The following is a 140410-nucleotide window of genomic DNA, read 5'->3' as shown; positions in this document are numbered from 1 at the left end:
GCTGAATGGCTGGATAATCTTGGCCGGGTCACACACTCTCTCTGAGCCTCAGTTTCCTTATCTATGAAATAGGGATAGCAGCTCTGTGTACAAGGTGGTTGTGAGGAGAAGAAATAGGCCCTGCGTAAACTCTGCAGTGCAGTCCACACAAGAGTTCCTCTCATTGTTGCTATGGGGACGGTGAGCACTTTGGGAAAGCTGCCTAAGTCAGTATAGCAGGCTAAATTGCCATCTCTGGAAACAGATCTGGGTTCGAGTCTCAGATCTGCCTTTTATGTCCTGTCTTACCTTGAACAAGTTACAAAACCCAACTGAGGCCAGGCATGGTGGCTCACGCCTGTAATCTCAGCACTTTGGGAGGCCGAGGCAGGCGGATCACGAGGTCAAGAGATCGAGACCATCCTGGCCAATATGGTGAAACCCCGTCTCTACTAAAAATACAAAAAAATTAGCTGGGTGTTGTGGCGCGTGCCTGTAGTCCCAGCTACTCAGGAGGCTGAGGCAGGAGAATCACTTGAACCCGGGAGGCGGAGGTTGCAGTGAGACAAGATCACGCCACTGCACTCCAGCCTGGGCGACGGAGCGAGACTCCGTCTCAAAAAACATTTTTTAAAAATAAAAATAAAAATACAAAACTAGCCAGGCATGGTGGTGGGTGCCTGTAATCCCAGCTACTCAGGAGGCTGAGGCAAGAGAAATGCTTGAACCCGGGAGGCAGAGGTTGCAGTGAGCCGAGATCGTGCCACTGCACTCCAGCCAAACAGAGTGAAACTCTGTTCCCCACCCTGTCCCCCCAATAAAAACAAAAAAAAACCTAGCTGAGCCCCAGTTTTCTAACCTATAAAATGGAGTGAATAAAACTAGTCTCATGGAGCTGGAGAGAAAATACAAATGCAATGAGAGAATGCATTAAAAAGCTATGAGCCAGCTCTGGGTACAGAACTGACAGAGTGCAGTCAGCTAAGGAATTCCAGGGGGAGCAACAAAGCACAGGGACCAGGAAGAATCACCCCTCCCCTCTCCCTGACCCCCATCTGAGGGGAGAAGGGTGGAGAGCACTGTACTCAGAGCCCAGAATGATCTCCGGGTCACCCCCCTCCCTCTGGCATCCTGAGCTCTTGCTGGGTCCACAGTCTCTCTCTCTCTCTCTCTCTTTCTCTCGTCAAACAAGTTCTTCTCCACTGAGCAATCCCAGGGGGCCACGAACCTCGGTTCCAGCCAAGCTCACAGGCTTTCCCCACCTCCACATCCTTAATCTGCAGCCTTTGCATTTGCCATTCCTTCCACCTGGAATGCTCTCTCCTCCCTGAGTGCCTTTGACGGGGAAGAGGGGGTTGCTGAGGGGAAGGATCTGGAATGATGCTCCCCGACCTCCTCACTCCCCTCCCCTACATCCCCCACGCTGCATGCCTGACCTCCCCACTCCCAGTGTGGGGGGCAGAGGCAGTGCTGGGTGGGGGAAGAAATGGGGTGGGGGCGGGGGTACTCAGGGAAGGGCCCTCTGTGGGGTTTTTCACCTGCTTAGAAGCAGCAGACGGAAATGAAAGCTCTGGAAAAAATGCCTGCTGCTCTGCTTCCGAGGCCCCAGCTCGGTGAAGCCTCCCTGCCTTCCCACTATGCCGTCTCCTCCTCCCCCTCCTCCTCCTCCTCCTCCTCCTCCTCCTCCCCCTCCCCCTCCCCCTCCCCCTCCCCCTCCTCCTCCCCCTCCCCCTCCTCCTCCTCCTCCTCCTCCTCCTCCTCCTCCTCCTCCTCCTCCTCCTCCTCCTCCTCCTCCTCGCAGGTTCCACAGTCAGGGAAATGGGGTGGGTGGGAGGGCCAGAGAGACCTAGGTTCAAATCCCATTCCTGCCACTTACCCAGCAAGTGACCTTAGCAAGCTGCCTGGCCTGTTTATGCCTCATTTCTTTGTAAAAGGGGACAATAATCCCTGTCTCTCAGGCTGCTGTGAGGACCAAGTGAGATGGCAGATAAAACTGCCTGGCAGGACCAAAGTGTTCAGCGATCGAGAGAATAACAGTGATAGGAAATACACAGTGCCCATGTGTACCTGGCATAGCTCTCAGCACCTTGCATGTGTTTACCTATTTAACTCCTGATACAGTAGATGTTATTACTAACCCCAGTTTGCAGATGAGGAAACTGAGGCACAAGGAGATTTCTATAACTTGCACATGCTCACACAGCCAGTAAGGGGTAGAGCTTAATCTGTGCTCTTATTCATCACACTATGGCACATTTAGTGGTAGTTCCCATGATGATCATGCTGCTGCTGATGATTATGATTTTTCTTTCTTTTCTTTTCTTTTTTTTTTTTTTTTTTTTTTATGAGATGGAGTCTCGCTCTGTCACCCAGGCTGGAGTGCAGTGGCATGATCTCAGCTCACTGCAACCTCCGCCTCCTGGGTTTAAGTGATTCTCATGCCTCAGCCTTCTGAGTAGCTAGGATTGCAGACACCCACCACCATGCCCAGCTAATTTTTGTATTTTTTGAAGATGGGGTTTCACCATGTTGGCCAGGCTCGTCTCGAACTCCCGACCTCATGATCTGCCCACCTCGGCCTCCCAAAGTGCTGGGATTACAGGCGTGAGCCACCATCCCCAGCCTGTTTTTATTGGTACTATGCCCTCAGTAAGTACCTGTTATTCTCTTTCCTCCTACCTTCAAAATCCTGCCTGAATTTTTTTTTTTTTTGAGACAGAGTTTCACTCTTGTTGCCCAGGCTGGAGTGCAATGGCGCCATCTTGGCTCACCACAACCTCTGCCTCCAGGGTTCAAGCAATTCTCCTGCCTCAGCCTCCTGAGTAGCTGGGATTACAGGCATGCGCCACCACGCCTGGCTAATTTTATATTTTTAGTAGAGACAGTGTTTCTCCATGTTGGTCAGGCTGGTCTTAAACTCTCGACCTCAGGTGATCCTCCCACCTCAGCCTCCCAAAGTGCTGGGATTACAGGTGTGAGCCACCGCACCCGGCCTGAATTATTTATTTATTTTTATTTTTTATTTTTTTGAGACAAGGTCTCACTCTGTCACCAGACTGGAGTGCAGTGGTGCTATGTCAGCTCACTGCAGCCTCTACCTCCTGGACTCAAGTGATTTTCCCACCTCAGACTCCAAGTAGCTGGGACTACAGGTGCGTGCCACCATGCTCAGCTAATTTTTATTTATTTATTTATTTTTTGTAGAGACGGGGTTTTGCCATGTTGCCCAGGCTGGTCTTCTTCTTCTTCTTCTTTTTTTAAATAGAGATGGGGGTGGGGCTGGGGGTCTTGCTATGTTGGCCAGGTTGGTCTTTAACTCTTGGCCTCAAGCAATCCTCCTGCCTTGGCCTCCCAAAGTGCTAGGATTACAAGTGTGAGCCACCCGGCCCAACCTCCCAGGCTTGTATTGAACTCCTGAGCACAAGCAATCTGCCCATCTTGGCCTCCCAAAGTTCTGGGATTACAGGTATGAGCCATGGCACCCAGCCCAAAATCCTGCCTCAGTTTTACCCCCTTCATGACATCTTCCAGTATATTCATTTAATAAGGATGTATTGCTGCCTGCCCTGGCCAGGCTTGTGCAGGGCACTGGGGACAGAGGGATCAGTCCACTCAGACTCTGCCCTTGAGTGGCTCCCAGTCTGATGAGGGAGAAGATATACATAAAAAATACAATAAAAATGGAAGACACTGATTGCAGTAGGAGCTATGAGCTTATAGAAGTAGAGAACTTAACTGGGAGATTGGGACAGGCTTACAGAGGAAGGGCCATTTGGAAGGGGTTTTGAAGGGTGAGTAGGAGTTCCTCAGGCAGAATTAGGAAGTAGGAACAGAATATGATCTACCCTGCAAAGCGGACTGAATAAAAAAAGCCTGGGGAATAAAAACCCTAGAAGAAAACCTAGGCAACACCATTCAGGACATAGGCATGGACAAAAACACCAAAAGCAATTGCAACAAAAGCCAAAATTGACAAGTGGGATCTAATTAAACTAAAGAGCTTCTGCACAGCAGAAGAAACTATTATCCGCCCGGCGCAGTGGCTCACGCCTGTAATCTCAGCACTTTGGGAGGCTGAGATGGGCAGATCACGAGGTCAGGAGATTGAGACCATCCTGGCTAACACAGTGAAACCCCATCTCTACTAAAAATACAAAAAAATTAACTGGGCGTGGTGGCAGGCGCCTGTAGTCCCAGCTACTCAGGAGGCTGAGGCAGGAGAATGGTGTGAACCTGGGAGGCGGAGCTTGCAGTGAGCCGAGATCACACCACTGCACACCAGCCTGGGAGACAGAGGGAGATTCCGTCTTTAAAAAAAAAAAAAAAAGAGAGGAAAAAAATAAACTATCATCAGAGTGAACAGGCAACCTACAGAATGGGCGAAAATTTTTTCAGTCTACTGATCTGACGAAGGTCTAATATCTGGACTCTACAAGGAACTTAAGCATATTTATAAGAAAAAACCGACCCCAGCAAAAAGTGAGTTAAGGATATGAACACTTCTCAAAAGAAGATATTTACATGGCCAACAAACATATGAAAAAAAGCTCAACATCACTGGCCATCAGAGAAATGCAAATCAAAACCACAATGAGATACCATCTCACGCCAGTCAGAATGGCAGTTATTTTTATTTATTGATTGATTTATTTTTGAGAGGGAGTCTCGCTGTGTCACCAGGCTGGAGTGCAGTCTATCTCTGTCACCAGGCTGGAGTGCAGTGGCGTGATCTCGGCTCACTGCAACCTCCGTTTCCCGGGTTCAAGCGATTCTCCTGCCTCAGGCTCCCCAGTAACTGGGACTACAGGCGCGTGACACCACACCCAGCTAACTTTTTTTTTTTTTTTTTTGACAGAGTCTCGCTCTGTCACCCAGGCTGGAGTGGAGTGGTGCGATCTCGGCTCACTGCAAGCTCCGCCTCCCAGGTTCACGCCATTCTCCTGCCTCAGCCTCCCGAGTAGCTGGGACTACAGGCATCTGCCACCACACCTGGCTAATTTTTTTTTTGTTTGTATTTTTAGTAGAGACTGGGTTTCACTGTGTTAGCCAGGATGGTCTCGATCTCCTGACCTCATGATCCGCCCATCTTGGCCTCCCACAGTGCTGGGATTACAAGCGTGAGCCACTGCACCTGGCCAGAATGGCAGTTATTAAAAAGTCAGGAAACAGTAGATGCTGGTGAGGCTGTGGTGAAATAGGAACACTTTTACACTGTTGGTGAGAATGTTAATTAGTTCAACCATTGTGGAAGATATTGTGGCAATTCCTCAAGGATCTAGAACCAGAAATACCATTTGACCCAGCAATCCCATTACTGGGTATATACCCAAAGGAATATAAATCATTCTACTGGCTGGGCGCGGTGGCTCACGCCTGTAATCCCAGCACTTTGGGAGGCCGAGGTAGGTGGATCACGAGGTCAGGAGATTGAGACCATCCTGGCTAACGCGGTGAAACCCTGTCTCTACTAAAAATACAAAAAATTGGCCGGGCATGGTAGCGGGCGCCTGTGGTCCCAGCTACTCAGGAGTCTGAGGCAGGAGAATGGTGTGAACCCGGGAGGTGGAGCTTGCAGTGAGCCGAGATCCTGCCACTGCACTCCAGCCTGGGCGACAGAGCAAGACTCCGTCTCAAAAAATAAAATAAAATAAAACAAAAAATAAAATAAATCATCCTACTATAAAGACACATGCACACGTATGTTTATTGCAGCACTATTTACAATAGCAAAGACATGGAACCAACCCAAATGCCCATCAATGATAGACTGGATAAAGAAAATGTGGTACATATACACCGTGGAATACTATGCAGCCATAAAAAGGAATGAGATCATGTCCTTTGCAGGGACATGGATGAAGCTGGAAGCCATCATCCTCAGCAAATTAACACAAGAACAGAAAACCAAACACCACATGTTCTCACTCATAAGTGGGAGCTGAACATTGAGAACACATGGACACAGAGAGGGGAACAGCACACACCAGGGCCTGTTTGAGGTTTGGAGGGTGAGGGGAGGGAACTTAGAGGACGGGTCAATAGGTGCGGCAAACCACCGTGGCACACGAACACCTATGTAACAAACCTGCGTGTTCTGCACATGGATCCCATTTTTTCTTAGAAGAAATTAAAAAAAAAAAAAAGACTGGAGAGTAACATGTCTTGGGTCAGTTTTATGTTAGGTTCCATACTAGGCACTGCAGGTATAGAAGTAGAAAAATATGGCTGGACGCGGTGGCCCAAGCCTGTAATCCCAGCACTTTGGGAGGCTGAGGCGGGTGGATCACCTGAGGTCGGGAGTTCAAGACCAGCCTGACAAACATGGAGAAACCCCGTCTCTACTAAAAGTACAAAATTAGCTGGGCATGGTGGCACATGCCTGTAATTCCAGCTAGTCGGGAGGCTGAGGCAGGAGAATTGCTTGAACCCGCGTGGCAGAGGTTGTGGTGAGCCGAGATCACGCCATTGCACTCCACCCTGGGCAACAAGAGCAAACTCCATCTCAAAAAAAAAAAAAAAAAAAAAAAGAAGTAGAAAAATATTGGCTGGGTGCAGTGTTTCACGCCTGTAATCCCAGATCCCAGCACTTTGGGAGGCTAAGGCGGGTGGATCACCTGAGGTCGGGAGTTCGAGACCAGTCTGACCAACATGGAGAAACCCCATCTCTACTAAAAATACAAAATTAGCTGGGCATGGTGGCGCATGCCTATAATCCTAGCTACTCAGGAGGCTGAGGTAGGAGAATCACTTGAACCCGGGAGGCGGAGGTTGGGGTGAGCTGAGATGGCACCACTGCACTCCAGCCTGGGCAACAAGAGCAAAACTCTGTCTCAAAAAAAAAAAGAAAAAAGAAAAATATTAGGCCCTCACGGAGCTTACAGACTTGGGGCAAAGAAATGAAAAGGAATAAGTAAAACAAAAATATGGATATAAAAAATCCATAGGGGGTTAGGTGTGGCAGCTCATGCCTGCAATCCCAGCGCATAGTGAGAATCCCATCTCTGCAAAAAAAAAAAAAAAAAAAAGAAGGGCTTCGGGAGCACCAGGAGAGACCTAAACCGGTCTGGAGGAGTCAGTAGAGGAGTAGTTGACATCTAGGCTGAGACTTAAAGACCAGAGCCAGATCGTGTCACCTAGTGCCATACCAGCCTGGGTATAAATTCAACATAAAAACAAAACTCACAAGAAAATAAGACCAAGAAGCTCCAATAAAGTTCTGAATTTCCCCATGAACACTATTTCAGTGGTTTTTTGTTTGCTTGTTTTATTGAGATGTAGTCTCACTCTGCGGCCCAGGCTGGAGTGAGTGCAGTGGCTGGATCTCGGCTCACTGCAACCCCCACCTCCTGGGTTCAAGCGATTCTCTTGCCTCAGCCGCTGGAGTAGCTGGGATTACAGGCGCCAACGACCATGCCCGGCTAATTTTTGTATTTTTAGTAGAGATGGGGTGTCACCATGTTTGCCAGGCTGGTCTCGAACTCCTAACCTCAGGTGATCCGCCCGCCTCCCAAAGTGCTGTGATTATAGGTGTGAGCCACTGCACCCAGCCTATTTCAGTGATTTAAAAAAATTATCGAATGTCAAACTATTTGAAAAAAAAGTCTTGAGTATCCCTGCTTTGCTGGGCTCTGAACACACGTGTGTTCTGCTCCTTGAATCTGACAAGGGAACAGGTTTGAGACAGCCAGGAGAGGCAGGCAGGTGGTCGGAATTTCATGTGCAAAGGCCCAGAGGCAAGAGAAAAAATGATGGCTCATTGGGGGAAAAGGACATCCTTTGATGAGGGCTGGTGAGTGGGGAGAGGTGGAGATAGAGGATTGGACTGGATTCCGGGGGTGCTGGGGAGAGGCATGGAAGAGTTTTAACAGAGATGTGTCACAATCAAATGTCCCTTTTGCAGGATCACTCTGAATTTTTTTTTTTTTTTTTTTTTTGAGATGGAGTCTGGCTCTGTCACCCAGGCTGGAATGCAGTGGCACGATCTCGGCTCACTGCAATCTCCGCCTCCCGGGTTCAAGCAATTCTCCTGCCTCAGCCTTCCAAGTAGCTGGGACTACAGGTGCGCACCACCATGACTGGCTAATTTTTGTATTTTTAGTAGAGACGGGGTTTCACCATGTTGGCCAGGATGGTCTCGATCTCTTGACCTGGTGATCTGCCTGCCTCGGCCTCCCAAAGTGCTGGGATTACAGGCGTGGGCCACCGCGCCCAGCGCACTCTGAATATTTTGAGCGACCTATTTATGATTTGAATTTATTCATTCGAGAAGCACCCCAACATACCTCCTATATGTCAGGCATGGACCCAGGAACTGTGACTACAACAGATAATTAGGGGTTGGTTCCTCAGACAGGACAAAGGGCAGGACACTGAGTGCCACCTCTACAGAGGGGTCTGACTGGATAAAGACAAAGTGTGAAAGTGTATGACTTTCACAAAACAAGAAAGCCAAGCCTCGTGTGGGGTGACGGGGTGCAGGGATGGGAGACGGCACTCAGGGAGCTAGCACTGGACAGGCCAGTGATTCTGAAGACAGAGGATAAAGGAACGAAAGCAGGAGGAGAGGGAATGAGTTATGGGTGAAATATTCAGATCCTGTAGCCTCCATAGAAGGTGGCCAAGTGGGCAGGAGGCAAAGTCCCAGCCAAGCCCCTCAGCACCCCCATGTGTTCCCAGCCCTGCTGAGCCCTGCAGCTCGTCTCCTCCTGGCTCCAAAAGCCAGACCAAACCCCGGAGAACAGAGGCGGGTGAGGAGGGGGCGGGTGGGGGACAAGCCCAGGCCTCTCACCCCAGCAAAGCCTGCCTTCCCAGTGCCTGGGGCCAACCCAGCTGAGAAGCCAGAGGTTACAGGGAAAGGATTAAGGAGTTGCTTGCTTTTTTACCCAAACTCTGCTGTATTTCTCTGTCTTTCTTCAATCTCTCTCTTTTTTTTTTTTTTTTTTTAAAGAAAAATGTTCCTGTACACGCACCCGGAGGCTTTTGCAGGAGGCGGCTGTTGGAGAACTGGGAAAACAAGCCAAGAAACAAGAGAGAGGAAAAAGACCACGCCTCGCCTGGCAGATTCCTAATGGCCCAGGAGACCTGAGGCTTTACAGTGGGAGGCCGGTGGGGGTTGGCTCGGGTGGGAGGGAAGGGCAGGCCGAAGGACAGCCACTTGCTGGCTGGTGACCTTGGGCGGGATACTGCCTGCTTCCCTCTGGTGAGAATGGGGAGGAGGGAGGCAGGGGCAGGCCTGGCCGGCTGAGGTCACAGGAAGGCCCCTTCCAGCCTGAAACGCGATCTCGGGATGTGGGGCCTGCCAACCTGCAGTGACCCTGGGCCAGCAGAGATGAAAGGCTCCCTGTCCCCAGCTTCCGGACCCCCAAGGCCCCACTGCCTCAAACTTAGAGAGCAGCAGAGCTGTGTTGCCACTGGCTGGAACCAGCTGCTGGGCTCCCCACCCCACCTTATGTCTTCCAACCCTCCCTTCCCTGTTTTGTAGAGGACACTCAGGCCCAGAGAGGGTGGTGACCTGCCTGAGGTCACACAGCAAGTGGGAGGCTGAGCCAAGGCTCACCACAGTCTTTGGACTCCAAGTCCAGGCCTCCTGCCTTTCCCAGAAACTTGGCTGCCTGGGGGCTTACCCTGGGGAGTTGGAAAGAACTAGGGCTTGGGAGGACACTTAGGAGCTGTGTCTGTTTGAAGTCACAACTTAATGTTGACTAAAGTGCTTTTTTTTAAAAGACAAAAAGAAAATTCCCAGCCCCTGCCATAAGCCTGGACTTGCTTGCTGGCAGGGGAAGGAATGCAGCTCTGGCCACCACAGCTGCTGGTGGCCAGCTGCAGCCTCAGCTTCTGCTGCTCCCGCCCCAGCCGGCAAAGGGACAAAGGCCTCTTCTCAGGCCTGTCCTCTCCAGCCCCCTGGATCAGCTGGCAGAACATTGACGGAGCCTCCTCTGTCACAGACCTGCTAAGTCATTGTTCCTCTCTGGGCCTTAGTGCCCTTTCTGTAAAATGGGGGCACAGTATCTGCCTGACCTACTTCTCAGCACTGTTTTGAGGCTCCAAGTAAAGTTCTGGAAATACAAAGCTCTCAGCGCCTCCTTCCACCTGCGGGTCTGCCTTCTCACTGTGCCCTTTGCCTCGAATGCCCCTCCCTCCCTCATGCTTTCCCTGGCCAGCCCCAAGTCACTCAGCTCAGCTCAGTGGGACCATCGCCTGCTCTGAAACCTTCCCTCAACTTCTGAAGGAGGCACCTTCAGAAGAAAAAAGACGGCAGTGCTGTATTTATCGTGGTTGTACAAAATTAAATAATTGGCCAGTGTTGTGCCTCAGGCCTGTAATCCCAACACTTTGGGAGGCTGAGGTGGGAGAATTACTTGAAGCCAGGTGTTTAAGACCAGCCTGGGCAACATGGCAAAACCCTGTCTCTACAAAAAATAAATTAGCTGGGCATGGTGGCATGTGCCTGTAGTCCCTGCTACTCGGGAGGCTGAGGTAGTAGGATGGATTGAGCCTGGGAGGTCGAGGAGGCTGCAGTGAGCTGTAACTGTGCCACTGAACTCCAGCCTGGGTGACAGAGTGAGGCCCTGTCTCAAACATAAAAATAAAAATAAATTAAATAGGCCAGGGGTGGTGGCTCACACCTGTAATCCCAGCACTTTGGGAGGCTGAGGCAGGCAGATCACCTGAGGCCAGGAGTTTGAGACCAGCCTGGCCAAAATGGTGAAACCCCGTCTCTACTAAAAGTACAAAAATTAGCCGGGCATGGTGGCACACGCCTGTAGTCTCAGCTACTCAGGAGGCTGAGGCAGGAGAGTCGCTTGAACCCGGGAGATGGAGGTGGCAGTGAGCCAAGATCACGCCACTGCACTCTAATTTGGGCGACAGAGCAAGACTCCGTCTCAATAATAATAATAATGAATTAAATAATTAATTGTGCAATTGGATCCTCGTTAAAATGTAAACTCTAATAATAGCTAATGTCTAATGCTGACCTGGGGCCCAGGACTTTACATTTAACCCATTTAATCTGCATGGTAGGTACTGTTGGTATCCCCATCTTACAGATGAGGAAACTGAGACAATGAGAGGTTCACTCACTCACCTGAAGTCACAGCAAGTTGGAGGCTGAGCCAGGACTCACCACAAATAAGTTGCAAATCAGGATTCAAATGCAGACCCCTGGTTGTAACCATGACATCACTAATGACACGGGTTTAGTTTGTGCCCTGATGTATCCCTGGTTCCCGGCACAGCATCTGGCATACAGTAGGTGCTCCATATATGTTAAATAAATACATACACAAATAGGTGATGAATATAAATGAGTACTTGGAGAAGAATAAAGCACCTATCAGGAGTGAATTTTGCAGGTGCCACATGTGGGGCTGAGTCATGGTAGGCAGCTAGGGGGTGCCCAGTATGTTGTTAAAAACTAATTACTGGAGCTGGATGCAGTGCCTTATGCCTCTCATCCCAGTACTTTGGGAGGCCAAGGCAGGAGGATTGCTTGAGCCCAGGAGTTTAATACCAGTCTGGGCAACATAGACCCCATCTCTCATGTTGACCAGGCTGGTCTTGAACTCCTAACCTTAAATGATCTGCCCGCCTCGGCCTCTCAAAGTGCTGGGATTACAGGTGTGAGCCACTGCACCCGGCTTTTTTTTTTTTTTTTTTTTTTTGAGACAGGGTCTCACTCTCTTGCACAGGCTAGGGTACAGTGGTACAATCAGGGTTCACTGTAGCCTCAACCTCCCAGGCTCCCACCTCAGTCTCTTGAGTAGCTGGAACTACACGTGTGTGCTACCACGCCTGGCCTGTGAGACCCCATCTCTACAAAAAATTTAAAAAATTGGCCGAACGCAGTGGCTCACGCCTGTAATCCCAGCATTTTGAGAGGCCAAGGCAAGTGGATCATGAGGTCAGGAGTTTGAGACCAGCCTGACCTACATGGTGAAACCCCGTCTCTACTAAAAATACAAAAATTAGCTGGGGATGGTGGCACATGCCTGTAATCCCAGCTACTCAGGTGGCTGAGGCAGGAGAATCGCTTGAACCTGAGAGGCCGAGATCGCGCCATTGCACTCCAGCCTGGGTGACAGAGCGAGACTCTATCTCAAAAAAATAAATAAATAAATAAAAATTAAAAAAATTAGCCAAGGCCGGGCATGGTGGCTTATGCCTGTAATCTGAGCACTTTGGGAGGCCGAGGTGGGCGGATCGCTTGAGCCCAGGAGTTCCAGAACAGCCTGGGCAACATGGCAAGATCCCATCTCTACAAAAAGTTCAAAAAATGAGCGAGCATGGTGGAGTACACCTGTAGTCTCAGCTACTCAGGAGGCTGATGTGGGAGAATCACCTGAACCTGGGGAGAAGTCGAGCCTGCAGTGAGCCCTGATCACACCACTGCACTCCAGCCTGGGAGACAGAGTGAAACCCTATCTCAAAAAACAAAACAAAACAAAACAAAACAAAAAAAGAAATACAAAACCAAATAATTGGGCTTCCTTTTGCAGCACACAGGCAAAAGCCTGGGACATCAGCTTGGACTCCTCCCCCCACTTGTCTACCGGAACCAATCAGTCCCCAGGTTCCGCTCAGTATCTCCCGGATGCATCCCTTCCTCTTCATCCCTCAACCCCCATCTTTCTCTTGGATTTTTGCAGCAACTCCCACACAGGTTTCTCTGCCTCTAATTTCTTCTCTTCAAAGTGGGCCTCTGAAAACAGAAAGCTAATCGTAAGCATCATCTTTCTTTACCCCACATCCCCATTAGTGAACCTCCCATACCGTCCCCCTACTGCCATTGCTCTCTGGATAAAGCCCACACTCCTCAACCAAGGCTCCCCCAAACCAACCCCTGCTACTCAGCCTTCCAGCCTCACCTCATGGCCCTCTGCTCAAGTTGCCACATGTCCTTTGCTCAGGCTACTCTAGGTGGCAGAAGTTCAACTCATGGAAGCAGATAGCACTGAGTTGAAATCCCAGTTTTGCCGCTTACTAGCTGTGTGTCTCAAAGCCTCAGCTGCCACATCTGGAGAATGGCCATAATTATACAATTTCACAAAGTCATCATGACAATTAAATGAATACATAAGGTGCTGAGCAAACTACCTCACACTCCTGGTAGTCACTATAATTCTTATACTTTCCTCTGCCAAAAAGAGCACTTTTTTTTTTTTTTTTAATTTTTGAGACAGTTTTGCTCTGTCACCAGGCTGGAGTGCAGTGGCATGATCTCAGCTCATTGCAACCTCTGCCTCCCAGGTTCAAGTGATTCCCCTGCCTCAGCCTCCCGAGTAGCTGGGACTACAAGGCATGCACCACCATGCCCTGCTAATTTTTTTTTCTTGTATTTTAGTAGAGACGGGGTTTCACCATGTTGGCCAGGATGGTCTCGATCTTCTGACCTTGTGATCCACCCGCCTCGGCCTCCCAAAGTGCTGGGATTACAGGCATGAGCCATCGCGCCTGGCTCCTTTTTGTTTTCTTTAGAGATGGTCTCACTATGTTGGCCAGGTTGCTCTTGAACTCCTGGCCTCAAGCAGTCCTCCCACCTTAGCCTCCCCAAGTGCTAGGGTTAAAGGCATGAGCCACCATGCCTGGCCTCAAAGACCTTTTCTTACTGGCAGTCTTACTGATTTGTTATGGCCCAGCTCAGATGTCACCTCTTAGAGGAAATTTTCCTTGATATCCACTCACCATTCCCCAAGTGAAATCAGTCTCACTTTCTATACTCAATTGCACTTTGCACCACTATAAAGCACGTGTAATACTGTTGGCTGTGTGCACCATCTTTCCCCCACTGCTCCAAGAGTTCCTAGAGAGTAGGAACAACACCCTTCTTAACTCTAGCACAGGGCCTGGCATGCAGCAGGTACTCAATGTTGGTTGAATTGAATGGAGTCACCACCGTCAGTCTTTCCTGAGTGCCTTGCGGGGAAGAGGCCTGAGTGATGAGACAGCTGAACTCTGTGGGTACTTGGTTGCCTGAGGCCCCCGCTTCCAGCTCTGGTTTGGGGTATATTGGGATGTTTGTGGGAGTGCAAGTGGGTGGAGGAAACTCCTGACCTCTGAGCTCTTTCTTTCCTGTGGGACTTGTCAGCCCTCCAAGAGAGGGAGAGAGGGAAGAGGAGATGAGGAGGTCCAGGTGCTGGGCAGGGGTGGGGTGGGGCTATAGCAGGAGCTGAGGCGTGTGTGGGAGCTGGCAAACTCCAGCTCCTCTAAGACCAGGGCTGGGCCTGGCAGGACGGGGCCTAACAGCTCGAGTCCCCACCTGCAATGTCCTACCTCATCCTGGCATCCGGATTAAGTGACTTTTCAAGTTGTAAAAAAACTATATCTTGATTGCAAAGAAGCAGAATCCAAGCCTGGCCTTGCCTTGTTGCTGAGCTGGGAGAAGGGGGCATGTTCCCTTTTATTCTCCTTTTTGTGTAGGCAACACCTTGTAGTCCTGAGCACGTCAAAGAGGGTAATACTAGGTTTTTGCAAACCCTGGTTAAAGTCACATTATCCCTGACCTTCATTTCCAACCTCTTGGCCCTTCTCTCACTTCACTGTCTCCCTGACTTTGCTTCTTCTGGCCTTTCCTCAGCTCTTCCAACACACCTTTCCGCTTCTCCCCTCTGGGCTTTCACATATACTGTTTCCTCTGTCTTGAATGTTTCCCCCACTGCCTGATAACTTTGTTTTATGGTTAGTGCTTTCAATGCCTCAGAAATCTTTGCTTAGGCTGGGAAGAGTGGCTCACACCTGTAGTCACAGCACTTTGGGAGGCCAAGGCAGGAGGATTGCTTAACCCCAGGAGTCTAAGACTGCAGTGAGCCATGATTATGCCACTGCACTCCAGTGTGGGCAACAGAGCAAGACTGTCTCTAAAACACGGCAACAGCAACAACAACAAAATAAATCTTTGCCTATCTCAAGGTCATGAAAATATTCCCATATGTCTTCTTTTTTTTTTGAGACAGATCTTGCTCTGTCGCCCAGGCTGGAGTGCAGTGGTGAGATCTTGGCTCACTGCAACCTCCGCCTCCTGGGTTCAAGCGATTCTCATGCCTTAGCTTCCCAAGCAGCTGAGACTACACACGCCACCATGCCTGGCTAATTTTTGTATTTTTAGTAGAGACAGGCTTTCACCCTATTGGTCAGGCTGGTCTCGAACTTCTGACCTCAGGTGATCCACCCACCTCGGCTTCCCAAAATGCTGGGATTACAGGCATGAGCTACTGTGCCCAGCCCCGTATGTTTTCTTCTAGAAGATTTAAAGTGTTTGTGTTCGCATTTAGGTCCATGATTCATGTTGAATTAATTTTTGTGCAGTGTGAGGTAGGGGTTGAGAATCATTCCCACCCTGTTAACTCTTATTCTTTACGGTTCAGCTGATACCCCACCTCCTTTGAGAAGTCTTCCTTGACTACTCCTAAACTAGATCAGGTCATCCTACTCCATACGTCATAACACCTTCCACTTGATTGTAGAACTTGTCACAACTGTAATTAAACAATTATTTGTGTAATTCCTTGTTTAATGTCTCATCCTCGCTACTATACTACAGCCCTGTGAGCTCAGTGCTTGTGACTGTCTTTTTAAAAAATCCATTTTAGGCTGGAAGCGGTGGCTCACGCCTATAATCCCAGCACTTTGGGAGGCCAAGGTGGGCGGATCACCTGAGATCAGGAGTTCGAGAACAGCCTGACCAACATGGTGAAGCCATGTCTCTACTAAAAATACAAAATTAGGCAGGCGTGGTGGCACGTGTCTGTAATCCCAGCTACTCGGGTGGCTGAGGCAGGAGAATCACTTGAACCCAAGAGGCGGAGGTTGCGGTGAGTGGAGATCATGCCATTGCACTCCAGCCTGGGCAACAAGAGCAAAACTCCGTCTCAAAAAAAAAATCCATTTTAGGCTGGGCGCAGTGGCTCACGCTTGTAATCCCAGCACTTTGGGAGGCCGAGGCAGATGTATCACCTGAGGTCAGGAGTTCAAGACCAGCCGGGTCCACATGGCAAAACTCCATCTCTACTAAAAATACAAAAATCAGCCAGGCGTGGTGGCAACCGCCTGTAGTCCCAGCTAATTGGGAGGCTGAGGCAGGAGAATCACTTGAACCCAGGAGGCAAAGGTTGCAGTGAGCTGAGATCACGCCACTGCACCCTGGCCTGGGCGACAGAGCAAGACTCCGTCTCAAAAAAACAACAAAAAAAGTCAGGCCAGGTGTAGTGGGTCACACCTGTAAATCTAAGCACTTTGGGAGGCCGAGGCGGGCAGATCACTAGGTCAAGAAATCAAGACTATCCTGGCCAACATGGTGAAACCCCGTCTCTACTAAACATACAAAAATTATCTGTGCGTGGTGGCAAGTGCCTGTAGTCCTAGCTACTGGGGAGGCTGAGGCATGAGAATCACTTGAACCCAGGAGGTGGAGGTTGCAGTGAGGCGAGATCGTGCCACTGCACTCCAGCCTGGCGACAGAGCGAGACTCCGTCTCAAAAAAATAAAATAAAATAAAATAAAATAAAAAAATATACATATAACTGAAATGTGCATGCAGAAAAGTACACATATCAAAACATACACTTTGATATGAATTTTCACAAACTGAACACACTCATATAACCAGCCCCCAGATCAAGATGCAGAACATTTCCTGTACCCAGAAGCCTCCTCCTGTTTCTTCCAGCAATGATTCTTTCTTTCTTTCTTTTTTTTTTTTTTTAAACAAGAGTCTTGCTCTGTGGCCCAGGCTGGAGTGCAGTCGCGTGATCTCTGCTCACTGCAATCTCCCCCTCCCGGGTTCAAGTGATTCTCCCTGCCTCAGCTTCCTGAGTAGCTGGGATTACAGGCATGTGCCACCACACCTGGCTAATTTTTATATTTTTAGTGGAGACAGGGTTTTGCCATGTTGGCCAGGTAGGTCTCAAACTCCTGACCTCAGGTGATCCACCCACCTCGGCCCCCCTAAGTGCTGGGATTACAGGCATGAGCCACTGCACCTGGCCTTATGATTGTCTTTCTTACCCTTATATTCTCAGCACTCGGAACAGAGCCTGGAATTAGTAGGTTCTCAAACAAATCGTTGTTGAATGAATGAGTTGGTTGGCGATGCTTAATTCTTCTAAGAACTCAACCTGGAATCCTGTCTGAGCTCTAGCCCCAGCTTTGTGTGACCTTGAGGAGGTCCATTCTGCTTTCTTTCTTTCTTTTTGTTTGAGACGGAGTTTTGCTCTTGTTGCCCAGGCTGTAGTGCAATGGCGTGATATCAGCTCACTGCAACTTCCACCTCCCAGGTTCAAACGATTCTCCTGCCTCAGCCTCCTGAGTAGCTGGCATTACAGGCGCCTGCCACCATGTCCGGCTAATTTTTGTATTTTTAGTAGAGACGGGGTTTCACCATGTTGGCCAGGCTGGTCTCGAACTCCTGATCTCGCGATCCACCAGCCTAGGCCTCCCAAAGTGCTGGGATTACAGGCGTGAGCCACCGCGCTCTGCCCCCTTTTTATTTTCTTTAGAGACAGTCTGCTTTCTAGGTCTTAGTGTGCTTGTCTGTAAGATGGGAGCGGATGGCCGGGCGCGGTGGCTCACGTCTGTAATCCCAAGACTTTGGGAAGCTGAGGCAGGCAGATCACTTGAGGTCAGGAGTTCCAGACCAGCTTGGCCAACATAGTGAACCCTCATCTCTACTAAAAATACAAAAATTAGCCGGGCGTGGTGGCAGATGCCTGTAATCCCAGCTACTCAGGGGTCTGAGGCAGGAGAATCGCTTGAACTTGGGAGGCGGAGGTTGCCGTGAGCTGAGATCTCGCCATTGCACTCCAGCCTGGGCTACAGGTGCGAAACTCCGTCTCAAAAAAAAAAAAAGTTGGGAGTGGATGGCGGGTGATTGGACTAATAATCTCTTTGGGACTTTTCCAGATATGGCCTTTGGGGCAGAATTAACCCCTGAGTTTCTGACAGTACATTCTCAGGTACTATTCTGGTCATCTGTCTGAAAATGAGGAGTACCTGGGAGGGTTGGAAACTTGATCTCACATAGTGTGAGAAGCCTGGGTCTGAGAGTTGGAAGACCTGGATTTGAGTCCTGGCCTGGCCTCTGGGTGACCTTAGGCAAGTCCCTTCCCCTACCTGGGCCTCTTGGGTTTTTTCATTTAGCAAGTGACAGGGAGGTTGACCTCCAAAGCTTGAAGAATAGTCATGCTGACTCCAGGCCTCTGAGTGCTAAGGTTCAGTTCCTGATGCATGGGCAACCCTCTGGCTCTGGACTCCTCCCTGCCAGGCACTGTTGGGGGAGAGGGAAGCACAGGAAGTGATACCGCCCAGGGAAAGGGAACTCATAGTTTGGCCAGGCGGACCCAGTGTTCCGCCAGGAACCAAATGGAAAATGGGCTGATGGTCCAAGTGATTATCTGTGTGTGGGGGTGAAAGGACAGGAGTCTGAGTGTTCCGAGTGGGGGTAGGGGACCTGGGGGTAAGACTGGGGCGAAGACAGAGATGGCTTCCTGGGGGAGAAGCCTTTGGAAATTGGCAGGGTAACCAAGGGGTGCTTCCCAGAGATGGGAGGAGGCAGGAAGAAGAAAATTGGGTCCAGGTGACCACAGAGCAGCAGCAGCTTGGCCGGGGAGTGGGAGAGGCGGGGCTGGTGGGAGCTTGGGCAGGCGCCTCACAGCTGGGCCTTGGAGGGGAAGTGGGGGGGGCAGCCTCTGCCTCGGTCCTGGGAAAGTGCCATCTTCTCAAGCCACAGACTGGGAAGGAGGACATAGCATCAGGCTCAGGCCAGAGGTCCCTCTCTCTGAACGGCCCCCGGGGCCCTGCCCAGCTGTCCTGGCACTGCAGGACAGAGGGTGAGGAGCAGGGTCAAGCCCCAGTCCCTAGCTCCTTCCACATGTTCTGCCCAGGTGCCTTCAGATTGGATTCCATTTCTACCTCTTTCTGGCTTTTCGCCCAGAGCGCACCCAGATCACCTTCACTGTATTCCTGTCCTCAGGCAGATGTTTGAGGCAGGCGGTTGCTAGCCAAGTTAAGGAACTGATATATAACTATGATCATGGTAACAGGCAGCACAGCCCATGGTTAAGAGCTTGACTATCAGGGTTCAACTCCCAGTTCTGCCACTCATGAGCTGTGCAATCGTAGGCAAGTTTCTCAACCTTTCTGTGCCTTAGTCTCATCATCTGAAAAGTGAGATAATAACATTGCTTACGTCATAGGGTCACTGTGAGGATTAAATGAGATAATATATGTAAAACATTTAGATCTAAAGCCTCCTCAAAGGGAGTAAAGTGAATAGGCTTTGGAGTCACTCCTCTAGATGAGCCTTAGTTTCTTTATCTTAAAAATGGGGTGCCAGGGCCAAGCGCAGTGGCTCATGCCTGTAATCCCAGCACTTTGGGAGGCCAAGGCGGGTGGATCACTTGGGGTCAGGAGTTTGAAACCAGCCTGGCCAACATGGTGAAACCCTGTCTCTATTAAAAATATGAAAATTAGCCAGGCGTGGTGGAATGCGCCGATAGTCTCAGCTACTCGGGAGGCTGAAGCAGCAGAATCACTTGAACCTGGGAGGCGGAGGTTGCAGTGAGCCGAGATCATGCCACTGCACTTCAGCCTGGGTAACAGAGAGAGACTTCATCTCAAATAAAATAAAATAAAATAAAATAAAATAGGGCAAGGCAGGGCTCAGTGGCTCATGCCTGTAATTCCAGCACTTTGGGAGGCTAAGGTAGGAGGCTCAGGTAGGAGGATCACTTGAGTGCAGGAGTTTGAGACCATCTTGGTCAAAATAGTGAGACCCCGTCAATATAAACAAACAAACAAACAAAACAAAAAACGCTCTACTCAGGAGGCTGAGGTGGGAGGATTGTTTGAGCCCAGGAATTTGAGACCGCGGTGGGCTATGGTCACACCACTACACTCCAGCCTGTCCAGCCTGGGTGATAGAGCAAGACCCTGTCTCTAAAAAATAATTAAATGGATAGATAGATAGATAGATAGATAGATAGATAGATAGATAGATAGAAGATAATAGATAAAATGGAGCTAATAATTCCTGCCTTTCAGGGCATTTGTGAAGATTAGTGAGGGCAAACTCATCCCTAATAAGAGTATAGCAGCGGGCCAGGCACAGTGGCTCACGCCTGTAATCCCAGCACTTTGGGAGGCTGAGACAGGTGAATCACTTGAGCCCAGGAGTTTGAGACCAGCCTGAGCAACATGGTGAAACCCCGTCTCTACAAAAAATACAAAAATAAGCCAGGCATGTTACTCCAGCCTGGGTGACAGAGCTAGACCTTGTCTCAAAAACAAAAAGAAAAAAAAAAAAAAAAAAGAGTACACCAGAGGCCCTTCTCCTCCCACATTCCCTGCCTGCCCCATTGCCTGCATGTCAAGCCGTATCCACCCACCCCTGCTGCCCTTGGCCACCCCTCAGGCCTAGGAATCTACCCTGGAAGTGTGGTTTGGATGAGGGAAGGGCCCACCCAGGCCCTGGAAACTAGCTCAGCGAAATTTAGGATCCTGGGTACTCAGAGGTGGTCTAGAAAGGGGTAGGGGTGGGCTCTGGGTGGGTATGTCCTCTTGGCCTTTCTGACTCCTCACTCCATGGGGAGGCACCTAGTGGAGGAGGGCTAGGGTGGCCTTCTAAAACACTGGTGCCCCTGTCTCCACGGTTGCCTGGGCCTGAGGTCTGTACTAATTAAGAGTAAATGACAAACCCTGGCACAGCACATAGCTGACACTTGGGAAATAGTAAAAATGGCTGCCATTCATTATCTTCACAACAACCCTGAAAGGCAGGTACTATTGAACTCATTTTGAAGATGAAGAGCTAAGACTCAGAGAGGTGAAGTCATTTGCTATATCTAAGGGGAGAACTGGGACTCAAAGCTGAATCTGTCTGACTCCAACGGGGCTGCTAGCCAAGGGATGGGAATCCCAAAGCCACCAGCAGATCCTTTTTGGGGCTGTGCCAGAGCTAGGTGCTGGAGTGGGTATGGTATCTGTCCCAGGATAATGACCAGACCCACACAGGATACGGAGGCTCAATTTGCCCTGAGTAACCTTTAAGCCCATCTCAACCTCCGGCAGCATTCTAACTAAAGTTATTTCTTCATTCTACACACATTTGCACACTGTGACTTGTGTGTGGAGCCATGTGCTGGGCCCTGGAGACCCTGGATGAGTCAGTCTTGGCCTCTGCCCTCCAAGTGCTGCTAGTCTGGTAGGGGAGGCAAATACATTGCTAGAACACCTTACTGTAGAGCAGTGTGGAATAAGGATTAAGCATATAAATGGTGGCAACAGATTGCCTGGGTTCAAATCCCAGCTCTATCACTGATTATGTTTGTGAAATGAGCTAGTTACTTAACCTTTCTGAGTCTCAGTTTCACATGAGCAAAATGGGAGTGATGACAAGACACTTTCTTATAATATAACCATGAAGGTTAAATATGATCACGAACATGGAATGCTTATGTAAAGCCTAGCACCTAGAAAGAAGCATTCAGTGAGTATTAGCTATCTGGAATTAAATGTAATGGGGCATAGGCTGGGCACAGTTGCTCATGCCTATAATTCCAGCACCTTGGGAGGCCAAGGCGGGCGGATTACCTGAGGTCAGGAGTTCGAGACCAGCCTGGGCAACATGACGAAACCTCGTCTCTACTAAAAATGCAAAAATTAGCCAGGCATGCTGGAGTGCACCTGTAATCCCAGCTACTCAGGAGGCTGAGACAGGAGAATTGCTTGAACCTGGGAGGCAGTGGTTGCAGTGAGCCGAGATCCCACCACTGTACTCCAGCCTGGGCAACAGAGCAAGACTCTGTTTCAAAAAATAAATAAATAAAAATAAATTGTAATGGGGCATAGAAGAGAAATTCATTCTTGTTGGGGAGGTAGGGGTCCAGAGAGGCTTCTTAGAGAAGAGGAACATCTGTGTTGGGCTCTGAAGGATGAAGAGTTCACCTGGAAGAGTGGCAGAGGGCGTTCCAGGAGGAATGTATTTTGTGGACAAAGGCCCAGGGCTATGGAAGGACCTGTTGGGGTGCGGCTGAACACAGAGCTGGCTGACAGGAGTGGTAGGAAATGAGGTTCGAAAGGCAGTTTTGAGGGCCTCCAGTGCCTTGCTATCGAGGGCAGACTTTAAAGGACTGGGGAAACAGAGCAGGATTTTAAGGGCTGGGAAGGGACAGGATTGTACCCATTTTATTTTTATTATTTATTTATTTATTTATTTAGAGATGGAGTCTCGCCCTGTTGCCCAGGCTGGAGTGCAGTGGTGCAATCTGCTCACTGCAACCTCCGCCTCCCAGGTTCAAGCGATTCTCCTGCCTCAGCCTCCCGAGTAGCTGGGATTATAGGTGTGCACCACCACGCCCACCTAATTTTTTTGTATCTTTAGTAGAGACGGGGTTTTGCCATGTGGGGCAGGCTGTGTCTCGATCTCCTGACCTCGTGATCTACCCTCCACGGCCTCTCAAAGTGTTGGGACTACAGGCGTGAGCCACGGTGCCTGGCCTTATTGCACCTATTTTAGAAAGATGATTCTAACCGCAGTGTGGAGCATGAACTGTATGAGGAGAGCCTGGCTGGCGGGGAGCAGATCTGAGCATGCTCCTCACCAGCCCTAGCTCAGGCTCGGACCTCTCTGATTTCCTGCCTTCCCACGTGCTCTTGCCTCTGCTTAGAGTATCTTTCCCTTGACTTTGCCTGGCTAACTCCTTGTCCACCTTCAGGTCTCAGTTTAGCCAGCACTTCAACCTGGAAGCTCTACTAGACACCCCTCCCAGTCCAGATTAGATCCTCCTACTTACTCCTCCTCCGTGCTTGCAGACCTGCCCACCTGCCTGCCTCGCCAACTGGACTCTGGCCGAGGGCAGGGACTGTGCGGCACCGCTCACTGCTGTATCCACAAGGCCCTAAGGCAGAGTGCCTGGAGCCTCAATCCATGATGGGGAGGGAACTAATGAATGGCTAAGCCTGTTGGGGCAGGTGTGATAGTTTGAGTGAAAGTGACAGGGTCTGCGGTGGCAGCGAGGAGAGAAAAGACACGATAGAATTGACGGGACCCAGGAATCATGAGAGGGGAACACGGGGAGAGAAGAAGGAGTTGGTGATGACTCAGAGGTTTTTTTTTTTCACCTGGGTAAGCCCTGTGACTCTAACCAAGATAGGAACCATGGAGGAGGGGGTTGGAGGGAGGGAGAGAGGAGTAGGCCAGGGCAGACAAGCAGGGCGGAGCCTTACCTTGGTAGGAGACTGGGGCCCTGGCCCAGGCCGTTCCTTGGGGTATTCTTCCCTTCTGGGATGCTGTGCACACTGGTGGATCCTCAGCAATGTCTGTGACTGTCCAAATGCTGCCGCCTTGACCACTCTAACTAGGCTGCCTCCCCTAAAATTATTCTCTACCAATGCACTCTCTCCACTTCCTCCCAACTCTCATGATTGTAATCGTGTATCCCTTGACTTGTATTTTATTTTCAGTGTGTCTTCCTCACTGGATTGGAAGTTCCATGAAGGCAGGGATCTCGCTGGTTTTATCGACCATGTATACCTGGCAGGCTCCCTGGCACATAGTAGGTGCTCAAAAAATATTTGTTGAATGAATGAGTGACGAATGAATGAATGAATGAATTCCTTGAATGCCATGATAAGGAATTTGACTCTTAGCCTCCAGGAGACAGGGAGCCATGGAAAGTTCTAAAGGAAGGCAGTGTCAGGATGCAGCTCGTGTTTTAGAAAGCTCACCCTGGCGGCTGTGTGGAAGATGGATTGGGGAGGGAAGGCGGGAGACTAGAGGAGGGGGAATTGAGGAGCCACTGGGGGAGACAAAGACACAGCACTTGGGGCTGGGCCTGGGAGCCCCCCTGCCTGTGAGGGCCCTGAGCCCCCTCCCAGTCCTTCCCCATCCCCCTGCCAGGCCTGTTGTCTCTGAGCCCAGCGGCAGGCGGGCGGTGGGAAGAGCAGGGCTGGCAAAGCTGACACTCACTAATCACGGCCCTCACCCCAGAGCCGCACTAACTGTCTGGTCTCCATGGAGACACAGCAACCTCCGGCCACTTGTTAATGGCAGCTCAACAAGGCTGCGGCAACAGGGACGGGCCTGACCAGCGTGCCCAGCTCCACACTATCTGTCCCAGCCTGGCCCTCTGCAGAAGACTTCAGGGGCACCAGAGCTGGGGGACAGGACCGGAGGTCTGGTGGCTAGAAGTCTCCCCAACCCCTCCGTGGCCCCGCCTCCCCTGGCACTGCCAAGCAGTGAGAGGGCAGAGGCAGCCTCTGCCCAGGCTGACTCCTCTGCAGGGCTGCTGGGAAGCTGAGCTCATGCAGGTCACCCAGGCAAGGCCAAAGGGCTGGAGGGGGGTGGTGAGGAGTGGAGCGGGGATCTGCTCACAGCCCACACACTAGCAGAGTGGAGGAGGGTGTGCTTTGCCTGCCCTGACAACCCTCTGCTCTGCTAGCCTGAGGCAGGGGCCCAGTTGGGAACCATCTGTCCAGAACCTCTTCCCGGTACACTGTCACTACATCTGAAATGCCACCATTAGCAATGCACTCCTTCGGGAGGCAGCGTGGCATAGCACAAAAAACACTGGCTTTGCAGTCAAGCAGTCTTGGGTGCAAGGCCTGACTCTGTTTCTCTACCTCTAAGCATTGATTTCCCCATCTGTAAAATGAGGGTAATCATTGCACATACAGGCTAACTCTTCCTCTTCCTGGAAACCTGAGCTCAATACCTGTGATGCCTCCCCCAGAGTCTTCTTCACCCCCACAAACCAGCGGGGCCTCCTCTACAGTCCCCGGGCTCATCCCACAGCACGCTGCACCCGCCTGTGACTGTCCCACATTTGTCCTTCCCACAGACTGAGCCCTGTGGGGTTGGGCAGAGTGAGCCTCAGGAGAGGGTGGCGAAAGAAACAAAGGAAGGGCGTGGGGGCCTCCCCCGGTCTTCTGCCTTTGCACCCTCCTTCAGTGCAGGTTGAAGACTTTCTTTCCTTCTCTCCTTCAGACCTTTGTTCCTCCATCGGTGTGTCTATCCATCCGGCCTGCAAACTCTCTCCAAGCCCTTCCCTTTTGTGGGGCCTCAGAGAGGACGCAGATCCCACCCCAAACTAAAGGTGAGGCAGGGACCCAATTCCAGGGCTCTGGACACCTGAGGTACACCCGTGGCTGGCCGGACACCTTGGCACAGCTGCCTCCTCCCTCGGTCACTCCTTAGGCAACACTCCAAACTGAAAAGGCCCTTGGAGATCATCTCCTCCGATCCACGACAGCCAGCCAGATGAAGAAACTGAGGCCTGGAGAGCCCAAGATCCCATAGCAGTTCCGTTTTTGAGCTGACAATGTACCAATTATGCGGGCCTGCTGGGGAGGCGGCTTTTGGCTCTCCCAGCCCTGCTGACAGCTGTGTTCCCAGTGGCAGCTGGAATGCTGGTGGGAGGCCTGTCTGGCCTTTGCACCCTGACTCCCCAGGGCAGAGCCAGGTGGCTCTAGTGGGGCCCAGGGCTGGGAGGTGGTGTGGGCAGACAACCCTGAAGGGTGAGTTGGGGCATGGGATGGCTGGAAGAGAAGGGAGGCAGTACTGATTTTGGAGACTAAAGCAGAAGCCCTGAGGTCTTGTTCCAGCTCTGTCACTCTCTTGCTGGGTAACCTCGGGTGGATTGTTTGACCTCTCTGAACCTTAGTTTTCTTATTTATAAAATGGTGCTAATTTTGTAGATTGAAAACCTTTTATCAATAGTGGTAGCCATACAGAGGTGAAGAATTTTTATTGTTGGGCTGAAAGGCTAAGATTCCAGAGGGGAAGGGACTAGCCCGAGGCCACAGAGCACTGAATTGGATGCAAGGATTTGGACCTGAAGGAGTGTCCAGTCCATACTATTCACTAGCTGAAGGGGCAAATAGAGCCAGAGAGGGGGAGCAAGTTCCCCAAGGTCACTCCGTGAGTCTGGGGCCAGTGTGGGCCCAGAGCCAGGCTGTGCACGAGGTCCCCTGCCCAGCTGCCTCGCTTGCTCATCCAGCCCCCTTGGTTTTGTCTCCCCCAGTGAGTGGGCGCAGAACGGGCCCAGCTTCCTTCCTGCCGCCCTGCCTGCCGTCTGCCACGTTGGCATCCACCCTCAGCCTTCTCGCCCCTGCTGCTGCTGCTGCTGATGCGGCATCAGCCGAGACCAACCCATGGAGAGTTTGCCCAGAGCAGTCAGGGCTGCCGGAGCCGGGGCTGGGCTGGCTGGCTGACTCTGCCAGACAGGAGGGAGCGAGCCAGCCGGTGGAGGGAGGGAACAAGGGCTGAGCCAGCCCCCAGCCTTCCCAGCCCTTCCCCACCCTCGCCGGCCAAGGGAAGGAGGCAGGAAGCTGGGGTTGGGGGCCAGGGGACTGCAGTGTCTGAGAGTGAGGTTCCGATAGCTGGGTCTGTCTGTGGGAGCATGCACACATATGTGTGTGCATGGAAGAGCATGTTGGGGTGGTTTGTGAGTCTGTGTTTGCCTCAATGTGCACAGGTCATGATGCTGTGTGTGTGAGTTTGTGCCGACATCGGGGGCCACTGTGTGTTTGTGTAAGCACAAGGGAAAGCTGTGTGCCCTGAGTTTGAACGCAGGCCTGTGTACAGAGACATGTGGGATCTAGCAGTGTGTGCACATGGTAGCGGATGGGCACCATGTCAGTGCCAATAAATCTTTGTATGCACAAAAGAGTCGGTACGTGTGCCTGAGTTTGTGTATGTCACGTCTGGGTGTGTTGGGAGCCCCTGTGATTTTATGGTGTACAAGAGGATAACAGCATAACTGTGGGTTTGAGCTTGTCTGTGTATGTGCAAGGGACAGTGTGTGTGCAGAAGGGAACTCTGCAGGTGGCTGGGATTTTGTGCATGTCTTGTGCCCAGGAAGGCACTGTACTGGTGGTGTGGGCTAGTCCAAATGTCCATAGGGTGGGTATGGGAGCCTCTGTGCCCAACAGACTTTGTCTGTGTGGTTGTTGAGAGTGACTCAGGGGAACACTGTGTGACTGTATATGCTTGGCTGTGTGTACAGGGAACAGGCAGCACAAGCACTGTGTTTCTGTGGTTGCATTTACACAGGGCGGTGGCGGCGGCGGTGGTGGTGATGGTGACGGTGCTGTGCTACAGGTTTGCACTTGTTTCTCTATGTGGCAAGGCCCTGCGTGTGACTGCTTTTGTGCGTGTCTGTGAGCGCGGTGTGCTGGAAACTGCGTGCTTGGGTCTGTGGCAGGCTGAATGGAGGAGGGCGGAGGGAGTCCATGGCTATGTTTGTACTTGTCTGTGAGCCCGGGGTCAGATGCGCTCCATGTGCTACCTCCTGTGTGCACAGGTGGCCGCTGTGTCCAACTGTGTCTTTGTGTGTTTTGGGTCGCCTGAATGTGCACAGGCGGAGGACATGGAGGGGGGGATTTGAGTGCGTGCCTGTGCAGGCCCCTTTAACGTGGCAAGTCTAAGAAATGTCGGCCTTCTTGGCAGCAAATCTGGGCTTGGTTCCACTGGGGGCGTCTGCAGAGAGGGGCTCTTAGAAGGGACGTGCTTGAGCGAGAGAGACAGGAAGGGAAGGGGGGGCCAGCCCCAGCTCGGGGTTTCCAGGAGGGAAAGCCAGACATTGGAACTTGTCAACGCTACCTCCTTCGCTGCCCCCACCTTCCACTGCTGCCTCCCCTCCTGGCGCCTGAAGGCTGCTGGCAGACGGACAGACAGACAGACAGTGCACACATAGACTGGCTTATAGGCACAGAGCCCAAACCTGAGCCCCTAAATGCACAAGTCTGGACACTGAGGTCCAGAGAGGGCAAAGGAAGTAGCTGAGTCTCGGAGGAGCACATGTGTTTATGCATGTTGGGGGCAGGGGGTGCTGTTGGCCTCTGGTGCTTCAACCCAGACTGGAGCCCAGGCCTAGGGCAGGGAAGAGGCTGCGGAGAGCCTCTGGGGAGGGGCTTTTATGGCTCTAACCAGGCCCTCAAGGCCCCCAGCTCCTCTCCCTGTTTATACAACTGCTGCAGTGTCTTTGAGAGTCCTGTTGCCTCAAAAAACACCTACCGCAACTCCCTGTTTGTACGGAGGCACAAAAGACCCAGAGAGGAGCAGCAGCTGATCCAGGGTCACACAGAAGAACCAGGACTGGAATCCGGGGCTCCTTCTCCTAACTGTGCATGTTGGCCCATGGGCCACTTAGTCCTATGTTTCCCTTGGTCCATTTACCTTTTCTTTCTCCCAGGTCTTCGGGATATGACAATTACCTCTTTTTTGTGTTGCTTTTGTTGCCCAAGTGATTTGTCTGTCTGCCTGTTAGTCCGTCTGTTTGTCACAGGGCTTCAATACCCTCTGGCAGAATATGGAAGAGAAGAGGGCTTGGTTTTTGGCCAAGGGCTATTGGAGAGATAGGGGTGGGATGGGGAGACAGAGAAACAGAAGGAAAGGAATTTGAGACGAGAGGAAGGAGGAGAGAAGAGCAAGGGGAGGGCACTGGCAGCAGAGCTGAGAAACCCAGGCTGCCCTTTACCTCCACCTCCAGCCTGGGCACAGGGGCGAGCTCTGAGCTCAGAGACTCTGAGTCCTGCCTCTTGGGGCCTTGGGGAGGGGACCCCAGGGCTCCTGTAGGGTCTGGGCCCAACCCCAAACCCTAGGGGCAGCTGGGTTGGAGTCCTGGGGTCAGTATTCGGGGTGCAGGTGTGGGGTGCAGTGACCGAACTGCCCTCATGGGAAGAGGAGGGAGGGGATTGCGGGTACCTAGGGGGTGTGAACCTGGGCATGCGTTAAGTGTGTGTGGTCTCTTTGCAGCAAGGTTGTTGAGAGTGTGCATGAGGTTGTGAGTATGCTAGGACTCTGTGTGGACACCTATGAACATACATGACCCAGTGGCAGACAAGCTGGGATTTCAGTGGGGAGGGGAAGGACTGCAGGAATGTGTGTCTATGACCGGCAGGGAGTGGTTGTATATGTGTGGAAGGATTTGTGTGAACCTGCCTTACATGTTCTTGGGGAGGCTGTATCCTGTGTATGTAGGCAGGTGAACTGTATAGCTCTGTACAATTGTGTGTGTTGTGTGTGTGTGTGTGTGTGTGTCTGGATGAACGTGTATCATCTGTTTGAATTGCATAAGTATTTACATGTTAAATGTGTAATTGCATATATGTGTATACATGTTTGTAATTGTCTTGACGTATATGTGTGGAGTCACCTGTATGAATCTTGCCTGTAGGCTGTGTGTGCAGTCGTGTGTATTTGTGGAGAAGTGAATATTAGGAAGCTGTTCACATGTGCGGTTGTGTATTTTGGGGGATTAGGTTATATGTGTGGTTCTTTTTGGATGGAGTTTCACTCTTGTCACCCAGGCTGGAGCGCAGTGTCAGGATCCCGGCTCACTGCAACCTCTGCCTCCTGAGTTCAAGCAATTCTCGTGCCTCAGCCTCCCGAGTAGCTGGGATTACAGGTGTGTGCCACCACGCCTGGCTAATTTTTGTATTTTTGGTAGAGACAGGGTTTTGCCATGTTGCCCAGCTGGTCTTGAACTCCTGGCCTCAAGTGATCTGTCCACCTTGATCTCCCAAAGTGCTGCAATTACAGGTGCGAGCCACCGTGCCGGGCCTATATTAGTGGTTCTTAAGGCTATACTTTATTTTTTGTTTATTGTCAAACTTCCCCTGTCAGAATGTAAACTCTATTAGGACTGAAATTTTTATCTATTTTGCTAACTATTTTGCTAATCTATTCCTAGTGTCCAGAATAGGACCCAACACTTAGTAGGCATTATATGCATATTTCTCCAATGAATGATGAATGAGAGTGTGCATGCTTGGCAGGGTGTCGGAAGTGTGTTAGGTGTATGAATTGTGCGTGTGTGTCTGGGTGTGTGAATGGATAAATTTTTTGTGTCTGGGTGTGTGAGATTTCTAGCATAAGTGGCCTATGAACGAAGTACGTGCACAGGTGCATGTATGTCTAGGCGGGTGACTGTGTACCTGAAGCTGGGCCACGTCTGTGAGCATTGCACACAACTGTGTGTGTGCACAGTTGTGTGTGCTTGTACATGGGGGTGGGAAGGCGCTGTCGGCTTCTCCCAGCCTTCAGCACTCACTCAGCTTCACCCCAGGTCGCCTGCTGCGAAATGTCAGTGGCAGAGAAGCTAAAAATATCTGCTCTCCTCCTTCTGCTCACTGCTTGGGCTGATGGGACTGTGGGGCCCCAGCCGGCCCCTTGGGCCCTGGGGGGAGGAGGAACTGCTGGATGAGGAGGCGGGGTACAGGGGAAGGAAGGGAGGCCCTCCTCAGTACACACCCTTCCCCCTTTCCTCTTGGGCTCCAAAGCCAGGCTTCAGGCTCACCTCTTTCAGGAAGCCCTCAAGAACCCCCCAGGAGCTGTGTATGTCTGTGTGTCTGTCTACCTGGCAAGGAGATATGGCCCCCATCAGACTGGAGCTCCACAGAGCAGGTCTGTGCCTCTTCTGCCCATCCAGGGACTCCAGGGGACAGAGCTCTGTCTCCTTCAGACCGGGGGCTCCCAGGGAAAAGGCTGGTGCTGTCTCCTCCCTAAGCCTGAGGGTTACGGTTGCAGCCCAGGCCAGACAGGGCTTCACTGGGCTCTGGTTCTGGGGCCACTAGGGCCCTCTGACCCCAGGGCAGATCTGCTGTGGTGAAGAGCTTGTGGGTAGGGAGGAGTCTCAGCTCTGCCCACACCACACCCTAGGCTGGCACGTGTTTGTGCTATGGGTGCTTGTGTGGGTACAGGTGGGACATGTCAGGGCCCGTGGTCCTCTGGGGACCTGTGCCTCTTCACATGTCGGGCTCCTGCCTGCATCAGTGGTGTCAGCGACTGCCTGCCTTGGGCATTGTGGTCAATCAGTACGAGTTGGGTGTGTTGTGTGTTTTTCTGTGTTCTTTTCTTTTTTTTTTTGGGACGGAATCTCGCTCTGACACCTCCCGAGTAGCTGGGACTACAGGCGTGTGCCACCACACCTGGCTAATTTTTTGTATTTTTAGTAGCGACAGGGTTTCATCATGTTAGCCAGGATGGTCTCGATCTCCTGACCTCAGGTGATCTGATCTGCTCGCCTTGGCCTCCCAAAATGCTGGGATTACAGGCGTGAGCCACCACACCCGACCTTCTCTGTGTTCTTGTGTGGGCACATGGATGACTCTGTATGTGGGTTTCTGCCTTTCATTGTGCAGGCCTGCAGACATTAGCAGGGATGGACTCTGCATTCATGTGGGAGTTGCTGATGTCACCATGGGGGGTTTCTGTTTGTGTGTCAGTGTGCTCAAGTGTGTGTCTGTCAGAAGGTCAGTGCCTGTTTGTTCTGTGTATGGAGGTGTATGTGGGTGCATCTGTGTGTCAGTGTTTCGATTACCATGTTTCTGTGTGTCTGTGTGTCTGTCTTCCTGGTTGTCATTATGTCTGTGGTACCTCCGTGCCTGTGTTTCGTGCCTAGGTCAGTTTGATTTTGCAGGTCTGTAGGGCCACGTGTCCCTCTGTATGTTGGTGTTTTCCATGTGGGTTGGAATCTGCCTCTGCTTTTCCTAGTCTCCCACCATTTCTGTGTGGAAAGCCTCAGGCATTTTGTGTGTGTGTGTGTGTGTGTGTGTGTGTGTGTGTGTGTGTGTGTGTGTTCAGCAACTTTCCCCAGCCCCAAAGCCTGCAACCCTGAGATCTGCTCTCCCACTCTTTCTCCGTTGGACTTCAGGTGGGAGCTGAAGCAAAGAGGGCAGGCAGGCAGGGAGCCCACGACAGCCGGGGGCCGCGGCCAGGCTGCCACGAGGGCCCTACCTCAGCTTTCCTCCAAGCAAGCGCTAAGCCAGAGCCTCGGTTACATGTAAACACCAGCTGTGTCAAGACGGCGCAGCTTCTTCTAGGTCAACAGACAGCTGTGGGGTTGCTAGGCAACCGCCTGGCTCCCCCCTCCATTAGGCCCCCTCCCACTGCCTCTACCTGCAAACCCTCTGCTGGCTCCCCCCACGCCAGGATAGGCCTCACCCCTCCGCGCCAATTAACACAGCGGGACTGAGGGGGTAGGGGGTCAGGGCAGCTCCGGGACTGGAATCAAGGTATGAGGACGTATTAACCCTTCACTTGCCACCACCCCCTCCACCTAGTCCTGGGGCATTTCACACACCCCTAACTTCACCAGTCACTTTAGGGCCTGGAGTGATGAGGAGCAGGTCCTGAGGGATGGGGACCCTCAGAGCAGCCACAACCAGGACTGGAGAGATGCTGGAGGCAGATGGCGCAGGGCTTGGTCAAGGCCTCTCCCCTCCCCAGCCAAGCCTGGGGGAAGGAAGGGTTAAATTCCCCCTTTATTTCCCCTGTCCCGCCCCCTCCCAGGCCAACCACCCCATTTCCAGGGCAGCACCTGCGCTCCCAGCTGCCGTGCCCGCTTGGTGCCTGAGTCCAGGCCAGGCAGCCCCCGCAGCACCCAGGCCCTCGCCTTCGCCCTCGTCGGCCCCAGCGCCGCCCTTTGCCCGGCCTGGGACTTCTCTGCCGGGAAAGGGGAGGCGAGGGCCCCCAGGCCTTAGGCAAGGGGCTCAGGCCCACCGAGTGGGGTGCGTGGGCCAGGGCCGCCAGCCCCGGGGTGACTTGGCTGGAGCCGGAGGAAGGAGTTGGAGGAGGGAGCCCGGCCGGCAGGGGGGCAGCTGTGGGGGCAGCGCCCGTGGCCGCGCCATTAGTATGCGGCCGCGCTCTGCGCTCCATGGCAACAGCTCCCCCCGCGCAGCGCTAGGCGGGCAGCCCCGGGCGCAGCGCGCACCTCTCCTCCCACAGGTGGCGGCGCGCACGGGCACGCACGCACACTCGGCTCGGGCGCCCAGGGGAACGCCGGGGGCGCCAGGTGCGCTGGGGCGTCCTGCCGCCCGTGCAGCCGCCCATGGGCGTGTCCCCAGGTGCTCCAGAGTGAGGGCCGAGGGAGGAGTGTGTCCTTGAGGACGTTCTGCCCGCGCCTGGGTGTGCCCCTCAGTGGGTCCCTTGGCGGGCCTGCTGTGCTTTTATGTCGGTCTCCGATTGTCCTGGAGGGTCTGTGCCTGTCTGTGCTCATCTGCCTCCTTAGCCCCGAGTGCCTGAGTGTGACTGCCAGTTAACCGAGCGTACCTGTGCCTCTGTATCTGTGTCTGTACGCGCCCAAGGGGTGTGTGTGTGTCCGTGTGCGCGTCCATGGCTCTGGGTTTTCCCCAGGAGGAACGCCCTGGGTGTGTCGGCGACTCTGGATGTCCGTGTGTGCCTGAATGAGTACCTGTGTGTGTGCCTTTGTGTCTGTGTGTGGCCCGTAGATATCTGTCTGGCATCCCTGCGTGTTTCGGGTGTGGCTGTGTGTGGACTTTTGTACGTCTATGTCCCTGTAAGTGCCCTCAGGAGCCCCTCTCTCCATGCATATCACTGTGTGTTCCTGTGAGTGCCCCACGTCTCCTGGAGTGTGGCTGTGTGTGTCCAGGGGCTGCTGGCTCTTTGCCCTCCTCGGCTTCACTCCCTGCTGCCTGAGTGAGCCGACACCTGCTCCCTGAGCACTGGGCCCCCCTCCCCCCACCTGGCAAGGACAGGGAAGGACACGGAGGCAGAGGCAGAGGCAGAGACAGAGACATGGAGGGAGACACAGCCAAGTAGGCTGGAGAGGTGGAGATCCAGTCACGTGATCAGTCTCAAAGCCCAAGACGGAAAAGAGAGGCACACAGATGCCAAGATCCGGACATTAGAGAGAGGGAGACTCAGAGGCACACAGAGACCCAGAGCACGGCATCCGGAACTGCAGAAACAGAAGAGATCAAGGATGCGGCTCCTCAGCCTCCCTTCCTCTCTCCCTCCCTCCCACTCTAGAGTTTCCAGCCCCAGCTGTGCCTCCCCCACATACCCAAAGCAGAGTTCTCCTGGCCCTGGGACTGGAAGCCAGCCTCCTCCTCACAGCTGGCTGTGTGTGTGTGGACACGTGTACATGCATGTGCGCATCTGTGTGACGCACTGGGCGAGTGCCTACCTTGTACACAGCCCTCCTCCATTAAAAACCTCCTCTCCCCACCACCACCGTCCACATTTTCACAGGCCCAAATCATGCACACTTTTACACACATGCCACACAGCCAGCCACACTCATTCAAGCCCAGAAACATGCCCTGGGCCTCCCTCTCTCAATCTCATCCACACAGGGCCAGAAGACCCAGCATACACAGCCACACCAGAAAGTCTCTCCCCGTTCTAAGGTCTGAGGGTCAGATGTCCACCCCTCTTTCCCCCCCTCAGCAACCCTCGAGGGGCTCGAACCCCTGCCACTCACAGGGAAAAACACGACTAAATTTGTCAATTCCATCAGATTAGACACTCAAAGGCAGGGCCCCTGACTGTCCTGCTCACTGTTGAGTCCCCAAGTGCCTTCGACGGTGCCTGGAAGGTGCTTAAGAAATGTTTGAATAAATATGTTCATACCAGGTCTCTGGTGTGGGGGAGAACCCATAGTAATTGACAGCCACTCAGAGTGAAAAACACTAATGGATACCACAGTGTACACACACACCTAGGACAGTACACTAAATACAGGTTTGTGTGACACTCAGCTCAACAGCTCAATTAGAGGTTATCCAGTGGGCTGTGCATCGGAACCACCCAAGAAGCTTTCAAAAATCCCCATGCCCAGGCCCCACCCCAGACCCATAAAATCGGAATATTTTGGGGTAGGACTTGGGCATCGGCATTTTGAAGCTCTCCAGGCAATCCCTTTCTAGGATCTAGAATCCCTTATGTACACGAATAGACTAACAAGTGTTGACACAGGGGTTATAGCCAGGGATGGGAGTAGAGAGGATTTTCACTTTTTTTGTTTGTTTGTTTTTTGTTTTTCAGATGGAGTCTGGATCTGTCACGCAGGCTGGAGTGCAGTCACGCGATCTCAGCTCACTGCAACCTGTGCCTCCCAGGTCAAGCGATTCTCCCGCCTCGGCCTCCCAAGGAACTGGAACCACAGGCATGTGCCACTGTGCCCAAGGATTTCCACTTTTAACTGTACAGTGAAGCACAGACTTCTGAGCCAGACTGCTTGGTCTGAACTCTGGTGTCACCACTTAGTAAGTTCTGGTTTGAATGTACTCACTGAGTGGTCTTCATAGATTACCTCTCTGCACTTGAGTCTCCTGTCTGTAAAATGGGGATAATGATCATTACAATGAAGCCTCATAGGATTCTGGTGGAGACCAAATGCATTAATATATATGCAAAGCGTTTGGAACAGCTGGCATATATAAGTGCCATATATCTATTATTAAAAATTTTAAATAATAGAATGGATTAATTTTTGGATTTTATAAGCAGATTCCCCACCCCCCCCTCCCCCCCCGCCTTAAAACTGTTATGAAAAAGCAAGAAAGGCCAGGTGCAGTGGCTCACGCCTATAATCCCAGCACTTTGGGAGGCCAAGGCGGTCAGATCATGAGGTCAGGAGTTCAAGACCAGCCTGGCCAACATGGTGAAACCCTGTCTCTACTAAAAACCCAAAAATTAGCTGGGTGTGCGGACACCTGTAATCCCAGCTACTTGGGAGGCTGAAGCAGGAGAATTGCTTCAATTGTGGAGGTTGCAGTGAGCCGAGATTGTGCCACTGCACTCCAGCCTGGGAGACAGAGCAAGACTCTGTCTCGAGATAAAAAAAAAAAAAAAAAAAAGAAAAAGAAAAAGGGAAATTTTTTTTTTTTAGATGGAGTTTCGTTCTGTTGCCCAGGCTGGAGTGCAGTGGCGTGCTCTTGGCTCACTGCAAGCTCCGCCTCCCAGGTTCACGCCATTCTCCTGCCTCAGCCTCCCGAGTAGCTGGGACTACAGGCGCCCACACCCGGCTAATTTTTTATGTTTTTAGTAGAGACGGGGTTTCACCATGTTAGCCAGGATGGTCTCGATCTCCTGACCTCAGGTGATCTGCCCGCCTCGGCCTCCCACAAGTGCTGGGATTACAGGCGTGAGCCACCGCGCCAGGCAGGAAAAAAATTTAACAAAGAAAAAAAAGGCCGGGCGTGGTGGCTCACACCTGTAATCCCAGCACTTTGGGAGGCCAAGGCTGGAGAATTGCTTGAGGTCAGGGGTTTGAGACCAGCCTGGGGAACACGGCAAGACACCATCTCTAAAAAGCAGAAATAAAAGAAAAATACAAAAAGGGGGAAAAAAATAAAGGAAGGGCCTAAAGCCTAGGCCAACCTACTTCTGCCACTTTCCATGTGAGCTTTGGACCAGTCCCTTACTCTGTGTCTGGGAACCTGTCTTCTCATCTGTAAACCAAGTGAGCATCTTTCTCTACCTCAAAGATTGTTCTGAAGAATAAACACCTCAGGGAAGTGTTTAATAAATGATGGCGAAACCCACGTATCTGAGAGCCACATTGCCTTGATGCATTCTGGGATCAGGTGTGGCACTGGGGTGGTGGTAGGGCCCTGACCTCTGAAAACAGATCAAAACAGGGTGTGCCCCCAACCTGCACCATACACTGTGCAGGGTCTCTGCTGCCCTTACCTAAGGGCACAGAGAACCTTCCATCCCAGAGGCCCTGGTACATCTCCCGAGTCTGGTCCCCAAAATACACCACGGCCTGCCTCACCCCTTACTAAGCAGCAGACCCTAGGCTGAAACCCCTCCCCTCCCTGAGCGTCCATTCCCTTGCTGCCCCTCCCTTCCCATCTCCTAGAGCCTCTGTTCTCACCGAGCCTTCCTCCCATCATTTCCCTCTCCCTATGCCCCTCTCTTCATAGTGAACTCCCATCTTCCCTTCAGTTAAGGGGCCCCTTCACTGTGCCATAATCAACTCATCAAACTCCCATTTCCTTCCTGGGTCTTCTCTCTCTGCCCCAGTTCCAGAGCCCTGGGGCCCACAACCCTTCACTGCCTTTCCTCCCCTTCTCAAGACCTATCTCATGTTGAGCCCCAGTCCCTTCCACTGAGCAATCCACCACCGTCTCCTCCCCTCCCCGAAACCTCCTCTGGGCCGCCACTCCTCTGAGCCCTCAGCCGGACTCACCAGGCCCCACTCTGATTCCCTTGAAGCTAACTGGGCCTGGCCTGCCCCACCTGGATAGCCTCCCCCGAGTCTCTTCTTCCTCAGCAGCCGCTGAACACAGGCATTTTCTCCCTGCAGGTGATTCTTGGGGCTGAACACTGGTTTCTCTGGGGTTCGCCTATCTGAACCTCACCCACTGCTTTCTCTGATGCTGCCCACCCGCTCCAACCAGCCTCCAGCCTACCCAGAGTGACCTTGCCAAAGCCCTCTCCCCTCCCTAAACACAGCGTGTGCCCAACAGAGCTAACTGTGTGCGGCTCCTGCCTCCTGTTACCCTTTCGCATCTCTGGGCCTTTGCACATCCTCTTCCTCCTCCGGGAACTCCCTCACTTTTCTGCCCAGCACCTTAGGCTTGGCTCTGTAGAAGCTTTCTCCTCAGAGAAGCCCTCCTCCCTAACTCTCAGGGGGTCTCACTGCTTCTTGCCCCCACTTCCAGCTCCATACTGCATCGTTAGCTTGAGTGTAGTGTTGTCTTCCCCATCAGCAGTCAGGAAGCGTAGGGTAATGTCTTCATCTCTGAGTCTGGGGGATGCCGGGAGGGGGCTTGGTGGGTGGATGAGCCTTTTGTATCTAGCACAGAAGCTACAGTTTCAGGGGACTGTGACCTGAGTCCTCCTGCCTCTTCCAGACAGGTGTGCCCAGAAGGTGTGTTTCCTCCTCAGACCACGGGCTCCTCTGACTCTCCTGAGGCCAGGGCCTAGCTGGCTGGGTAAGGGAGGGCAGGCCCCGTGGCACTATCCCCTGGCGTCTCCCTGAGCTACACTGAGGAGAGACATGAAGCCACACTCAGCAGAACTTAAACGTAAAATGGGTCTATGGGAAAAACTGTTTCCCAAAGACCAGGAGGCCAAAGTGGGCATCATTTGGGCAAGGGCACCCAAAAGGTCCCCAAAGTCAGGGATCAGGAAACAGCTCAGCTCTTCCAGGCCCACCAGACGCAGGCACAGGGTTAGGAGTTTTCTTTTTCCAAAGTTTACCAAAGCAGGGAGGAAACATTTGGAGTTCAGGGTAGACAGGAAGGGGAGGGCAGAGCAACACTGGGGTGATTGGCCTGGTCATATCCCAGGTTCTGCATAAGCAGATGTGGGTGTGCTGGGGTAAAACGAGGGGCCTGGAAGCAGAGAAGACTGATGACCTGGGGCAAATGGGAGATACACAGACAGGGGGTCTCTCCATTCCTAGTGGGAAAGGGAGGCTCCATGAGGGTTCCTGGACTTAGGACGGAATGAGTATCGCCAAGAGAGATGTCCCTGAACCAGAGTAGAACTGTGAGGCCCAAAGGCCATGAATACACATGACACACAAAGGGACTCGAGGCAGAGACCTGGAACCTTGGATGGAATAAGGGGGTCCAGAAGCAGAAGCCCCATGATGGAGGTTCCTCAGGGAGAGGAAACCCAGCATTTGGGGAGACCTTGGACTTGGGATAGAATATAGGGAGAGTCAGAGGAGACCCAGGACCTAGGACAAAATGGAGGTCCAAGAGGCAGAATCCCTGGACCTGGGACTGAATGCATGATCAAGGGCCAGGATGTCCTCGACAGCAGAGTGGGGAGCTCAGAGGTAGGGGAGACCCAGGGCCTGGAGTGAAATGAGGGGGAACCCAGATGCAAGGGTGACCCAGATCTCAGGCAGAAGGGAGAACTCAGAGGCCAGGAACACATGTAGGTATTTCAACTCCTCTGGAGAACCAGTAGCTGGTGACAAAACCCAGCGGTGTCCCTTCCATTCCCTCCACCCTCACTCCCCCTTTCACAAGACACAAGGTTGGTTTTTTTTTTTTTTTTTTTGCTTTTTTTCATTTCTTTTTAATACAAACTTGGATCTTTGGGTGTGTCCTGCCAACAGAAAACAACAACAACAACAACAGAAGAGAAAACCCAAAAGAGTGAAAAATAAGAAAGAAAAAAAAAGCTCCCGCAAGAGGTTCTTCTCCCTCCCCCCCACCATGCGAATTTGCACACCACGGGACCACAGCAGGTTTACAGAATGCAATATACAATCCACGATTTATAATAAAACAGTATATACAATAAATAGGATATTGTTCATTTTTGTCAAACGACCTGTAGATAAATTTCTCAGTGCATACTTGCAGGGGCTCTGGACACCTCAGGGCCCCGCTCGCAACCTCTTGCACACGCTCGCTCTCTCGCTCTCTTTTTTTTTGTCTTTTTCTAAAACTGTGTTTTGTTTTTAAGTTTTGTACATTTTTAAAAAGTATTTACAATTGCTGGTTTTGTGCAGAAAGGGCTCACCTTCGGCTTCTGCGTGGAGGAGATGGGCAGGAGGGGTGGAGGGAGATGGGTCTGCAGGGGGTGGAGGGAGATGGGCGGGAGGGGGTGGAGGAGATGGGCAGGAGGGGTGGAGGGAGATGGGTCTGCAGGGGGTGTAGGGGGCAGAGTGGGAGGCAGAGGGGCAGGCGCTCCTGCCAGAGGACGATGTGGACGCTGGGAGGGATCTTGGCGTTGGTTTTCTGAAAGCTGCAAAGAAACACAAGAGAAGAGGCAGGAGTGAGCAGCAGGCATTGACTGTGCTCTGAGATCAGGGAAGTGAAGATGGAGACCTCCACCCAGCTCCTCCCAGGATTTGGCGGGGTGCGGGGGAAAGCTAACCATTGTTCTTTCTTACAAAAACTCAGACCTGCCTTCTCTGAGCCCAGTTTCCCCGTCTGTAAAATATGCGTGTCCAAGCCCCAAACCACGGGGTGAAGCAGGTGCTGGGTGAGGAGTTGGGGTTCCAGGCAGTGGAATTTGTTAAGAGCTTGGGCTCTGGAATCAGACACAGCTGAGTTCAAATACCAGTGCCACACTTTAATAGCGCTACGACCTTGGGCATGTTGTTGAACTTCTGTGAGCCTCCGTTTGCTCATCTGTGAAAAGAAGATAACTGAACTACCCCATTGGTTTGTTGGGAGGATTCAGCGGTATAGGACAGATGAAGCCTGGTCCTTAAGTGCGTAATAAATTATACTGATTATTATTCATTATTATTTTTCTGGGGCAGTTGGGCTCTCCAAACGTGCCTCCTCGTGTCATGATGAGTTTAGTAATTCCTCCATCTTAGGCTGTTCTGAGGAATGACATCATGGGGAGGGCAGGGCCTCAGCACACAGCACAGGTGTGAACAACTGCTTTTATTTCTTCTAAATCCAATCCTCTTTTTACCAATGCCATTCTGTTCCTTAGAGAGGTGAGGTGAGGAGGAAGTCTTTCTCAGTGAAAGAACAGAGAAACTGCCCAACACAATGCCATCTGTGTTTGGCTTAACCCTGCCTTCCTGAAGCTCAGACACTCCCAAGTTCCCAGTTCCTCCCATCGCCAGACACTCGAGATTGGAAGTACCCCTTTTTCCCAGACAGTTCTCATTATGCTTGCAGGGCCCTGGGGATCTGACTTCCCTACCCAGACCCCCAGCTTGGCTAGACCCCCTGGATTCACAGCTCTGCTAGGGTGAGTGAGAAGGTCCCCTGAAGGACAGGGCCGGGCTCAGGACTTCCTAAGAGCTCCAGTCATTAGCCTCGTCCTTTCAGACTTCTGTCCTCCTCTCAGAGCCCCGAGACACACATCTCCCACCCTCAGTGTGCGACCATCTCCATCTGAATTAAGGGGCGAGGTGAGGATGCTGAAACGGCCTCCTCAGGTTCCTTAGGAGCCCATCCGTCCTCCCCCACACCAGCAGGAATCAGGCGGCGGCAGAAAGCCTCTCCTCCCTTGTACTTTCTTGGCTTCCCTTTCTACCAGAGCCACATTTAAATTCTGCTCAGCCTCGGCTGCTGTCTGCTGGGCAGTCAGCCCCGGGGACGACTTTTGTCCTGAGGCTGGACTTGCCAGGACTCCCCCCAAGGTCCAGGGGAACCAGGTGGGCTCCTGCAGAGGCAGGGCAGCACCTCATCCTGGTGGATCAGACCAGGTGGCAGGCAGAGGCATAGGAGAGAAGAGCTGCATCTTTGTTAAGCTGTCAGGTCGCCTGCAGTTGCAGGAGGATGGAATACTAGCCGTAGGGGCGAGCGGTGTGCCTGGGAGGGTGACAGCTGTGCTGCAATGGGGTGATAGGTAGAAAAGCAGCTCTTGGGGCAGGGGCTGCTGCTGGGATGAATGCAAGCTCTCCACAGTCAGGCGGTAAACAGGCTGCAGAGACAAGAGGGGTGTCTATTAGGGAGCAGAACGATTTTATCTGGGGTAACTGCTTAAGCCAGAGGGCTGGGAGCATCTATCCAGAGGACTGCTCTATTGCAGTTGAAGAACAGTTGCCAAGCTAAAGAACCTCTGTTGGGGTGTTGGGGGTGACAAGGGAAGGGGACTTTAGGATGGGCTGCTCCAAACCACTGGCAAACTGATATTGTCCAACACCAGCCTCCCCTGCTCCCTCCAAGGGCCCCGGGGCAGGCTGGGAGCCTCTGCACAAATCCCTGCACCCCCACCCCCACCCCCGGCCCTTAGCCACTGCCAGTGACCCTCTCTAAGCCAGGTCTCCATGGTGATCTCAGCCCAGCAGGCAGCTCCTGCCAGAACCATTCCCGCGGTGCCTGCGGCCAGGCAGCAGGAGGCTTTCTCACCCTCTGCTAAGCCGCCCATCGCGTCTCACCTTCCTCCTCCCACTACCTCCCCAGCTTTCAGGACTTGGCCAGCCAGAGACTTTGGCAGAATCTTCGGGATGGGAGGGAGCGGGGGAGGGGGGAAATCAAAGCCCAAAAGCCCCAGGGTTCTCATGGAGGTTGGGGAGAATGCTGTGGCTGTGTGGAACCCTGATCTCACCAGGTTCAGCTCTCCACAAAGCAGGACCAGACACTAATGTGCCAGGCAGCCCAGTGCTAGGCACTGGGGACAAAGCAGAGACCAAGACCGATCTGCTTCCTGTCCTTGAGAGGCTCACAGATAGAGGGGAAAGCAAAGCAGACCCTAAACCAGGTAATTACCATGCAGGGAGACGGGGGCTGTGCCACAGAAGGTCCTGGGGAGGCAGCTAACCTGGTCGTGGCAGGAGAGACTGTGGCTCTTCAACCACTGCTGAACACTGCCCAGTACATGCTGGGGCCGAGATGTACGCTGACTGAATGACAGAGCAGGGACTGACCTGAGTCTGGTCAGCATGTCAAGGTCCAGCTCCGGCCTTGCACACCTTCAGAACACCTCCTTAGACCACCCTGTTACCATAGCTACGATACCCTTGTCATCCCAACCTGGCTCCTCCAGGGCAGGAACCTATATGTGGTACTGCTGCACACCCAGCGCTAGCACGCACCGGCCCCCAGCACACCAACCACTGTTCTGCAGACTTCACCTTTTAGTGCCTCCGTGACACACAACTGCAGAGCCACATTCCTCTGAGTCCTCATGCTCTGCTGGTTTCACCATCTGAGGTGCCAGGGCATTAAGTGGTCTTTGCCTGTCAGAGAGGAACTGGCTCTGGCAGCGGTGAGGGACAGCTGAGCAGAGATTCAAAGTGCTGCAGAGCACATATAAATCAGGTTGTCCAGAGAGGGCTGCTCTCCTCCAAAAAGGAATATATATTTGTGCTTTCATTTAAGTGAACAGCAAACATGTATTCATGCCCACTGGCTGCCAGGGCATGAGTTAAGGTCTAACCTCTACTCTCTAGTCTCTACTCTCTTGAAAGGGTCCAATGTCAAACAAGGCAGTAGAGCAGAGCAGAAGGCAAAAAGAGTGCATGAGTCTCTTATACCTGTAATCCCAGCACTTTGGGAGGCCGAGGTGAGCAGATCTCTTGAGGTCAGGAGTTCAAGACCAGTCTGGCCAACATGGTGAAACCCCATCTCTACAAAAAGTACAAAAACTAGCCAAGTGTGGTAGCACACACCCTGTAATCCCAGCTACTCGGGAGGCCGAGGCATGAGAATTGCTTGAACCCAGGAAGCAGAGGTTGCAGTGAGCTGAGATCGTGCCACTCCACTCCAGCCTGGGTGACAGCGCAAGACTGTCTCAAAAAAAAAAAACAACAGAAAAGAAAAAGTGCATTAGAATTTGAGAGACTGATTTCCTGTGTGACCAGAGTAAGTCCCTTCCCTCTCTGGGCTTCAGTTTTTGTTTTTGTTTTTGTTTTTTTTGAGACAGGTTCTCACTCTATCACCCAGGCTAGAGTGCAGTGGCACAATCACGGCTCACTGCAACCTCCACCTTCCAGGCCCATGAGATCCTCCCATCTCAGCCCCTTGAGTAGCTGGTACTACAGGCGCACATCACCACACCTGGCTAATTATTTTATTTTTTGTAGAGACAAGGTTTCATCATGTTGCCCAGGCTAGACTCGACCTCCTGAACTCAAGCAAACCACCTGCCTTGGCCTCCCAAAGTGCTGGGATTACAGGTGTGAGCCACCGTGGCGGCCTGAGTTTCTATTCTATAAAATAAGGGAGTTGAACAGGTGATGGGAGAGATCTTCTGGCACTGGGATGGTGCCCCAAAGACAAAGGGGGTCACAGGCAAACCACAGAGGCCCAAAGCCTGATCCATCCCTGTAACATTTTTAGGCAGCCAGGCCTGTGAGTCACCTCCATGTGGAGAGGACACTGCTTCCTGGGGGCTCAGCCCACAACTGGTATGCAGAAGTACCGCTGGACCTGGAATTCACTGAATTATCGATGAGGTTCCCAATCAGGGATGAGGAGGCTGTGTGTTTGTGTCTCCCTCTACTCCAGAGCAGCTTTTTTTTTTTTTTTTTTTTTGGAGACAGGTTCTCACTCTGTCACCCAGGCTGCAGTGCAGTGTCATGATCGTTGGTCACCGCAGCCTCAAACTCCTGGGCTCAAGCGATCCTCCCACCTCAGCCTCCTGAGTAGCTGGGACTACATGTGCATGCTACCACATCTGTCTAGTTTGTATTTTTGTAGAGATGGGGTCTTACTATGTTGCCCAGGCTGGTCTCAAACTCCTGGGCTCAAGCGATCTTCCCACCTCGGCACCCCAAAGTGCTGGATTGCAGGCGTGGTGAGCCACCATGCTAGGCCTGGAGAATTTTTTTTTTCTTTTTCTTTTTTTTTTTTTTTTTGAGATGGAGTCTTGCTCTGTTGCCCAGGCTGGAGTACAGTGGTGCGATCTTGGCTTACTGCAACCTCTGCCTACTGGGTTCAAGCAATTTTCCTGCCTCAGCCTCCCGAGTAGCTGGGATTACAGGTACGCACCACCATGCCCGGCTAATTTTTGTATTTTTAGTAGAGACAGGGTTTCACCATGTTGGTCAGGCTGGTCTCGAACTCCTGACCTCGTGATCCACCCACCTCGGCCTCCCAAAGTGCTGGGATTACAGGTGTGAGCCACCGCACCCGGCCTGAGAATTTTTTCAAATGTGAGTCCACTGCTGACCAGAGGTGCTCCTTAAACTCTAGCTCTGCCAGCCATTCCCTCCTTAAGGTTCTTCCCGTCTCCCCCGCTGTGGGGCAGTAGGACCAAATGGGGTTCCCCAGCCTTGTGTGACCCTGTGTCTCTACCACCTCTCAGAGCCTCACATTCCTTACCTGTCCTGGGAGGAGGCTAGCCTCACCTCCTCCATCTCTCTCTCTCTCTCTCTCCCCTCCCACCACCCTCCGGCTGGAGATGCCATATGTAAAGACAGGCGTTCCTGATGGGTTTGTGTCAGACACGCAACTGAAGGGGAGGCTGAGGAAAGATCAAGAACCATGGAACCAGGTGATCCCCAAGGGCCCTTCCTGGCTCTACCTTCTGTGCTTCAATGACCAGGTGGCTCTGAGTCCTCAGGCGAGGACCTTTCCCTCTTTGTAAACTGGACGGATTGTGCTTGGAGAGGTCCACAGGCCCGGTGAGCTCTGAGAATTTGAACTGGTTTATTTACACACCCTGTCCCTGCCCTTCTATTAGGAGCACTTCCTGATGACAGGGTGAAATTGTCCCATCCCGTTCCCCAGGGCTTAACCTTTCCTCTTAGAATTCTCCCTATTCTACATGCTTTTCTTCAACTCAAGTTTAAAAAAAAAAAAAACAAAAAAAAACCTGAAATGTCCCAGGCATGATGAGACACTTGGTGGGGGAGGGGAGGACGGTGCCCAGAGATGAGTAATTGCCCTAAAGGAGTTGATGTCGTGGCAAGGAGGGCATTCCCAGGAAGGGCTGTCACGGATGCAGAAAGGGTGAGAGATTAATTGGGCCTGAGAAGGACCCTGGAATGCTTCTTGGAGGAAGTGATGTCTAAGTGAAAGATAGGAACTGACAGGTGGGAGATGGGGTAGGAAAGTGCCACCCAGGCCAGGAACAGCAAAAGCACGGGGCACCTTTGGGAGCCAGCCCTCCCAGAGCTCCCTCCTGTTTCCACACATGCTCCTGGCTGTTAAGGGAGGGTGTGTGTGAGGAAGATTGGGGCTGAAAAAAAGGTTGGGTGCCAGGACGGAAGCCTGGAATACCTTGAATACCATGCTGGGAAGCTGGGCCTTGATTTTATAGGCAAGGAAGGAGGCTGGAGAGGGAAGGAAGCAATCAGAAGGTGTAGAGCAATGGAGTCACAGGAGCAGATGTGTTTTAATCAATTCATCCAATAAATATTTTAGGGACTCCAGACACTGTGTATCTAAAAATGCTAAAAAAAAAAAACAAAAACAAAAACAAAAAACCCAAGCACTTTGGTGGTCATAATGGGGAGAATGAACTGGGGGGCTGGGGGTGGGGTGCGTGCCTGGAGCAGGGAGGGAGTTGGGCCAGAAACCTAGGTGGCTGAGCTAGAGCTAAAGCCTCTGAAGTCTCAAATTTGTCAAGACCCATTTCCTGCCTCCAGAAATCTCCTGCTGTCTGCCCTGCTCACAACGGTTTTAGAGAGTGGTCCCTGATCCTTCTCATGGGAGTGTCCCAGGCTCTGTTCTAGAGAGTGATGCTCATGTGGAGGATTTTTTTTTAAAATTTTTTATTTTTTTTGAGATGGAGTCTTGCTCTGTCACCCAGGCTGGAGTGCAGTGGTGCGATCATAGTTCACTGCAACCTCCGGCTCCCGGGTTCAAGCAATTCTCCTGCCTCAGCCTCCCATGTAGCTGGGACTACAGGCACACACCACCACAACTGGCTAACTTTTGTGTTTTTAGTAGAGACGGGGTTTCACCATGTTGGCCAGGCTGGTCTCAAACTCCTGGCCTCAAGTGATCTGCCCACCTCGGCCTCCGAAAGTGCTGGAATTACAGGCATCAGCCACTGTGCCCGGCCCATGTGGAGGTTTTTTTTTTTTTTTTGTTTGTTTGTTTTTTTTTTTAGACAGAGTTTTTGCTCATCACCCAGGCTGGAGTGCAGTGGTGTGATACTGGCTCACTGCAACCTCCGCCTCCTGGGATCAAGCAGCTCTCCTGCCTCAGCTTCCCGAGTAGCTGGCACTATAGGCACCTGCCATCATGCCCGGCTAATTTTCGTATTTTTAGTAGAGACGGGGTTTTGCCACGTTAGCCAGGCTGGTCTCGAACTCCCGACCTCAGGTGATCCTCCTCCCTCGGCCTCCCAAAGTGCTGGGATTACAGGCGTGAGCCACCGCGCCTGGCAAGGAGGTTTTAAACAAACACCTGTAAAAGGCTGCAAGCCCTGTGGGGGCAGGGCACTGTGTGTCTTGCTCAGTGATACCCGCAGCACTGGATACAATGCCTGGCCCCAAGCAGGTCACTAGCTCATGTGTGTGAACACAGAATTCATCTACTTCCCCCAGCCTTCCAGCACAAACGCAGTGCACTATGGCAGCAAAAGTTATGCTGACAAAGACGGCACAACTGCCAGGGGAAAAATCATGACATATTACAGTCACAAGAAAATATTTTTCATATTTGCAGTGGGGGAAAGGATTGGTGTGCATAACTGTGATGACAGCGTTTCTAGCTGAGCCGGGTCATTTTGTCCTTCGGTCCTCCAGGGAGGACTCGGCCCAATTGCTAAAGCAAAGAACTAGGTGCTATCACAAAGCTTCCCCCAAGGCCCCAAATCCACACTAGAATACAAGCTCCTTCCTAGGAGGGGCACAGGCGAGGGAGGGCCGGCTCTGTGGTCCTGCGTGAAGGTACAAGAGGCGAGGGTTGGAGGGGTGTGACTCACACAGGCTGGCCAGAGGCCCCGGAGTTCAGCCTCTGCGGGGTATTTACCTACCCATCACCAGCCACTGACTACGTGCTCACTGTGTACCAGGGACCTGGCCAAGGGCTTCACGTGTAATCTCATTTAATTCTCACAAGAGACACAGAGAGGTGACGTGACTCATCAGGTGACATGACTCACCAGGTCACCTAGCTGGTAAGGGATGGAACTGGGTTGTGCATAGAGGCCTATCTGTGTCCACAGGCAGGCTCCCAGCCACCACCCTCCAGTTCCGTGGCCCTGCTCTGGGACGTGGGAAGATAAGAAAGAAGGAGGGTGAGTCGGTATGATCATGGAGAGGTTACATTTTCAGGAAATGAGGGCTCGGAACAAGGCCTGGCCTAAACATGGCTGCAGGAGTGGCAAGAGATAGGATCAGAGGGAGGATGGCCTCAGAGAGTGTGGGGAAGAACTTGTGCCAGAAGAGTCAGGGCAGGACTGGCTGGGCCCTGACGTAAGGCCTCTTGCTCAGAGTCACAGGCAAGATCAAGTGACCTCTCGAGGTTTCAAGACACGAAGAGACAAAGCCCAGAGCAGCTGCGGCCTGGCCCAGGCCCGGGCATGCCTGCTGACCCCAGCTGGATGGTGGCCTTGGAAACTGCTTCCTGCTTCGGTCAGGCCCCAGCCGGTGTTAACCTTGGAGGACCTGTGACATTTCTCTTGGCCTCAGGTCAGGCCTGAGAGAGAGCAGGGAGGGGAGAGTGACTCAAGATTCCTGAACACCTTGGAGGGCCCTTCGTACCCTCCCACCCCTGTCCCCAGGGTCTGATAGGGTCGATCTTTAGCCCACCGGGCCCAACGTGGAGCCAGTCTGTCTGGCTGTACTTTCCATCTAGAGGCCCAGAGAAGATGTCTGCACAGGGCCAAGGCCCCCTCCTTGCTTGACCCGTTCTGTTCCCTGTCCCATCAGGCACAGCTCTGAGATCAGTCGGGCCCCACATTCCCCATTCTGTCTCCTCTGAGTTTTTATCTTCTAATCCACATTGGGATGTGACCTGCCTTTGCCCACAGCTCCCTCTGCCCAGAATGCCCTTCCCCCGGTCTCCATGTGTCCAAACCTTGCCTATTCTTGAAGGTTGAGCTCCAGTGCAGCTTCTTCCACAGAACCTCAAAATCCATTTAAGATGTCAGACCCAGCAAGAGTTGTGGGGATTGGGCTGGGCGCGGTGGCTCACACCTGTAATCCCAGCACTTTGGGAGGCCGAGGCAGGTGGATCACAAGGTCAGGAGTTCGAGAACAGCCTGACCAATGTGGTGAAACCCCGTCTCTACTAAAAATACAAAAAAATTAGCTGGGCACGGTGGTGCGCCCCTGTAATCCCAGCTACAGGAGGCTGAGGCAGGAGAATCGCCTGAACCCAGGAGGCAGAGGCTGCAGTGAGCCGAGATCGTGCCACTGCATTCCAGCCTGGGCGACACAGTGAGACTCCATCTCAAAAAAAACAAACAAACAAAAAAAAAGTGTAGGGATTGTCCAATCCAACCTATCCTTTTGCAGATGGGGAATCAGGCATGGGGAGACGAGAGGCAGCCATATGGCAGAGCACCCAGGCTCAGGAGGGACAGTACTGGGTTCTAATCCTGGCTCCACTATTTGCTAATGGATCCCCTGGGCAAGGTTCGGAGCTGCACCCATTTCCTCAACTCTAATGTGGGATAGGGCGGGAGGCAGGGGGTTGTGGTGGGGAGACACATCCCACCTCATAGTCTGCTGTGAAGGGTCAGTGAGGCAGCGTTACATAAAGGTCCCAGCACAAATGTCCCTTTTTTCATCAAGGGGGCAGAGGGCTGACTTCTGACCACAACACCCAGCTGTCCAGCAAATCTTTGTTTCTCACTGCCTCTGGGCACCTGCCACTCTCTACCAGCTGTTTTCAGGTTCTTTGTGTATTTGTTTTAGTTTCCTGGGGTGGAGGCTGAACTGGAGGACAGGGGTCATGTCTGCTTTGTCTCCCCAGTACCCAGCACTGGATGGACACACAGGGGCTCAAGTTGGGAAACTAAGCTCAACTGCTGCTTCTCCAGTGCCTGGCGTCAAAACTGCTCACTGCTATTGGTGAATGAGCGTGTCCTTGTCCTCTCTGCTTAAGCCCTCTGTTGAGAGTGGCAACTCCCTCTATGAACTCTTTTTCCTTGCCACTCTCCTCTGTATCTCCAACTCTTTCTCATTCCCGTGGTGATTTTGATCATCCCCTGGCACTGGGGGGTTGCCCTAGAGCCTATGGGTCATCTTAGATAGCGAGAGGGGGCAGCCCTCCCACCACCTGGCCTGGGCCATCATCGCTGCGTGTGTGGACTACTGCAGCTGGTCTCCCTGCTTCAACACTAGCCCTGCTCCACGGTGGCCTGGGGAATTCCGGCAGGGAACTCTTCAGTGGATCCCCATGTGTCTGGGAATGAAATTCAGACTCCTTCTAATGCCCCGTGTGATCTGGCCTCGCCTGCCTCATCCCCTCACTTAGCTTTACTGCCTTCCCATAGGCAGTTTCTCAAAGCTGAGCCCCTTCCGGCCTCTAGGCTTTCCACACTGCTGTTCCCTCTGCCCAGAATGTTCTTCCCCCTCCCTGCCAGCTGTCCAGCCCCATCATTCCTCAGGCCTCAGCTTCAAGGTCCGGTCAGCACGCTGTGTGCGCTCACAAGCTTCTAGCTTTTTTCTTTTGTACGGTGCTTCCTATAGCTGGAATCATCACATGCTTAATGCCACTGTTTGCTGTCTTTCCCTCTAAATGGGAAGCCCCCTGAAGACCAGTACCTCATTTGTGGTGTTCACTGTGGTGCCCCCAATGCCTGGCTTCTAGTGGGTGCTGGACAGATGTCTCTAGAACAATGGAATGCATTGGTTTGAGGACAGCACAGTTAACTCCCAGCCCTGAGTGGGGAGCAGGGCCAGAATGTGGGGTTGGATGGCATCCCAGTTCCTCCTGCGTTCAGGCCTCACTGGGTGGTTCCATTATGTATTTCACTGAGCTGTGACCTGCCCAAACACCCAGCCCCCACACCCGTCCATTTTCCCATCCAGAGCCTGGGAGGAACGGTTTTTGGATTATTTCACATTTCTGGATTATCCATGAGACATCTCCCCGCCAGTGAGAAGGATCAAGAGTTTGACATTTTAAACCCTAAGCAGCTTCTCCCTGGCCTGCTTCAGATCTGAGGCTCTGCTGCTTGCATGGGGAATGGAAGGCCATTTTAATCTTGGCCTGGCTTCATTAGGAAGGAAAAGATGCTGCCAAAAAAAAAAAAAAAAAGTTTGCTTCATTGTCTCTGCCATGCAGAGCTGCGAGAGCCTAAGGGATTATCAAAGTAAATTTCCTGGAAAAGATGGGGAAACTGAGGCCCAGAGAGGGGCAAAAGCATTATCAAAGTAAATTTCCTTGAAAAGATGGGGAAACTGAGGCCCAGAGAGGGGTAAAAGCTTGGTCGAGGGCATGTGGCAAGTTGGTGGCCAATCTGGGAATGGTCCTCCCGGAGGCCTCCTGACTCCTGCATGCTGCCGTTTGTCACCTTCAGGCACCAGGGGAGCTGGGGGCTGGCAGAGAGGGGGCAACAAGTTTCCACTGACATGACTTCAGGACCCTGAGTCACTCTGGCCTTGAATGGCCTCCCAGAGCACGGATGGGACTTTCCAGGAGCCCAGCTACTCCTCCAGGAAGAGAAACTCCCAGGAAGCTTCAGTGGCAGCAGAGGTGAAGGGTGAGGGACGCAGGCATGCCCCCAGCCTGCCCCACCACCAACCACCACATCTGGGCCAATTTTGTGACAGATCTGTTGTCCAAAAGTGGGGCCAGTGGCGGCTGTATTTCTGGAGCAGGCTGTTCTTCAAGAAGATGGCTCCTTCAACTTTGTTCCCTTTGATCATTTTGGGGGCATTTTCTGTCTTTTATTTTCCCTTTTTAAAACACCAAATCTTGAGAATACTAAAACTGACTCCAACTAATGAGATCACAGTACCTGATAAAAACAGTGTCAAAACATTTAACACTCTTTAACTGAACTCTCAGAAAAGCCTTTGGCTTCAGGAAAGGGACTGGCTTTTCTAGGGTCAAAATACCTTTGCCTGAAGATAGCCTCACTGTTGCAGGGACAGTGGGACCCCAGCACCCCTTCTCCACTTCTGGGTCCCTACCCCACATGCTCCTGGCCACACCTAGCCTATCTCAGACCAAAGATGTTGGAAAATAGCCTTTGGGGGTACCTTGGGAGGCCAAGAGAGGACATTTTGGGCCATTCTGTGAAGCCCTTGCAGAGTGTGTGACCACGCCATACTGGCCACTCTTGGCCTGGCCCTCACCAGGCTGCCTCTTAGAATCAGTGAAGCTCCCAGGGAAATGGGGGTGCCGGCAGGGCTGGTCCTCTGGATAGGCCCTGGGTAGACGACCGTCCAACCTGCTTCTCCCTTCACCTGTCTCACACAGGGCGATACAAATGCCCACCCTTATCAGCGTATTTCCTGGGAAAGACTCACTTCCTGCCCAAGACATAGCATGAACAAAGAATTGAAAGCTTAATGAACCAAACTACAGGGCCCCATCCAGTGTATAGTCCTCTGGCCATTTCAATTCACAAGACCCCCTGAACGTTCAAGCCCCCTGCTGAGTTCCCAGCCCAAGCACCCCATCTCCTCCTGAGACTGTCCGCAACAGCGAATCCTGAATCCCTACACCCTGCTCTCAGTCCCCAGCCTTGCCCTTAAATCCTGCATTTGCTTCCTGCACTCCATACCTCTGTCCTCGCCTAAGCTCTGATGTCCTCTTCCCACCCCCAGGCCTCTGCCCACCGCGCCCACATCCCCAGACTCACCCAGGAACAAAACCTCGCGGTCCAGTCGGCACTTCAGTTGGCACTACAGGGACGTGACGGTGAATGTGTCCTCGGGGTGAGGTTCCGCCATGGGCCCCAGGAAGCCGCTCTTGGGGCCCCCACCCAGGCCAGGATGCGCCTGGGGCATAAAGCCTGGGTACCTGTAGGCGGTGTCCTGCAGGGGCAGCAGCGAGTCCCTCGGCACAGGGGACAGGGTCAAGTCACTAAGGAGTGGGCAGCCATAGCCAGCAGCGGCTGCAGCAGGGCCCCGGGGTGGGCCAGGGGGCCGGGCCATTTCCAGTGGCTCCTTGTCGGCCTTGGGCGTGGCTGGTGGGCTAGCCAGGTGAGGGGCACTGAGGCACGCGGCCTCCGTCCTGCCCAGGAAGTCAGCCAGCAGCCCTGTACCCACCTTGCCTTCATAGGGCGGGCTGCGGGCAGCTGAGCCTGGAGGGTACCAATATGCTGTGCCCTTGCAGCTGGGGGAATCATAGTGGGGCTGGCCCAGCGGCAGGTCCCGGCAGCTCAGGTGGGCCTGGGCTGCAGCTGCGTGGCCCAGGCTGGCCCCCTGGAGCCCATGCTTGAGGGGCTCGCAGGCAGCCAGCTTTGTGGGCGGTGGCCGCAGCTCTTCCTTGAAGCCCAGTGTAGGTGAGCAGGTGGGCGAGTATGCCTTCTGCAGGCCAGCGTCAAACACCGTGGGCGGGTGGGCCAGCGGTGGGAAATGCTTGCCATCAAGCTCGGGAGCACCCAGGCTGGGCGAGTCGCAGTGGAAGCCTTGGCCAAAGGTGCCGTCGGAAGGCGTGGACGGGTTCATGGAGTAGGGTCCTATGAAGTCACAGGGGTCTCGCTCTCCCACGCCGAAGGCCCTCGACTGTGAGGGCAGTGGTGACATGCTGCTGTCCCCGCTATAGTAGTCCAGGCCGAGGTCAGGACTGTCCTGGAACAGTGGGTTGACCGGCTGTGGCTTGGGGATGAACTTGGCTTTGGCCGCTGCGCCACCCCGCTCCTTCTTGGCTGAGCAGGCCCCACCGCCCCGTCCACCTCGCGGCTGCCGGGGCCCGGTGCTCCGTTTGGATGGGTAGCCTGAGGCAGCGGCAGAGGCGGATGTCGGGAAGCCCAGATGTGAGGCCTCGAACAGGTCCACCTTCTTCCGCCGTCCACGGCCCGGCTTGGAGCTACTCTGAAAGAGGACACTCTGGTTCCAGTTGTAGCCGGGGGCAGATGATGCCTCGTTCCAGTCCATCATCAGTTTCTCCAGGCTGGACAGGCTCGACTGGCCCTCACTACTTGAGGCCTCGCTGTTGGCACGCCGAAACCCCCCGCCACCGACCGGCTGATTGAACTGGGTGCTGTCGGAGGATGACTCGGAGAACGTCTCCGACACAGCCGTCTGCTGCTTCACCTTCTGCGGTGTGTAGTTGGAGATGTCCAGGATCACGTTGGGCTCGCTGACGTGGCAGTCAAAACTGGGATTGTAGAGCTGACTAAAGGCCTCTGAGGCCCAGTCCAGGCCTCCATAGCCCTGCCGGAAAGGCCACTGAGAAGCCCCCGCAAACTGCCGACAGTTCTCGGGCGAGGGCTGGAAGGAGGAGGAGGAGGAGGAGGCGGCAGAGGCTGCAGAGGTGGCAGAGGCTGTGGTGCCCTTGGGCACCATGTAGCCACCGGGGGAGACTGTGCTGGCCCGGCTGTCACAGCGCAGGGGCGTGGGGGCTGAACCAGAGAAGGGGGCCCCCTCAGAGCTGTTGAAGAAGGAGGCCTTGCTTGGTGGCAGGCAGGGGCCCCCGGTAGGCGGTGGGGCATAGCCGGCGCTGTGGGCGCTGCTGGGTGAGGCAGGGAGGCTGTTGCCGCTGCCATAGGCGAAGCTGCAGTCCTTGCTGTTAGCGCAGTCCTGGCCTGTAAAGGGCTTAGTTGGGGCAAATACGCTTTGTCCAGCCCCATAGCCGCCATACTGGGGCAGGTAGGTGTTGGCAGGCGGGTGGGTGGTAGGTGAGCGGGCCACGGCTGAGGGTGGGGGAGCCAGCTTGGGGAAGGTCTCGGCTGCCCGGCAGTCTGAAGTGGCTGGAGTTAGCCCATAGCTTGCTGCCCGTCCTGGTGGGAAGGTCTGGCGCGCAGACAGGACAGGCTGGAAGGAGGGGTCCGCCCCAGCCCCGCCGCTACCCACTGCCACGGGGCTGGCCTTGGCTCCCCGGCTAGGGAAGGTGGCCAGGCCCCGCTGGGCAGGCAGGGCGCTGGTGGGTGGCCCTGCATAGGTGCCCGATGCCTTCCGGGACTCTGGGCGAGAGGCTGAGAGGGCAAAGTCCAAGAGATCGGAGGAGTCATCCGAATCGAGCAGCGAGCGAAAGTAGCCGGTGAAGAGGTTTTGGCGCTCCTGGCTGAGCTCGGTCTGGCCTGAGGGTGCGCCCGTGCTGTAGTAGCTGCCACGGCCTGAGGCTCCACTCTCCAGCCCAGTGGAGGCAAAGGCCCGGGCCTCGGTCCCCTGAAACCCACAGTTTCGGCCAGCTTGCCCACCTGGGTGCCCATGGTGAGGGGCCCAGACACCACCCTTATCCCCGGCCCACTCAGCGCCTGCCTCCCCAAAGCCTGGGCCACTGGGCACCTGCTCTGGGAACAGAGTCCCATTCTTCCGGGACCGTCTCTTGCGCTTTGGCTTCCCAGTCACAGCGTCTACCTCCCCCCGGCCCCGTTTGCGTGGGTGCCCCAACTCGGTAAGGCCAGGGCCCCCGACCCCAGCGGCTGCCACAGCCACCACCTTCTTTTTCTTGCCAATGCCCTCAAAGAAGTCACTGAAGGAGCATCGGGCTGACTTGGCCGCATGGCCCCCACCCCGGCCACCAAAACCGCCTGCTTTGCCCCCACGCCGCCGGAAGCCCTGCACACGATGCAGGAAGTGGGAGATGCTCTGGGTGTCGGGGGCCTGGTGCACCGACTCTGGCTCACTGGGTGTCCAGCAGCGGGGCGGTGAGCACCGTCCAGCGCACTGGCTCTGGCGGTTCAGGAAGGCCAGCTTGGCCAGGACGTCTGAGTACTCGGCCTTGCTGTCGTTGGCGTCTGCTGCATAGGATGGCTGGGGAGATGCCAGCTTCTGCTTCCGCCGCCGTCGTTTCTTCACCTCTGGCATGGCCATGGTGGCCGCTGCCACAGTGGCTGCCTCGGCCGCCACCACAGCTGGCTCCTTGGGCTTGCCGGGACCCAGCAGCAGGTTCTTAGGAGGGCGGCCGCGCTTACGCTTGAGAATAATGGGCATCTCACCGGGTGGGAAGACCACTACCACGTTCCGCCCGTTGTTCTTCATCTTCAGCAGCGGGGTGGGCTCAGCCGACACGCGCAGGCCCAGCTCCTTGCCCTCCACGCTCAGGCTGCTGCTCAAGGAAGACACTTTGTATGTGGTCTTGTTCCGCCGCCCCAGCGATACGGGGATCTTGGCCATCTTCACCACCATGCGCCGCACGCCCCGGCACTTGCCTTTGCGGGTAGAGACCACTGGGGTCTGGGAAGATTCCGGCTTCAACTCTGGGACTGAGACCGGGCCTGGGCCTGGCAGGGCAGGGGGTGGAGGAGGCGGTGGGGGTTCGGCCAGGGCGGCCACCAGCCCCGTGGGCATAGGCAGGGGTAGTAGGCGGCCCTCGGGTCCGGCGTCTGCCTTGCGCCCCCGTCCGGCTTTCCGCCGGCGACACAGGATCTTTGGCCTATCAGTGCGCCGCAAGGCGTACTTGGGGTGACCCTCAGGCCCGGGGGGGCCGTGCGGTGAGCACAAGTCCAGGCGCAAGGGCTCGGCCAGTGGGCAGTGCCCCAGGGGCTGCTGGGGCTCCAGACGGCGACCTGGGACGTCAAGCAGCTTGGGCAGGGGGTCGAGTGCCTGGGGGTCAAGCAGCTGCGACTCCAAGGAGTCAGGCAGGGTGTCCAGGGCCTGGAGAGCCAGGCCCGGCAGCCCCAGAGGATCAGCAAGAGGTTGCAGGGGTGGCAGCTCCAGAGCTTCCCCGAGCGGCTCTAGTGCCTGCGGGTCCAGGAAGCGGGGCTGGGGGTCCAGGAGCTGAGGCTCCGGCTCGGGCGATGGTGGCTCGAGGGCCTGGGCCTCTAGCAGCTGGGCCTCTGGGCAAGTGAGGGAGGCCAGCTCACTAAGGATGTCAGCGTCAGCAAGTTCTGAGTAATCAGTGCTGTCTGGCTCAGGCTCTGGGGGCAGACCCGTGGCCGCAGCCGTGGCTCCAGGACTATGGCCTTGGCCAGGCTGGGGACTGTCCCTAGGCTCAGGCTCAGGCTCGTAGAGGGGGTGGCTGGGCCGCTCCGACTTGGCGTGTGGGGTGGCCCGCTCCTCAGGGCTACGGATGCTGTTGGCCAAACTGGGTGAGGAGAAGAAGCTGTATTGTAGGTCGCCGGGTGGCGGTGCAGGCGGGCGGCTCAGTCGGAGCCCGCCACAGTCCAGGTGTACACCACTGTGCTGCAGGTCCTGGGAGAGGCGTGTCAGGTCCTTCATGATGTCAATCAGCTGCACCACTGGTCGCAGGTTCACCCGCCCGTTGTCCCAGCAGCGTCGGGAGCTGCTGCTGTCTCCGGCCGGTGTGGGGCAGCGGGCCTGTGAGACAGGACGGGCTGCCCGTGGGGGCAGCGGGTCGTCCCCCTTGGCAAGCACTGGTGGGCGCCGGGTGCTGGGGTCCCGGCGTGGGGGTGGGCGTGGGTTCTCGGAGAAGGCGTGGGTGGAGAAGGCCTTGTCGGGTGGGCTGGCAGGGGGCCGGGTGGGAAGCAGGGGCCGGGGGGTGGGGGGGCCGCCGGGGTAGTACTTGGGTTCCCGGAGGTAGTCAGGAGAGCTGCACACGGCACTGGAAGTCACCACCAGGCCCTGGGGCTTCACACGCATCCTGACCTTGTCCTCCGCAGGCCGCCGGGCGGGGCCGGGGCTGACATGAGGGTGCGAGAAGCCGGGACCAGGACCTGCCAGGCAGGAAGAGCAGGAGGGCCCTTATTGAACACCTACATCCTCATCAGCTTCCCATATCCTCGATGAGCTCTTGGACCCCTCCCTCCTGAGGTCTCATCTCCTTACCAAGCTCCCCTCCCCACCCCAAGCCCAATCCCCTTGCTGACTCCCAGCTTTTCTCAAACCACCATGTCTATAGTGAGCCCCTCATGGGCCTAGTTTCACTTTTTTTTTTTTTTTTTTTGAAAGAGAGTCTCACTCTGTCGCCCAGGCTAGAGTGAAGCAGCGTGATCTCAGCTCACTGCAACCTCCGCCTCCTAGTGCAAGCGATTCTCAGGTGTCAGCCTCCCAAGTACCTGGGATTACAGGCATGCGCCACCATGCCTGGCTCATTTTTGTATTTTAGTAGAGACGGGGTTTCACCAAGTTGGCCAGGCTGGTCTCGAGCTCCTGACCTCAGATGATCCACCTGCCTCGGCCTCCCAAAGTACTGGGATTACAGGCGTGAGCCACCACGCCCGGCCCAGTTTCACTTATTGACAGCTCATCCCCTTTGGGAATCTGGCTATGCACTCAGGAAGAACAGGACCCCTGCCTTTGAGAGGGAAGCACATCAGCAGGGTGATCAAACTTAAGGAGAAGACCAGGAAGTTCTAACAAGGGCACGGCCTCCCTCCTTCTTACCCCCAAAGGGCTCCAGAAGAACCCCCACCACTCACCCTCGGCTCTGCCGCCTGGGCTGTCACACTGGAGATCTCTGTGGGCAACAAGACGGGCAATAGATCTGAATTCCCCAAATGGTCTGGTGGCCACAGCTCAACCCCTGCCCAACGGCCTGGCCTCCTCCAGGTACCACCCCCGGCTCCCTCAGCGCTCTGTCCAGCGCAGACACCCGGCTGACCTGGAAGAGAGAGGGCCCCCGTGCCTGGGGGCTCTGCCAGTCGCTGGCTGTCAGCTGGGGGTGCTGTGGAGCAACTTCGGCCTGAGCCCAGGCCTCGGGGCGTGGACAGCGCCTGGAAAGGACCATCGCAGCTCAGGTTTAGTGAGCACCTACTGCGCGCCAGGTACTGGGCTGGAAGCTGTCCAGGCATCGTTTCATTTAATTCTTCATACCAATCCTGTGAGGTAGGGGCTATTAATAACCCCATTTTGCAGATGAAGAAATGGAGGCTCAGAGATAAAAGTAACATCATTCATTCATACACTCATTAGTTATAAACTACCTACTTTGGACAAGGACTGGACAGACAGACACTGATCAGATCATTATAAATGACTTAATTACTAGTGGGATAAGAGCTGCAAAGAAAAAGTAAAGATGCCTGAGGTCAGAGCAATCACACCGGGAGTCAACAATAAAAGCCCATAGTCTGGGGACATTTTCTGTTGCCAAACACTGGGCCAAGCACTTTATATAGATTATCTCATCAAATTCCCCAGACAAACATGAGATCAATAGGATTATCCTCCCCAGTCTTACAGAAACTATCCCCTGGAAGATGGTAAACACCATAAAAGCAAGGATATCTGTCCTATTCACCACTATATGTATTTCCCAACACTCAGAACAGCACATGGCCTACAGCAGCGTTTAAAAAAAACAGCTGTTTGGCCAGGCGCAGGGGCTCACACCTGTAATCCCAGCACTTTGGGAGGCTGAGGCAGGAGGATCGCTTGAGTCCAGGAGTTCGAGACCAGCTTGTGTAACATAGCGTGACCCCGTCCCTACAAACATTTAAAAATTAGCTGGGCATGGTGGTGCACACCTGTAGTCCCAGCTACTCAAGAGGCTGAGGTGGGAGGATCACTTGAGCCCAGGAGGTTGAGGCTGGCTGCTCTGAGCTATGATTGTGCCATTGTTCTCCAGCCTGGGCAGCAGAGTGAGATCCTTTCTCCAAAACATTAAATTAAAAAAGTTTGTTGAATGAATGAAAACACACAAATGAGGTACGCAGAGCAATCAACTCTGCCTTTTCCCTTGAGGCTCTTTCTTCTTCTCCAGACCCAAGAAGGATGCTGAGGGAGGGACCTAAGAATGTGAAAAGGGACATTCTCTGGTCCTTCTTCCACCTTCATCAGAAAAACTGCTGCTCCATCCTACCTCTGGCCTTGTCCTGGTCCCTGCTACATCCTCTCAGAGCCCTATGTATTTCACCTTCATAGTATTTATCGCAACTATAATCAATTACTTGTGTGACTGGCTGTTTAGTGTGTCCCCCACAAGAGTGTGGGCTCCTCAGGAGCAGGGATCACGTCTGTCTTGTTTATCGCTGTATTGCCTGACCCTAGGGCCTGGGCTATGAATGCTACATAAATATTTACCGACTGACTCCCTGAGCTGGTCAGGGCAGAGCTGGGATTTAGATCCAGGCATGTCTGACTCCCAAAGAAGCCTGAGGACTCAGGGCCATGGCTGATCCCAGGAGCCAGGATCTCAGGGAGCAGGGAGCTGAATGGACCCCAACACTGTGAGGGTCTTAAAGACTGACCTTGGCCACTGCCTAATGTTTGGCTCTGATCTAGTACTGGATCCCTGGGACCTGTGTGCCACAGACCCATGTAGATTCTCCCCACCTACCAGCGCTGTCACCCCACAGGAAGACTGCAGAGCTGACTTGGGGACAGGATAAAGTAGAAAGAGACACTTCTCTGCTCCCCTTTGGGGGATGGCGATTTGCAATCTACAAAGCACCTACACATCTATGACCCACTGAATTCTCACAGCAGCCTGGGAGGCATGATTTATTATCCCCATGTTACAGGGGAAACTGGCTCAAGAGTGGATGTGTAACTTGCCTGAAGTCACATAGCTGCTAAGTGGCAGGATTTCTAATTCTGCCTTAAGTCCAAAGCCTCCTTCCACTCCCAGCTCCTGTAACAATCCTTCAGCCACTTCTGAAAATGCTCCTTCTAGCGCCGTGGTCTAATTTAAGGCTGGGAGGAACCTTAAAATTATCTAACCCATTGGCTTCCAAAGCCTGGGCCTGGGGGAGCTGTGTAACATTCCAGATACCCAGGCCCTAGTCCAGGGGAATGTGACTCATAGATGTGAAGGGACATCTGGGAATCTGTATTTTTAACCAGCTACCCCAGTGGGGACACTTTCTAGCCATCTCATGTCCCTCCCATTTTACAGATGAGGAAACTGAGACCTGAAGAGGGAAAGAGACTTTGTCCGAGGACACAAAATGGCACAGGAAGGGGCCCTTTGGTTGCCCACCCAGGTGGAACATCCCTGTATCCACTGTTCCTTCTCTCTCCGCAGGTTCCAGGACTCAGCTGCTCCTCGTTGTCCCACCTACTGGTCCCACCTACTTTGCTCTCTCCCAGGCCCGGCTGTGGACCTGGCCCCTCCCAGGTCAGGATCTCTCTAGTCCAAGAACTTGGAGCACTGTTGCCCTCACAGGGAGGACAGTGGGTGACACCCTCACAAACGAGAAAAGGGTATCAGACTCTGGAACCTCCAAGTCCAATTTCCAACAGTGTGGTTGTGCCGTGGCTCCTGGCACCCACTTGGAGATGCCCACCAGAAGCCCCCTCCTTTCCTCCCTTACTGAGGGTCAAGCTAGCCGAGCCTTCCCCGCTCTGGAGACCTCCCAGCTGGGGCCTGAGGGTGTGATCTTGGCAGAAGAGAAAAACCTCCTCTCCGGTGGTGGCTTCTGTTCAACCCACCCGTGAAGACCTCTGGGCACGTCCTCCTGCCAGGCCTCCTGAGGCTGGCCACTGCTGTCTTTTGCAGCCTCCAGGATCTGAGGGAAGCAGCTGGCTCCCCTCCTCACCACACCCCGGCGGCCATTCTCTTGGACCCCTCCCAAGGGTACCACCTAGCCCTGGTCTGTGGACAAAGTCAAAGGGGTACTTCTGTCTGCCTGTCTGCTGTTGGGTCAGTGTGTCTGAGCTTGCCCATAGGGACACCAGCCGGTTGGGAGGGGGCTGGGGGCCCCAACCTGCTGTGCACAGTGCCGGGAAGCGCCAGCCCACATCCTTGAGTCCCCAGCCCCACCCTCCTCAGCTGTGGCTGTGACCACCCCACCCCTTCCCCAGCCCTCCTTCCCCTCCCCCACCCACTGCCTCCCCAGGGGAGCCAGGCTGCCAGCCCCAGCTCTCACTTCCGGCCTCATGACCCTCTCTCCAGCTTGCACACTCCTCCTCCCCCACCATTTCCCTCCCAGCCTGGTTTGAAGGCCCTGGGATGTCCTCAAATGGAAAACACTGCATCAAAGGGGCCATTACTGCTGCTCTGAGACCTTCCCATCACCTCCCTTTTCCTCCAGGGGCCTTATCTCTCAGGATCTGCCCCTCGGGGACTAGTCATCACCTCTCTCCACCTCCTTCCCTTCAGCCACCTACCTGCCCACACAGTAACACCTGAAGATCTTTCAACCTGATCCCAGGCACAATATCATAATACAAATAACAATGATGGCAATAATAATGGCAGCTGTCACTCATTTGGCATCATTTAAATAGAGGCACAGAGAGGTTAAGTTATGCCCTTAAGGACAAACAGCCATCTCATTCAATTAAGCTGGTGTCTGAATTTAGGTTGGGCTTCTGCAAATCAAACTTCTTTGGTGTCCAGAGATTCAGCCCCCTCCCTTGCAGCCTCCTACAACGGTCCTAGTCCCAACCATCAGTTCTAATTTTTGACTTCTAATCTATCCTCCTCTCAGCTTCTAGTCACCACCTCCCACCAACAGCCATCCAACTAGATGCACTACTCTCCCTCGCCACTAGGTGTCCCCTTGGAGCCACTGATGCCCCCAAGGGGAGCTGGCCCTGCCCCGCCCCCTGGGGCCATCAGGGCCCCCCCACAGCACAGCACAGCACAGCACTGCACACCCCACCCCACCCTACCCTCAGCCACACAGAGCTCCTTTGTGCAACCCTCGCCCACCCTCTTCCTCCCTGGAGCGGGGCACCTGGCAAGCAGGTCTGCCCCAGAACCGCCCCCTGCCAGCCCCCTGCCCTGGGTGCCAGGTGTGCGGGCGCCACCGCCAGCTCTGGCTGGACCCGAGGGTCACCCTGCCGGCGGCCCTCCCTTCCTCCCTCCGAGGTCACCCAGGGACTAAGCTTCCCGCCCTGCTCCGCCCCCCTCCCCTCCTGCCCTTGGCCCTTCCAGACTCCCGTCCTTGTCTTTCCTTCTGTCTCCCGGAGGACTCCCCTCCTCCAGCCCCACTAGGCCCTCCCTGCAGCCTCTCACCCCCGCCCACCTCCTTCCCCAGAGAGCTCCTTGTTCCACGCCCCCCCCTCCCCGCCCAGGTCTGAAGAACTCCTCCTCCTGGAAAGTTGCTGCTGGAAAGGAAGTGACTTCAGCGATTTGGCCACAAGGCTGGGCACTGCTTAGCCCAGCTCAGCTCAAGGCTTGCCCAACCCACCTCCAAAGCACAAATGGAGCCACATGTGCACATCACTCCCACTGTGCACCCAGAACCCTGAGCACACACTTAGCCAGTGTACACACAGATCCCCGTGTGCACACACCATACCATCGCAGCGTATTCAGATCTTGTCTATACACACATCTCTCCAGTGTACACTAGCACCCTTGCACACACGCCATCCAGTGTGGCACACACAGTATCCCCACACCTGCCCAGTACACACCCAGAATCCTGCATATTCATACTTCCGTGTACCACATACACAGCCCTTGAACACTCCCCAGCCCAGTCCACTTACAGAACTCTTGTATATTACCCCATGTGCATGGAAGGACAGAGCCCTCCACACACACCTACTTGCACACAAGCTTGAGTGCCCTGTACATTTATATTCGGATATACACAGCCTCGCATCCTCCCACAGCTGTACCTCCCCACCCTTACAATCCCAGGAGACTCCACCCCCAGACCTCAGGCCCCAGGAATGCTCCTTTGGAAGTTGGGTGGGGTCCCCAGGCAGGCTCAGCTCTAGGGAGCTTCCTGGAGCCGCAGGCTTCATGTGTCAGTTCAGGGAGTTGCCTCTGCAAGGCAGGGCAGCTTCACCTGGCTCTGCAGCTCCTGAGCCTGGGTGGGCTAACCTGGGCCAGGAGTAGGGAGGTGGGTCCTGCCACTGCCCCCGCCCCCTCCCTGTCCTGCAAGGGCACCTTAGCATACCTGGGCTACCCAGGCCCTCCCAGCACCTCACCTTGGCCTCCCAGTTCTCTGCTTCCACAGACTCCGGTAGAGAGGTGTCCTGGGGGGTCAGCAGCTGCACACATCAGGCACTCTGGTTTCCACCTCTGCCCTGAGTCCTGGTCATTGTCACAACCCCTTTCTCCTCCCAGTTCTCTCAGGTCATCAAGGCGCAGGGAAGAGTCCTCAGGCTAGGAGGTAGGACTCACTGTATATCCATGAGCCTCAGTTCCCCTTTCTGGATAATGGGGAGTTTGAGTAAATGTTGGGTTAATATGTTTTGATTCTGTAAAGAAGCTCTTTTTGACCTAAGCTGGGAGGGGATCCCTGTTGGGACTGGGAGGCAAGTTCCCCTGATCCCCACTTCCTGGGGGTGGCCCAGGCCCAAGCCTGACTTCCCTGCACACTGTTACCTGAGCAGGCTGCGCAGATAGGCCGGGCTCAGCACGAAAGGCCTGTCTTCATCAGCATCTCCAGGGTGGTCTCTGCAACAGCCTGAGCGTCGCCCCGCACTTGGGGCCCTCTGCACACGCTCAGCTGGGTGGGCTCTGGGGTCCAGGCCGATGGGTTGACAATCAGGCAAGCTCCCATCTGTGGAAGCAAACATAGCACCACAGAGATGAGCATGGACACAGGGTAAGCCAGCCAGACAGCAGGGTGCAGAGGGACACTGAGCCAGGAAGCTCTCCTACATGGAGTCCCATCCACCTCCAACCTCATCCCATTATCCCACCAGGGAACTGTGAGACTCTTCTCTTTTTTTGAAAAAAAAAAAAAAAAAAAAAAAAAAAAAGAGAGAGAGAGAGAGAGAGAGACAGGGAGAGAGAGAGAGAGAGAGAGACAGGGCCTCATCTTGTTTTGTGGCCCAGGTTGGAGTGCAGTGACATGATCATAGCTCACCGCCACCTTGAATTTCTGGGCTCAAGTGATCCTCCCACCTCAGCCTCCCGAGTAGCTGGGGCTACAGGTGTACACCACCATGCCTGGCTTTTTTTTTTTTTTTTAATTTTTTGTAGGGACAGGGTCTCACCATCTTGCCCAGGCTGGTCTCGAACTCCTGGGCTCAAGCAATCCTCCAGCCTCAGCCTCCCAAAGTGCTGGGATTGCAGGTGTGAGCCACTGCGCCAGCCAAACCCGTTTCTTGAAACCCCAGGCTCCTACTGAGAAGCAATGTTTTTGCACATCTATGGACACACATGCATATACATGCACATATACTATAGTGGAAGGAACCTGACCTTTGGGAGTCAGACAGTCCTTGGCTCAACCTTCATAACTGTGTGACTCTGGGCAAGTCAGTTAACTTTTCTGGCTCTCAGTTTTCTCATCTATAAAATGGGATAAGTGAGATCTTATGAATGGGGAGGAACATCTGGGGAAACTATAATGCAAAGAAGTTATTGACAATGCAGGTGTGAGAGGTGCTGTTCAGAGTGATGGTGGATGCGAATTTCCACAAGGGTGTATATGCAGCTGGCGTTTACTTATCTCCATCAGTAACTAGTTATGTCTCTTGTTTTCTTTAATAACCATGGCCCTCCTCACCACCCCCCTGCTTCCTGCCCATTTGTCTGCCTCCTCGAGGTCTGTACTGGAGCCCAGAGGGGGTCTGGGAACCAGGCCTCACGGACTGCTTACAGGTTCTGGTTGCCTGGGAATTTGTATGTGTGTGATCGAGATTCTGCCTGTGCAAATGCATATCTGTCAAGGCTCAGCTGTCTGGGTAAATATACCTGTATGTGGGTTCCTGGGTCTATTTAGCCTGTTCGTGTGCTTCTCTGTATTTCTGTATGTCCGTGTGGGTACATGTGGGCTTAAGCGTGTCCATGTGTGGGATCACGCGTTTGCTCAGTTGTGGCTGCTGTGGTCAGCTGTGTGTGTGTATGTGTGAGGCCAGCTCAAGTGTGTGCCTGGATTTGGTGTCTTCAGTCATACATATGGGTATGTGCACTTTTCACGTTTCTTTCTATTCGTTTGTGTGTGTGTGTGTGTGTGTGTGTGTGTCTAGCTAAGCCTGTTTGTGTGTGAGGACACAGGGGCGCATGTGTGCCTGTGTGTAGCCAGGTGAGCCCAGCTGTGGCTGGGTGTGAGCATGCCTGGGTGTGCACACACTCTGCCTGGCTCTCTGCATCTCGCTGTGTCAGGAGCCAAACCGGCTCCTGCCTGTCTCAGAGCTCTCTGGATGTGTGTTTGGCGGGGGGTGGGGGCGTGTGGCTGATCCTCTGCTGTCCCTGCAGGTTTCCAGTCTCGAGGCCTGTGACTGCAGGCACTGGTGTCACCATGGATCAGTGTTGCCTCCCTCCCACCTCTGCCTTTCTCTGGGTTTTCAGGGTCATGGTGCGGCAGTGTGACTGGCCACAGTGTCCCTGTGGGTCTTTTTCACCATGGGTCAGTATGTGTGTGTCCATGCATGTGTGGATTTGTGTGACCTTATTGTGTGTCTGTGTACCATGGCGTGTCTCTGTGTATGTCAGTGGGTCCTTGTGCTATGTCATTGTATGTTTGTGCCAGTATGGCCGTGTGTCAGCGTCAACATGTGTGAGCAGGTCTGTGTGCCATAGTGTCTCAGCACAACGGTGCCCCAGTGTTTGTGTAGTACCTTTGTGAAGGGCTCAGTGTGTGAGTGCGTGTGCGCATGCATGTGAGACACCCTTTGTGAGACGGTGTGTGTATGTCTGTGTCACTGTGTTTGTGTGTGCCTGCTTCTCTTTTCCCTCCCTCTCCCTCCCTTCCTCTCTCTCTCTCTCTCTCTCTCTCTGTAGGAGCCAGACAACTCCCCAAGCCTGGATTAGGGACAATTTATCCACAGGCAGAGAAGGAGAATTCCAACCTGCCAGAGCCTCCCTCCTCTGATCTGTCCCCCCTTTCCCTGTGGTTGGGTGGGCACAGAAACACAGCCCGGCAGCTCCCAAGCCCTTGAGGAGCCCCCACCTTTGCAGCTCCCCAGAGGCCTAGGAGGAAGGAAAAGATGGAAATCTGGGTGGCCCTAGAGCCCTCCAGTGGGGGTAGATTGGCTGCCCCCCATTCAGGCCCCCACAGCTCGGCTCATCTTGGCCCTGTTTTCCTACATATGGTGGTGGTGGGTGGGGGGAGTCTGCATGGGGTCTGCCTGGCCCTGAGGGTTGGGGGGACTTCAGGAGCAAAGCTGCCCTCAGCCCCTCCACAACCTGATACTCCCCAGCAGATAAAAGTCAGGCCCCCACCCAGTGTAAATGAACTTCCAACAGTGCCCACACAGGCTGGGGGAGCCGCTGGGAGGCAGAGGACAGTGTGGTGGGGGGAATGCTGCATGGAGGGGTGCAGGGACTGGGCTGGGACTAAGGCTCCCTTCACGGTGCTCCAGGCGCAAGGCAGAATCACATGTTTCCCATTAGCTGCTCTGGCCTCCTTGTTCAGGGGGTGTTGGCTGGGGGAGATTTGTTCTGGTTGCAGACACCAGCCGAGACCACACAAGAGAGAGAGAGGAAAAGACAGAGAGAGAGAGCGTGCCAGAGGGAGAGAGGAAAAGACAGAGAGGAAGAGGGAGAAACATACACAGGGAGACACAGAGACATGGGGAGAGAAACAGAGACAGAGAGACAGAGAAAGACAGAAACTGGGAGATGGGCACGCAAAACACAAAAGCAGAGACGGACTGGTGATGAGGGGCTCATGGAAGAAGGGAGATGGAGAGGAAGGTAGAGAGAGGCGGGTGAGACCTTGTCAGAGGCTAAGGGGAGGGGGTAGCTCAGGCCCAGAGTGAGTCTGAGGCCAGTAAGGACCAAGGAAGAGCCCCAGAAGGGAGAGGGGCACGGGGGAAGCGAGCCAGGCAGAGATGGGAAAGGCAGGAGACAGCAGGGACCAGGGATTTCTGCAGGAGCCTGAGAAAGAGGCAGTGAGGCAGAGGCAGGGTGGGCCGGGGAGAAGGGCCGAGGCGAGGCCTGTGTGGGCAGTAGACAGGCCAGAGCTGGGATGTGTGGGCAGGGGGAGTGGACGCGCCCGAGCTGGCGGGGCGGGGGCGGCCAGCGCGCTGAGGCTCTCGCCTCCTGACCCCCGAGCCTGGGAGAGATAACAGGCCCGAATAGTGCTGACTTGCGGTTCAGAAATCCAATATCCTCCCCGGTGCACTGATCGACTGACTACCTGAGCTCCCGGCCCGCGCAGAGCTGCCCCGATTAATCCTGCGGCTCCACAGCCTTAATTAGTTTAACAGTTTCAGGGGCAGGAGAGACAGGAAATAGGGTCCCCAGGCCCTCAGGGACACAGCCCCCTGCCCCCCATGCAAACCCTGCCTTGGTGCCCCACCTCACAGACACACACCTGTCCTGGCCCTAAAGGCCCTTCTCCACATCATCTGAAGAATGCTGGGTCCCTCCCCCTGGGGAACAGTCCCACGGACTGACATATGGGTGAGGGTAGATCACGCGGGACTGAGCACCTCCCAGTCTCCACTTGTCCCTCTGCTCAGGGCCCCAAGCATTTCCTCTGGCCAGCCCTTTGGGGCTCTGTGGTCTGCATGGGAAGGCCCCGCCAGCTGCCAGCCCCATATCACCAGGCAACATGTCGTCTCTTTAGAGTGAGACACGAGCTCCCAAGTTACTGACAACTTCCCAACAGCATGAGAGAATCACACATGCCACTCCCCACAACAGCCTGCGATGGGCACATGGTGACATCTCACACACACAACAGCCAGAGACAGGCGCACAAGTTGGTGACAATCCTCCTAACGGGATGAACTAAGCACATAACCTGTCGCTTCCTCCAAAGCATGAGATGGGCACACCTGACACACCCTCGACAGCATGGGGCAGGCGTCTGTCACCCCTCACAATGGCATAACTGACACGCAACCAGGCACCCCCACACCTACTAATAGGATGTGAATGCAGAGAACCTGTTACACAGCTGACCAAGACACACACGCACGCACGCACGCACGCACACACCCATGCAAAGAACCTGTCACACAGCTGACCAAGACACACACACACACACACACACACACGTGGGACAAGTCCTATCTTCCAGGTGTGAGGAAGGCATGGACCCCTCCACCCACCACATAGCATGAGGCAGGGACACAACCTCGCCCCTGCCTGGGAATCCTCCCAGCAGACTGTGGGATGGGTACACAACATGTCACCTCCCTGGCTGCCTTGGACAGGTGACAGCCCACCTCACCCCTCCCCCATCACTGTCACCAGCCTGGGTGGTGCTGTCCCTCTGCCTGCAGAGGCGTCACAGCTCACAGGGCATGAATGTCACCCCAGCACTGCCAGAGCCGGGCACAGCCACACATTGCCCCAGTGACAAACACCACTGGCCCCATAGGAGGTGAAGGCACACAGGGCTCTGGTGTGACCTTGGTCTCTGGACACCAGGAGGGGAGGTGCTGTGGCTTCCCGCCCAGTGGCGGGTGCTGGGGGAGAGGAGTGCCGGGGAGGAAGCTGCCTGGACACACTGACTACCTGGAAATGCCACCTCCCCCAGCCCCCACTCCACTCCATTTCTTATTCACTGTAGTTGTGTATCTAGGGAGGGGGCTGAATGAGTGCTGGAGGGAGGGCTGTCCTGAGGCGCTGTTACTATGAGACTGCTTAGAGATCAGTGGGGAGTAGGGCGGTTAGGGGTTGCTATCACCATGTGCTCAGTGGGGAGGGTATGGGATAATGGCTTGAGACCCCCACAGCTTCCAGGGGAGCCCTTCTTCCTTACAAAAGCCCCCTCTCCAAACTTCAGGCCACAGAGCTGGGGACAAGGAGGCCAAAGTCCAGGGACATGACTCACCCAGGGAACAGGCCCAGCCTGCTGGCCACAGTGGTGAGGGAGGCCAAGAGCCAAGAGGCCCGGGTTCCAGTCTGAGCTCCTCCAGGGCCAAGCTGGGTGACCTTGGAGCAGCAGCTCAGCCTCTTCGGCTTTGGGGAGGCGGGGAAGGGGCCGCAGTGAGAGAAGTGCCAGGGTAAGAAGAAGCTGAAGCTGGAGACCAGCAGGCAGCGAACTTCAGGCCACAGAGGGCTCCAGCCCCGCTCCCCTGCTCCCCTGCTTCCTCACAAGGAACCTCATCTTCCTCATCTGTGAAATAGAGACAAGAGTGCCAGCCTCACGAGACAAGGTAGCATAAAGTGGGCCGCTCCTCAAGACATGGGAAGCTTCTGATTGAAGAGAGGGAGAAATAGACTAAGAGACTTGCCCAAGCCACAGAGCAAATTAGGATCAGCTGAGCTCAGCCTCCATCTCCTGGCTCCCCACCTGGAGCTGTTTCTTTAAGACTGCTTGGAGGTCAAGTTTGGAGGGGGACAGGGGAGATGTTGGGGTGTTGTTGGATGCAGTGCCTCCCTGCCGCCCAATGAAGACCAATGAATCTGACAGGACTCCACCATACCCTACCTTTACCCTAAACCCCACTTGGCCCAAAGCCTGGACAAGAAGAGTGGCTCTCAGGGGAGGGAGGCACCCAACCTCCCACCCCATCATGGCCAGCAGCAGCACCTGGTGCTCGGAAGGACTACAGGATCTGAGATGTCAGTGTCTAGGGCCCCTCGTTTTACAGGAGCCCAGAGAGGGAAAGGCCTAGCCTGAGGTCACACAGCATGACAGCAGAAGAGCCTAGAGTCCTGGCCAGGGACAGCCTCAGAGCAGAGTCCCTCTAGCCCCTGGGGGTGGCTGGAGCTGGGGGGCCCTGGGGGACTGAGTAAAGCGTGGCGACAGATGGCCTGCCGAGGCAGCGGCGATCTGGGCGGCTGGCAGGCATGCTCGCTCCCGCGCAGGGAAGCGGCTAATTTTAGCTGAGGCCTCGATGCCAGCTTTGTTCCCCCCACCCACCCGCCGAGGGGGCCCAGCATGCCTTGCGTGCAACCTGCCTCCCCCAGGCACCCCTACTCCCCCGCCTGGCCCCTTGGTGAGTAGTGCCCAGACCCCAGGATCCTAGAACGGTCTGCCTGACCAGGCCTCACCACACCCAGAGGTGAGGCCTGACTCCCCTACCCCAGGGCCTGTTTGCCCACGACTCCAAGCTCATTCCATGAAGAGGGGCGAGAGAGGAAGGACAGAGGCCACTGCCCAGACTGGGAGGGCGGGCCAGACAGCAGGGGCTGCCAGTCTTGAGGGGAGGCGAGGCACTGTCCTCCACCCAACCCTTAAGGAGACAGGACCCTGATTCCACCCATGCCCTGGACAAACATTCTGTCTGGTGTCCCCCGGCGCTGGTGAGCAAGGGGCGGGAGTCACTCTAGTCTTTCCTTGTTCCTCATAACTTTGAGTTTGTTCCAGGAACTCAAAGCACTTTAAAGAAGTCAGACATGAAGCAAGGATAGTATCCCTATACCATCTGGGGAAACTGAGGCATAGTCTGAAATTGCCATCATTTTAGCAAGGGAAGGGACAAATCCCAAGAATCAGTGAGGCCTGTTCTCTAGAGAGCTTCTTGGGCCAGTTTAGCTCCTGGAACTATCTTCTGTTCCTACCCTGGGCTAGTGGAAGGTAGACTAGATGGATGGAGCCCATCCCCTAAAACCCTGGAAAGGCAGACTCACACTCTTGTTTCCTGGTGCCACACTCTCTGCAGGCTCTTCAACCTTGCACCCTCCATTTCAGGTTCAACCATATAAGCCCAGTGGGGCTTCCAGGACATCTGGCCCCTACTAAAAAGAGGGATCCTTTGGGGTGACTCTGGAGCCCCGCCCCCTGCACCAGCTCCCCAACCTTCACAGGCCTGGGAAGGAAACAACCTGGTAGGAAATAGAGTAAGGAGACCTGAAAGGCCCAGCTCTGAAAGAAAGATATGTATTTAGAAGGAGAAAGTCAGAAGAAAAGACAGGGGGCGGGAGAAATCAAGGCAGAGATTCAGATCCAAGAAGAGAGACAGAAAGACGAAGGACACTGAGGCAAGAGAAACAGGGCAGAAAGAGGCGGAAGGAGAAAAAGATCTGGAGGGAGGGGGCGAGAGCCAGAGACGGAGAGAGAGGGCGACCATGCCAGAGGAAGGAAAACAGCAAAGCAGAGACTCAGGAAGAGAGAGAGATGAGGAAGAAAAAGACAAAAGAGAGAGACAGGCAGGATGATGCAGAGACAAAGACACACGCACAGGGGGGAAGAGATGGAGACGGAACCTGAGGAGTCTGTACAGACAGGCGGAGGCACAGAGCACCAGTGACCCGGGAGCCGGAGACAGATAGAGGGACTGACACACCCAGAGCCCCACAGCGACAGTCGGAGGGTGAGACACACTCAGATGGGGTGGGAAGAGGGGGTGACACTAAGTGTTAGAGTGTGGGGGGAACAGCAGGAGGAGGCAGAGGTGAGGAGGGAGGGGGGAGGGGGAGGAGGAGGAGGAGGAGGAGGAGGAGGGATGTCATTGCCAGAACTGGGGGGGGACAGAGGACAGAAATGGAATGTGGGTCTGGGCATGAGGCTCACAGATGCATCGGCTCTGGTTTCAGCTGGGGCAGTTGGCTGCTAGGGTGGGGAGAAGAAGGAGCAGAGCTGTCGAGGGAGGGGGGCCTGTTGCCATGGAGGCGGGCACGGCAGGGGCACAGTCTGCTGGCACTTGGAGCTCTGGGCATGGTAGGGGGCTGACTGAGGGGGAAAGGCAGGGTAAGGAAGAAGCCTCGCCCCTGCCCTCGGGGCTCTACCAGGAAGAAAGTTTCCAGAGAGCCACAGAGATGCTGGGAGTGGAGCACGGCTCTGGGCCCTGCCCAATCCTAGGGAGGCTGTGGAGGGTGCACTGCTCTCCAGGCCATCTGTGGGCATCCCAGCTTCCTGCGTGCGCCTCAGGCTGGCCCTGGGGACCCTCCTCCTCTCTGTCCCCTCCAGTCTAGCTGAAGATCCTGCATGCTGCTGCTTGCTGCCACTGCTGCTTGCAGGGAAGCAGCAAGATTGTGAATTCAGGATCTGTAATCCTAACGCAGAGCCCAGGCCTACCGGGCTCCAGTTGCCAAGGCGACGGCGGGTCAGAGGGCAGCGCGGGGCGCCCGCTCCTCCAAGTCAGAATCCCAATTGTTAAAGCCCAAGAATAAACAGCTGAAGCGGCCGTCGGGGGGCCGGGAGGGGGGCTGAGGTCTGCATCGGCTCAGTGTGGTGTTGTCAAGCGAGATGTCACTAATTGTCTGAAGGAACAGGCTGAGGCAGCTCTTAACTGCTTCCGTGCCACCGGAGACACCTTGGCTGCCTGGCCCCATCCCTGGGGCCTCCCAGCATTCCACCAGGCCAGGCTGTTGGTGGGGGCAGTGCTGGCCCAGCATAATCCCGGCCTCCCTCGCACTGCACTGAACCCCACATACTTGTGGCTCCTAACCCTCCTCTTTGCTCAACTTGGAACCTCCCACCTGCAAGCTAAATCATTATGTCCCCAACACAAGCACCCTGAAATCACTGGGCCCACAATACTCCTTGTAGCCCAGAACTGCCCCTTTGGCTTGCAAAAGCCCTCCCAGCTCCCCCAACATCTCTCCCTCTTCCCAGAAGTTGGGGTTCTCATCCAGATTTGTGGATTGCAGAGGAAGGTAGGCCTAGGGCTCTTCCAATCTGTGGGGAGGGACAGGGAAGGGCAGAGGCCTCCTATGGGGAAAGGTGAGGCCTAAAGCAAGTCTCTGTGCAACTCCCTGCTCTTAGTCACACACCTGAACCAAAGGCCTGAAGAAAGCTGGGAAACCTGGTTTCCAGCTTTGATGCTCCTATCTCCTTGCTCTGTGTGACTCTGGATGCAGTGGTGGCTATTCTGAGGCGGGCCCGTGTCTGTAACGCCTGACCAGAGGCACACCCAACCCTGTGGGTGAGAAGGGCCCGATAGTACAAGGTGGACAGCCCGCAGAAATGCAGCCGGTAAGCCGTTCCATGGAGCAGTGTGGGGTACACTGAGCAAACTGCTCAGTGGATGGCAGCCAGCGCTGGCAGTAGTGCTGGTACTGCCCTTAACTACAGAGGGCCCTAGAGGGTGCAGGTAATCAGAAAAGATCGGAGGGTAGGTTCTGGGAAGGCTTCCTGCAGAAAGTGGTACTTGGCAAGATCTTGGGGCAGGTGGGCAGGAAGGTGGAGCACTCCAGGAGAGAGGTCTTGTGAGGAGCTTCACGGGAGCAAAGCAGCTCGGTCTCAGGTCGCTCGCGTGTTCAGCCTCTCCCAGACTTGGAAGGGCGAGGCCTTCAACGGTCTCCCCGCCCCTTAGGCCGGCCCTGCCTTTTCCTCCACCTCCCGCCGACTCCACCCACTGCGCGTCCCGAACACCAGGAGCGGTGCCGGCGAGGGGGCGGGCCGCGCGGGCCGGGCTCCCGGAGATTGGTAGCACCTGGAGTGATGTCGATAGGGGCGGGGTCGGGGCTTCGGACACGCCCTCTTCCCCGGGCCCTCTTCCCCGGACCCTTTCCCCCGGCCACGGCGCGGGTCCCCGGGAGGGGGCGCTCCGTTCGCTGCGCCCCTCAGGTGGGGGCTTGCGGCGGGGCGGGCCGGGCGGGGGCGCTCTCCGTGGGCGGGGAGCTGGGCGCGGAAACAGGGGATCCCCCAGAGAGCGCCCAGCCCAGCCTGGGGCTGGACGCGTACAAAAGGCGACTTGTTCTTTCTCGGGATGCCTGCGCCTTCTCAAACATACCTACAGCCGCACTCCAGGGACAGCTACACCCACATAGCCGCACAAAGCCTGCCAGGGTGGGGCGCGGGGGGCTGGCGAAAGCCCCAGAAGTCGGCCATAAGAAGAGCCCTGCCCCGAACCCCCCCCCACTTGCCACATACTCAAAGCCCCCTCACCCCATCCCACCCCAAATCATCTGGATACTACCCCCCCCATCACCCAGTGCGCAGCCCTGGGGACACTGACGCAGTCACATTCTGGAAACTGCCTTCTCCCTCATATGGTCTATAGCTCACCAACCCCTGCTCTGGAGTCAGACTGCCAGCTGCAATCCTGGCTCCACACTGTGTGTGACCTTGGCATCCAATAAGGCTTGTTAAGGTTACTTTTTACTGAGCACTTACTCTCTGCCAATCCTCATCATCACCCTACGTGGTGAGTACTATTAGTCTTATTTTGTAGACGGGGGAACTGAGGCTCGGGTAAAATAGCCTGCCTAAGACGGGCAAGGATTTGAACCCCATGTTCTTCCATGTCGCATCATCTCAGCCTTCCATCACACCACCTTACACCCTAGCACCCCACCACACACACAACCGCAGACAGCAAAGCCATCTATCTCAGAGTTGAGGTGTAATTCTCCACCCCAAACATATCTCGCTGTCACAGTCTAGTACCAGGCGGGTTCTCTCACTACTCAGTGTGTTTGGGGAAGGGAGGAGCGTCTCCTACCTCTAAGCTTCCCCAGCCCTGATGCTGGCCGTCAGGAGTCAAAAATGGGGCAGCGTGACAGCAGGGCCAGAACAGGCTACCTCTAACCTTTCCAGCAGGCTCACCTCCACCTCCCCTGACCCCCGGATGACAAAGCACTGCCATCTTGGTTGGGGCACCTGGCCTGTAGCTCTCTCTCTGACCCCACAGGCCTGGACCCTCCCCTAGCCCCCAACCCCTGCTGAGAACAAGTAGAAACAAACTCCTTCCTGGGGATGTCAAAGCACCTTTCCTGGGGGAGGCGGCACTGTGATGCCCTGAGTCTGGCTAGGGAGAAGGATCGGGTTACTCTTTCCCCAGCTGTGCCTAGACTCCCTGGAGCTGACCTTTCACCTCAGTCAGGCCAGGACCCAAAGGGGGCTGGAGTCCAGCCTTCACCTCCTGTTAACCCTCTGCATTCCTCATCTTTCCATTCCTGGGCCCCCAGCGGGTCTCAGGAAGCCCAGCCGGGCATGCCAACCTTTCCCTACCCTCCCATCCTAGGGTCTGGTTTCTCAGAGAGCTTTACAGAATGCTCCTCCCTGCCCCCTGCCCAAGCTGCCCTGCCGGGATCAGATACCTCCGCCCAAGCAGCTGAAAATGACCTGGGCTATTTTCGCTCTGGGATCACGTTGCAAACTCCCCCTTGAGCTGGCAGCTTCCCACACCCCTCCAGACCATCGCCCCCCACCCCTCATCCCTCACCCAGGGCTACTGACTAACAGGACAGGAGGGCTTTTAGAGACCACTGGCCTAAACCCTTCAAATGGGGATACTGAGGCCATGAGGAGTCAGGCACAGGGCTGGGCAAAGAACCAAGTTTCCTGGGTCCCCGCCCAGGTCTCTTTCTACTGTCTAGCACAGCCTGATCCATACCCTAGATCTCAAATCCTCTGACCCAGCCAAAAACCTAGCCAACCTCCCCTAAGCACCAGAAAGTCACACTGCAGGCTACCAACAAGTCCCTGAGCTGCCCTGCATGTCAGAAACTGCCTTGGCCACACTCTTCTCTTTGTTTAGAACTGGGACCAGGTCTGTACCTGTGTCACAGGCATGTGCACCACTGGAAGGTTTTAGGGGGTGCAAACTGGGAGGAAAGATAGGGAGATTGAAGCCTAGAGGAATGAGGAGATGGACTCAAGCTTCATGTATCTTAATACTTCCCAGCAGCCCCTTGCCCCAGCTTCTTGGCCCCCCCTTTCCATTCCTGCAAACCCAGCCCCCTCCAGGCCCCTGCCCCTGCCCCTCTGCCTCAAGCCTTAGCCCTCCTGGGCAGGAATGTGACTGGTCAGGTCTGAGCTGACCACATGAGTGGCTATAAGGTGACAGACCCCCCCCTACTCTCCCATCCCCCCAGCCTGGGGGAGCTCACATACCAAGGCAAGGGGTGGGAGAGCTCCTTTAACCCTTTGCAGCCTGACTTTCAGGAAGAAAAGGCAGGGTACTCTACTTCCTGTGGCCAGACCCAGTGTGGGCTGCCAGGTGGAGGGAGTGTAGGAAGAATCTCCTTTAGCGAGCGGGGGTGGAATGAGGGTATCCAGAGAGTCCCCACTAGTATTCTCTGCCACCCCAAATGTCCCATCTCATCTCCCATGCCATTTGGAAAAATAGTCATGAGCTGGTGCTGAGGGTGGAGAAGGAACCCCAACCTCAGGAACCCCTAGTCCAATGGGAGAAATACAACCCTGCCCTGGGGAGTCTGATGGCGGAGACCAGGCACAGAGGCAGGTTGGGACAAAGAGCCTGGAGCAGAGCACAACCCTGAGCTGCAGCAGGAGGAGGAAGAAGCCAGGGCAGGAGCAGAACAAGTCAGGTGGGGTCAGACCGGACAGGCTTCCCGGAGGCCCCCTCGGCTCACAGCCCTCCCCCCAGGCTCTGGAATCTCGGGGGTCAGGGCTGAGGGACAGCCCCACCCCCTGCTCCCCTCAGGCTCAGGAATTCCACCAGCCAAGGAGAGGGGGGTGGCTGCTTCGGCCTCAGTCCAAGTTGGCTCCCACTGGACCGGGAACAGCAGCTCCTCCTCGGCCCCCTACTTCACCCAAGCCCTGGGGCTGGCCCCCAGCCCCCTCCCCTCCCCCTCCCAGGCTGGCATGGTGTGTGCCAGGCGCTGGCAGAAAACAAACCCGCCGGGGTGGGTTTGCAGGGAGCGGGGTAACCTTGACACAGTTGCGGCAGTCGCTAATGGCAGACACACACTCCGCCTGTTCTGGGGGGACTGTTGCCGTTGCTAGGAAACCAGCAGCCGCGTGAATGGAAATGGGTCAGTAAACCTGGGGAGAGATAGTGTGACACTCGAACCACTGCAGCTGCTCCAGCCCACACCGAAATCCCTCCTCTTCAATATTTATCACTCCCGCCTGGGCCCTCAGCTCCTGCCAGACCCTGCACCAGCCTGGCCTTCAGCCCCCCAACTCAAGGCCCGACAGGGGTGGGGGAGAAAAGAAATGGAGGGGGTTGCTTATCCATTTTGGGGGGTGGTCCAGACGGGGTGGAATTGGTTCTGGAGGAGATTGAACAGGAAACAGAGTCTAATCCCGTGGTGGGGAAGGGGTTAAAAGGTCAATTCACGCCTGTTCCTGACTTAGGCACCGTGGTAAAATTACCGAGTGAGGGGGCTTGAGGCTGCCTGCCTGCTTACCTGTGGAGGGACTGATTAAGACAGGAGACCTCCCTCCAGGTGTCCTGGGGCCCCCCCTCTGTACAAAGATAGAGGGGAAGAGGTACCCAAAACATGGCCAGGATTCACTCACAGCCTGAAAACACCACCGGATGGTCCCAGTACAACCTGACATCTGATAGCAGCCCAAATGGCCAGGAGCTGCCTACTGCCTTACAACACTGTTCTGGACAGCTACGCATCGTACCCCAGCCAGCCACACATGCACTGTTCAGAGGCCCTGACAACACCCCTACAGATACCCCCACAACAGTACATGACAACTCCAATTCCGAACAGTGCCACTCAGCTCAACATCCATAAACAACTGACAAACCCAGGCGCAGGCGAAACCACGCAGTGTGGGACTGTGCTGACTCCAGCCGCTTCCCCAGGAGGCTGGAGCCTCCCTGAGGAGCCTCTCCTGACCCAAAGCCCGGCTCTCTGCTTCATGGATGTTTCTTCCTCCCTCCCACTGCCAGCCTCCTTGTCCTGCACACACCTCAACACACTGCCCCTGCGATCACTCTTCTGGAGACACCATCCCACAGCTAGCTGCCTTGTGTGCCGCACCCCCATTCCCTGGAGGCTGACTGGTCACTGACACACACATTCCCTTCCCCTAGAAGCACACTGTCTCATAGCCCCGCCTGACACAAGCTCTTGTTCCTATTCACAGGCCTCTCCACAGACAACAGAGACCAAGGGAAGCAGCGGTGCCACTGGCTTGGGTGATATGCCCCCTCCATCCACCACAACCTCCACCAGTATCCCTGAAGGGTGTGTCTCAGGAAGGGAGGCATTCCAGCCTTCTGGGGGTGGGGTGGGGATACCTTGACAGGAATCTCCGAGCTGACTTGGTTCTCTGTGTGCACCTATCTCCTAGGATACATCAGTCAACACAGGCTTGGAGCCTGTCAGAGCTAGAAGGTGCCTTAGGGAGCCACTAATCCAACCTCCTTCGCTATGCAGGAGGAAGGAAACCAAGGCCCAGAGAGGGGAAGCAGCCTGCCTAACATCACACAGCCCAACTGCTGGTTGCCAGCCCCTTTTTCTTTCATAGTTCCCCAATGGGAGCCCTCTATGGGTGGGAGAGACACTGGGGAGTAGGGTACAGTTAGCCCAGGAAGGCTTTTCTGAGGCAGAGGGAGGTGGGACTGGACTAGTTGGGAGGGGAATCTGTAGTCCTAGAGAGGAGTTTATGAGAACTGCCCAGCAGTGCATCCAAAGCCGTGAGCACCTCACAGCCCTGGAATCTGGGCCACATAAATTTGGTGGGATCCAGGCTTTGCCAAAAAGAGCTGGTGGATGCTCATTCCTGCTCCACTTCCTATCCCAGGGCCCCAGAGAGCTGTCTCCCCAAACCAAAGGCAAGGGAAGGTTACACAGTTCCCCATACCTGGCCTTGAATGCAAGTTCCCTCTGTGGTCCAGGGCATCCCTGCCTTTTATTATTTACATAGATCTCTGCCAGGAAGCCTCTGCGATGCATGAGTAAAGAGGTGTTCTGCCAGGTAGTTTTTATTTCAACTCCATTTTGCAGAAAAGCAAACTGAGGCTCACAAGAGGTAGGGTAATTTGCTCAAGTTCACACAGACAACAAATGGGGCCTTGAGCTCCTTCCAGTACACCAGGGTCTTTCCCAGTGGACATGGAAGGCCAATCAAACAGGAAACAGGGAGAACTGGGGATAGGAGAGGTTGGGAGTTGACACAGGCCCAGGCCCAGCATCCTGGGCTAAGGAGGAGCCCCCAGGCATCTGAATTTGAATCTGGGTATCTGGCAGTGATAGAGTGAAAGGTCAGCAAGGAGATGAGAGGAAGAGGAAAGCAGAATTCCACCAGCCTCACAGCCTGCCTGGACCATCCCCTGGGGAGCCAGCCTGGAGCTCTCTGCCAGCCCCCACCCCACCCCCAGTGGAAGGCAAAAGGAGTACTGTGAGGAGACTACTGTGACAGAGACCTTAGGAAGTGAAATCTCACAGGCTTGGTGCAGGCGAAGGGAATTCAAATGTTTTGGGGGCTACCTCTATTCCTCAGGATGGGGCTGGATGTCACACAGGTGCCCTTCATTTCCCACCCTTACTATGTGCAGATGCTATGCTAATTGATTGAAATGTTGTGCAACTTTAAGCCCCACCACAAGGCCATGGCCTATCTAGTGTTATCTAGTTTTTCATGTGAGGAAAGGGAAACTCAGGAGTAAAAGGACTTGTTCAAGGTCACACAGCCAGCGAGTGGCAACCGTGGCACAGGTGAAGGGCGCCTATCCCGACTGCTTTTGTTTACCACGGTGAGAGTATGCTAGGTGGGGGCAGGAAACAGAACTGAACAGGGGCCACTGGCAGGGGGAGAAGGGTCCACCATCAGATGGGGAAGATGCCTGCTGAGTTGCCAAAAGGTTCATCAGTTTGCAGAGCACCAAATGGTGCTGGAAGGGAACAAAGTTGTGGGAAAGCGCCCCTTCCCCTCCCCAACAAAGGGCAGGGTAGACCTCTTTCCTTCCCCAACCCATAGTGCCAAGAGTGAGCCCTGAGAGGTCACATACCTACTCCTGGATTCTCAGGGCTCTTGTAAAAGAACGCCCCTCTCACCCCGGGGCTCTTCTCTGGACTCTGGGGCCTGCAAGGTGCAGAAATGCCCTCAAAGAAAGCTACTGTCGCCGTCGGGAAAATTATCCAGGATTTTCCCAGCACGTCTGCCCCCACGTCGGCTCCGCAGTTGGGAGGCGGGGCGGGGGTGCTGCATGCTGGGAGAAGACTGCCTTGCCTCCCTCCTAGCAGCCCTCAGATTCCTCTGGCTCGAGCAAGAAGCTCCAGTCCGCAGGCCCAGCACTTCTCAGGGCCCGAACAGCCCGCCTCCGAGTTTTCCCGCCGCCGCCGCCTCTGGGGCTACCTGGCAGGCTAAGCTGCCCACTGATCCCTGCCACCTCCGCCCCCCTCCCAGATGAGGCCGCAGAGTTTCTGGCTCCTGGAGGAGGTGACGGGCCGAGAGGGAAACCAGGCGGCTGGGGGAGGGGCGTTGCCTGCACCTGGCCCTTCTCCGCCGCGCAGGCCGGGAGGGGCGGGACTGGACCCCCGCCAGACCCGAAAAGAGAGGCCGAGGAGGCGAGGGGTGCTGTCTCCATCCCGCAGTCTGGGGCCGGGCGGCGAGGTCTGCCCCCACCACCCTCGCCGCGGAGGCGCCCCCTAGGGTCGGGCGCCAGGCGCCCCTGTCCGAGCTGCGCGCTTAGCTCGCTCCCCCGGCCGGCCGCGCTCTCCAGCTGCAGGAAATTCCAGAAGCTCTCCATCATCCCCGCGCAGCGCGCAGTCCGGGCTGCCAAGGCTCCCCGAAGGAGAGCCACATGCCGGCCGGCCGCGCGGCCCGCCCTCGGCCCCCACCCGGTCCAACCCGGCCGGGTAGCCACGTCTGGCCGGGCGGGGGCCAAGCCGGCCGCCCCTTCCCGCGCCCCGCGGAATGCGTGGCAGCCCAGACCGGGGGCTATTTTGAGCGGGAGAGGAGCGGCCGGGCCTCGGTGTTTTCGGCTTTTTCCTGGCCCCCGGCCCGCCAGGCCGGGCCCTCGGCTGCCCGCTGAATGGGGGCGGGGGGGGGGTCACGTGGCGGGGGGAAGGGAGGGCCGTCGCGATCCGGGTCGGGCTCGGGCTCTGCCCCGGCCCAGGGACTGGAGACGCCCGGCAGCGGTCCGGACCTGCGCTCTCGGACGGGGCTGAGTAGCGGGGTTATTAATAGCGCGCCTGGCTCGGGCAGTGGCTCCAGGGCGCCCGCTACCTGCACGCCCCTCCTCCAGAGAGCACTGGCGGCCCGGCGCTCCCTCCGCAGCGGCGGACTGAGGCCTAACTGGATAGCGCCACCGTGAACCGGCGGCCAATCACAGGCCTCGATTTCCTTACCTGTAAACTGGGGATGAGCTACCCGGCTTTATAGGGTAGGTGCCATATAAAGGTTTTGTTTGCTGTGTGCCTCTCCTTGGGCAAAACGCTGTCACAATTGGGGGCCTCCGTTTTCCTTATTAAAATGAAGGGGTCTGAAAAGGCCCTCTGGAGGGAAAGCGTCCGGACATCTGAACAATGCGTTTTCACTGACCACCTATTTGTGCCTAACGACTACCCAATGGTCACTGCCAACATAGGGCACCTGCCCTGCATTATTAGCACGCGTTAACTCAATTATAAGGCCTCCATAAAGTAGGTAATATTATCCCCTTTTTGTTAATGAGAAAGCTGAAGTTCACGAAGGTTAAGTGACCCACCAAAGGTCACACAATGTCAGAGCCTAAAGTCAGAAAAACTCTGGTTCCAGAACCCGTTAACCACTGAACACAGTGTTCACCCTGACACAGGACAAGCATTGCTGCTTCCCTCCTCCCTTCCAGGCAGTCCCTGGGGACCCCTTCTGCTCTGGTCCCAGTTCCAGGCATGAGGGGCTGTTCTCAACAGCTCCACTGGGGCCATTCCCACCTCCATCTACCCATAGGGACGTGGGGGGATCACACCAGTGTCACCCTTACAACAGTGGAGGCTGCTTTTGGGCATGTGGTGACCCGTGACCCTGGCCCTGTCTAGGCACTGGCCATCCTAAGTCTAGCACCTCACACACACACATATATACAGTGCATCCCAGTGCTCACCGCCTGCCCACGCCCCCCAACGCCAGCACCCACAGTCATGACATGAACACAGAGACCAGTACCCTACCTTGCACTGGTGACAGCGCCCCTGTCACAAAGCCAGCAGCTTCAGACAGCATCCCTCAGCATTCTTCCTGGCTACTCTGTCCCTGTCCCTCACTCCCTCTCCAGTAGCTCGCAGTCCAAATCCCACAATGGATGGGGAAACTTAGGCCCAAGAGGAAGGGATGGGAGGACACAGTCATCCCTCCTGAGACCCGGGGATAGGATCATAAATGAGGAAAGAAAATTGCCTTTGGCTAGTTAATGACAGATGTGGGCATCCAATACAAACCATTCAGCTCCTGGTCGGTTGCCCTACTGCAGCCCTCTGAAATCTGTTCAGCTCCTGCCGTGCAGCAGCTAGAGGGGCCCCCAGGACAGGATTCTAGAAATGGGCACCAAGCTGGGACCAGAGTCCTAAGGACCACTCTCTGTTCCCAAGTGTCAGTCCCAGACTACTGGGCCCCTAGGTTTCACTAATCCATCGAATTCTAGACTCAGCCTAGCCTCAGAGCCATGGGGGCAGGGGCATCTGGGGGTGAGGGGAGATGGCATACAGGGGGAACAGCCTAGGACAGGGCTTGGAGCTGCTTCCTGCTCCCCCCACTCCCAAGCAAGGAAGCACAAAGGCTGGCAGGCCCCCCACTCCGCCCCGGAAACCTGGCAGTTTATTTCTGTCTCTGGGCCCCCTGTTTCCACAGAGTCAGTCCAGGAAGGCTGGCAGCAGCTGGCTTGGAGGGGTGGAGCTCCTGCTCTCTCAAGGGTCCAGCTGCCACCCTGCTCCCCTCCCCCTGACCTGCCAGGCCAGACAAGACCGAGGTGACACTGGGATAAGGGACAAGAACTGCAGGCCAGTGCTCAGAGGTGATACTGAATACCCTGAGAGGCCAGAGCCCCAACAGAGGTTCCACCTGAGGCCAGGAAGTCAAGACTCCAGGGGAGGGAACCCCTGACTCCCCAGCCCACAGCCCAGATGTTCTCCCAGGCAGTCAGACTACACCCAGTTCAAGTCTGCTAAGGGTGTAACCTCTGGCGAGTACAACCCTACTTGTTCCAGATTATTCTGGCTCATAACTCCTCTGGACCCTGGTCCCAAAGAAAAGCCTGTTTCTAAACCTGTGCTGTCCAACATGGTAGCCACTAGCCACATGTGACTGTGGCTAGTCAGAACTGGAATGCGCTGTAAGTACAAAATATACACCAGATTCTGAAGTCTTCATGTATTTTTTAAATGTAAAATACCTCATTAATAATTTTTATAATGCTTATACATTGAAATGATAGTACTTTGGATATATTGGGTTATATAAGATAAATTGTTGGTCCAGGCACAGTGGCTCATGCCTGTAATCCCACACTTTGGGAGGCCGAGGTGGGTGGATCACCTGAGGTCAGGAGTTCGAGACCAGCCTGGCCAACACGGTGAAACCCCGTCTCTACAAAAAATACAAAAAATTAGCTGGGCGTGGTGGCGGGCACCTGTAATCCCAGCTACTTGGGAGGCTGAGGCAGGAGAATCATTTCAACTCGGGAGGTGGAGGTTGCAGTGAGCTGAGATTGTGCCACTGCACTCCAGCGAGGGCAACAGAGCAAGACTCCCTCTCAAAAAAAAAAAAAAAAAAAGAAAGATAAATTGTTAAAATTAATTCCACTTACTTCCTTTTATGTCTTTTTACTTTGTTTAACGTGGCTACTTGAAAATTTTAAATTACATATGTGGCTTCTCTTTTTTTTTTTTTGACATGGAGTCTTACACTGTCGCCCAGGCTGGAGTGAAATGGCACGATCTCAGCTCACTGCAACCTCCACCTCCCAGGTTCAAGCGATTCTCCTGCCTCAGACTCCTGAGTAGCTGGCATTATAGGTGCCCGCCACCATGCCCAGCTAATTTTTTGTATTTTTAGTAGAGACGGGGTTTTACTATGTTGGCCAGGCTGGTCTTGAACTCCTGACGTTGTGATCCACCTGCCTCAGCCTCCCAAAGTGCTGGGATTACAGGCGTGAGTCACCACACCTGGACACATATATGGCTTCTATTACGTGTCTACTGGATAGTCCTGTTCTAAAGCTTTTTTTTTTTTTTTTTTTTTTTTTTAGACAGTGTCTGGCTTTGTCACTCAGGCTAGAGTGCAGTGGTATAATCACAGCTCACTGCAGCCTCAATCTTCTGGGCTCAAGCAATCCTCCCACCTCAGCCTCTTGCATAGCTGGGACTACATGCTACCATGCCCAACTAACTTTTTAACGTTTTTGTAGAGACAGGGCCTCACTACGTCGCCCAGGCTGGTGTTCTAGGTCTTGTGGGTTCTGGCTTTGGACTAAAGCTTTGCCTTCTCTGGATCAATATCTGTGTGACTTTAGCCCACTCACTTTCTCATATCTAGACCACAGCCTTATGTGTTAGTCTAAATCTCACCACCCCACACCACCCCACCCCAGTTTTCCGTGAATCTAGGTTCAGCCAGAGATGATGGCTTAGTCTGCTTTATACACACTATTTAGTGCATTTCTTGTTCATCAATCCCCAATATCTAGATCCCAGCAAGAGTGTGACTATAGATCACCTTTCATGTTAACTTGCCATGGATCTAGGTTCCAGCCTGACATGCCAACATTGTTTGCTTAGATCACTGTCTAATTAGTTTTAAAATCTACACACCCCTCAGGAGGAATAAGGTTCTAGATCAGAGGTTGGCAAACTATGGTCCATGGGCCAAATGTGGCCTGTTGTCTGTTTTTATAATTCAAGTTTGGAACACAGCCATGCTCATTCGCTTATGCACTGTCTATGACTGCTTTTAAGGTGCAATGGCAGAGGTAAGTACTACTCATGACAGAGACTGAATGCTTACAAAGTCTAAAATTTTTACTTTCCAGAATGGCCATTTTAGATGAGCAACAAATCCAACCCACTATAAATTTAGATTCCAGCCCAAGACCATGGCCTAGTCTAGTCTAGATCACCTCCTGCTGTGGTTCTAGACAGTGCTGCCCGCTAGGATCTAAAACCAGAGCCTAACATTGGTTCCTTGGTGCTTGGGTTCCAAATCCTACTCTGATCTCAGCAGATGGGCCCCAGGACTCCTCTCTGGGATGGAAAGGGTGTCTCTACTTCTTAACTCCCCTAGAAAGATCAAGGCCCATGGGCCCTTCTTGATGGCCTTGGGATGTGGGAAGGAGGGTAGATTCCAGAGACAGCACTGGAGGCTGAGTCAAAGAGTTAGGGGTAAGCCCTTCCAGAACAAGGGGGCAAAATATAATGAGGCCAAGAGATAGAGTAGCCCCACCTCCACCCCTTCCCAGCAGGCTCCAGAGCAGGTCACTTAGCTGGGGGTTATGTGGGACAGATACTAAGCCCTCTGGAAGCCAGGCCAGGGAGCTCTAAATGAAATCCGCATCTCCAGCCCCTTACCTCCAACTACCTGATGCGTCTCCCCTCAGAGCTGAGCTGGCACCACTACCCCTCTTCCCTTTTCTCCTGCTCTGCTATCTCCACAGCTTTCTTTGAAAACCCTCCCATACCTGTCCCCTTCCCTGCCATTTCTTCTTCCTGAATCCTAGAATCCTTGGCTAACCTTTGTGGTTAAGATCTCAGGGTCTGGATCTGACAAGTCCAGGCTTAACTTCCAACCCTGACTCTGGGCAAGCCACTTCATCTCTCTAGGCCTCCTCAGTTTTCTCATCTGTAAAATGGCAAATAACAATGGTAACTATTTCACAGGTTGTTGTATAGCCTTAACAAGATCATGAGGTATATGGCTCTGCCCAGTGCCTGGCACATAATAAGCATTTAATGCTAGCTGCTATTTTTATTACTATTGATCATCTAGCTTAGTTCCGTAGATGGACTTATAAACCTCACAAAATTTTAACCAACCAAAAACTTGGGTTTTTTTTTTTTTTTGAGATGGAGTCTTGCTCTGTCGCCAGGCTGGAGTGCAGCGGTGCGATCTCAGCTCATTGTAACCTCCGCCTCCCGGGTTCAAGCGATTCTCCTGCCTCAGACTCCCAAGTAGCTAGGATTACAGGTGCATGCCACCATGCCCAGCTAATTTTTGTATTTTTAGTAGAGACGAGGTTTCACCATGTTAGCCAGGCTGATCTTGAGCTTCTGACCTCAGATGATCTGTCCACCTCGGCCTCCCAAAATGCTGGGATTACAGGTGTAAGCCACCACGTCCGGCCTGTTTTTGTTTTTGAGACAGGGTCTCGCTCTGTATCCCAGGGTGGAGTGTAGTGGCGTGATCATAGCTCACTGTAGCTTCAACCTCCTGGGCCCAAGCAATCCTCCCACCTCAGCCTCCCAAGTAGCTGGGACCACAGGCATGTGCCATCACACCTGGCTACTTAATTTTTTATGTTGCCCAGGCTCAAAACTTTAAAAAAAATTTTTTTTTTAAATTTTTCTGGAGAGAAAGCCCCTAGGTCTCATCATCTTCTCAAAATGGGTCCTTAGCCAAAATGGTAACCAAGAAAAAAAAAAAAAAAAAAAAAAGGCAGGCATGCCTTTAGTTCAATCCAAATGGGAAAACAGAGGTGTGTAATAAAGAAGGGACCCTCAGAAAATCTGGGCAGATCCAAGGCCAGAACCCAGGGGTATCCTCTCCCAGGCCCTACTCCTTCCACCAGTCCAAGTGGTCTCTCTGATCTGACCTCATCATGTCTCACCTACTTGGCCGTGACAGCTTCCCAGTGGGCTCCCCATCTCCAGTTGCCTCCACTGAATCTCCTCCACCTCGAGCTGGCTACATCTTCCTCAAATCCCATTCTCACGACACTGTGTCACTGCCCTGAAACCTTTAACAGCTCCCTACTGCTGATGACAACATCAAGGCTGAGGTCTTTAGCCTGACATTCAAGGGCCTTCAGAGCCAGCTTCGGCCCCACCAACCTCCTGGCTGTTCTCTCTCATCTGGTCAGCGGGGCTGACTTCTTCCTCTTCTCTCTTCCCCTCCCCTGAGTCTTAACACCACTCACACACTCAATCCGTTCTGGACAGATTCTGCCCCTTTGCTCAATCACACAGTGTCTCAGGCCTCCCCTGCTATACCCTTGGGATTGCCTCTGGGTCCAGCCAACCTCTGAACTCACCCTGATTCCACCAGACCAGCAGAAGCTGGCCAGGCTTGGCTCCAGGAAACAGGCCTCTGCCCCTGCTCTCTTCAGCGCAGCTCCATCCCTGGACATTGACCCACCTTGGCACTGCCCACACCCCTCCAATTCCCATCTCTTTTCATCTATCCTCTAGACTTTCAGGAACAGAACAGCGAATCCCATAGGGAGTTAGCAGGTATAGCACTGTCCTCAAAGTCATGACTCTTGACTCAGTCAGATTGTTGTCTTCAAGCCACAGTGTCCTTATCTATAAAATGGGGATGGCAATACCTGTATCTCACTTGATTCTCATGAGGAATAACTGCCTTGTAAACTGGAAGGTGCTTTTTCTACTAAAACCTGCTATACAAATAAGAGTAACAACAGCCTCCATCTGTACATTGATTTAAAACTGCAGTAACTCTGTAACGTGGGCATGCCCCTTCTCTGATTCATTCTCCTCCTTGGTACATATCACCATCTAACGACCATTTATTCCACTTGTTTTTACATTAACTGTCTGTTTTACCCTCTAAATGTAAGCTCCTTGAGGGCAGGGATTTGTGTCTGTTTTGTTCACTGCTGTGTGTCCTAGAAAAGTGCCTGACATCAAGTGTGCACTTGATGGTTAAGGAATGAATGCATGAGTCAAGTGCTTACTGCGTGCCAGGCACTGTGCTAAGCACTCCTCACAGAGCATCTCATCGGAGGGGTCAGGTACTTTGATGACCCCGCGTTTTGGAGATGCGATGTTCAGTTGCCTTGCCCTGGTCACGTGGTGGGACACAACTTCGCTGGGATTGGACTGCAGAGCCTGTCTTCTTGATCACTATACTGTAGTTTCTGTCCAGATGGGGGTTTATTTCTATTTCTCTTTTTTTTGAGACGGAGTCTTCTTCTGTCGCCCAGGCTGCAGTGCAGTAGCGCACTCTCGGCTCACTGCAACCTCTGCCTCCCGGGTTCAAGTGACTCCCGAGTAGCTGGGATTACAGGTGCCTGCCACCACGTGGGGTTTCACCACGTTGGCCAGGCTGGTTTCGAACTTCTGACCTCAGGTAATCCGCCCACCTGGACCTCCCAAAGTGCTGGGATTACAGGCATGAGCCACCATGCTTGGCCGTTTATTTCTATTTCTACATTAGCTAAGCCTCTCGAATCTGTCACCCTCCCTATGTCCTTGAGGCCACCAGCCCTCCCAATCCTCATCCTGATCTCACTCAGCAATTTCCTCCCACTTCTGAGCCTAAGCCGCTGTTCATTCTCACCTCAGGGCCTTTGCTGGTGCCCTGCACCCTTCCTGGAATGCTCTGGCTCCCCCATCTCTTTCAACTACCCATTTCTCAAGATTCACCTCTTCTGGGAAGCCCTCCCTCCAGACTTCACTTGTTCCCTTCCCTGAGCTCATGTCTTGTTGTTTATTGCTGAGAAAACCCACTTGGGGAGCGTATGTTGATTTGGTTCATTCTCTAATTGTTTCCTGAAGTTGAAGGCCTTGCCCACCTCTGTCCTTCCTTTCTATTCCCCCTGTCCCTCTCCTGGCCAGGTCTCTCCCTCCTTCCTCTGCTGGATCAATGCCCTCACCCCTAACCCATCTCTTAATCAGGTTTAAAGCTTTGTGACTAATAGTATGGCTTTTGAGTCTCTCACACTGCAGCTCCACCCTCTCCCTATTAGCTGTGTTTCCTTGAGCATGTTACTGTACCTCTCTGAGCCCGATTCCTATCTGTGAAATAAGGATAATACGAGCCCCTGCTTCATGAGCAAATGTGCCTGGCACATAGTAAGCACTAAGTATCAGCCCTTTATTATTTCTATAGCATCTTATCATGTCACTTATCTCCATTCTAAAGGCTTCAGCCTCCTCTCTGCCTCCTTCCCAAGCAGTTGTCCCCTCTTTCCAGATTATGGTGATAATAATAAGATTGCCAACATGACCCCTTATGATCTGCAGTGACTGGAAACATGTCTGGCACCCAGCAGGTGCTTCATATTAGTTGTTGAATAAATTAATTAGCTAATTTAATCCTCACAACACCCTATGGAGGAGAGGAGAACCAGTATTATACTCATTTTACAGACAAGGAAATCAAGGCCCAGAGAGGGAAAGCAGCTCCCAGGGGGCTGGGATTTAAACCCAAGCAGTCTCACTCCAAAGCTGGGACGCTCACTGCCCATTCCATCCTCATCATTCCCATCTTTATCTGCTCTGATGCCAACCCTAGGGAGGGACCCTTTCTTTCTCCAGGTATTGGATCTTAGCATCTAGATGGATGCTCACTGAGCCCCTGCTCCAAAGCTAAACTTTCATGTTTTATCTCATTTGAGCCTCACAAAACCCTATAGCATCAATGCCATTATTATTTCCCCTCCACAGGTGAGGAAACTGAGGCTCAGAGAGAAGTCAAGTAACTAAGGACACACAGGATTCAAAGCCCAAATTCTTTAAATGACATGATGTTTTTTGCAATGTTTTTCTCTTATTGTTTTATCCCACTGTTGAGAACTGACCACACATATCAGCCTTGTTTTTCCAGTTAGTTGGGCAGCAAGCTCTCTGAGGCCAACCCTTCCACCTCTCCCATTGGTGGCCAGCGCTGTAGCGGGGTGAGCTGTGTTCTATAGAGGCTTCTGAACCACTGATCTGCACACTCCTAGCGAGGCACAGCCTGACACTCTGCCTGTTTCCCCCATAGCACTCTGCCTTATCACCCCATCAAACTTAGTGTTGGGAAGGGCAGGGCTAGGTCTCCCCTTCGGCCTAGACTAGACGCTCCCCAGAGATGCCTTATCTCCCAGGAATTCAGGGCTCCCATCTCCTACTTAGGGCATCAAGGGGGCAGGCCAGGCCAGGCGTGGTGGCTCACGCCTGTAATCCCAGCACTTTGGGATGCTGAGGTGGGTGGATCACCTGAGGTCAGGAGTTCGAGACCAGCCTAGCCAACATGGTGAAACCCTGTCTCTACTAAAAATACAGAAATTAGCCGGGTGTGGTGGCAGGCACCTGTAATCCCAGCTACTCAGTCTGGGCAACATGGCAAAACCTCGTCTCTACTAAAAACACAAAAAATCAGGCAGGTGTGGTGGCACACACCTGTAGTCCCAGCTACTTGAGAAGAGAATCACCTGACCCTGGGAAGTCGAGGCTGCAGTGAGCCGTGACTGCTCCACTGCACTCCAACCCGGGCAATAGGAGTAAGACCCTGTCTCAAAAAAAAGAAGGAACAAATGAACAAACAAGGACTCTGGATCCTAGCCTTCCAAGTTCAAAGGGCGGCTCCACCACATACTGACTGTGTGACCCTGGGCAAGTCACTTTACCTTTTTATGCCTCAGTTTTCTGATATATGAAACAAAGACACCAATAAAAGGGCTGCAATAATAATTAAGTGAAGATCTATTTATAAAGTTGGAATGGTATCTGGGACATGGTAAACACTATATACGTGTTTGTTAAATATATAAAAGTTGAGCTCCACCTAGCTCTGGAAAGGTCCCTGTGGTAGGGTACAGAGCTAGTGACAAAGCCCCTGTTCCAAACAGATAACTGAAGACACACAAGGAAACGGGAAGAGGTAGTAGAGACCGCACACCTTCGAGAAGCCCCTTGTGGGAGGGACCCCCTCCTCCTCCCCATATCCTCCAGAGGCAGAGGACCCCATTTCCTGGCCTAATCAGTCTTCCGACCTAATCCCCCCACCCTAGTCCTCAAGCCACTTCCCCTCCCCTCCCTCCAACTGTTAACTCTTTCCATGCAATCAGACTGTGGCCAGAATTCAGGCCCTGCTGCTTAGTTGCTGTGTGACCCTGGGCAAGTTACTTAGCCTCTCTGAGCCTCAGCGAGCTCCTCTATACAAGGGGTTAATCCCCCTGGAGGTCTGTCCTAGGGATTAATGAATAACTGAAATCATACCCCCGAATACGTCCATAGATACTAAGACATGCTGGTGTCCCACAGGCCTGACAATGTGGATGGGCATGCTGTTTGGGCACTGGGGTGGGGGAGAGGGGAAAGGGGCTGCCGTTAAAAACTGACCCCCAACTTCAAAAGTTTCCCCAAGGGTGCCTAAGCACCATCCAAGGCAAGTTCCCCATCCTTCCAACCACCATCCTATGCATCAAAATACTGTTTCTTGAGAGACAGGCAGGGGCCTCAGGTCAGGCCCCTCATTGCCACAGTCACTACTTCCAAGGCCCTGAAGCAGACCTGGGCGGAAAGAGGGAGGGAAAGGAGGAGCCACAGGTGAGACGGGAGGAGAGGACCCCTGGTGGGGAGGACCCCTGGGATGAGAGGGGCAGAAGGGGAGAGGGACAGGCCTCCAAGGACCTCCCTCTCCCCCACAGCTAACCCGGCAATCACCTGGCCCAGCCTTCCACCCATTTGAAAAGGAAGAGCCAGCGGCAGTAGGTTATGATAGGCGATTACCCGTCATTAATTAATTAAAATAAACAGCAGATTAAATACAGCAAAATTAAAATAGCACAGGAAATTAATTCTCTCCTAGCCCCACCTCACAGGTGAGATGCTTAAAGGGGCCCTTGAAGCCAGGATCCAGGGCAGCTTGGGCTGGGGGCGTGTGTCGCCAAAACCCGCCTTACACCACAACTCCCGGCAACCCCAAATATCAACGGCAGAGCCCAGCTACCCATAGGCATCCACCTGGCTCTGCCACCCCAAGACTGGCCTCCTGGTTCCTTATCCCCAGGACACTCCAAGCCCTGCTCCCCAGTCAGTGGGCAGGAAGGGTCCTGACACCCTCTAGGTCGGGGGGTTGGACACTGGGCCACATCTACCACCACACGGGTCAGGGCAGAAGAAAAGAGGCACCCTGGCCCTGTCTTCTGGGTCCCTTCTGGGGCTTGGAGTCAGGTCTCAGCAACACCCCCCTCTTCTGTGCTGAGTCCCTGGCCCCTCATTTGGAGTGCCCTAAAATCCATCTCTGAGGACCCCTCACTTTCCTCCACTTTTGGCTTAGGATGCTCTGGAAGAAAGCACTGCTGAGGCCCAGAATCCCAAGCCAGAAAAATGCCCGACCCAGTTGGCTAGACCAACCAACCCCTAGGACGTGATGCCAGAATTCCCTCCTACACAAGACTAATCGGCTCATTGCACAGATGGGGAAACTGAGGCTGGGGAGGACAAGGCATTTTGTTTGTGGTCACCCAGTGACCTAGTAGGAGAGCCTGAAGCTGACTCTCTAAGGGGTACATTCCACGTCACGCTACAACATTGGATTTTCAGAGGGCAGCTCAGTTCCACGCTGCCCCCTCCCAGCCTAGCCACTGAGGCCTTGCCTCCGTAGGCCCATTCCACAACTTTTCCTTCTGTCCTACGCAGCAACTGGTTAGACCTCAACCAACCTCAGTTCCTGCCCTTGGGCTTGCTGTTCACATAGCTCGCTTGGAAGCTCCTTCCCCAACTTCTCCCTGCCCAAATCCTACCAGCCAGCTCAATACCAGTTCCTCCGTGAGCCACCCAGAACCCTGACAACTTCCTTTAAGCTTCTGGGATGGAGGTGAAGGTGAAGACTCCCTCTCTGCTGTCTGTGTGATAATGGTTATCAGGTGAGCTTTCTGTAGACTAAGAAAAGAGTCTGGGCCCCAGCAGCTGGCACAGTACCCAGCCCTCAGAAGATGCTCAGTAAATCTCTTCATCTGATGTTCCCCCATGTCCAAGTGATAACTGACAATAATGGCTATTATTTATTGAGCAGCTACTACAAGCCCAACACCTGTACTGCCCCATCCTTGCACGATGAACCTTGCTCATAGAGGTTGTATGACTTGCCTAAGGTCACTCAGCTCAGGAACTGGAACCCCACTGATCCTTAACCCTAATTGAATCTCCTCTCCATCCTACTCACCACTTCTAGGTTAGACCATCATCTCCCACCTGCACTTCCAAAGCCCCTCAGCTAGCCTTCCTGCCTCCAGTCTCTCCCTCCCCTGGTCCTGCCAGCAAAGATTTCCCATAACCCCTTGTAGCCCACTGGATAAAACTGAAGCCCCAGAGAATGGCATCTACACGCTGTGACATCTGCCTTCGGGCCTCTTTGCAGTGTCTCCTCTGGTCTGTGAACGTCCCTCCGTTTTCTCAGCATAACACACTTGATTCACTTCCAGGCTTTGCATATGCTATTCCCACTGCCTGGAACACCCTTCCACGCTTCCTCTTATGAATTCCTACACATCTCTCAACATCCAAGATCAAAGGTTACTTTACAATGGAGTTGGAAGAGACAGGCAACAAATAGGCTGGTCACAAAACTGAGAGCCCTGTGAGGGAAGGGCTCATGTCCATCTTCGTCACCACAGTATCCCCAGGGCTTAACCCATCATCAATGCTCAATCAATATTTGTTGAATGAATCAGTGAATGCTCTGTATAGACCTGCTGACTAAACAGAGAAATGACAAAAGAATACAAGGCCACAGTAGGCAGGGCCGGAGGTAGACGGGGAGAGACTGAGGCCAGGAAGGGCAAGGACATGGTGAAGAGCAGTAACAAACACCGTCAGGGCTAATCTGCAGCGGGCCACACTCTTGGCAGAGAGAGTGTTTATGAGAGACAGAGGAAGGAAAATGATGGTGTGAGGGAGGCTCTCAGTGTGTGTGTGTGCACATGGGCAAGAGGAGGTGAGGACGCATGTGTGTGCTGCATTTGTGAACTGGCCTGTGTGAGAAGGCAGGGAAGTATGCAAACATGTACGTGTGTGTTTGTAGGGGGGCTGTGTACGCATGCATGGCTTGGGTATGTATGAGTGTGTGTGTGAGGAAGGCTGTGTGTGTGCACAGGATGCCATGTGTGTACATGATGGAGGTTGTGCACTTCTGCTAGGAGGGAGTGATTGAGAAAGACAAGAGGGGACACACGAAGGAAGGGCGAGTGAGTGAGAAACTATGTATGGGGGGGCTGTTGTGAACATGTGCATGAGGAGATGGTGTCCCTGTGAGTGTGACCGGTGGGGAACGTAGGTAAGAGGTTTCAGGGCTCTGCTGAGGGTGCGGCTGCCATGGCCTCGACCACAGGCCTGGTGCCAGAGGTAGGGGATGGCCCTGGGCCCAGGGTGGGGGGTTCTGACAGAGCAGAAGATTCCTCAGAGTCCTCCCTGGAGCCACAGGCGCCAGATTACCATGTCCCTAGGCAGGGAGGTCGAGGAGGAGGCCCAGATGTGCGTGTGCCTCTACATCTGTCCACAGTAAAACCTCTGGGCATTTCTTTGTCTTTGTCTGTGTCCAGGTGTGCACGCCTGTGCTCGTGTACCACCGGCTGTGTGTCTGTGCCTGTCTTTGTCTCTATATGTTTCTGGGCCTTTGTCTCAGTGTGTGTGGCTGGTGATCTATGCCTGTCTGCATGGCAGTGTCTGGTTTTGTGGGTGTCTATGTGTGTCCTAGACTCCATGCATGTCTAAGTAGAGGGTGCCAGCATCCTGCTGGACTACTGTTTGCATTTGTGGGTCCATGCGGCCTCGGTGTGAGTGAGGGCACATTGTGCTTTTGAGACTGTGGGTCTAGGCCTCGGTGTATCTAAGTGTGTGCTTGTGCTTCTGTATGGGAGACTATGCCACGTGTTGTAGTATGAAGATGCTTATCTATGTCTGTGTGATGTTTGTGAGACCACGGATATGTGTATGTGTCTGTGTGTTGGGTGTGAGGGGTTTGTCACAGACTGGTGAGCAAGTTAATCTCAGACTCCGTGACACGTGGAATAAAATCACGCTCCCATAATGGGATCATTCGTCTTCCTGTCCAAGGAGAGAACCAACTCTTCACCCTCCGCCCTGGGGGAGCCAGTGGGGCCAGGGCCAGGCACCGGCCCCCACCCAGGCCGCCTTCTGGCCTCAGCACCCCCACCCCCTCCTCTGTTGCACCAGGCTCATTCTGCCTCCAGAGTGCCCTAGTGCCCACTGTGGGCTGGGCAGGGCTCCAGGACATGTGACTGGGCCTTAGAGGCCTGTCCTGGGCCCCCTGCCCCACCCACTGCTGAGGAGGGCCCTGCCCTGAGATGAGAGCTGGGGGTACAGGAAGGACTCTTCGGGCCCCTCCTTCTCCTGGAGGGGAGGGATGAGCTGCAGGCCGGGCCGGGATTTTCCATCTCTCAGCAACAAGATTCCTGGTGAGCAGGCTGCGGGGTTTGGCAGGGCGCCTGCCGGAGACCCGCCCTCACCCGCCAGGATGCCTGGGTCCCTGGGGCCAGGCAGCAGCGGGTTCCCTGGGGAGCTGGGGGGGGGGCCCACAACTCCAACCTACTGTTTGCCTGGGCCTGTGGGAAAGCCAGACCCTTCCAGGCCCACACCTCCCAACCAAAGATGGCTCCCCAGCACCCCCAGGCAAACTACTACCCTTCCTCCGGCCTCCCCTAAGCCGCAGCCTTAGCTTAAGAAAGTGTTCCCAGGCCAGCCACCCAGCACCGCCCGCCCCCACCAACCCTCAGCACACACCCAGCCTGGGTTCTGCACCTCACCTCCAAGTCCGAGGGCTCTCAGGGTGAGGGTTTTGCTTCTCTCAGACTTGGGGGGTCTGAGGACAAGGCTGTGTGTCCTGCATCTGTTAAATCCCTCTTGGTCTTAGCTCTCCTTCCTGGCTGGGCTGAGAGGCACCAGGAGAGGATTTACGGTCCAAAGCTGGGGAAACTGAGGCAGTGAAGCCCTCCGCCCTACTCAACACAATGAGTCAGAGGCAAAATCCAGTCATCTGGACTTGTCTTAATGCTGCCTAGCAATAGTGGCTGCAGCTCTTTCTTTCCCGTGGGAGGGTGCAATTTCCGGAGGGGATGAGCATCAGCTGGAGGGAGTGGGGAATAGGCAGGTGGGCTCCCTCAACCCCCAGCACCTTGGATGAGCAGTTGGAGAGCAGGTTTGCTAGGAGATTAAGGTTGAGGAGGAGAAACGAGATGCTCCATGATTTATGGGCCTAATTCTTCTCCCTTAAATTCCCCTCCAACCCCCACCCCCCAGCCCCAGCCTGGTCCCTCCAGGGCCATGCTGTGGCCCCAGGCCAATGTCAAAGCCCTAACCCATCCATCAGCTGTTGCCAGGGAGTTTCCACCCCAATGTGTTCCAAAGGGAGGGGCACAACTGACACTAGGGGCTCAGATTGATGGGGACAGGGCATGACCCTAAGGAGTCTGCCAACAGACCCCTGCACCCTCCTAGAAGCTGGGTGCTCACAACATCCAGGGAGGAAACTAGGCTGGTAGGTGGGGCCCAGGAGGAGGTAGCCTCCCCGCTCTGGCACCACACCCAGCCCTGCCCTTTCAGGAGGCCAGGAGACCTGGGATCCCACGGGGCCCTACAGCTCACAGGGTGTGTGACCTTGGGTGGTGACTGCTCCTCTCTGGGCTTCAGCCTTCCCACTGCACAATGCAGAAAGTGGCTCAGATATCCCAGGTGACCCCCTTTCAGCTCACCCCCCTTAGCATTAAGCCCTGCCCTCTGTCCAGAATCTGGCCCAGATGGGGTAAGGTCACAGCAGCTACCTGGAGGAGTCCTCACAGCCACCCAAGTCAGAGCTGAAGAGTTTATGGTGATCACTCCTCCACCACATGCCCATTTTCCAGTCCCTGAGAGAGGATCTGGAGTCTGCACCAAGACCTGAGTTTTACTGGTGGGGTGGTTAAGAGCACACGTTCTAGGGACATACAGACCCGGATTAATGTTCTAGCTGCACCAGTAACTTGTTATATGAAGTCCTGTGCCTTTTCTCAGCCTCAGATTCCCCATCTGTAAAATGGGGTAATAGTGCCTCCCTCCTAGGACTGTTGAGTTGAAATGAGAAAATGCATGCAAAGGCTTTGGCACAGTGCCTGACACATAATAAGTGCTTGAACAATGGTAGCGATCATAATTGTGGTTAGCATTAACATAAATCCAGTGGCCAGGGAGAAGGGGGAAGAGGGATCCCCAACCTGGCTGGAGGCGATCCAGCTTCATCCTTGAGCCAGGTCAGGACCCCCAGGGTCTCAGCCCAGAAGGGCCAGCCGAATTCCTCGAAGCCCCCCAGCTGTCTCCCCTATTTGTTACAAGGCCTCTCATTAGTGAGCCTGGGCACCTGCCCCTCCACGAGTAATAAGCCTCATTAGTATCTTAGCCCCAAGCTCTGAGCCCAGAGTCTATGTGTGTGCACACGCATGAGGGTAGGGGGCTGCAACAGGCCACCAGCCAGGAGACAGCATCCTCGCCAACCACACCCCCTGCCTGTCATCCGTAGAGCCCGTCACCACCCAGCTTGTCACCTGCCTGCCTCGCACCCGCACCACCTGTCACCCACCCAGCTCGTCACCCACCCAGCCCATCACCTGCACCACCTGTCACCCACCCAGCCTGTCACCAGAGCCGCCTGACAGACATCTGGGTGGGGGACAGGAGATGGGGAGGAGAAGACCACAGGGGTGCGGAGCTGGGGGCCCCAGAGACCCTGTGGGACCCCCACTTCAGCTCGGCATCCTGCAGCATCGCCATGGCAACCTCTCAGCCGCAACCACTTTTCCAAACATCCCCCGCCCTCCCCCCCCCAGGCCCTGCTCTTAGCTGAGCTGAGGCTGAGAAGAGCCTGAGTGACAGCAGAATGGGGCAGGAAGGAGGGGGCTCCCCAGCTGGCTGGACTTGACCACCCTTGCGCCCCTCTGGACTCGGTTACTCCATCTGCAAAATGGAGGGGCCGGAACGCAGGAGGCCCCGTAGACAGGCCATCCCTCTCCAGCCTGGATTGGCTGAGCCGGCTGCCGGTTAACCTGTGAGGGCTGGGGGTGGGACAAAAGGACCAGGGTTTCTGGGTTCTTCCACACTTCTCTACCTCGGGCCCAGCTCAGAGAGGCTGGGCCCCTGGCCCAAGCTCACACAGCAGACGAGGAGGCGCAGGCTGGACAGGAGAGGGGCTCTGCCAAAGGACTGCCAGCTGGAGGTGCCATACTGGGTGACCCAAGGTGACCAGGGGCAGAGCTGGCCCCACCTCCGAGCTGCATTATTTATAAAACCCAGAGCAAGGAGCTGAGCAACAGCTGCGGTGCTGCCCCTCCAGGGGGCACAGGCCTCGGTGGAACGGAGAAGATACGGTGCCTCCTCAGGGAAGGCCCCTAGGGTCCCGGGCTCCCTCCAGGGCTGACTGGGGCAGGGGCTGAGGTGGGGAAGGGGGAGCAGCTCCGTCCCTCCCCTCCCCCTCCACTCCTCCAGGCAGGCAGCGATAGGATTACTTCTGCATGACTGCCCGCTCCACAGGGTTCCAGAGACCCTCCTGCCTGCAGCAATCTTTAAAATTCCTCCAGCCCAACCTCTCTCCCTCTCTCCCTGCAGTGAATGCTCCAGAGTCTACCGCAGTGTGCCCACTGCTGCCACCACCGCCGCCACCACTACCCCCAGGCAGGCTGGGACCCAGGTCCCTGGTGTCCATGGGCAAAGATGGACCCATTCTCAGGGTGTAGCCCTGTGTCCCTCAGAACCCTCTAAGACCCAGGCCCTGGCCCATTCCCTCTGGCCCTTGGTGCTGCCCCAGTCCCACAGCCATGGCTCCAGCTGGGGTCAGGCATGCCAGCTGTGCCAGGGCGGATGGGCACATATGTGCAAACACCCCCGGTGGGTCTTGGCATGCCTGCCCATGGGCTTTGCTGCCAGAACCTGGCTACCCCACCTCTGCTCTGAACCCCTCCCTATCTCACCAATCCCTGCTATCCCCCCAGGGTGGGCAGACAGCTGGGCTAAGCCAGTGCCTGTGGCTCCCTAGGGCACAAGAGGCAGGCAGGAGATCGATTCACTGAATTTTTTAAGGCCCTAATGGAGCCTGCATCCCAGGACTTGCTGGACTGGGACACAGGCGATGTCTTGGGGACCCTTCCCACAGCACTGCAGTTGCTTCCTCTTTCGGGTCTTGGGGATCAGTGGAGCCCTTCTGTGAGCCTTCCCTCAGCAAGAGAGGAGGCACGAGGGACTCCTAGGAAAGAGAAGGGATTTGGGGGCTGTGAGCAGTACCCAGAGCCCCCCTATCTCCCCAGTCCTAATGCAGGCAGAAGCAGCTCAGCCTCTAAATCACTCCCCTCATGCTGCCCTCTGAGGCGGATTCTGTGCATCTGTAATTAGGGGGTGGAACAGATGGTGGAGATTCCGTTTAAAATCATGCATCTAGTAAAGTAACCTTCACTGTCGGAACTGACTCCCAGGGAGACCAAGCCCCGCAGCACGGATTTGGGGGTGGGGGGGAGTATGTCAATCCAGCACCTTCCCCATCCCTCTCCCTGAAGCCCCAGGCCCCATGTCCCTCTCAGGTGAGCCAAGGGGTTGGGGGAGAGGGGCAGTGATTTGGCAAGCACTTGAAAAAGTGTAGGCTGGGGGCAACTCCCCCTGTCCCTCTCTCCCACATACATGCCAGAGCCAGGGCAGGGCTGGGTACTGAGAGTTCCTGGCTGAAAGACCAGGGTGACCAGGTGCCAAGGGGCTCTGCCCCCACCCCAAAGGGGCCCCAAACCTTTAAGCCCAGGCCAGGGCGCCCAGAGCACAGGGTCTTGGGTGGGGCAGCTTTGAACCAGATGTCCAGCCTCACTGTCCAGGAATGAAAGGCCTGGGGTGGTGAAGGGGTGGAGATGCCTCCCCAGGCAGAGGAGGCTCTGGGAAGAGGGGGAGGCCTGGGCAGCAGAGAGAAAGAGAGAGAGAGCGAGAGCACACAAGAGTGAGCAATGTGTGTGACAGGCTGAGGCTGTCTAGGGGAACAAGGTGGGGGAGAGGGTGTGCTGGAATGTGCCAACGGTGGGAGTGAGGGCTGCAGAAGAATTAGGCGGGGTATGTGACAGGGTGCCATGGGGTGCAGGCGGAGCACAGAATGGGTGCAGGGTTGTGACTAGCTGAGGCTGTATGTCTTTGTGTACAGGTGTGGTATTGGGGTGTTTGGAGAGGTGTAGGGGTGTCCTTGGGCCCTTAGGTGGCTGAGGAAAAGTACCGGAGCTGAGACTGTCTGGGAAGCGGTGGGGCCGGGCCATTAGGACTGCCTGTTGAGGAGGTGCCAGGATCCAGGAGGCAGTGTGCATATGTGCACGTGCAAGCTTCGGGAGGTATTAGAAGCTTCGGGGCCTGATCTGTTAGAGATATACTAGAACCGAAGCCATGTCTGTGTGTTTGAGGCAAATGTTGTGGCTACAGAGGGTGTTCTTGTTTGAGTGGGTGTTTGAAGCAGTGAGTGTATGTGTGTTGTAGGGGGAGGTTGTATGTTTGGAAAGGTATAGGGGACGATACCTTTGTTTGGGGAAGCGCTGAGCTATAGCTGGGAGAAACGCTGGGGGCTGTGGGCAGAGTATGTGTGTCTGGGGAGGTGTCAGGGCTTTGAGGGTATGAGTCAGTGGGAAGGTAGCAGGGCTGTAGCTGGGTCCTGGGTGTATCTGGCAAAGTGTTGGGGTTGGATAGGGGGTTGATATGCTGAGGGTGCGATAGCTCTGTGTGTGTATGTGTGTGTGTGTGTGTGTGTGTTGGGGTGTTTAGGGATGTATTGGGGGGTCATAAAAATGTGGGTTTTGGTTAAGTACTAGGGCTGTGAACATGTGCCTGGAAAGGTGTTGTGGTTGGTGGAGGATGCACTGTGGTTTTGGGGAGGAGCTGGGGAGTGTCTCTGGAAAGGTTATTGGGATTTTAACTGGATACCTGCAAGGGTCTGGGGAGGCGTTAGAGACCTGAGGTCCCTCCATAAGTGGGAAGGGAAGAATGGGTCTCTGATATCAGAGATGTGCCACAGGCTATCGTCCATGCATGCACAGGTATGAGGGCTGTAACCAGGTTCCTGGTGTCAGGGAGGTGTTGCAGGTGTGTGGGTAAGCATGTGGTGGTTGTGTGTTTGGGGGTATGTGCATGTGAGGTAGCTGGATGTCGGGGGATATCTGTATGTAGAGTGTGTGTGTTTGTGGAAGTGTGTGGGCTGGGTGTTGTAGGTGGAGCAGTTGTGTTTTAGAGGTGTTAGAGCTGTGAGTGTGTATGTGGGGCAGTTGTCTATTTAGAAGGTGTTGGGAGCTGTAATTGAGTCCCTGTGCCCCAGAGAGGTGATGGGGCTGCAGGGTGTATGTGTGTTAGGGGGGATGCCCCTCTGGGAGAATGAAGGGCAGCATCCTGGCCTTTGCTCTGGGGCCTAACTGGGGGCTACCCGCTAGAACCCCTATGGTATGGGGTGCCTGTGCGGGGGTGTTGAGGCAGTCCATCTGTCTCAGCCTGTGCCCAGGCCCAAGGAGCAGAGCTGCCTCCTCGCTCCCTGGGGGGCAGTAGCAGATCCAAGCCCACCCATCTGCCTTCAGATGGTCGAGGCAGGAGCCTCCACAAAGCTGCCTGGAGGGCAGCACTGTGTTTGAAGAGACACAGGCTGGGGGTGGGGGAACTGCACAGCAAACAGTCCTTACGGAGGCTCCTTTAAAAACCACTGACGCCAGAAGAGAGGAAGAGGGAGGACAGGGGCGGGTACGTCTGTCCTTGTGCATCTGTGTGGGTCAGTGCCCAACTTCCAGGCCGGGGGCCCCTTCCCACATGCTTGTGCTGGATGTTCCTGTTCAGGTAGCACTCAGGCCTTGGAAAACACTGCTCCAATCCAGGCAACAGGCTCCCAGCCTCACACCTGAACTACACCCTCATATCTGCATAGTCCCTACACTCACACGCACTCATACACCTTCCCACATGCATGCCTGCCACTGCACGCTCACACATGCAGTTCGCCCCATGCCCTTAAACCTTCGTATATGTACCCCCATCACACATACCCCACCCTGCAAAACCCACAGTTACACACACCCATCTTACACACACACCTATCACATAAACGTGCATCCACACATACATACCTGACAAGTCACTCTCACACATACACCCACACACTCCACACACCTTGGAGCTCCCTGTCACACCCGTATCCTATCTCACATACACACAGTCTCTCTCACACTCCATGATGACACTCGCCATCCCTTCTACCTGCACATGCAAGCACATGTTTATACACACATGCCTCACCACCTTTGAGACAGCTCCCCACTACCCAACCCACTGGGCATTTCTCTGTGTCCAGGCCAGGCCCTGAAGCTTCCCAGAAGGGCTCTCACCAACTGAGAGGACCTTCTGCCTCCCCACCTTGCCAGCTGGGTTAGAGTATGGGGGTGGGGGGCAGGTGGCAGGGGGAGGTTCTCTGTGCTCTGGTGTGACTGCCACTGTATGTGGGAGGGTGTGATAACATGTCCTGAGACCCATGACAGGGCCTGTGAGTCAACACCTGTACAGGGAAGGAAGCACAGGTGCGTGTTCACCAGTTATGTTTATGAGATGCAGAATGAGTGTGAGGGTGGAGATTTACATGTCACAAATTGTGTGTGTGTGTGTGTGACAGTGTGAGAGTGTGTGTGTGTGAGAGACAGAGAGAGAGACGCAGGGCCTGTGTAGACAGGTGTGACCATGGGGGCTGCGTTTATACGAGGGACATCCCCCGGGTGAGTGTGAGGGGGTGTTTCCCAAGACAGGAGAGGTGCGCATCTGCATCTGGTGCAGGGGTCAGGGCTGCAGGCCTCTCAGCAACCCCCTCCCCCTACGAAAAGAGGAGCAGGGAGCAAGGGGCTCTGGGCGGCTTCTCTCTCTTGCTCTTTCTCCCTGACCTCTTTAGCAGCTGGAAACTGAGCCGGGGGTGGAAGGAATGGAGACTTGGCTGGCCTGGGGGTTTGGGGAGGGAAGAGGGAGAAAACACCTTCCAGATTCTCATCAAATCCCTGTTTGTGGTTTGTAGCCTGCAGTCTCTCCTCCCTCCCTCTCCCTCCCTCTCTCTCTCTGTCTGTCTGGGTTTCCCCCTTTCTTTATCTCTTCCTGTCTCTCAGCCTCCCCATCTCTCTCCTTCTCCATCTCAGTCACCCTGTCTCCTTTCTTTTCTCTAAGTCTCTGTCTTCCATTTTTCTGCCTCCTCCTCTCTCTGCCAGCACCTCTGTCTGTCCGTCTCTCCCTGTCCCAGTCCATCTGTCCGTCTCTCTCCGTCTGTCTGTGTGTGGGTGTCTCTGTCCATCTGTTCCACCACCCATCTGTCTGGCTGTCTGTGTTAGTCCTTCCAAGGGTGCCCACTCGCTCCCCAAGGCACCCTCCCCCAGGTCAGCAAGGCCTCTCCTGGCTCAGGGGGTGGGGAGGGGGTGCAGAGCTGCAGCTTCTGGAAGCTTCAGTAGCAGCTGGGCTGAATTCAGAGTTCGGGGCCAGCCAGCTGCAGAAGCAGCCCCTCCCCTGGGCTCCCAGGCCAAGGACCCCAGAGCAGAAGAGGAGAGAAAACAGGGCCTCATTGCAGTTGGGTTTGTGTGTGTGGTGGAGGGGGCTGGAAGGGGGCTGGAGGGAGGCAGGGCCTCACTTTACTCTCACTTCACCATTGCCCCCGAAGCCAGGCCCTGCAGGAGAGGGATCCTTGATACCCACCTTCCTCATCCCCTGGCCAATGGAAGAGATGCTGGGATCCAGGAGGGAGGGCCCAAGAGAGGCCAGGCCCTGGGGGAAGGAGGGGCTGGGAGCCAGGGCTTCCTGTCAGCTGGGCTGGAGGGGGGCTCCTTCCCTCCTCCTTTCCAGGCAGTCCCTGGGGAACCCTCCTGCTCTGGTCCTAGTTCCAGGCATGAGGGGTTGTTCTTGCCAACTGCACTGGGGCCATTCCCACCTCCATTTACCCATAGGGACATGGGGGGATCACACCAGTGTCACCCCCACAACAGTGGAGGCTGCTTTTGGCCATGTAGTGACCCTGGCCCTGTCTAGGCACTGGCCATCCTGAGTCTAGCACCTCACACACACATATATACAGTGCATCCCAGTGCTTACCGCCTGCCCACGCCCCCCAACAGCAGCATCCACTGTCATGACATGAACGCAGAGACCAGCACCCTACCTTGCACTGGTGACAGCGCCCCCGTCACAAAGCCAGCAGCTTCAGACAGCATCCCTTAACATTCTTCCTGGCTACTCTGTCCCTGTCCCCCACTCCCTCTCCAATAGCTCACAGTCCAAATCCCACAATGGATGGGGAAACTGAGGCCCAAGAGGAAGGGATGGGAAGACAGAGTCATCCCTCCTGAGACCCTGGGGTAGGATCATAAATGAGGAAAGAAGAAAGAGATGCTGCAGGGACAGAATCAGGCTCCTTCCTGACCTACCACGGGCAGAGTCCATATTGGCTACACCCTCCACACAGCCTTACCACAGGGCCAGGGCCAGGGCCAGGGGCTGGCTCCCTCCCTCTCGAGCTCTCCTTGCCCCTGGTTGGGCCCCCTCCCTCTCCTCCCTTCTGAGCAGCCCTCCCTGCCCTCTCCCTCCCAGCTCTGGCTCTCTCATCCTCAGCTCTTGGAAGCCTGACTCACTGTTTCCCCTCCTCTCTCTTCTCCCTCCCTCTCTCTCCCGGCAGCAGCGGCGCCTCCCCCTCCCCTGGGGGGGCTCTGGCCACAAGGGTGCCCGCCTGCTTCTCTCCCCAGGCTCCAGCCCCCTCCACTCCCAGGAGGCCCCCTGCAGCTGTTCCAATTCTCTAACTACAGTGAGGTGGAGTGCAAACAGCCCAGGTCCCAGCCTGGCCTTGCCAAAGGTATCTGTGACCCTGAGCAAGTGGCTCCTCTCCCTAGACTTGGCTTTCTCTTGTCAAACAAGTGGGGGGCGTCCAACTGGATGACGCTCCTGGCATCTCTGGGACCCTAATGTTTCCCGCTTTTATAACCTGGGTGTCTTTTGGCACAGAGAACCTGACAACCTGTAGGGTGCAGTACCTGCCGCAGGCCACGCCCCCCGGTCCCAAGAAAAGCTCAGCTCTGTTCCAGGCGTTTGGGGAGGGCAGAAGGGAGATGCTACCCTGGGACCAGAAACATTTGTCGAAAACCCTGGAATCCCTCTGTCTCCCCATTCTCCCTCCTCCTGTGAGAGTCTCTCTCTCTCTCTCTCTCTCTCCCACCTGTCCTCCTCCCTTTTCCCAAACATCTGCTTGTCTCTCCTCCAAAAACAACCCCAGAATCTGATCTTGGGTGAGAGGCCCTCAGTGCTGCCTCCTCTCTGGCTCCAGGGAGGGGAGTGGTATATTCCTAGGCCTTCTTGGTCCCTGGCCCCCACCTCCAGGGGCTGTAATCCCAGCTCTTGTTGCCTGTTTTCTCTTTCACTCTCATCACTGGCTTTGGTCTCCATCTTTCTCTCTCTTCACCATGCATGTGGCTGTGGGTCTCTCTCCTACCCACGCCCCCGCCCCCCTCCCTGGGGGGCCTATCTGCAGGCATTAGCAACAGTGTTACCCTTGCTTCCTTCCATAGTCCCCAGCTCCACTCCATCCTGGCTTCTGTCTCCCCACTCTGTCCCAAGAGACCCAGGGGACCCAGAGACAGAGCTGGGCTCCATCCCATAATAGTGAGTCTGCTTGACCTCACCAAGCCAGACCAGAAGGGCCTGGGCATCTGGTACACAGGCATGGCACCCCCTGGTCTTGGGTGGCTGGCATGAGACACAGAGCTCTGTGTTCTACAAACCAAAAAAAAAAAAAAAAAATTGAAGTTGACCTGGGGGTGGGACAGAAGAGGGGAAGGGGGAAATGAGGGAGATCAGGTTTGCCTGGAGGAAGCCCCTGTCCAATGGGGAACAGAAGCATAGAGGTGGGAGTGGTTCAAAGTCAGTGCTCCAGGCTGATTGGAGAACAACAATGTCCCTCTGGGGCTCTGCCAGTCCAGAACAGCTCCCTCTACCCAAATGTCTTCTGCCAGGGGCAGTCTGCCCCTCAAGCCTCCAGCACAACCACAGCAATCAGGTGGAGACCCCATCTTTTAATCTTCTTTTGAATCCAAGTCCAACTTCCCTACTGTACACCTCCACTTAGCTCAGCAGGGGGTTCCAGAAGCCTCCCAGCCCAGATCTAAGCCCATGCAGTGGGGGTAACAAAGTCCCCTAGCTCCCAAACCCCTTCCCCAAAGGCCCCATCAAGGGCTGGGGAGCAATGCAAAATAACCCCAGAACCCTCACGCATTGAAACTGAGAAGCTATGCTGTCCATTCACAGCGCCTGAGGGTGGTAGGGGCTCCCTGCCCCCACGACCCTGTTCCAGACCCCCCAGCCCAGCAACAATAATAAACAGCAAGCTCTTTTCCTTTATGACACCAAATTTCTCCAAGCCCAACAGCTCCTTCCATCACTACCTCAGCCATAGATCACATTAAAAACTCACAGAGGGCAACTTAAACACATCACATTTGTTTCTCTCTATATTATTTCAAAAGTAACGGCATTAAAAATGGATTTTACTACAGAAAATAAATATCGGCACGTGGGCTGGGAGCCCAGGCGGAGGAGAGCGCCCACCAGGGGAACGTCCCTGAGGGCTTGGGCACAGTTAGGTACTGACCAGACTGGAAAGGCCAGACTACACCTTCGGCTGTGGGGGATTCCTGAGGAGGGGGCAATGCCCGCCCACCTGGGCATCTGCCCCAAAGCCGGATGAAGAAGGACAAGTCACTGGTTTGGGCTGGTGGCCACTGGTCCCCCAAAGCTTATGCCCTCACTGGTCTTTGCAACCCCTGAAGAGTGGGAGCTCTGGGGCCAGAAGTTCACCAGTCTCTGGGGATTACTCCAACTATTGACACAGCAGGAGAAAAAAATGAATTCAACTTACTATCCAGTTTGATTTTCCATTACTATAAAAATAAATATACATCTGCTCAAAGGAAGGAGATGGCAAGCAGCATGCACATGCCACCTGGGGGGTCCCCCCACAACCCAGCCTGTCTGCCCCCCCCACCCCAGGTTGGGGGACAGACTGGTAATCTTTCACTTACAGCCCCAGCTCACACAGCCACACACACCGGGCCACACGGAACAGGAACAAGCCAACAATAGAAACACTCCAAATGCCCCTGGCAGGACTCTGCCCAGGCCCGGGCACATGCCCCTGCCCAGCCGGCGGCGACAGCAGCAGCGGACAAAATGTGGCCACCCTGACCCGGAGGCAAAGCTTGTCCTCACACCCTGAGCTCTGCCCAGGGAGCTGGGGCCAAGTCCCGCCTGACACCAACTGGTCCGGCGGGAAACGCCTGCCCAGCCAGACAGGCACAGGCCCCCCAAGGGTCCCTCCTTGTGCTCAGGGACCAGGCTGGTGCAGTCCGGCCCTGCCTCCCAGGGTGACGCCTGGGCCCAAATTCAGCTGGCCCTGCCAGTCAGGCACTGGTGCAGAACTGAGGGCACCAGGCTCAGCCCCTCCCAGCCCAGCCCCAGGGCCCCCAAGCTGGGAGGGAGGGGAGACTCCCCACCCCTCCACATCTGGCCCTGGCCCCCAGGGTCTGCGGTAGAGAATTCCCGCCCCCGCTTCTCTCTCTCTCCCTCCTCCCGCTCTGTGCCCGCTGCCCGCCTCAGGGACAGCCCCAGCTCCCGCCTCCGGCCAGCAAGGCCCACATCCTTCCTCCCTCAGCTGGCCCCTTCGCCTGGCAGGAGGCTGGGGGGTCAGGCTGCTGGGGAACCCCCCCAAGCTCCCATCAGTCCTCATCCCCAGCCCCCAAACTCTGGGTTGCTGTCCCTTTTCCTGTAGAACAGGAAACAAGGTTATTTCCTAGACTCAGAGCCAGCCCCCTGCCCCTCTGGCTCTGCCCGGGGACCCAGACCCAGCAGGGGAAGGCGCCCTCAACCAGCGAGCAGAGATTCAGCAATTCACCCCAGCTCCCTGCCTAGGGGGCTGACAGCTGTCACTCAGCACCCCACCCCCTGGGGAAGAGGGGGCCGATTCAATCAGAGCCCCAGAGGAAACGCATTGATAGGCGATTATTTATTTATTTATGCAAAAGTGAGCCGACTTTGTTCGCCAGGTAACCGGGCACGCGGCCCAACCCCTCCAGCCCTAGCCGCCCCCAAATCCCTCCTCCGCCCCACACCCCCTCCGGGTCATTAGGTCCCCGCCCCTCAACTCCCCGAGAGCCAGTGGATCCTAGAGATTTGGGGGTTGGAGGGGAGGGGCTCCTCCCTCCGCAGTCTCCCCTTTTCCCAGCGCCGATCCTAAAATCCAGCCTTGTTCTCCGCTCCCACGGTCCCCCCTTCATTTCCCTCCCCCCCCCACATTCTCAGCAAGCTGGAGAGCAAATTGCAGTTTTAAATCCAAAGGCGGAGGGAGGGGGAAGGAGGAGGGGGCGCGCGGCAGCGCTGGGCGCGCACCTCGCCCCCGAGCCGGGGGAGCCGCGGGGCGGCCAGGAAACCCGAGAACCCCCCCTCCCCGCCCCCCCTCCCCGTCCACCTCCCCCTCCCCCTTCCCGGCGCTGCCTGCCAGGCTTCGAGCCGAGCCCAGCCGAGCCGCGGGCCCCGGTGGAAACAAAGACCGATCGCACCGCGGGCACCGCAGCCACCGGGTCCAGCGGACCGGACCGGGGGACGCGGGCCCCCCCCGTGCGCTGCACAAAAGAGCCCGGCCGGCCGGTCCCCAGCGGGGGTCTGGGGCTGGGGAGAAGGCGCCACTCACCGGAGTGCTGGGCTGCCGGCTCCGTGGGTCCGAGCCAGGCGAGGGGTTTTGGGGGACGTCTGTCTTCCGGCGGTGGCAGCGACGCGGGCGCCCGGCTGCTGAGAAGAGGAGTCGTGGAGGAGCCCTGAGCCGCCCGCCGTCGCTGACAGCATGGCTCGCGCCTCGGCTCACATTCTCCGCCGCTAACTCCGCTGGACACGGCCCCCGGCTCCCGCGGCGCCCCCCCACCTCGATCACTCCTTCGCTCTCTCTGCGCCCCCCTCGCCCTCCCGCCGCGCACACACTCTCCCAGCCCTGGACACCCCCGCCCCCACCCCCCCAATTGCAAACCTGGGAGGGAACGCGCCCCGCGTAGTCCTCCTGCTCCTCCTCCTCCGCCCTCCTCCCTCCCGCTCTCTCTGGCTGTCTGTCTGTCTCTCAGACTGTCTCTATTTCTCGCTCTCTCTGCCTTTCTCTGCTCTCCAAGCTGGGTGGGAAAAGGAAATGAGGACAGAAAGCAGACGCTGGCTTTGGGTGGTGGTAGCTGGATTCCCTCTCTCCCTCCCTCCCCCTCCTCCCCTCCCTCCTCCTGCCTTCTGCTCTCTCCGCTGCGAGCGGGGCTGAGCGCAGCCTGGCGGGTGGCTCGCTCTGCCCGCCCGCCCGCCTGTCTGTCTGTCTGGTCCGCCTCGCTCGCTCCCTCCCTCCGTCTCTCGCCCTCGCCCTGCCTGCCTGCCTCTCTCCGTCTCCGCCGCCGCCGCCGCTGCCTCTGCGAGCTCGCCTTACCTTCGCCGCTCACCATCCGGAACCCCAGGGGGGAGCGCGCGCGCGGCACGCCGGGACTTGTAGTCCCCGCCCTGGCCGCTCCGCGCGCGGGGAGGGCGGGGCCGCGCCGGCTGCTCCGACGGCGCGGCCAGGAGCCCCGCGGACTCCGCGCCTGGGGCACTTCTGGCTGGAGCGCGTCCTCGTTTACCAACGGGCGAAGATCCTCCCCAAGGGTTAAGAATGGTCCCCGTGTTCCTTGTCTCCACCGGGGGGCTCTGGATCCGGCGGAGGTTGCTGGTGGGAGTGAAGGGGCGGGGTCTGAGAGTGGAATGGGAGTGGAATAGGGAACCAGGGGATTAGCCAAAAGGGCTGCGACTTTCTGGGGCGTCCCAATTAAATGGGAGGCGGAGAGGACAGAAGAGAGGACCGGCTCTCTCAATCTGGGGACGTTATCCTTTTCTGAAAAGGTTTCTTATTGAGTAAAGCGCAAGTATTTATGGCGGGAGGGCTGCTGGGGCGGGGGAGCGGGGGAGACCCAGCCAGCGCTGCCTCCTCACTCAGTGACCCCTCCTCTCAAACTCCGAGCTCTGGGTTTCGCCCTTGCAACTGCCAGCTTTCCTATATGTCCAAGGGCGGCGAGGGCCCAAAAGTCCTGGATAATCCACAGATAGAACACACACACCCTTTTCCGAATTCTGCTGAGCATTTGCGTTGTGTCAGGAAGCAGGATTCAGATTGAACGGTGCTGACCTCCTGCCGCGGCCGGGGGCTGGGCTCAGCACTTTCACCTACCTCCTCTTCAGGTCACATCTGTTCTCCAGCCCCTGGCTCCTGGGCCCCCTGCCTAGCCTATCCCACAGATGGGAATGTGCGCTGCTTGAGGGCCTTGTTACCGCCACCGGAGATGGCTGAACTGCTGCGGTAAAATAGTGCTGTTATTTCCATTTTAGAGATGAGGGCACTGAGGTCCAGGTTCTCCAGTTAGCAAGTGGCTGAGCCCAGCTGGGTTTGAAGCAGGGTCTGACTAACTCCAAACCCCACAAGCTTAACCCCTAGGCTATGACAAGGAGTTGTGACTCCCTCCATTTCTGTAACTGACCTTCTCTCCCTGTGTCTGTGTGTCCTTTCTTGGCACTTCAACAAATGTTAACTGAAGTATGCAGGGCTTGCAGGGGACACGGAGATGAATAATGCATAGTGGCTGTCGTGTCCTGTGTCCTAGGTGTCTACCAACGCCGGCCCTGACTGGCCCTGCAGCGGTCCCATCTCATTGGACCACCTCATCTGTGTGTCTGACATTCCACACCCTGTGTCTGCTGGCCTTGTCTATCTTGCTCCAGGTCTGAAGTTCCTAGAGCAGTGCCTTTGTCTCTGGCCTACCTGTTTCTGACTCTTCCTTTGGCCTTGCAGGGTGATGGCCAGTGTGTGACAAAGGCAGCTGGTGACATTTTGCCAACTGCAACTGCCTGGTCACTATCTTCCCCACACCTTCACTCCTTCCAAGCTCCTTCTCTATGGCAGTCCAGTACCCCCAGAGGACAAAAGAGGGGATCTGGGGAGCACTCTCTATTGGCCCTTGGCAGAGGGTGTGTGCAGCAGTAATAGGAGAGGTCTAGGGCTCTAAACGGGACACTATTGATTTGGCATCATGGGTCTGCCATGACTGGCTGGAGAGGCCCTCATCTTGGAGCAGCTTCTCCTTGCAGACAAGTTAGGACTTGGGTTCAAAGATTTATTCATTGAATGGGAAATATAAGGTCAGATGCTCATAAAAGTAGTGGCTAAAGTCATTAGAGATTCTGCAGCTCCAAAGCCTGGGCCTGAAGTGATCGCAAATAGATGAGGCTTTGGCATCTTGCCCTAGCTGGCCCCCATAGGACAGACAGACTTTGGCGTTGGGGAGGGTGAAAGAGACCCAGGTTCCTCCTCCTTTCTCTCCCTTCCCGCATTACCCATTAGATTCTGCCTGTAGTCATGAAGACTCTACTCAGTTTGAATCAAGTTTTAGGAGGGAGTTGGGTGGGATAATATAGGATGGTTTCTGGGGTGTGGAGAGCCCCAGTAGGTTGAGATGAAGGGGAGTTTGGGAAAAGCATGGGAGGGGGAGGTTAAGTAATGAGATGCAGAGGGCAAGATTAGTAGGGCCCATGGCTCTATAAGTTAGAGGGTAATAGAAGTTAGGTAGGGTTTCCCGAGCATGCGCCTCCCACCCCAGGCTCCTTCAGCGGCCCCTTTCCCCTGTGAGGGTGAATTCCATTGGCCCTTAAAGTGTTGATGATCACTGGAAACCAAGCATTGCAGGTTTCCCTGTTATTTTGTGGCTGGTCTTTTTCGTGGAGCCTCTCCAAATTGTGTTGAGTTGTGGCGGGGGGGGGTCTCCCCAAACTCAAGCTGTCTTCCCGTGGGCTGCTGCTGCCACCTAGTGTCTAATCTTCATTTCTGTTTCAGCAGTTGTCAGCGAGCAGGAGGGAAAGGAGGCTTGAGGCAGAGGACACAGGTTCTGGAAGAGCCTGCATCATCCCTCTCTGGGCTCATCTCCCTCCAGCTGCTTTTGTTTCAGTGTAAGCAGAAGGTGGTGTAGCTAGACCCTGGAAAATAAAGATGAGAGTCTGGAATGGGGCCTTGGGTTTGAGAAGCCATGTGGAGTAGGAGCCAGACAGGCCTGGTCCTGATCTTGATTTTACTTGTGTGTCCTCAGTCTGTGTGAGTCTCAGTTTTCCCATGTGTAAAATAGAAGCAGAGCTGTTGAGAAGATTAACTGAGCACATAGATGTAAAAGCACTGTGAAAACTGGCAAGGGCATGGTGAGAGAGGTGATGAGTCACACTAATAATGACAATAACTGACAGGTCCCAGCAGCCTGGAGCCAGGCCCCTGGACCTCATGGAAAGGGCAGGATGAAGCGAGTCTTGGGTAGGGACTAGCGCGGCCCTCCCTGAATATGGAAGTTCTGGGGCTGGCCCTACTCCTGGGGTTGCTTCAGGAGAGGTGTGGACTGCTAGAGGGTGGTTCCGCCCAGTATGCAGAAGGGGAGACTGAGGCTTAGAGAGGTTGTGGGCCTATCCTAAGCTATTGAGCTGCAGATCCAGGAACAAGAGGCCCATTGGACTCGAGCCATTATGGCCCTGGTTTTCCCCTTCTTTAGATGGGAACAGCTCAAAGCTGGAGCCCAAGAGACCATGCAAGCAGGAAGCCTCCCTCATTGTGGTACAGTGGGGACTAAGGCCCCCAGGCTCTGTTAGCCCTCCTCCTGGGCCAGCCCCTTTCCCCTCCCCCGTGCAAGTCCTCCCACATTCCTCTAGGCCGCAGGAAACCCCAGCTGCAGCCCAGACTTCAAACAGCTCCTCCCTCTGGGGCAGGGGGTGTGGGAGGAGAGGCCAGAGGCCAGAGGGCAAAGGTCAGCTTTGTTCCTGCCGGAGGTGGTGAGGGACCTGGGGGAGACAGAGGGGGAGCCGGGTCGGGCCCTTGACAGCCACACTGAGTGTGTGTGAATTCCTGTGGCCATCAGCGTTGTGTGGTTCCCGCTGTGTGCCTGTGTCTGGGGGGTAACTGTGTGTCCTCGGTTTGCTTTCGCTTGCAGGCCTGACTTCTGTGTCTGAGTGTGAAACAGTACATGTTTGTCTGTGGGTGCTCAGCCTGGGATCCCACTGACATGTCTGTAGGTGCCATTACTTGTATCACTGTCTGGTTCATAGGCGCGGTCAAAGCTATGTGTCCTTCTATGAGTGCGACCTGGTATGGTTCTTTGTATTCAAGAGGGGTGTCCCTCTCCTTCCTCTTCCCCTCGCATCTTTCCTCTCCATTGTCACCAAAGGGTTCCTTCTGAAAAGTGAATCTGGCTGAGGGCAGTGGCTCGTGCCTGTAATCCCAGCAGTTTGGGAGGCTGAGGCGGGCGGATCACTTGAGGTCAGGAGTTCGAGACAACCCTGGCCAACATGGCAAAACCCCGTGTCTACTAAAAATACAAAAATAGGCTGGGCATGGTGGCTCCTGCCTGTAGTCCCAGCTACTTGGGAGGCTGAGGCAGGAGAATCACTTGAACCCAGGAGGCGGAGGTTGCAGTGAGCTGAGATGGCACCACTGTGCTCCAGCTTGGGCAACAGTGAGACTCCGTCTAAAAAAAAAAAAAAAAAAAAAAAAGTGAATCTGACCGACTCAAAACCCTTCAGTGGCTCCCCATTGTCCAAGGCTTAGAATCCCAGCTTGAGTGCATGGCAGACAAGACCCATGCCTGCCTTTGCCATCTTCATCTTTAGCCACTAACCCCTCTGAAATTTCACACTCCTAGCACACCTAATTGTAACTCCCTGAGCAGTCTCATTTCTTGCCTTTGAGCTCACTTAATTCTGTCCAGTCTGGAATGTCCTTCTGTTGCTTCTTTCTTTACCTAGCAAACTCTTACTCTGGTTTCTGATGAATCAACACCTCTGAGAAGCCCCCCAGACTTCCCCCTGCCCAGGTGAGTTAGGACTCTCCCCTATTCTCCCACATAGCTTTATTGTCATTTTCTGCCCGCATCTGTCCCGTTAGCACCCATCACCATTAAACTGTGACCTCTTTGAGAGCGGGAACTGTGCCGTATCTCCTGTCCTGTGGAGGGAATTTTCTGAAGAGACCTGGTTCTCCCATCCCCAGGGGAAAGTTTCTTGTAGTTTTCGATGTAGTACTCAGAATCACCACTAGAGAGAGTGTGAACATCACTGCAGGACCATCCAGGCTGTGTGTGTGTGTGTGTGTGTGTGTGTGTGTGTGTGTGTGTGTGTGTGTGTGTGTGTGTGTGTGTGTGTGTGTGTGTGTGTGTGTGTGTGTGTGTGTGTGTGTGTGTGTGTGTGTACATCACTGCAGGACCATCCAGGCTGTGTGTGTGTGTGTGTGTGTGCGTGTGTGTGTGTGTGTGTGTGTGTGTACATCACTGCAGGACCATCCAGGCTGTGTGTGTGTGTGTGTGTGTGTGTGTGTGTGTGTGTGTGTGTGTACATCACTGCAGGACCATCCAGGCTGTGTGTGTGTGTGTGTGTGTGTGTGTGTGTGTGTGTGTGTCTTCGATACTGTACCTGGTGGAGTGGAGAGAGGATCCACTCAGCTGAGTCCCGGAGTGGAGAGAGGATCAGCTCAGTCCCGGAGCAGTGGGATCCAGACTAGACTCCATTCCCCACAATGAGTCCTGGGTCCCCCAGATTTCTTCTTTCTTTTCCCCACAACTCAGAGCCCATACCCCTTGCTTTTCCCCCTCCTACTTCTTGCCTCTGACTCTCCATCCCTCGTCTTCCATGCCTCATCTGCACCCTCAGCCCTCCCATGCCTAATTATTGGCACTTGCCTGGCCTGAATGGGCCTTACTCTACCATACCTCAGGGCCTTTGCACATGCTGTTCCCTCTGCTGGAGATGACCTCACCCTCTGGCTGCTTCATCAGGCAGACTTTTATTTCACAGACTCCAAGAAATCACCCAGACTTGGCTCCCAGACTGACCTTGCCCCTAAGTGTTGTCATTGTTTACTGTTCTGCCTCCTAGACAGGACCAGCCTACAGGAGACATAAGTAGATGTGTGTGAAATTAATAAATGACTTAGTTCTTTTACGAGTACAATCTTCAGCATGTAGGGAGCTACCCCTGAGCCCTGTGTGCACCAGGCCCTTCCTGGACCTGACCCTGGGTCAATATGACACTTTCCCATGCTGCTCCTTCAAATAAAGAAATGTGACCCGGGGAACACATGAGACTTTGAGTTCAAATCCTGGCTCTACCATCCACCTGTATGACCTTGAGCCAGTGTTGTAGCCTCTCAGAGTCTTGTTTCCTCTTTTGTAAAATGGGGATAATCACACATCTGCGCTGCCTTGTGGTGAAGATCAAATTAGACCATGCATGTGAAATACCCAGCATTAGTCAATTAGGTGTCCTCCTCCCCCACCATGAACTTGGAAATAAAATTGCCCTCTGAGTCTTAAACCAGTAAAATCCACGCATCACGGAGGAGAAGAGCCAGGTGGGGGAGTGAATGAGGCGAGAGATGGTTTTGTAAACGACTGAAGAGTTTTGTGAATGGTGCAAACCGCAATCAAGGTGACCTGCCTGTAATCTCAGGGAGGCAGGGTGAGGATGTGATTGAAATTGAGAAAGCAGAAGCCTAATCAATTGCATTGTGCTCTATCTGAAGGGAACAGAAGGCTGCACAGAAAACGGGGTGCAAGGGAGAATTCATCTAGCTGTTTCAGAGGGAGAGACAAGGAAGGCACCAGTAGACACAGGGATTCCAGGCTCAGGAGGCTCTGGTCTCTCCTGAGGAGCAGCGAGGGGCCTGGTGAACTCCAGGTGGTTCACTGCCCTGCTGGGCTTTCGTTGAAACCAAATGGGCATCCTGGTACCAGACAGAGCCCTGTAGGGCAGACAAGAATATTCTGGTCCAATAAAAGGCTATGGAGACTGAGAGCACTGATTTTGGAGTCAGAAGACTTGGTGTAAGCCCCTGCTCTGCCCCTTCTGTCCTGCTGATTCACTTCACTGTGCCTCAGTTTCCTCATTAGCAACATGAAGATACAACAAACTCCTCCTCATAGGGATCTGCGAGGATAAAATCGCAGCATGCATGCACTTAGCAGGATGCCTGGCACACAGTCAACAATTCGCAAATGGTAGTGACAAAGAGAGCTAACATGAATTGATCATTTGATTACTATTTCACAGATGAGGAAATTGAGGCTTGGAGAGGTGAAAAACTTGCACTAAACCACACAGCCAGTGAGTGGTGGAGGCAGGATTCACACCAGGCACTACAGCTCCAGAACCGTGCTCTTCTCTGCTTATTTCGTGGCAGGTAGAATCACTGGCCTCTGGCTTATACATCAGGCTCTTGTGAGTTTGGTCAGCCACAAACTGTGGCCCTTGGGAAGCCTTGGCCCCTGAGACTTTTTCTGTGGAGCTAAGGCTCCCACCCCTATGACAACCCCTCTGAGCAGCCATTTGGCTTCTCTCCGTCTTATTGCTCTCATTCAGCAACCCCCAGCACAGGGCAGGACACAGGGAATTCTCAATCTGCATTGATTGCCTTATCTTTCTTTCCTTTAGGTCACCAAGCATAGGAGGATTTCCAGGGAATCTTTCTACCAATAACTAGAGGAGGAAGGATCACACACACACACACACACACACACACACACACACACTCCACAGAGGCTCTCTTCCCAAAGCCTAGAGGCAATGAAGTCTAGTGAAAAGACCATGAGCTTTGGTGTAAGATCTAGGTTCAAATCCTAGCTCTGTCACATACACTGCCTGCCCTTGGTACATCATGTAACCCCTGAGCCTCAGTTTTCTCACCTACAAATGGGGCTAATCACAGAACCAGGCTCAGGACTGGATTAAATTGAAAAGATGGCTGTAAATACATCTGACATTCAGAAGACACTTAATAAGTGAGTTATTATTATTACAGTTTTCCTCCTCTGCTTGACTATGAACTCCTCCTCCAGGGCAGGGACAGGTCTTATTCATGTTTGTGTTCCCAGGGTCCTCCTTAGCAAAGAGTCAATGCTTTGCAGAGTCAACGCTCGGTAATGATTTGCCAGTTGCTGCAGTGATTCCCAGCTCCCAGATTCCTTCTCTGTCCATTCCCTTAGTAAGTCAGATGGTCAACAAACATTTTCTGATGGGAGAGGAAGGAATCTTTATTCCCTGCTCCCCTTGTTTCCACACGGAGGCATGTCAGCTTCCAGAGTTTCTCTAAGGGGAATGAGGGAGTGGGAAGATTCATCATCACTCAGGTGCACTGCAGGTTGTTCAGCATCCCTGATCCCTACCTGTAGGATCCAAACAAACCAAACTGCCTCCAAACCTCTCCAAAATCTCCCCTGGGGGCAAAACTCCCCTAATGAGATCCAGTGAGTTAGACTAACCCTCAGGACTCTTCTGTCTCCTCCCCTCTCTTCTGTCCTCTTTTGGAGAGTCTGACAGCTCCAGAGGGTCCACTGTGTTCTTCCTCCCTGCACTGGCAAAGGAGGCCTAAGGTTGTCCCATTGCACCTGTGATGAATGGCAAATCCGATGAACTCAGATAAAGAATTAGCAAACCTATTATACACAGATTGAAGGCCATATCAGCAACGAAGAGGACATTTTAATGTATCTTCAGTTGCTTGTCTTCTAAACTCACGTGTAGATGAGCAGTGGGACTCTGGGTGTTCTAAAATTCCACACCTTGGATGCCCCATGCTTGGTAGGCATTAGGGCCCTCTCCAGCTTCCCCTGCTGCTGCCTGTAGCCAAATCTGTCTGTTCATCCCCCATTGACCACCCTCCCTCCCAAAGGAAGGTTCAAGGGTATTTCATGGTTTGAGGATTCATATTGTCATTTTACTTATTTACAGAATCAATAAACCAACACTTACACACTATTCAGAGAGGTGGGAAGTGCTCTGCAACCTTCTCCCTCAAACCTGGGCCCAGACCCCAGTCCTGGACCACTGCATCCACCCAACAGGAAAGGGGTCCAGCCAAGACTTTTCCTGACTTTGTAACTTACAGACCCAAGAGAATAGAGGGTAGAAGGGAAATTCTTGGCACCTGGACTGGAGTGAAATAAAAGGAGAGTAGGAAAGCAGTGATAGGAGAGAAGTAAGGGAGGTACATACAGTTTTATAAATAACTAGACAAGGTCTGAGCACTTTGGGTGGGGGTGGAGTGAGAAAGGCTAGAGGCATGTAGGGGCCTAAGTGGAAAAGGAAGAAATAGTGCTTGGGGCCAGAGCGGATGAGAGATCAGCTCTGGGCCTCCTTTTGCCCCATCTGTAAAACAAGTAGGTTGCCCTAAGTGGTGTCAGAGCAGCCACCTCCTTGGAGATGCTAGGACTCTATGGGGTTCTAAGCCAGCCTGGGGGTTTTGGAAGAACAGCTCTGGGGATTGGCAAGGACTGGTGGCCACCGCCAGAGAGGTGGTTGATGCCCGGACAGGCTATGTCTGATCCCCGGGCTGGTACTGTGGTTCAGCAGAGGTGAAGTAGTCCTCCAGGAAGGACTGCAGGTACTCGAAGGTAGGCCTCTCCTCCGGGTCCAGACGCCAGGTCTGTTCCATGGCTTCGTACAGGGATGCTGGGCAGCCTGGAGGGCACGGCATGTGGTAGCCCTGCTCCACCTGTTCCAACACTTCCCGTTTATTCATGCCTGAAGGATGGGGCTCTGTCAGTCAAAGGGACAGCCAGGAGGAAGCCCTTCCCCATAACCATCCCCCACCCCAACTCTACCCTTGGCGAGGCAAACCTGGGTAGGGGATTCGGCCCTTGGTGATGAGTTCAGTGAGCAGGATCCCAAAGGACCACACATCTGACTTGACGGTGAATCTGCCAAAGAGAGCAGCTTCTGGGGCTGTCCACTTGATGGGGAACTTGGACCCTGGAGAGGATGGGGGAGCAGGGAAAGTTAGTGAGGGGGTCCCTGGAAACAGCTGGATTAAGAGAATGGGGTCTGGGCGCAGTGGCTCACGTCTGTAATCCCAGCACTTTGGGAGGCCAAGACAGTCGGATCAGTTGAGGTCAGGAGTTTGAGACCAGCCTGGCCAACATGGCGAAACCCCATCTCCACTAAAAATACAAAAATTAGCCGGGCATGGTGGCGGGTGCCTGTAATCCCAGCTACTAGGGAGGTTGCGGCAGGAGAATTGCTTGAACCTGGGAGGCTTCAATAACCTGAGATCGCACCACTGCACTTCAGCCTGGATGACAGTGAGACTCCATCTCAAAAAAAAAAAAAAAAAAAAAGAGAGAGAGAGAGAGAATGGGGACTCTAGGGATGAGGATTTTGGGGATCCTGAGCACAAGGGTCTCTGGGCATAGTAGAAAGGACATGGTATCTAGTCAACACCTACTATGTGTCTAGTATAGTGATGGGCACTTTCCAAAAATTGCAATGATTCTCATCCTAATAACAGCCAATACTTGGCTAGCCTTTCCTGTGTGCCAGACACTGTTTTAAGTGATATGCATGCATTAACTCATTTAACCCTCACAAAACCCCCATGAGATAGAGACTCATTCTAAAGATGAGGAAAAGGAGGCACTGAGTAGTTAGGTAACTTGCCCACATCACAGAGTTAATACCTGGCTGGGATTCATACTCAGGCATTCTGGCTACAGAATTCCCACTGTTACACACCATTGTCTTTCATTTAAGAATTATAGCTGTGCCTGTCACGTAGCAGATGCCTGGTAAACATCTGCTGATTTGCTGTTATCTGAATATTTTCACTTTACATAAGAGAAACGGCAGCTCCCAGAGGTTAGGTGACTTGCCCAAGGCCACATGGCTGGTAAGTGGCCGACGTGGGATTTGAGCCCAGAATTGCCTCTCATACTACATCAGGATGGGGTGACTCGGGCGACCTGGGGTGAAGAAGGGTTCCTGGGTGCGTGGGGCCCCATGGAAGTCCCTTGTTGCATAGGGAGCTCTTGGAAGGTGGGGTGAAGCAGGGCACCTTGGCAGGGGTTGTACTCATCGTCCTTGATGAGACGCGCCAAGCCAAAGTCTGCGATCTTGCACGCCAGCCGCTCCCCAACCAGGATGTTGGCTGCCCTCAGGTCGCGGTGAATGTAGTTCATGCGTTCCATGTAGGCCATGCCCTCAGCTACCTGGGGGACCAAGGTGTGGAGAGATGGGAGCTCATGTGGACTCACAACACCGTGGCCTGTGTGAGGGGTGAGGGACCATTTGAAAAACCCACTTTCCAGAGGGGGAGACTGAGGCCCAGAAAGACAGGCAGTACCTCTCAGGCACAGCTGGAGGCACAGCTGATGCAGGGGGCGGGGCCGCCCTCCCAGGCGTTTGAAGGGACAGAGAATTTGTGAACAGTTAATAGGTGGGAGGTCCGGGAGGTAAAGGCTGCTGGCCCAGTTACCTGGGCTGCCATGTCCACCAATTGGGGCAGCCTCAAATCCTGGCCCTCCGGGTTCTTGAGAAAATCCAGCAAGCTGCCTGGGAAGAAGAAGCCAGAACGTCAGCGCCAAGGCCCTACCCCGGGCCCCAGCCCCTCCTCCTCTCGCTTGGCCCCGCCCCTCAGCCCCTCCCACCTGGACCCGCCCCGACTTAGGACCCCGCGGGTGCCTCAACCCCTCACTTGTCTCGCCCTGGCCCAGCTGCCAGACACGGACTCTGCCCACATCTCGTTTCTTCTGTTCCTTGGTGTCCCGGACAAGACCCACCCAGACTCCGCCCCAGACCTTCCCTCACTCCCGATTCTGCCTTCCTTAGCCCAAGCCCTACCAGCCTAACACCTGAGGCACCGCCCCCCGCCCCAGCTCCCTAGTGGTCTCACTCGGCCCGGCTCCCACCCTAGCCCTCCAGTCGTTTTACACACCTGGTCCCTTAGTGGGACTCTGCCCATTGTCCCTCGTCCCTCACAGATCGCGTCCCAGGTCCCACGCCTGAAAACTCCCTTCTTAACTTCACCCCGAATCCCGCCCGACCAGGCTCCGCCTCCTGACCGTGACACATGAACTCGGTCACGATGTAGATGGGCTCCTCCGACACCACGGCGTACAGCTGCACCAGCTTGTCGTGCCGCAGCAGCTTCATGACCTGCGCCTCCTCCAGGAAGGCCTTCGGGGACATGGTGCCCGGCTTCAGCGTCTTCACCGCCACCTTAGTGCTGCCGTTCCACGTGCCTGCTCGGAGGCTGTCTTTGTCAGGACCCTCTCCCCCGAGCCCAGGCCCTCGCCCCGGCCCCCGGGAGCTCCGTACCCAGCCACACATCCCCGAAGCAGCCGGTGCCCAGCCGGCGCTCCAGCGTGATGGAGCTGCGGCTGATCTCCCAGGCGTCCTTGGCCAGGCCCAGCGTCTGCGGCTTCATGATGGTGCAGGGCGCGATGAGCAGGTTGCACAGCCCGTCATTCACCTCTGGGGGGGGTCATGAAGTAGAGTCACAGGTGGGCCAGGACACCCTCCTCCACTCCTTATCCTATCCCAGCCTGGTGCCAGACCCTAAGATCAGTTATAAGGAACTAGGCCCCAAGTGAGGTCCCAGGCCAGGAAGAAAGGCAACCCTACCCACTAAATAGGGGAGCATGTTGGTGTCCAAGGAAGGGGGTGGCACCCAGAGGGAGAGATGATACCTGTAAGCCTTCTGTAAGGACTGGGGGCCTTCCCATAGGAGGTAGCCTCCAGCTGGGCCTTGAAGGATAAGGTGGGATTCTCACAGGTGGAAATGGGGTTGGGGATTCCAGGCAAAGGTGTGGACATGAGGCCCATGGTCTTCCGTGGACCTCATCCTTGGCATAACCAATCAAGGCAGAAACATGGGCATTGAATCCTGCCTTCTCTTCACCCCCACAGCCAATTCTCCACCAAGTCAGGCCCATTCTGCCTCCTACCCAGCTTCAGAATCGTCTGCTTCATCTTTACTCCGCTGCCACCGATTTAGTCTAGCTTCCACCACCTCTCACCTGGACAACGACCACTGCCTTCTAATGGACCCCTCACTCTGCCTTGTCCCCTGGCATCCAAGCTCCACCAGCAGCCAGAGTTTCTCACAAAAGTGAGACCAGCCTCTGTCACCCCTTGCTCAGGGCCCTGTGATGATGGCTCCCTGTCTGCCCACGGGGCAGTCCTGGTGCCTTGGTGGGGCATTCAGGCGGCACAAACACTCCATCAAGTTTCCACAAATTGAGGCCTTGAGGCAAGAAACTGGCCAATGCCTTGCTCAGTCATTAGGGGGTGCTGCTTTGTGATGGACTGCTTTCCTCCGGAAGCTCATAGAGCTGGATCCTGGGCTGGGAGACCCCATCCTTGGGTTCTGGTTTCCGTCTGGCCAATACTGCTTGGTAGACCCTTCCCTCAGGCCCTCTGGGCCTCAGTCTCCCCATCTGGACAATGCTTCAGTGGGTTGGTTCAGGGATCTGAGGCCCCTGCCCTCACCCATGTAGTGCTGCACCAGCTCCTGCACCGAGCTGAACTGAACCCGTGTGGTGATATAGTAGCCGCCCATGTCCAGTTTGCGGATCTTGTAATGCTTCACATGATTGCCTCTGGTCTGATCCCAGTCCCGGATGGACAGGGAGTAGGCACCTGTGGAGAAGGATCACTTTTGATCTGCTGTTCTTCTCTCCTCTAGTCTGGGAGCTGGGAGAGGCCAGACAGCAGCATCCCTAGGACCTGGTCCCGGTCTTGGCCTTGACCCAAGCAGCCTACAGCTCCTAGCCCTACCCCAATGGCTGGGCCTCCCAGTCGCCTTGGCGCGTGGCACCATCCCTACCTTTGGTGGTCTCGCTTTCCCGAATGAGAAAGGCCCCCTGGGGGTTGCCTGGTGAGAGCAGCTGCCTCTCTGCATCCTTTCTCCCAATCTTTCCAAAGTACCACCTGTTGGGAAAGGCAGGCAAGAGTCAGGGACGCTTTGCTCAAACCTCACCTCAGCCTCCTGCGCAGTCACCTCACAAGTCAAGACTCCATTTTCCCCATGTGTACAATGGGGCTGGTACACCTGCTTCACATCCTGGCTGGGAGGATCACAGAGAAGGGGAGTGTAAAATGCCTGGCCCACAGTAGGTGCCCAGCAAAGGTTAGCATCTCTTCTCGTTAGGTTTCTCTTGAATTAAAATTGCTACAGTCCCAGTCATCAGGGTGCCATGGACCCTCAGTTCATCTCACTATAGCCCCTCTGTGCACTCATTTTACAGATGAGCAAGTTGAGGCTCAGAGAGGGAAAGTGACCTGTCCACAGGCTGGCTAATGAGCTCTACCTAAAATCCTCTGCCGCTCACCCTAGTTCTTTTTTCACCACTGCAGTAATCAGATCACTCAGATCCTTCTCCCACCTCCACCTCCAAACCCTTTCCTCCTTTGGCCTCCAGAGCAGCACAGTCTGCTGCTTCTCTTCTCTCTGGCTGCTCCCGCCCCAGCTACTGCTCTTCCTGCACTCTCTTAGACTTGGATGTTGTCCTAAGTCTAAACTTCAACCTCAGGCCTCAATTACTCCTCTCCCTTGGGGATTCTTTCTGGGATTGAACCGTAGCCCTAAACCAACTGTACAGGTACAATGGGGGAGCTGAAGTGACCACAGGTGCCATAGGAGATTCAGATGATCATGAAACTGGCCTGTGGCCATCTTGGGTTGAATTAAAGGAGCCTCGTGTTTTCAAACCAAGGGTGGTGGAAGTCTCAGTGGACCCTGGGAAGGTCAGTCCGCCCCTGGGTACTAGGCACAGTTCAGGAAACAGGGGAAGGCATTGGCAAGTGATGTGTCCAGGAGGGCAGGCAGGAGGGGGACGGAGGAAGTGTTGAAGGACTGTATAGACAGGACACATTGTCAAGTTTTTTTCAAAGCCCTCCCCCCTCCCACACGCATGACATTAGCTACTTCCTTAATAATCACTATAATAATAACACATATATTTCGTGTTAGGGTCTGCCTTAATACATGTATGTATTCACTTAATTCTCCTAACAATGTTGTGAGATAGCTACTATTGTTAACCCCCATTAGACAGTCAGGGCTGCAGCTGCTAGAACAGGAACCCAGGCTGTCTGCTTTAGGGCCTGTGCTCCTAACCACACTACCCGTAACCACAACACTGCACTGAGCACCTCTCAGTGCTTGGTGACACTGGCTCCAAGATGTGGACACAAGCATGAAGCTCCCCACAAACCTCCTGTCCTCTGCATCATTGTTCCTCCTCTCCTTCATGCCTCCTACCACCTCCCCAGACTTGGGCCTCACCGCGCCTGACCTCTGAACCTCGCCTACCCGCTCCTGCTCAGTGATACCCACTTCCTGCCAGCAGCCTCCACCTGCATGCAGCCTCTCTATTCCAACAACCTCCAGACATGCCCACATTTCTCCCTTCCCCAAAGGAAACTATTCTAAGTTCTATCTCGCCATCAACATTCTGCTGTATCTTCTCACCTTCCCTTCACTTGAAAAAGTGCTTCACACTCGGGTCTCCACTTCCTCACCTCCCACTCCCTCCCAGGCTCTGCTGTCTGGCCTCTGCCTCCCACCCTCGCACAGAGAAATCTCTCACCAAGGTCACCCCCACTGCCAAATCCAGTGGTAGCCTCTGACATGCCCTCTCTTGTTTCCTGAAGCTTCTCTGCTCTCTCGGTTGTTCTGACTTGGCCTGGTCTGGATTTCCTCACTTCTCCAATGGCTCCTTCTCCTTCGAGGGCAGCTTTCCCCAAAGTGGGGTCCTAGGGCCAAACTTTTGCACTCTCCACTCTCTTCCTTAACTGTCTATATAGCTTTTCCAGAAATTTTTAATTAATTAATTTTTTTGAGACGGAGTCTCGCTCTGTCACCCACGCTGGAGTGCGGTGGCTCGATCTCGGCTCACTGCAACCTCCACTTCCCAGGTTCAAGTGATTCTCTTGCCTCAGCCTTCTGAGTAGCTGGGACTACAGATGCCTGCCACTACACCCGGCTAATTTTTTTATTTTTAGTAGAGATAATGTTTCACCACGTTGGCCAGGCTGGTCTTGAACTCCTGACCTCATGTGATCCGCCCGCTTCAGCCTCCCAAAGTGCTGGGATTACATGCATGTGTCACCGCCCCCGGCCCCCTCCTGTATAGCCTTAATGATCATCTTTACTCTCATGAGTCCCAAATTTCTGCCCTAGCCCATTGTGCCCTCTGCAAGGGCCACAGCAAACAAACTGAGGAGTTTTAGTGGCAATTAAGAAAAGTTGTCCCTTCCTCTGGACTGATTCAGGGGCATGGATTAGCATGGGCTGGTTGCCTGCCATACAAAGCACAACCTAATTGAATTGCTGGCAGCCTCATCCACCTGGATGTTCCTCTCCACAAACCACAATCCAACAAGCACCCCCTAGAACTCATGAACCTATACCTGCTCCTGTGTTCCCCGCCTTAGCAAATGGTGCCGTCATCCACCCAGCTCCTTAAGGAGACTTTGAGTCACCCTTGATTCCTCCCACTCCCCATAACCCAAATCAGTCACGGAGTCCTGGATTCTCACTCTGCAAAGTCTCTTCAATCCCTTCTTTTCTCATATATGTATGACATTTGTGAGAATAGATTTTTAAAAGCTTTTTGAGCCTCAGTTTCCTCATCTGTAAAATGGGAACAATAATAATATCAAGGGGCCGGACACGGTGGCTCATGCCTGTAATTTCAGCAATTCGGGAGTCTGAGGCAGGAAGATCACTTGAGGTCAGGAGTTTGAGACCAGCCTGGCCAACATGGTGAAACCCCGTCTCTACTAAAATTATAAAAATTAGCCAGGTGTGGTGGCATGCACCTGTAGTCCCAGGTACTTGGAAGGCTGAGGCAGGAGAATTGCTTGAACTCAGGAGGTGGAGGTTGCAGTGAGCCAAGATTACGCCACTGCCCTCCAGCCTGGGCAACAGAGCAAGACTCTGTCTAAAATAATAATATCAGGGCCAGGCATGGTGACTCATGCCTGAAATCCCAGCCCTTTGGGAGGCCAAGGTGAGAGGATTGCTTGAGCTCAGAAGTTTGAGACCAGCCTGAGCAGCATAGCAAGATTCTGCTTCTATAAAAAAATATATAAAAATTAGCCAGGCATGGTGGCACACACCAGTAGTATCAGCTACTCAGGAGGCTGAGGTGGGTGGATCACTTGAGCTCATGAGTTTGAGGCTGTAGTGAGCTAAAATCATGTCACTGTACCCCAGCCTGGGCATCAGAGCATGCCCCTGTCTCTTAAAAAACTAATAATATTAACAGTGTTATTGTGAGCATTAAGTGAACCAAGGCGGTAAATACTTGCTGTAGTATACTTGCTCAAGTATATAAAGGTATTCAATGAATGATAAATTCCTGCCTCTTGGGCCAGGCCTTGGTGGCTCATGCCTGTAATCCCTGAACTTTGGGAGGCCAAGATGGGCAGATGGCTTGAGCTCAGGAGTTCAAGACCAGCCTGGGCAATATGGCGAAACACCATCTCTACTACAAAAAAAAAAAATATTAGCCAGGCATGGTGAAAGAATCATCTGAGCCAGGGAGGTCAAAGCTGCAGTGAGCTGAGATTGTGCTACTACACTACACTCTAGCCTAGGCAACAGAGTAGGACCCTGTCTCAAAAAAAAAAAAAAAAAAAAAAAAGAAAAAAGAAAAAGTAAAAGGAAAGAAAAGAAAAAGAAAAAGAAAAATTCTTGTCTCCTTAATAGAATTAATTCTTAGTAATGCTCCTTTGCACCTTTTCAGCACTTTACAATTTTTTAAAGCTCATACACTGTTGCTTTACGGGGAGGCAATATGTGTAATGCTTAGCAAATGCAGCCCAAATATCTGGGTTCATACATCAGCTCCACCACTCACTAGCCATGTGAACTTGCCCAGGATATTTACTTTCTCTGTGTCTCAACTTCCTCATTTGTAAAATAGGATAGTAGTAGTTTCTAACCCCATTAATACACAGACAGTACTTTGAATAGTGGCCAGAACATAATACATGCTCTATAAGTATTATCTACTATTATTATTATCAGTACAATCTTCTTTTGTTCTCACAATGACCTTACAAAATTATTAGATAAGGAGACAGTCTCAGACTGGAGTAATGACTTGTCCCAGAGGTGGCCGTGGAGTCTGGACTCCAGGGTCCTGTCCATAGGGCTGGTCTTGCCCCAATCCCCACTTACTCTTCAGCCTGGATGGAGTCAACAGGGGCCACATAGTTGCTCGGAATGTAGCCAGTTTGTCCGGAGCTGAGAGACCGAGCCTCCCACCAGTCACCTTCACTGCAGGCACAGAACAGGGCATGGTCAGCAGCACCCCTAGCCCCCAAGGCACCCTGGGGCCAGGTGGAGCCACACAGGTCTGCAGAGATGAATCCTGCCACAGCCTCATCTTGGACACCCCCCACCACTGGGGCTTTTGTCTGCTCTGCCCCAGCCACTGCAGCTTCCCTGGGAGGGCTTGTCCCTGCAGAAGGAATAAGCTCGGGGGCACTTGGGGCTCTTAGCTTCTTCCTCGGGCTCCCCAGCTGGGCTGGGGATTGGGAATACAGTGGACAGCTGACTAGGTCACTTCCCCACAGAAAATGGCTACAGATTTCCTTCTGGATAAAATCTAGACTTCTCAATGTGGCTTAAAAAGCCTGACAGAGGCCAGGTGTGGTGGCTCATGCCTGTAATTCCAGCACTTTGGGAGGCCGAGGCAAGCAGATCTCCTGAGGTCAGGAGTTCGAGACCAGCCTGGCCAACATGGTGAAACCCCATCTTTACTAAAAATACAAAAAATTAGCCAGGTGTGGTGGCTCTTGCCTGTAGTCCCAGGATCACTTGAACCCAGGAGGTGGGGGTGACAGTGAGCCAAGACTGCACCACTGCACTCCAGCCTGGGAGACAGAGCGAGACTCCAACTCAAAAAAAAAAAAAAAAAAAAAAAAAGCCTGGCAGAATCTGCCTCTGCCTACCTCTCTAGCCTCTGTTCTCTCCCATTCTGCATCCCATATTTTATGAACCACCTAAGGTGAACCACTTTGTGGTTTTCAGAAGTCATCATTTATTCTCATTCTCTCTCACTCTCTTCCTCTTTTCTTACCTCTTCCTTCACTGTCTATTCATTTTTATTTTTCATTTTTTAATTACTTATTTATTTTGTTGAGATGGAGTCTTGCTCTGTTGCCTAGGCTGGAGTGCAGTGGCGCAATCTCAGCTCACTGCAACCTCCGCCTCCCAGGTTCAAGTGATTCTCCTGCTTCAGCCTCTCAGGTAGCTGGGATTACAGACATGCGCCACCACGCCTGGCTAATTTTTGTATTTTTAGTACAGACAGGGTTTCACCATGTTGGCCAGGCTGGTCTCAAACTCCTGACCTCAGGTGGTCCACCCGCCTTGGCCTCCCAAAGTGCTGGGATTACAGGCATGAGCCACTGGACCCAGCCGTCTATTTCATTTTTATAGCCTCAGCTTAAAAATCACCTCCTCCAGGCCGGTGCAGTGGCCCAACACCAACGCCCCCAACCAGCACACAGTTGCAATCACCCAGGGTTTTTATTGTTATGTATATGTGTTCCCAACTAGGCTGGAGCATTCTGAGGCTAGGGACCAGGTGCGATTCCTGTCTGTGTCCTGCTCCCAGCCCAGGCAATGTTCTGACTAGGTGGCCTGGTCACTTACGTGTTGTTCAGGATGTGGAACTTCTCGCCCTTGGTGAAGGTGAGGTCATCCTCAGTTCGAGCCTCATAGTCATACAGGGCAATGAACAGGGTCACCCCAATCCCTGCAGAGTCAGGGCTACTCAGCAGGGTAGGGCATGGGGCAGAAGCACCAAGGGGGCTGCACCCCAAATTCCTGTTCCCCAGCCAGGTGCTGCACCTCCCCACTCCTTTAGTGCTCCGGTTCCCAAAGGCCTTTGGAGTCCAAAGAATTTGTGATTTGGTCTGCACAGCTTAGGACACACAACTTCAAGCCCATTCCTCCCACCATGGAGGATCCCCTTGTTGCCCACTCCTCCTCTTCCCCACCAAGAAGACTTCCCATCTGGGAAGTGGCACCTAAAAGGGCAAGAAGTTTCTCTTTGTCACTTGCATCTGTCACAGCATCCTGCCCCTCTCAGACTGGGAGTAGAGCTTCTTGACCCTGTCCTGCAGACTGTGGTTTCTGATGGTAGGACTGTACAGACTCCCTCAGCCCATGTGATCTTGAAAGCGGGGTTGTATCTGCCACATCCTACTGGAGGCTCCTAAGGGCAAGTCCGCAGCTCCTCTTCTTCCCTCACTTTCTCCCAGGATCCAGGCAGCACCTGCCTCCGGCCCCTTGGACTCACCTGACACACCCCTGATGGTGCCACTATCAAGGAACCCAGGGTTGATGGCCTGAGAGGAGAAGTTGCTGTAGTTGGGGATGTGGGCAAATGAGGATGCAGGCTGGGCCTTAGTGGGGTCAGGCCCATAGTGGTCTGCTGCCCCGTAGCTTCTGAAGTCCCCTTCCAGGCCAGCATCCTCCTTGGCCGTGGCCACGGGCTCCAATTTCTTGCAGAACACACAGCCCATTCCAGGTTCCCTGCTACAGAATGGGGCATGCCTCACTCAAGGGCCCCTGCCAGGTGCACCACCCTGTGCACACACACACGTGCACATGCTCATACACTCATACAGGCACGTGGCTTTCCCTCTTGGGCCTAGATTGGGGTCCTCCCTGTAAGGGATAAAGGCGGAACCGGGCCACCTACTGTACCGTTCAGTCTGCCTCACAGTATGTCCCCCCTCAGTGCTTCTCTTCCCATTGGATCATGTCTATATCTCTGGGGCTGGCTTTCTACATTGGGATATTGCTGTGCTTATTTGCATATTTTTGCCTCCTATTGCTTTGCTTTTTTTGTTTTGAGACAAGATCTCACTCTATTGCCCAGGCTGGAGTGCAGTGGCACAATCATAGCTTGCTGCAGCCTTGATCTCCTGGGCTCAAGTGACTCTCTGGTCTCAGCCTCCAAAGAACTGGGACTACAGGTGCGTGCCACCACCCCTGGCTAATTTGTTTGACTTTTAGTAGAGACAAGGTCTTGCTATATTGCTCAGGTTGGATCCTATTGCTTTGATATATTGTGTTTCTGTGACTCTTTCAGTGTGCTTGTACATGTGCATCCGTGTGTCTCTAAGTATGGGTGAGTTTGCCTGTGTGGGTATGCGTGTGTATGCAGCTCTTTGTGGATGTCTGTGTGTCTGTGTGTGCAGGTTTGTGTGTATATGAGAGTGTATAAAAGTCTCTGTGTATGTGTTTGGCTGCATGTGTATGTGTCTGTAAGACCGTGTTTGTGTGCATGTGTTTCTGTGTGAGTATGTGTGTGCCTGTCTGTGTGAGTGGGTGTCTGTGTGTCTGTGTGTCTATGAATGTGCACCTATCTGTGTGTGGGAGCAGTGTGCTGTCTCTGGATGTGTGTCTGTCTGCATGTGTGTCTGTATATCTGTGCATGTGTGTGTGTGTGTGTGTGTGAGGCTGTGTGTCTGCACCTGGAGAGTCACTGCAGAGAGGGATCAAGGCCATTTCCTGTCATGGGTCCAGCCTCCAGCCTCTCAAGCTGCCTCATTCTGGCTCCCCCATCTGTTACCTAGCAACAGGGTCCTTGTAGGAGAAGGGGGCTGTAAGGAGTTGTGGGGTTCAGGAAGGCCACCCCCACCCTGTTTCCTGACCCTGAAAGCCCTCAGTCTAGCCCACTCACCCCTTAGGCCCCTACTCCTGGGTCAGTGGGGCTGCGGCATGATCCTTGGGAGGGGTCAGAGACCTGAGGGTGAGACAGAAGGACGAGGAAGATGAAGTCTCTGCCAATGTTTCTGTCAGCAGCTGCCCAGCTCCTGCCCTCTTCAGGAAGCCAGAAGGCCTGGGCTCTGCCCCAGCATGACTTCTGCCTTCACTTCCCTTCCTATCACCCCTGGCACACTTACACAACCCCCGTCACATAGGGCAAACCACCCACACCAGCTCTCTTTCACACTCATACTCACCTGACCCACCAGCACAGTCACACAACAACACTCACAGCATATATTTGCATGAGTGTGCGTGCCAACCCCATCACATGCCAATACAGGCTCTAACAAGCCCAAGCTCACAATAGCACACACACATACACATGCACATATACATGTGGTGCCTGCCAGGTTAACAGACGAACACACTCGGACACGCATGATTTTGTACATTATAATCATCTCTCTAACAGGATTTCTATCAAGCCATGCTCAGCTCCCTCACAGTCCCCAGTCACCATCTCCTAAAAACCAGTTCTTCCGGCCGGGCGCGGTGGCTCACGCCTGTAATCCTGGCACTTTGGGAGACCGAGGTGGGTGGATCACAAGGTCAGAAGTTCCAGACCAGCCTGGTCAATATGGTGAAACCCCGTCTCTACTAAAAATACAAAAATTAGCCAGATGTGGCGGTGGGCGCCTGTAGTCCCAGCTACACGGGAGGCTGAGGCAGCAGAATCACTTGAATCTGGGAGGTGGAGCTTGCAGTGAGCCGAGATCGCACCACTGTACTCCAGCCTGGGTGACAGAGCGAGACTCCATCTCAAAAAACAAACAAACAAACAAACAAATAAACAAAAAAACAGTCCTTCCTTTGAACCCTGCTGTGTTCCCAGCCACCCTAGGGTTCCATGTGGTGGCTGAGTGATAGTAGATACCTGCCTCTGGAGCTCTCCACCTATCCCCATACTAGAGAAAGGACCAGGTCAGAAGCTGGGGCCACCAGAGTACCTTGGGAAGCCCCACAATGAGCCAACCCTTTTCTGGCAGCAGTATCCTCTGAGCAACAGGGCAGGTCATTGAGTAAGGGTCCCCCACACCCTGCCAGAAACTCTGCCATTGCAACACTCAGAGAGGAACTGACTGGTGAGAGGGCTTGGTTTCCTAAGATGTGAGAAGACTGGAGAGTTTAGGGTGGGGCCAACCTTGTGAATCCTGATTTGCCCCAGAGGAGCCCCAAGGTCCTAGAAGCAAGGGCCCCCAGCTTCTCTCTCTCAATCCCCACTCCAGTCACCCTTACAGATATTCTCTTCCTCTTCTCTCTGGGTCCTATCCTTCCTACCTAGCACCACTCACCTCTTCCAGGAAGTCTTCCTGGATCCACCAGGTCCAGTTGCCTGGCCGATGTTTCCGTCACATCAGTGCTTTGGTCTCCACCCTAGCCCCACCTGCCCCTCTCACCCTTTGCTGTAAGTGATCTCTCATGTGTGTGTTGGGTGGGGGTGGGGGCATCACACCCATGTGGTGAACTGTGGGGCGGGCTGTGGTGAGAAGCCTGCCCTAAAATAGCCCCTGTTCACTGGGCCCTGCCTGAGACCTTTGCCCCGGGACCCCTCCCTGGGATGAAACCACTGTGTCTAAAAGGCCCCAGGATGCTACAGGGCTAGTTAGAGCCAGGGCAGAAAACAGAGGTGGAGGACTGGAAGCCATCCAGGGCCCAGTGGGAGGGATTTCAGGGACTGGTGAAAAGAGAGATGGGGCTGATACAAAAACAAGGGTGAGGCCGGGCACAGTGGCTCACACCTGCTGTCCCAGGACCTTGGTAGGCCGAGGCAGGATGATTGCTTGAGCCCAGGAGCTTGAGATCAGCCTGAGCAACATAGGGACACCCTGTCTCTACAAAAAAAAAAAAATTTAAATTAGCCAGTCCTGATGGCACCCTCATTACACAGTCATACACCAAACACCTGCACATCCCCAAACCATGTCCACACACCTACACCCTCATCCTTCCCACAGTCCCCCTGTGCACTCCCTGTGCAGTCCCAGCTACTCGGGAGGCTGAGGTGGGAGGATTGCTTAAGCCTAGGAGTTTGAGGCTGCAGGAGCTGTGATTGCACCGCTGCACTCCAGCCTGGGAGACAGAGTAAGACCCTGTCTCTATTTTAAAAAGAAAACAGAAAAACCAAGGGTGAGAATAAAGCCTTCTCACAGGAAGACACACATACGCACCTCAAATGGTGCACCGTGCTGATACCCAGATCCATACAGCCCTTCAGACCTCTTCTCAGATGGCACATTACCTCAGCTGCCTCATGCACAGGCTCCAGGCTCCTCTGCACAGATTCTCAGCACAAACATCTTCTAGTGTACACACACCCCATATACACACACCTCCAGCCCTCATCCGTCTGCACATAGATGCGCATGCACACACACACACACACACACATCCTCTATACATGAATAGCAAATACAAAATTTATAGCACTTACTATGTGCTGGCCACTGCATTAAGCACTTTATCTATATTATCTCATTTTATCCACACAATCCTATGATTTAAGTATTATTATTCTTATTATTAATTTATTTATTTTGAGAGGGAATTTCACTTTTGTCACCCAGGCTGGAGTGCAATGGCATGATCTTGGCTCATTGCAACCTCCGCCTCCTGGGTTCAAGCCATTCTCCTGCCTCAGCCTCCTGAGTAGTTGGGATTACAGGCGCCCACCACCATGCCGGGCTAATTTCTGTATTTTTAGTAGAGATGGCTTTTCACCATGTTGGCCAGGCTGGTCTTGAACTCCTGACCTCAAGTGATCCACCTGCCTTGGCCTCCCAAAGTGTTGGGATTACAGGCATTAGCCACTGTACCCGGCCTAAGTATTATTATTATTGATGAGGCAACTGAGGCACAGAGAGGTTTGGAAACCTGCCCAGGGTTGGCCAGTCACAGTGGCTCATATCTGTAATCCCAGAACTTTGGGAGGCCAAGGCAAGAGGATTGCTTGGGCCCAGGAATTCGAGATCAGCCTGGGCAATATGGCAAATCCCATCTCTACAAAAAATACAAAAATTGGCCAGGCACGGTGGCTTATGCCTGTCACTGCACTCCAGCCTGAGTGACAGTGAAGCTCTGTCTCAAAAAAAAAACCACAAAAAAACCAACCAAAAAAACTCCGAAAATCAGCTTGGCATGGTGGCACGTGCCTCGAGAGGCTGAGGCAGGAGGACCACTTAAGACCAGGAGATAGAGGCTGCAGTGAGCTATGATCATGCCACTGTACTCCAGCCTGGGCAACATAGTGAAACTCTGTCTCAAAAAAGAAGGCCACAGACATGATGTATCCTGGTGTTTGGCTCCAGAATCTGAGCTTTCAAGCACTTCTCTCCATTGCCTACCACTGATACAGACAGATGCAGCCATTCCTGCTAGCATGCACAAATGCAGATGCCCCCGCACTGTCCCCCCGCCTCCCATGTAAGGACACACACACTCACACAGATATACACAGCCCTCTCCGGTGACACAGACCCACATAGGGCTCTCCTCTATAGGAGAACATAGACTTTTACAATCTCTCACGTTCATACACAGATACAATGTTGCCACTTCCAATAATACCCACGTATATATTGCCACAACATATCTATATCAGACAGAGGGGATCCCTGAATTCTACATGCCCAGTATGGCTGGAAGGGAGAGACTATCAGCATCTGAGAAGGAAGCTCTGTGGGCTCAGGAACAGCCCTGGCAGGGCTGACAGTGTCGTCAGCAGGCAGAGGTAGGCAGCTCTTGGGTCTTATCACTTCCAAACTTGATGCAGACCAAAGCCCTGGCCAGGCCTGGCTCTCTGGGGACCAGTATGCTGAGGGGTCAGGGGATGTAGGCACAGGGTATGGCATCTGCATGGCCCAAGGCAGGGAGGGGCCGCACTGCATGTAGCCATGTTCATGCTGTTTTGTCAGAGGAAAGAAAGAGATGGGGAAAGAAAAAGAAGAGGTAGAAAGAGAGAGAGAGAGGCAGAGTTTGAGAGATACAGGGAGATAAAGAGAAAGAGCCAAAGACAGCTAGAGAGACACAAAGACAGAGAGGTAGAAGGAAGAGACAGAGACAGAGAAACACAGCATGGTATGCTGATAAACTGACTCTCAAAAAAAAAAAAAGAAAGAAAAAGCCCGATTTGTCACATTTTCTGATTTCCATGGTGTAAATATTCCCACAATGGCTGATTTAAAGCTACCAAAGTGACTTCCGGAAAGCTGAGGTGGAAGAGACACACAGAATGAACTCCCCTGAGCCAGTAACTAGCTGGCTCCAGCACACACTGCCAGAAAGAAACAGAGACAAAGAGACAGAGGCAGAAATGAGACTTAAGGAGAAAGAGTAACCGAGAGACAGAAAGAGATAGAAACAGAGAGAGGCAGAGATAAAGAGAGAGAGAGAGAGCTAAAGAGACAAGGAGGGAAAAAGACAGAAGGAGAGCAGATTGGGTTCACTCTGCTCAGGTATCTGCATGAAAATAGCCCTAGGACTCTTCATCCTCCTCTTGCTCTGATCTCTATGTGCCACCAATTCTTTGGAGAGTAATTTGACTTCCTAGAAATCCGGGTGGCAGTAAAAATGAGCTGATTTATAAACAGTTACACAGTGACTAGCATCTTGCCAAGTAATTCCCGGTCATGGTCTTATTTGTTGAACCTATGAGGTGGGTTTATGAGTACCCTTATTTTACAGATGAAGAAACTGAGGCACAGAGATGTTAAGTAACTTGCCCAAGATTACATTGTGAGTAAAGGATGCTAAAATGCAATGCTGATCAACTTGTTGCCAAAAACCACTGTAACCACTAGTCCATTCTGTAATCCTAGTAGAAGCAATAATGCAAGCTTATCCAACCATGGCCCATGGGCCATATGCAGCCCAGGACAGCTTTGAATGTGGCCCAACACATATTAGTAAACTTTCTGAAAACATTATGAGATTTTTTTTGTCATTTTTTTTGAGACGGGGTCTCACTCTGTTGCCCAGGCTGGAGTGCAGTGGCACAATCTTGGCTCACTGCAACCTCTGCCTCCTGGGTTCAAGTGATTCTTCTGCCTCAGCCTCCTGAGTAGCTGGGACTACAGGCGTGCTGCCAAAACGCCTGGCTAATTTTTTGTATTTTGACTAGAAACGGGGTTTCACCATGTTAGCCCAGATGGTCTCAATCTCCTGACCTCGTGATCTGCCCGCCTCGGCCTCCCAAAGTGCTGGGATTACAGGCATGAGCCACCGCACCCGGCCTTTTTTGCAATTTTTTAAAGCTCATCAGCTATCATTAGTGTTAGTGTATTTTATGTGTGGCTCAAGACAATTTTTCTTCTTCCAATGTGGACCAGGGAAGCCAAAAGATTGGACACCCCTGCAATAACGTGTGTCTCTTAAGGAGCACCTAGTGTTCTGAGTCCTGTGCCTCATGCTCTAAATCCTTGATACAGCAGGCAGGGCGCAGGTGGGGGGAGGGAGGGGCGCAGGAGAGAGAGAGAGAGAGCCATATCTGCCCAGATTTTCTCAGGAAGTCACTGAATTTGAAGAAGCCAGGTCTCTCTTTTCTCAGCACTGAACTTCACTGCCTGCTAATACTAGAAAGGGGGCAGCTCAGAGAGTAGCCACAGCATCATTCTGGGCACTTAGTTCTGTTTATAAATATGTCTCTTGAACATCTGGTTTACAGGAGTCGGCTCCGAGATCCCCATCAGGGTCAAAATCAGGTTACAAGTATCAAACTGAGGTCCAATCCTGGACCACAGTGCTCCCCACTTCAACATCTGCCCTGTGGCCCTCCCCAGCTCCATTCTTCAGTAGCTCTATGACCTTGGATCTTTGACATAAGCCTCTGAGCCTTAGTTGTTGCATCTGCACCTTCTGAGTAGTTGCTGTGAGGGCTTCATAACATGTGGCTCTTGCCTGATGTGCAGTGGCCAAGTGTGACCAATAACCAAAACCAGAATGGCCCCCAGGGACCATTTACCACTCCACCTTCTCTTTTGCATAGGGGGAAGTTACTTTCCCAGGATCACACAGCCAGACAAGGGATTCAAAATCAGGACTATTAATTCAAGTCCAGAGTTCTGTTCCCTCCGCATTGCTGTGTTCTCCAAAGCCTGAGCAAGAGATCATGCTGTTCCTAACTAGTGAATGTCATACTTCCGGTCGAACACACCACCCCTGTCATATGGCAGCTGGTCACCCAGCAGGGAGGGACCCTGCCTCCCACTCACCCCTACTGCTGGACATAGGAACCCCAGGTCCACCCATCCTTTTTTGAGGCCTACACTTCCCAAAGCTATGCCAGTTCTTTCATGTAGACACAGGATGTCCTGCCCCCGCAACCCTCACCAAGTATCTGTGGGATCTAGAGGCAGATTTAGGCTCAAATTCTAGTCTGCCTGACAACTAGCTTAAGGCATTGGGCAAGTCAGTTCATCTCCCTGAGCGGCAGCATCTTTGCCTATAAAATAAGAATACAAATGTCCACCTCCTGGGTTTGCTTCTCAGCATCAAATGGGGTCACATCACTGAAAGCATCAGACATACAGTAAGTGCCCAGTGAACTTTCACTTCCCTCCTTTCTCTTGAGGAAGGTCCTCCGTGGCAGTGACGGTGTGGGACCAGAGGGTACGGGACTGGGCAGGGCTGAGAAGAAAGAGAAGTTCCCAGGGTGAGGTGAGAGGGCTGAGCTGGCCCAGCCGCCTGGGGGATTTCATCAAAAGGGAACTCGGACTTTGGGCAGGGGCAGGAAACCACCATCCTGCAAGAGTTCCGGCTTCTCCTCCAGGCTCTGGGCTGGCCAGGGGACAGGCCAGGGCTGCAGGGGCAGGGAGCAAGGCTGAGGTCTGCAGGTGACTCCCATCCCACTGTGCCGCATCTCTCACTAAGCTCTGTCCGGGCGGGCTTCCATCCCTCATCCCCAGTCCTCTCACCAAGACCCTCCACCCGGCTGAATGCCAGTGCCTTTGCTGAGGCCCCCACTGCTCATTAACTCCCTTTCTTTCTTTCTTCTTCTTCTTCTTTTTTTTGAAACAGTGTCTCATTCTGTCACCAAGGCTGGAATGCGATGGTTTGATCTCGGCTCACTGCAACCTCGCCTCCCAGGTTCAAGCAATTCTCCTGCCTCAGCCTCCTGAGTAGCTGGGATTACAGGCGTCTACCACCATGCCCAACTACATTTTTGTATTTTTAGTAGAGACGGGGTTTAGTCATGTTGGCCAGGCTGTTCTTGAACTTCTGACCTCAGGTGATCCACCCACCTCGGCCTCCTAAAGTGCTGGGATTACAGGCGTGAGCCACCGTGCCCGGCCTTCATTAACCCCCTTTCATCTTACACCATCCTTTCTTGAGGCCTCGAAACTGCCTTCTGAAGAAGTCATGCCCACCCAAGCCCATCTGACTCCACCACCACCGTGGTGAGGCCAGGCGTGTGCAGGATCGGGGGTGGCCTTTACCCTCCATGTGGTCCCGAGGCCGTCAGCAGTTTTTTCCACTTCTTGTGGGTAAAAGTGGTTTTCCACCTGTTGCTGAAAACCACCCAGCAGCCTCTAAAACACGGCTCTTTAGGTGCCATCTGGCCTGGGACTCAAGATTTTCAGGAGATGGGAGCCATGGGGAGGGGGGTCCAGGGGCAGCCAAGGGATGGGAGTCTAGATTTCACAGTGTGGCCAGGAAGCCCCCTCCCTGGTCCCTCAGGGGAGGGGGGCGGTGAGGGGGACATCCTGCCTTTTCCCACCTTAGGTCAGCCCAGTCTGCTCTGCGTGGGAAGAGCCCTGGCCCCTACTTCCCCAGCTCTGGGGTTCCCTACCCAGCCTCCTGAGGTCTGGCCACTTCCTTTGCCACATCAGCCCCAGGTGGCTGCAGAGAACACCCAAACATCCACTCATATGCTCAAGTTCATGCTCATTCACTCAGAGCCCAAAACATACAAACACTCACACCCTCACTGGAGGAGGGCATGAGAGCACCTACTCACTGGAACAGGAAGTGGTCATGAAGCCCCCCAAACCCCACACCCTCCTCCCTGGAGGGTACATGAAACTTGGTAGGGATGAGGTAAGGATTCAGGCCTCAGCTCAGGCTACATTAGAGACGAGATGTCCTGGACTTCTGGTCCCTACTGTTGGCCCTGCAGGTTGCCAACTCCCAAACCTCCATCTTCCCATCTGTGAAGTGGGAACAGGGTCCTGCTCTCCCATCATCACCACAGTCAGAAGGATGCCAAGGACATCAGGAACCCTGAGAGTACACACCCGAGGGGCAGCCAACTGGGTGCGGCACCAGAGAGGGTGTGAGACAGATTTCAACTCTGCTGACCTCCCCAGTATGGGCTCTCATCAGAGCCATAAACTATTTAGACGTCAACTGTGTGCTGGTCCCTGGAGGCCCTGTCAGTGAGAGCCGGGCAGTCTGGTCCCTCTCCATGCTTTTTGTTGTTGTTGTTTTTTACAGACAAAATCTCACTCTCTCACCCAGGAGCTCTCGCTGCAGCCTTGAACTCGTGGGCTCCAGCGATCCTCCGGCCTCAGCCTCTGGAGTAGCTGGGACTACAGGCAGGTGCCACCACTTCCCGCCTTCTGGCTAACTATATTTTTTTGTAGAGACAGGACGGGGGTCTCCCTGTGCTGCCGAGGCTGGTCTCCTCTGCATGCTTTTGAGAAGGTGAAGGGGAGGCTCGCTGAGTCAGGGATAGCCCTTAACCCTTCAGGACACTCAGCAAAAACTGCTTTCTGCACCTGATTCTCGTGGGGGAAGGGTGGACACAAGGATAATTTCTCCCCATAGTTCAGATGAGGAAAATGAGGCCCAGAGAAGCCCTGTAACTTGCCTACAGTCACACAGCAATTAAGGGCCCAGTCTTGCTAAGAACCCAGGTCTCTCAAACAGCAGATCCTCCACCCCAGGATCCCTGAACACAGCGGCATCGCCTTCTACCTCGGTCGGGAAGCCCACTCCCCACCCCCCACCCACCAGACCGAGGATTCAAAAAGGGGGCGAAGGCGGAGAGCAAAGGGGGCTGCGCCCACCAGGAGCCCCGCGGCGGCCCAGCGCGGCCCGCCCTCGCGTTGCCATGGAGGCTGCCCCTGCGGGCACTCGCGGTCAAAGGCAGGATTTCCGTCGGGGCGGCAGCAATTCCCGGATTCCGCGGGGAGCGCGGGCCGAGACCGCCGCGGGCGCGGAGGGGGCGCCCGGAGAGGCCAGTCCCTTCCGAGGGCGGGGACTTCCCCAGGAAGCGGGGACCCACGCCTCGCGCGCCGGGCAGGAGTCCCCTGCAGCCCGGAACCCACCTCAAGGGCGGGCCGAGAGGGTCGCGGGGCCGCCGTCGAGGCCTCTTACGTTACCCTGCGGGCTGTGGGCTTCACCCCGACTTCGGCCAGCTCGGAAGAGGGGAACTTCCTGGACCCGCAATTGCACCCCAGGTTCTCCGTCCTCCAGAAGTCGTTCTCCTCGACCCCCTTCCCGCGAGCTCCCTCACCTGTTCCCTCCAGCACCCCCACCCATTTCCCCTCTCCCGGACCTATCAGACCCGTCGGCTTCTCCCCAAAGTCCCACTCTCACGATCCCTTCAGTTTCTCCCCCAGACCCTCCTGGGGTTCCCCTTAGTCCTTCTCCCCCACCTGTCTTAGCCCCCTTCCTAAACTCTCATCAATCCCCTCCATTTTACCCACTAGACCTTTTTGGGTGTCCCTTAGGTCGGCTTCCCCCGTGCTCCCCTCCGCCCTCTCCCCTAGGTTTATCAGCCTTGCTTTCCAGGTCGCCGGTTTTCCTCCTTAGGCCTTTTCGGGCTGGGGTCCCTTTGGCTGTCACCTTGCTCAGGTGTTCCCCCACCCCCAGGTTCAGGCTTCTCTTCCCCTCTACCCCCAGTCCTCTCTCCAGAGTCTCAAGGGGGAGGGCACTGCTCGATCTGCCCAGCCCCCACCCGACGCTGTCATTTACCTGGAGCCCAATTCTGCCCGGCCCCGGGGTGAGGCAGCCGGGGCTCCAGCAGCCGCGAGTGCCGGCGTGCGGGGAGAATTGGGGTGCTGCCCGCTTCTGACCGCCGCCCCTGCTGGGCAGGGAGGAGGAAGCCGCCTCGGACTTCTCTTATTGCAGTCACGGCGGGCGGGCGGTGATGGTGGCGGGGAGACAGTCACGCCCCAGCCCCAAGCCAGCTGCCCGCAGCGAGGAGGCGCCCCCAGCTCCTAGGCCCACCCACCCCCACCTTCCTCCTCCCCGGTTTACGGGATGTCGGCTCTGTCACCCTCCAGACCTGAGTCCCCAGCCCGGCCTTCCCAAAGGCCCCCTCCAAAAGTGCAGTTTCAGTACCCCGAAGCACCTGCTCTTTTAGGATCATTGAATTGGAGGTTAAGAGGGGCTTTTCTCCATCACTGAGGACCAGATCGGGACTGGCCTTACTCGAGTTCTCACAGCCAGTTGACGTCACACTGCTGTCACCAGAGCCACTGGACATGGATCACATGGACCCTGTCAGCATGCCTTCCCTTCCTCAGGGGCTGGGCACTGGGGACACAG

The 140410-nt window shown here is 54.3% G+C and overlaps 2 protein-coding genes across 18 annotated transcripts; both read right to left on the bottom strand.

Annotated features, from left to right (window-relative positions):
• Positions 1-38931: 38931 nt before the first annotated feature.
• Positions 38932-108764, bottom strand: AHDC1 (AT-hook DNA binding motif containing 1). Of its 15 annotated transcripts, none has more exons than XM_063667201.1 (9): positions 108677-108715; positions 108299-108434; positions 107969-108063; positions 63256-63433; positions 62856-63080; positions 57628-57858; positions 57446-57483; positions 51818-56740; positions 38932-39433 (listed from the first exon to the last, which is right to left on the bottom strand). In XM_063667201.1, the coding sequence occupies exon 8, from the start codon at positions 56664-56666 to the stop codon at positions 51861-51863; it is 4806 nt and encodes a 1601-aa protein (XP_063523271.1). In that variant the 5' UTR covers positions 56667-56740; positions 57446-57483; positions 57628-57858; positions 62856-63080; positions 63256-63433; positions 107969-108063; positions 108299-108434; positions 108677-108715; the 3' UTR covers positions 38932-39433; positions 51818-51860. The 15 variants fall into 15 exon arrangements, with proteins under 15 accessions (XP_063523271.1, XP_063523289.1, XP_063523282.1 ...); XM_063667219.1 differs by lacking the exon at positions 108677-108715 and adding an exon at positions 64081-64170 and having other exon boundaries at positions 57628-57739; positions 107969-108066; positions 108299-108640; XM_063667212.1 differs by lacking the exons at positions 108299-108434; positions 108677-108715 and adding an exon at positions 108731-108764 and having other exon boundaries at positions 57628-57844; positions 107969-108066.
• A 7458-nt stretch (positions 108765-116222) lies between these two features.
• On the bottom strand, positions 116223-139947 carry FGR (FGR proto-oncogene, Src family tyrosine kinase). Of its 3 annotated transcripts, none has more exons than XM_054498601.2 (14): positions 139835-139947; positions 129834-129896; positions 128442-128680; positions 127793-127895; positions 126311-126409; positions 121946-122049; positions 121609-121758; positions 120436-120591; positions 120180-120359; positions 119594-119670; positions 119174-119327; positions 117964-118095; positions 116607-117867; positions 116223-116510 (listed from the first exon to the last, which is right to left on the bottom strand). In XM_054498601.2, exons 3-13 carry the CDS (start codon positions 128665-128667, stop codon positions 117659-117661), a joined length of 1590 nt encoding a protein of 529 aa, XP_054354576.1. In that variant the 5' UTR covers positions 128668-128680; positions 129834-129896; positions 139835-139947; the 3' UTR covers positions 116223-116510; positions 116607-117658. The 3 variants fall into 3 exon arrangements, with proteins under 3 accessions (XP_054354576.1, XP_054354586.1, XP_063523248.1); XM_054498611.2 differs by lacking the exon at positions 139835-139947 and adding an exon at positions 131215-131352; XM_063667178.1 differs by lacking the exon at positions 139835-139947 and adding an exon at positions 131215-131319 and having other exon boundaries at positions 116223-116433.
• Between the last annotated feature and the right edge of the window lie 463 nt (positions 139948-140410).

Source organism: Pongo pygmaeus, chromosome 1 (genome assembly GCF_028885625.2).
Source record: "Pongo pygmaeus isolate AG05252 chromosome 1, NHGRI_mPonPyg2-v2.0_pri, whole genome shotgun sequence".
NCBI classification, from domain to species: domain Eukaryota; kingdom Metazoa; phylum Chordata; class Mammalia; order Primates; family Hominidae; genus Pongo; species Pongo pygmaeus.
The sequence above is the reverse complement of the archived record's forward strand: the minus strand, read 5'-3'. Positions and strand labels throughout refer to the sequence as shown.

Coding starts and splice junctions, on each gene's coding strand:
- AHDC1 (XM_063667212.1), bottom strand. CDS start 56,666: ATGCGTGTGAAGCCCCAGGGCCTGGTGGTGACTTCCAGTGCCGTGTGC.
- FGR (XM_054498601.2), bottom strand. CDS start 128,667: ATGGGCTGTGTGTTCTGCAAGAAATTGGAGCCCGTGGCCACGGCCAAG. Junction 121,759..121,945: donor GGAAAGCGAGACCACCAAAG/GTAGGGATGGTG, acceptor CCTTCTCCACAG/GTGCCTACTCCCTGTCCATC. Junction 120,592..121,608: donor GCTGGTGCAGCACTACATGG/GTGAGGGCAGGG, acceptor GACCCCCCCCAG/AGGTGAATGACGGGCTGTGC.